Source organism: Cetorhinus maximus, chromosome 20 (genome assembly GCF_964194155.1).
Source record: "Cetorhinus maximus chromosome 20, sCetMax3.hap1.1, whole genome shotgun sequence".
Taxonomy (NCBI): domain Eukaryota; kingdom Metazoa; phylum Chordata; class Chondrichthyes; order Lamniformes; family Cetorhinidae; genus Cetorhinus; species Cetorhinus maximus.
This window is the reverse complement of record NC_135898.1, coordinates 44,930,963-45,075,141: the sequence shown is the minus strand read 5'-3', so window position 1 is coordinate 45,075,141 and position 144,179 is coordinate 44,930,963. Positions and strand designations below refer to the sequence as shown.

General features: G+C 42.4%; 1 protein-coding gene across 2 annotated transcripts; it reads left to right on the top strand.

Moving 5' to 3' along the window:
- Positions 1 to 44,583: 44,583 nt before the first annotated feature.
- Positions 44,584 to 121,901, top strand: LOC144695069 (pantothenate kinase 1). Of its 2 annotated transcripts, none has more exons than XM_078565981.1 (7): positions 44,584 to 44,900; positions 80,503 to 80,855; positions 82,132 to 82,385; positions 93,785 to 93,961; positions 107,896 to 108,019; positions 114,102 to 114,227; positions 119,015 to 121,901. In XM_078565981.1, the coding sequence occupies exons 1-7, from the start codon at positions 44,723 to 44,725 to the stop codon at positions 119,072 to 119,074; spliced, it is 1,272 nt and encodes a 423-aa protein (XP_078422107.1). In that variant the 5' UTR covers positions 44,584 to 44,722; the 3' UTR covers positions 119,075 to 121,901. The 2 variants fall into 2 exon arrangements, with proteins under 2 accessions (XP_078422107.1, XP_078422108.1); XM_078565982.1 differs by lacking the exon at positions 44,584 to 44,900 and adding an exon at positions 46,051 to 46,333.
- The last annotated feature ends 22,278 nt before the right edge of the window (positions 121,902 to 144,179 follow it).

Sequence of the window (144,179 nt, the reverse complement as noted above, 5' to 3'; positions counted from 1 at the left end):
GCTGGATTTGGGCCCCCAGCTTCAAGAGCTCACCCACCTCCCTTAGATGGACAGGGAGCCCGTCTCATCCCAGTTAAGGGGGCACCTCCATCAAAACCCCAAGGAGTGACGGTTCTCCTCCAGGGGCAGGTTCGGCACCCGGAAACCGCCCTGACTCCTGTTTCCCGCCCCCATAAGGAAAATCTCACCCTTTGTTTGGCTTAACGTTATCAATCATCGTCATATAATTTTGAAAAGCTAGGCCTCCCCAAAATGCCTTTCCCTCCAACAAAAACAAACGGAACTTTCTTAACCCGACCTCATAATTTGGGATCCTGATTCATGGAGTGGTAATTTTGCAAAGATCTGCTCCCAGCAAGGAACATTCATATTAGATAGTGCGAGTCTTACATTGAAATTATGGCTGCGTGCACTTGGCTGTATTCCCTTGAGTTTAGCTGATCTGATAAAAGTGTTTAACCTGACAAGAGGATTCAGTGGGTAGATACTCCACTAACCGGGGAATCAAGAACAAGGGGACATAATTTTAGAATTAGAGCCAGGCCTTTCAGGAGTGAATTCTGGAAGCATTTTTCCACACGGAAGGTGGTAGAAATCTGGAAGTTGGAGAAATTGGAGCTTTCAAGGCTGAGATAAACAGGTTTTGTTTGGGAAGGATATCAAGAGAAATGGAGCAAAGGCAGGAAAATGGAGTTGAGGTTCCAATCAGCTGCAATCTAACTGAATTGCAGAGCAGGCTCAAGGAGGTGAGTGGCCTACCACTTTTTCTTATGTTCCTATTAAATGCAACAAATTCCAAAGGCATTTCTGAACTGAATTCATCCACACTGGGTCCATTTTGATGTACAAACTGACTGCTTGCAGATTCCTTACAGGTGCCTAGGGCAGAATTCAAACCCAAGCCCCTGAGATGAAAGGGCATATATTAACTCCCTACACTTGTACACTAATCTTTAAATTCACCAAGGCTCCTTAGGCAGCACCTTCCAAACCCACGACCGCTATCACCTAGAAGGACAAGGGCAGCAGGCACATGGGAACACCACCACCTGGAGGTTCCCCTCCAAGCCACTCACCACCCTGACTTGGAAATATATCGCCGTTCCTTCACTGTCGCTGGGTCAAAATCCTGGAGCTCCCTCCCTAACAGCACTGGGGATATACCTGCACCACAGGGACTGCAGCGGTTCAAGAAGGCAGCTCACCACCACTTTCAAAGGGCAATTAAAGCATATGGGACCTTGGATTTCATAAATAGAGACATACAGTACAAAAGCAGGGACATTATACTGAACCTATATAAAGCTCTGGTTAAGCCCCAACTAGAGTATTGCATCCGGTTCTGGTCACCACACTTTAGGAAGGTCCTTGAGAAGGTGCAGAGGAGATATACCAGGGTGGTCCCAGACAAGGTTAAGTTGGAAAGGCTATTTGTTCTCCTTGGAGCAGAGGTAATTGAGGGGAGATTTCATAGAGGTGCACAGGATTAGGACAGGCTTAGATAAGGTAGCAAGGAAAAACTCTTCCCATTAGCTGATGATATAAGGACTAGGGGATACAGATCTAAGATTTTGGGCAAGAGATGTAGGGGGAATGTGAGGAAGAATTTTTTTACACAGTGAGTAGTAATGACCTGGAGCTTGCTGCCCATGAGGGTGATGGAAGTCGAAACAATCAATGATTTCAAAAGGAAATTGGATGGGCACTTGAAGGAAATAACCTTGCAGGGCAATGGGGACCAAACAGGGGAGTGGGACTGACTGGATTGCTCCGTGGGGAGCCGGCACAGACTTGATGGGATGAATGGCCTCCTTCTGTACAGTAAGTGACTCTATTATAATCTAATTACGGATGGGCAATAAATGCTGGCCTAGCCATCTGCCTACCTCACTGGAAAGCACAGGCAAGCTGTTAGTACAGAAAACCCAACATTTATTTGTATTCAGCCTAGAAAGATTGGTATCAAGTGACCCAGGAAACAATGATCTGCATTCAGTTTTAATGGTGGGCCCTGGCAGATCTTGATTTTGCTCACTGCATTGTGTAAGAGGAACTGTTTGTCCAGGCATGGTCATCAGATGGGCAGTATTGTATCTTCCTGTCACCTCTGCCCCAGCATCTCCTGGGCTTTTCCATTTGTGCATATGCAAGGGAGTAATGATTGGGAAATAACACATTTAGCATTCTTTGTTTTGTTAGTAAAATTCTTATGTTAAATTGTCACTGATTCTGCCACCAAAAATGTTAGTTAAAGAATGCTGCTTCAGTAAAGCAGATTTAGTAAAGCTTTATCTTAAATTGCCTCTTCATTTGGAAAAATGCAAGGTTTCACAAATGAATGTTCACTGTCAGGTTATTAACAGTTCACAGCGAACAGCTTGATCAAAGGAAACCTCAGGGCAAAAACCAAAGCAGTGCTGAAGGCACACAATAACATTGCTTTGGTTTTTGCCCTGAGGTTTTCTTTGATCAAATTGTTTGTTGTGCACTGTTAATAACCTGACAGTGAACATTCATTTGCATTGTATAGCACCACTAATGTAGAAAATGCACCCCAAGGCATTGTGCAGGAGTAAAATTGGGTAAATATAAATGCTTTGTCGAAGAGAGTATGAGGAACTGTGAACTAAAAGCTTGATTGAAGAGATAGATTTTAAGATATGAAACAAAATGCCAGTGTACAATCAGTTCTGTTATTTTTCAGGGTCATTCATGCACAGCTCTGAAATATAGACCAATCACATGCGCACCATCAATGGTGTAATAAGATTGTTCTATGGTAATGCACTATAGCTGAACGCTAGTAAAGTAGAAAAAAATGATCTAATAATTATTCAGATGTCAGTCCTAATGTATTTAAATGAAATACATTATATAGTTTTGGGAAGACTGAAGCTATCGCTTTTGGTTCTGCTCCAAACTCTGTTCCTAACTACTGACACCAGCCCTCTCCCTGGTAACAGTCTGAGATTAAGCCAGTCTATTCACAACTTCGGTTTGACCCTGGGGTGAGCTTCCTTTAACCTCTTATACACGCCATCACTAAGACCACCTATTTTCACCTCCATAGCATCACACAATGCCCCCAATCCCCCACCCTGATCTCACACATTCTACCCTCTGTAATCTTGAGGTCATCCAAACCTCTGTTGCTCATCTCTAAACTCACACTAAATCCTGTTCCCCTATCACCCCAGTTCTTGATGACCTACACTGGCTTCCGCCCAAGCAACATCTTGACTTTAAAATTCTCATCCTTGCTTCCAAATTCCTCCATGGCCTCTCCCCTCCCAATCTCTGTAATCTCCTCCAGCCCCACAAACCTCTGAGATATCTGTTTATCTAATTCTGGCCTCTTGAGCATCCCTGATTGAAATTACTCCACCAGTGGTGGCCACACCTTCAGCTGCCCAAGCCCTAAGCTCTATAGAACCCTCCCTACACCTCTTGGTCTCTCTACCTCATTTTCTTCCTTCAAGTTGCTCCTTAAACCTACCTCTTTGACCAAGCTGTTGATCATCTGCCCTAGTATTGCTTTATCTGGCTTGGAATCATACTTTGTCTTATATTGCTCCTGTGATGCACCTTAGGGTGTTTTATTATGTTAAAGGCACTATATAAATATAAGTAGTTGTTGTTTTTGACCTGGAAAAAATTCCTACTATCTTGATACTATAGCAGTATAGAGTTAATTCAGCACTCTGACGGGAGCCATTCTCAGAGGCTTTTTCTGCTAGACAATCTGAACTGCCATGTTGTCATCCTATTTCCAATCTGAACTCTTTTCAAATTAGGCTTTTCCACGAGGAGTGTAGAACTGCTGAATTTACATTTGTGCATTTTAAATTTCCCAGGAGAAATCTTTAGAAACTGTCCTGAAGAAATGGAATGGAAAAGGGGCGCCATCTACTGCTGTTTTATAGAAATGCAACTTGCCAGCTGACGGTGTCCCCATGTATTGAAAGCGTGCTCAATCCCACAACAACCCCCACCCCAGGCCCCCCGCCAAAAAAAGTTTCAGCAGCGAAACTGCAAAATAAAAATATTAGAAACGGTTTTGATAACTACAAACCGCATTGAATTTTGGAGTGTTAGCAAGAAGAAAGTCAAGATAACTTTTGAATAAGCTGCGTAGAATTTACACCTCCAAAACAGGCCATTTGCCTGAATTGGCCCATGCTGGTGTTTCAAATATCCTCCCACATTAATCATTTAACCCCATTAACAAATCCTTTATTCTTTTCATCCTTGTGTACATAGCTTTCTTCCCCTTAACTGTACCTACGTTATTTGCCTCAGCTACTCTGTGGTAAGGATTTCCAAATTCTCACCACTCTCTGGGCAAAGAATCTTCTCCTGAACTCCTTATTGGATTTATTAATGATTATTTTATAGTTAAGACTCTTGATTATGGACTTCCCCACAAAATATGTTGGTGCAATATTTCAGATTTAATGTTAAAGATGAAAATGCAAATTGGAGAAATCCTTATGGACACAAAATGCTTTCATGTAGCTACAAAGGCCTACCTGACTTCCCCCAGAGGTAGACTGCATTGCATACTACACCTGTATAAATGGACGGCTTTCTCCAATGATACGGGCGCACAAAGCTGCTTCTCCTGTGTTCACCTGAAGACACTGAATTGGCCTTTTGACCTTGCCCCTTGAAACCTTTTGTCATCTAAGCTCGACTGCCCCCCACCCTATCACAGAACTTCCCTTTGGTTTTTTTTTTATCCATTCACGGGATGTGGACTTCACTAGCTGGGCCAGCATTTATTGCCCATCCCTAGTTGCCCTTGAGAATCGCAGAATCATAGAATCACATAGTGCAGAAGAGGACCTTCGGCCCATCGAGTCTGCACCGACAAGTGAGAAACACCTGACCTACCTAACTAATCCCATTCATGAGCACTTGGCCCATAGCCTTGAATGTTATGACATGCCAAGTGCTCATCCAGGTACTTTTTAAAGGTGGTGGTGCACTGCCTTCTTGAACCACTGCAGTCCATGTGGTGTAGGTACACCCAACATGTCATTAGGAAAGGAGTTCCAGGATTTTAACCCAGCGACAGTGAAGGAACGGCGATATATTTCCAAGTCAGAATGGTGAGTGACATGGAGGGGAACTTCCAGGTGGTGATGTTCCCATCTATCTGCTGCCCTTGTCTTTCTAGATGGTAATGGTTGTGAGTTTGGAAGGTTCTGTCTAAGCTCCTGCGGGGCATCTTGTAGATGGTACACACTGCTGCTACTGTGCGTCGGTGGTAGAGGGAGTGAATGTTTGTGGATGTGGTGCCAGTCAAGTGGTGTCAAGCTTCTTGAGTGTTGTAGGAGCGGCACTCATCCAGGCAAGTGGGGAGTATTCTATCACACTCCTGACTTGTGCCTTGTAGATGGTGGACATGCTTTAGGGAGTCAGGAGGTGAGAGACTTGTCGCACTTTTTCCCCACCCTGCCCCCTTTCATTTGCTCCAAATCTATTACATTTCTAACTTTTCCCAGGTCACAGGCCTGAAACGTTTACTATGTTTTTCTCTCTCCACTGATGCTGCCAGAACTGCCGAGTATTTCTAGAATTTTCTGTTTTTATTTCAGATTGAGATGGCACTAACCTGTCATTACACAGCCTGAATGGCAGATGTGATGCCAAGAATCCAGATTTGGACAATAGAGTTCCTGGCAACATTAATGAGCAGAGGAGTTACATCAAGGGGGAGGGGTGGGATGGTGGGGGTTGTTGGGACAGTAGGAGGGGAGGGGGAGTACAGTGGAGGATCCCAAGCCTCAGTGTTGGGTCTACTAACCGCTTCTAGTTTACTCGAGTGAGTTGGGTTCAGAAAGTCAATGCAAAGTGATCAAATTTGCTGATGATACCAAACGGGGAGGGGCAATGGAATAAGGGAGACAGTTCCGAAAATACTGTATGAACTGAATAAAAAATGTAAGTGGGTGAAGCAATAACAGATGAAAATTAATGCAGAGAAGTGTAACAAGAAGTAAAAATAAAGAATAGTGTTGAAATAGCTGCAGCCGAAGCCAAGTGACCTGGGAGTCTTGGTAGACTCAACATACAATCTGTCCAATCAAAGTGGAACAAAAGTCAACAAGGCCAATGAAATGTTGAAGTATATAACCAAAACAGGAGAATACCAGGCAGAGCTGAACAAATTCAGGGCTATATATGGGATGTTGCTGATGTATTGTGGCTACCATGCTTTCCTGGATAACAAAAGTCATTGCACTTTGTGCCTGAAGTGTTTTGAAAAGTCTCGACATGACAAAATTCTATGAAAGTACTACTATTTCACCAGCTCTACAACTATAAGTGCCTTTAATTTGAACTTTTTACTTCTTTGTATTATTGTTGAGTACTAATACATTACCACATGGTATCACTAAAATCACAATGTTCTGGCGAGCAAAGGCATTACAGTAATTGAACTCGTGGACGATAGTGAACTGTGGGGTAGGGTCAGGGTATTAGAATAGGTGAACTAGTTTGCCAATGAATCTGGGGAGATTGGAGACATGAACTTGAGATTGGAAAGTGGCTTTCAATATACACGAGTGTGCAAATATAAACATAACTGCAGATAATTCAGATATAGAGGCCGGAATTTTCCAGCCCCTAATGCCAGTGGGATCTCCTAGTCCTGCCAATGCGAATGGAGATTTCAATGGCTCATCGGCCCCACTGTGGGAGATCTCACTGCCGGTGGGGGGGGTGCGTGCTGGAAAATTCCAGCCAGAGTATTGAATGAGACTATTCCAAACAAAACTAAGATCACATTAATAAGGTGATATAAATCTTTAGTGAGGCCTCATCCTGGAGTATTGTGTAAAATTCTGGTGTACCCATCCCAAGAGGGTCATCCTGGCTCTAGAGAAGACACAGAGCACAACAAGAATGGCTGTGGACATTGAGCTATAGAGTCGACTTCCTGCTTTGAATTTGAATCACTGAAAAGGGGATTTAATTCAGGTATTTGAAATTATTAAGTGATCAATAATATACAAGTGGATAGATTGTTCAAGATTGTGGGGCCTTGGAAGACTAAAGGCCACACATTTAAAGTGAGTTTAGAAAAACCGGAAGTGGTAGAATGGGTCCTTTTTAATGGTGAAAGATCAGGAGCTGTGGAGGAGCAGAGGTATTTGAGTGTCCTGTACACAAATTACTAAAAGCTAGTGAACAGGTACAAAAAAAAATCAAAAAGCCTAATGAAATATCGGCCTTTATTTCAAATGCTTGGAATTCAATAGTGAGAAAGCTGATGTTTCCTTTGCACAGATCCTTAGTTCTGTTCCATAGAGTCATAGAGTCATAGAGGTCTACAGCACAGAAAAAGGCCCTTCGGCCCATCGAGTCTGCACCGGTCAAACAAGTACCTAACTATTCTAATCCCATTTTCCGGCACTAGGCCCATAGCCTTGTATACCATGGCATCGCAAGTGCACATCCAAATACTTCTTAAATGTTATGAGGGTTTCTGTCTCTACCACCCTTTCAGGCAGTGAGTTCCAGGTTCCCACCACCCTCTGGGTGAAAAAATTCTTCCCCACATCCCGTCTGGGGTATTCTGCTCAGTGTGGACATTACACCTTAGGAAATTGACCTTAATTTGCAAAGATTCACCAGATTGGTACCAGAGCTGAAAGGGTTAAATTACAAGGACATGTTGCATAAACTTGATTGTATTCCCTTGAATTCAGAAGGTTAAGATGAGATCTAATTTCAGTCTCTATAATTATAAAGAGATTTGATAGGGGATGTGCAGAGGAACTCTTTCCCTAAGCGAAGGAATATAACAGGGCTATAGGGAGGCAGCATGGCGGTGAGGTTAGATATTGATTTCTCTTCCAAAGACCCTAGAACAGATACAACTTGTGGTCAAACACCCCTCACCCTTCTATGCCATAATCCTTGATTCTATACGATGGAGAATCCTCGGGATTGCTCTTCCTGTTCTTGCTCTATCTGTGTCACATCACTGAAAGTGCAGCAGAAACTTGTTTACGTGCATTAACGCCACACATCTGGTGCAGTAATATCAGTGGAGATGGAAGGAAACATCTAAAAATGCCATTGCTGTACTTGGTTTTCTACGCATGGAATATGCACAGAGAACCTCTGTATTTCTGATTACTATAATAGGTTGCATTGTGAAGCTGCAGCACAGAGATGATCCCCATCATACATATTTTCAGTGGTAGTACACCCTCAGATTAAAGCTAATGGTGGCATTTTACAAGAAAATCCATAGCAGAAATTCATCACTGTCAAAATATCACAAGGGAAGGGAAGAAGATCCTCAGGAAAACTTGAGTGGACCTGCAAAAGGTTAAACAATATCATTAACCTTTTGTACAGCTGCACAATTTGGATTTTGTGGTGGGAGGCACTTGATATGACTGCCAAATATGTAAACATGTTCCCCATGGAGAAGCAGCAAAATAATGGGGGAGGCAGTGGTATAATGGTAATGTCACTGGGCTAGCATGCCAGGGTATTGCACTGGGGACTGGGGTTCAAATCCTGCCACAGGAGATGGTGAAATTTGAATTTGATAAAAGGAATCTGGAATTATAAGTCAAATGATGACCATGAAACCATTGTTGATTGTCATAAAAACCCAACTGGTTCACTCATGTCCTTTCAGAGAGGAAATTAGCAGGTCTAGATGTATAGCTACAACCACAGTAATGTGGTTGACTCTTAAATGGCAATTAGGCATGGACAATAAATATTGGCCCAGCCACACCCACATCCCATGAACAAATAAAAATAAATGAGAGGCAGAATTTTTTCATCAGCGCACATCCCGACGTCACCGGATGCCATTGCGATATTTCGCTGGGCGGGCGCATGACGATGTCTGCAACGCGGCTGTCAGTCGTTACCAGGCTAATTAAAGTAGTTGAGGCTTCAATTGCCCTGGATTTTAAGGCGCCCATGCGATATTCAGCTCGTCGCACGGGCGGAATGGGCTTGTGGCTATCTGAAACTTCAATGATCCTCATCCACGAGTGGGAAAGAGGGATCATTGTTTTTGCGAATCCAGACATTTAACAGTTAGTGCTCAGAAGTTATTGAAAGTTGTGTATGTGAGGTGGCAAAATCTCAAAAGCATAGCAGCTGCTTGGACTGCACTCATTGCCTTCAGGTCAGCACATTTCAGTGAGGATTTGTTTTGGGGCCTGTAGGTTTCAGCAAGCTTCCCTGAGCCTGGGAATGGGCGGTGATCTCTCCACTGGAGGCACCTCATCTGAGGAGGATGGGAGGGCTAGAAGGGGGAGGAGTCCAGGAGTGCACATTCCCTCCAGGGGAGCCACCTTTGGGAGGACAGGCGCAGACACAAGGGGTGCAGGGCCAAGAGGTAGTCCAAGGCGCAAGGGGCCGCAGAAGATGCCACTATCCTGCTGCCAGGATATATAGGCGGCGAAGCAGCTACCTCAATATGTCTGAGATGCAGTGTGGAAGGAGGCTCCGTCTCTCAAGGGAGACAGTCAACACTATCTGTATCTGTCAGATGATTGGTCCAGAGATATCAGCTAACTGTGTGGGTGGACACCCCATGCCCGTCTCTCTAGAGGCAGCTCCCACGACGCCTACATCCTCAGACACTCCCAGGTGCCGGGGCTCTTCAGTGTTCCAGCCTGGCTGGATGGATGGCTGCTGGGTGACAAGGTCTATCCCCTCAAAAGGTGGCTCATGACACCTCTCCGCCATCCAAGAACAGAAGCTAATCAGCTGTACAATAGAAGTCACCCCTCCACAAGGTCTGTGATGGAGAGAGCCATCGGCCTTCTCAAAATGCGCTTCCAATACCTGTATCGTTCCGGGTGTGCACCCCAGCACCCCCCAAATCATGTGTCGCTGATAGTGGTTGCATGCTGTGCTCTCCACAATCCAGCCCTGCAAAGGGGGGACGCTGTGGATGAAGAAGATGCAGACGGAGTGGCTGTGGCTGAGCACGATGAGTCCAGCAGTGAGTCCGAGGATGAGCACGCACAGGGAAATGCTGAGGAGGTAGCAACTGACCTGGGCATGCTCCAGGGAGGCAGGGACACCTGGGACACACTAATCCAAGAAACCTTTAGCTAGCACAGCACATATGGATCTGCAACACAAGCCTGGCATGTATCCTCCGTCCTGGAGACCTCATCTGTCTGGATAGGAGGATTGGCGATGGGCGCAGTGAATAAATCATTCATCAAATCTCAGGAATCCATGTACCAAATAAAGAGGAACCCACAGCCATTTGAGATGCCATAAATTTAACATTGTAACCAAAGTCTCTTCACATAACAGAAATAAAAATGTGTTGGACTTCACACAAAGTTCTAAACAACTCTTGGGGGAGGAGGGTGGGGGGCAATAGAAAACCACCAGTGATGAACCCGGGGTGTGCCTAAGATGCCTTCATCTTTCGTTTGTGGGTGCTATGTCCTTGTGGAGCCTCGTCGTTGGCAGTGGCATCTGAGGCACCCTGGGGGCTGGATAGAAGACCACTGATAGGCGGGGGCAAAGGAGAGATTGACAAAGATATCATGAACAAAAGGACAAAGGGAGTGCTAATGGTAGTGGTGACGGCTAAAAAAGGTGCTGATAGAGGCATAAAGGTAAGAAAGCAGAATGTGATAACATCAGAAGAAGGTTAAGCACTCTATGAAAGAACACCATAGAACACCTTTGGGGGTGGGGTGAGAGGAGGGGGTGGTGGTGGGGAAAAAGGATAAAAAATGGGATAAAAGGGGGATAAAAAAGGGGATAAAATAATGAATATAAATAAAAATAAATATAAGTGGATAAAAAATAAAAATGAATTTTGAGAAAAGGGATTAAAAAGGGTTGAAGATAGAGGAGAGAGTAGATTTAGTAGACCATGAACTCTCTCCTCTATCTTCATCTCTTTTCTAATCCCTTTTATCAAAATTCATTTTTATTTTTTATCTGTTTATTTTTATTTTTATCCATTTTTTATTTCTATTCATTTATTTGTTGTTTTACCCCCTTTTTTACCCCCCTTTATCTTATTTTCTATCCTTCTCCTCTAATCAAATTGGATAATGAGGGTGTCTTGAAAATTTAAATGTAATATTGAGTTACTGGCCAGACAAGTGTCAAAGTGATTTGGAGAAGCTATTGCAGTCACGCAAAGCTATTTGTGGGAATAAGCTGGGAATAAGCAAATTTAGCTATACATGATGTGTGTGTGTAGAAGTTTTATCTTCGATAAGGCAACATCCTTATAGATTAAATCTGGTAACATTATCACAAGTACAGAAAGTAATTGAATTCATGCTTCAAAATGATATCATTGAGTCTCGTTGCAGTAATTGGAGTTTGCTTATTGTGATGGTACCAAAACCAGCTGGAACACAAAGACTGTGCGTAGACTATTGAAAGGTGAATGCAGTGACAAAAACAGATTCATATCCTATACCATGGTTGGAAGATTGCATGGAGGAAGTGCAACAATCAAAGTTTATCACAAAGATTGACTTGCTAAGAGGATATTGGCAAGTACTGTTATCGGAGAGAGCAAATAAGATATCAGCTTTTGTGATGCCAAATTGATTATATCAGTTTAAAGCCATGCCATTTGGCAAGAAAGATGCATCTACACCATTTCAAAGACTAAGAAATAAAGTAATTGCAGGACGGAACAATTGTGCTGTTTATATTGATGACTTGATAGTTTTCAGTCAAACATGGGAGGAGTATTTACAACATCAGGAAGAATTGTTTTGTTGATTACAAGAAGCTAATTTGGTAATGAACTTGGCTAAAAGTGAATTTGAAAAAGCTCAAGTTACACATTTAGGCCATACCATTGGACATGGTAAGGTGGCTCCCAGAGATGTGAAAGTCAAGGCTATCATGGATTTCCCCATGCCTACAACAAAATGAGAAGTTTTGAGATATCTGGGCATGAACTATTAAAAAAGAACATGAAGTTTCAATGGACGCAGGATTGCCCAAAGGCATTTGACAGTTTTAAAACTGTATTGACTATGACACCAGTTTTGGCAGTACCCAATTATGCCAAGCAATTTAAGTTGGCCATTGATGCAAGCGATATAGGCATTGGGGCTGTATTATTACAAGAAGATGGAGCTGGAATTGAAAAACCGATAGGGTATTTTTCACGGAAGTTGAATGTACAACAGAGAAGATATTCAATGATCGAAAAGGAGACTCTGGGTCTGATGTTAGCATTCCAGCATTTTGAGATTTACGTTGCAAACAATTCATCAGGAACAATTGTTTATATAAACCACAATCTTTTAAAGTTTCTGGACAAATTTTGAAACAGAAGTGCAAGGCTATTCAAATGGAGTTTATTACTGCAACCATTTAATCTACAGGCTATACATGTGGCTGGACGAGAAAATCTAATTGCAGATGTATTGTCAAGAGTTTGAAGCTGAAAGGGAAAATTGGAGATCCAAAAACCTGGACACTGGATTGGAATGATTTCTGTTTATACAAAGGATTTGTATATATATTGTTATGTTAATGCATGCATCTGGTAATGTAATAGTGTGAGTATAAGGGTAAGTATAGGAGGTAATGCAATATGGGTTGAGAAAATGAAGCTGTCTTTTTTTAAATTATGATGGTTCATTTTCCAGTAAGGGGGGAGGGTGTCATGAAATTATTATAATTTTCATAATATTATTGTGATTTATTGTAAAAGTGGAGTTTGGATAGTTTGTGTGTGTGTGTGTGTGTGTGTGTGTGTGTGTTTGATTTAATTGAATTGGAGACAGCTGGTCTGGAGCTTTTGAGTTATCGAAAGGGAAGCTAGGTTTGAAATGCTAAGTATGTAAACGTGGCTAAAGTTTTAGAATGTGGGATGTCAGGAACATTTTCATTTTTAGATAAATTAGGTTAGCTTGAATTTCAAAGAGATGGTAAGGTGTTACATAAGAACCCAAGCCAAACAGTGTGTTTATTTTCCCAAAGGTTACTGATAATATAAGAACTATAAAAGATTTATATTATGGGAAAAGTAAAGTTGCAAAGTCATATTGGAACAATGGGATTAGCATTAAAAAGGGGGAAACATTTCTAAAGGAGATGAGGTTATGTGTAAAGGGGAAGGAATTCTAAGATCTAACACAAGTGTGAAAATTCTCCCTGTATCAAGGAACTGGAGCTGAGAAAACTCACTTTGAATTCTCCTATCAGGGCATCATGTTGCTTTGCCTGTCTATTTAAATCTATTTTTTTTTTGCTGTTGCCTTAGCGGAGATGTAACTGGACCCAAATTAATCAGGGGAGTTAGCAGTTAGTACTGTAGTAATTTGTAGACCTATGTACGTACTTAAAATCTTTTCTTCTATTAATAAATGTTTAATTTAGTTTTGAAAAAAAAACCTCTACATCTCAGTGAACTTATTACGACTGAATTCAAGCCAGGCATCTTGAAATAAAATGCAGATTGCAAAACAGTTGTGGCAGTTGTTTCAAGTTTCCCTATGGGATTTGAGCAGCTCAGCATTTACCATCGGCTGTGCCATAACAAGACACTACATCTGCATTAGGTGTCAGAAAATTGAATCTTTGGAGCAACAATTGACTACATTCAATGCCATTAGATAGGATGTGCAATGTCTGGATTTTGCCCTCCAGAAGCTTGTTTACTCAAAAGCCTTGCTGTGATCATCACTTCTGAACATGGAAGTGAGATCTTAGAAAGGCATCAAATAATCTATTACCTAAAACAATCTAAATAGCAGCCTTAGTTATTTTGAAACTGTTTTGGTCCTTATCTTTGTTTTGTGTGTATTACATATTTTTAATTTATAAAAAAATTAAGTTTGAAATATTAATCATTTTTACCTTGAGCTGCCTTTTGATTAGATACAGTAAGCACAAAGCAGTGGTGGTTCGATACACTGTCACACAACAGACTTGTGAGGAAACTTAGGTCATGGAATAAAAGGGACAGTAGCAACGTGGATACAAAATTGGCTAAGGGATAGGAAACAGAGAGTAATGGTTAATGGGCATTTTTCGGGCTGGAAGAAAGTTTGTAGTGGAGTTCCCCAGGGGTCGGTATTGGGACCTTTGCTTTTCTTGATATATTTAAATGAGCTAGATCTTGGTGTGCAGGGGACAATTTCAACGTTTGTGGACAGCACAAAACTTGTGAGAATTGTAAACTGTGAGGATGACAGTGTAGAACTTCAAAAGGACATTGACACATTGGTGGAGTGGGCAGGTAGGTAGCAGATGAAGTTCAATGCGGAGAAGTGTGAGATGATACACTTTGGTACAAAGAACATGGAGAGACAATATAAAATAAAGTACACTATGCTAAAGGGTTTTCAGGAGCAGAGAGACCTGGATGTATGTGTAAAGGTGGTAGGACAGGTAGAGAGAGCTGTTTCTAAAGCATACGGTATTCTAGGCTTCAATAATAGGGCATAGAGTGGAGCAGGGAGATTATGATGAACTTATATAAGACGCTGGTTAGACGTCAGCTGGAGTATTGTGTACAGTTCTTGGTGCCACACTATAGGAATGTGAGCGCATTGGAGAGAATGCAGAAGAGGTTTACAAGAACGGTTCCAGGGATGAGACACTTGAGTTATGAGGAAAGATTGGAGGAATTGGGACTGTTTTCCTTGGAGAGGAGAAGGCTAAGAAAAGACTTGATAGAAGTTTTCAAAATCATGATTGAGGGGTCTGGACAGAATAGATAGGGAGAAACTGTTCCCGCTCGTAAACGGATCGAGAACCAGAGGGCACAGTTTTAAAGTGCTTTGCAAAAGAAGCAAATGCGGGGTGAGAAAAAACTTTTTCACACAGCGAGTAGTTAGGGTTTGGGATGCACTGCCTGGAATTGTGGTGGAGGCAGGTTCAATTGAGGCATTCAAGAGGGCATTGGATGATTATTTAAATAGAAACAATGTGCAGGGTTACGGGGAAAAGGCAGGAGATTGGCACTAAGTTAAAATGCTCAGAGAGCTGGTGCAGACATAATGGGCCAAATGGCCTCCTTCTACACTGTAATGATTCTGTGATTCTGTAAACCTTGTCCTCTGTCACCACAGAGGGAGCAGCTGGCCCATTGAGGACAGGGCCTCAGCATTCCAAAGAACGCATGCCAAAGTCATCAGAGGAAACAGGGCCAACCATTGCACAGGCTGTCTCCACCCCTGCTGCGGATGTCAGGGCAGCACGTAGAAATGTTAGGCCTAGAAAAGTTAAGAATTTCTGATCACAAATGGTTGCACAGGTGAACACATTTTGTCACGACATAATCTGAAAATATATTCACTTCCACTGAATAATGCGTAATGTTGTCTTTCAGTTTCGACAGGCTTTGCGAATCCACCCACTACAGCTGCCTGCCCCACGCCCCACTAGCAGTTCAGCTGTACGCGGCCAGGCCACGAGTGATTCTGGAGGGAGGAGTGTGTGTGGCAGGGCCTTTCGGAGCCTCGTACAAGCAGTCTCCCACGCATGCAAAGCCTTCATCCATCACACTCATTTTACAGTCCTAAACATTTTCAATGCTGCCTGCTGGGGTTCTTTTTCAGTTGTCCATCTGACCTGACCTGCATCTCCATCCACCCATTGATTGCACTCCCATGCAGCACCTGTCCCCGTCCAACATCAGTCTCCACTCACTTTCGATTTCAACAACCATAGTAGTAGTGAAGTATATTGTTAGCTCCCCCGTCCTTTCCCCTTCCCCAGTCTCCCATGCCCTTTCCCCCATCACTGTCGACCCCCCCCACCACCATCCCGGCATCACCTTCCACCTCCCCACCAGCCTCTATCAACCCAAACCCTTGTGTTTCCAGGATGTCCATGTGAACATTCACGTTCCCTACCTTGCTGAGAATCCCACTCTCATCCACATTGACCTCCCTGACCTTGTCCTTCCCACCTCAGGGTCCGTGTCTGCCTTCAAGTACCCACCAACCACCTTTGCGGTTCCTTCTACCACTACCAGCACACCCTCAACTTTCCATCCTACCGGCTCCCTCTGTCTCTTCTCATACTCACCATTCCCTCCTGCCATGCTGTCATGATAATGAAGGAAAAACATCGAATTGCATCCAGAAACATTGGACTTTAAAAATAAGACCTGAGTTTAAAAAAAATGGACACAAGCCATTGGCTGGAATGCTGCAGGGTGACTCCCTAAGAGGTAAGTGAACCCCACGCAGTTGCCAGACAAGGTGCTTCTAAAGGTATCCAGAAACTAATTGCTCCCTCCGGTAGAGACAATGGGACAGAATGAGAGATGAGTAACATCTCATCAAGAAATTCTGTGAGCAATGCCCAGACTGATTTGTAAATTTGCTTCCCATTTGGAATATACAAAGAAGATGTTAAAAATGAGCTGAAGAGCTGCTCCAGTGTCTGTCTGTTGGTGGGTGTTCTGAGAGAGAGCAAGTGCAGAAAGTTTGACTCAGAAGTAACAGCCACTTGCAGCACCTCTGCATATCACCATTTTGCAAGTATCCCAATCTCTTTCCCTCTGTACTGAATTCAACACTACTGGAACCCCAAAACCGACTATTTGTGTATTGGAGTCAACTCTACTGGAACCTTGAATCCGACTATTCATCAACTGGAGCCAACTTTACTGGGACCTCAAATCCAACTATTTGTCTGCCGGAGTCAATTCCACTGAAATCTCGAATCGCATTGGTCGCAATGCTCAATCACCTACTCCCCACGAGTCAAGGACTATTCCATATGCCTTTTATACACACACGTATATATATATATATATATATATATATTCATTTGCTTCAAGCTAAATTCTTACTTTTAATCTGCATATGTTTTGTCCATTCTTGCCTTTAGTAGTTAATAAACTTACTCTTACCTTTAACTCAAGAAAGTCTGATCAAATTGGCTCCTTCAAAACCAGAATGATTGGGTTTGGGGAAGAGGTATCCATGAAATGGATCCTTTTTAGATTAAATCTTGTTGCAACCAATAGGAGGGGTGCCTGAATAAAGACAGGGATCTGGTTCATCCCTCCTCACCTGGGGCATAACAATTTGGGGGGAGCCAGGCAGACGGTGACAAATTGAGGGATCTTGCCTGGATCAACAACTTGGGGGACCTCACCTGGGGGTGGGTCGTAACAACCCTCACCCTTAGTTTGCTCCCCAGGAGGCAGTCATTGACTCTACAGACACCTCCCTTGCATGTTCACCTGGACATCACCTCTCCTTACTCCCTCCTCCACCTTTACTCCCTCCTCCATCCTTACATCTTCCTCCACCCAGATAGCGTCCCCCCTCCAAACTCTGTCCCCTCTCCGAGCTCCCTCCTTCCCCTGGACAACATCCCTCATCCGAGCTGCCTCCTTCCCCTGGACAACATCGCCCCTCCAAAGTCCCTCCTTCCCCTCGACACCTTCCCCCTTCCAAAACCCCTCGCTTACACCTCCCCCCACCTTACACCTATCTCCCCACTTGCCACATTGCCTTCTGTTACACTCCTCCCCCCATACTCCCTCCTCCCCCCACCAACCTCACCCTGCCCCCAGTACACCATCCTCTCTCAGTCAAACCTAAACCTTGGTCTCCCTCCACGGGCCCCTGGTACACCTTCCTCTCCCACTACAGCTGGATCTTCCTCTCTCCCACCCCAATAATCATCCATAGCAGCCCATGGCCAAGACCATGATGTTCTGAAGCAGACCCCATACATCAACGGAGACCTCCCACCTTCCCAAAGATGTTTCTCGTTAGAGCCATATCCATGAGAATTGACCCAACATGCGATGCACATGTTCCTCCAGGGTCCAGTAGCTGTACGGCTCCAGCATCTTCTCTCCTTGGATGTTCTGGATCTGACCAAGGCCCTAACGGTAAGTCCTGAATTCTGCACATCACACATGCCCAGGTATGTTCTGGGCCAACATGTCTTCCCGCCGGCATAATGGTAAATCTGGCATAGGGGGATGATTCCGGTCGGGCCTTACTTTGCATCTCATTACCGGGATGCAAATCGGGTTCATGCCGGTCTCCAGTGGGATTCACATTCTGCCATGATGGATATGATCGGATGATCCCACTATGCTTTCACGTCAGTGTGAAATCGATTTCTGCCCCTCACGCAGAATTGTCGTGCCCCCTCCCCCTGCCCCCACCACCCACCATGACACCCAATCCCAACAGGACTAGAAAATTCCGGCCCATGAATTCCCAAAAAGGCCCAAGCTCCTGTTTGAAATCTTTGCTAGAAACATTTTAAACACACAAAATGCAGCTGTATAGGTATGGTTGATCATTTACATTATATTTTTTCAAATCTTTTATGTCTCTAAGCGTTTTCCAAATTTCTTACTGTAATGAGAATCCATGAGAGCAGCCAAAAAGACTAAGGGTTACCCATTTTTAAATCTGTCCATACTAATTTTGGAATCTTATTCCTAAGAGAGTGGTTCACTTACATTGCATATTCACTCCCTTGTTTTGATTATTCCTCAAAGCTTGTACTGAAGGATCTGATTTCAAATTGCATGAACAACCACGGGCTTGAAATAGGATAAGGCCTGTTTTTAGACACTGTTCACAATGTGAGGTTGTCCCACGCCTGATGGAACTGGTGTGAGCGTCATGTATCTCGGGATCAAATATGATACCAAGGTCTGGCTCAGCCTCAGACAGTTGTCAAGAAGAGGATGTAGTTAGTGGAAAGGTAATGCAGTTTATTACGGGGATTTGAAAATAATGGCTTCTGTCTTTCCAATGTTTATTTGGAGGAATTTTCCGCTCATCCAGTACTAAATATCGGACAAACAATCAGATAATTTAGAGGGGGAGGTGGGGTCAAGGGAGAGGTAGAGCTGGGTAACATCACATATAGAAAGTTGTGAGGGGAGGGGGGTAGTCAGGAATAGATCCTAGGGGAGCACCTGAGGTAATGGTGCAGGAGTGGGAAGAAAGGCCGTTGCAGGTGATTCTGTGACTATAATAGGAGAGATACAAATCAAAACCAGGCAAGTGGAGGCCCACACAGTCAGAGGTTTGGATTAGAATTTTGTGGTCAATTGTGTCGAAGATTGTAGATAGGCTGAGGAGGAGGAGGAAGGATGGTTTACCTTTGTCACAGTCACATAGGGTGTCATTCGCGACTTTGGTAAGAATAGCCTCGGTAATACGATGTGGGTGGAAACCTGTTGGGAGGAATTTGAACAAGGAGTTCTGAGAAAGATGGGCACAGATTTGGGAGGCGACATCATGTTCAAGGACTTTGGAGTGGAAAGCAAGGTTGGGGCAGTGGTTTGCAAGGATGGAGAGATAATGGTTTGTTTTAAAGGTTGAGGGGAGATTATAGCAGGTTTGATGAAGAAGAAGACAGTACCTGAGGAGAGGGAACTGCTAATAATGTCAGCTAACATAAGAGCCAGGAAGTGAAGTCGAATGGTAGTTTAATAGAAATAGGGCCCAGAGAGCAAGAGGTAGATCTCAGTGACAAGATGAACTTGGAAATTGCATGAGGGGAGATAGGAGAGCAAGTAGACAGAGATGTGATTTCAGGATTAGGGCAAGGGAGAACACTCGAGGAAGCTAGGCCTGGTGGGCAGCAGGAAGAGAGGGAAATAGCAGGGGCAGCTGATCAGATAGCCTTGATTTTCGTAGCAAAAAAGTCCATGAGCTCATCGCACTTACTGTTGGAGTTGAAGGTGGAAGAGGCAGGGGAGGGTAGTTAGTGGTGGAGAAGAGAAGCCAGATGTTATTTTTGCTTTCCTGGATGAACTTCATTACATCACCCTCATCCCACAATCTGGTTTGAAGTACAAGCTGCAAATGGTGTAACCATGCAACTGTTGCTTTCCATCCATCCTCCTTCTATCACCCCAACCCTCCCCTTGTACATTTTTGCCTGACCACAAAGGACACATCTGAGGAAGAACTGCTGCTTGATCTGACACTCACAGCCACCAGCTCAGAGAGTGACACTGCATGTACCTTAGAGTGCTGTATATAGAGGCAGAATCTGCACCTGGTGAGTCACTGGGCACAAGTGGCTGCAGCAAGGCTAGGGAAAGGATAGAGTGTGTGACAGCTCCCCGGAGGGTGAGATTGCAGATGCAGCAGAGGACGCAGATGATGGAGCAGCATATGTGAAAAGACTGATGAGCATGCACGCTGAAAAGCTTGATGCAGTGTCAGGCCTGCCAGAGAGGCTGTTATTGTCAAGAAACATGAAGGAGTCCGGCTCAAATTTGGGACAGAGTGTCACAGAGAGCTTGGAGCCCATACTTTCCACCCTGGAAGTGGTGGCAAACTCCATAGCAATAGTTGTGGACTGAGCCATGATGGAGAGTCTGGTGTCCAATGTTTCAGCTTCCATTGCAGCACAAGGCAGAAGCCATCCAACATCTGGTGGAAATTCAGACTGAAGTCAAGAGATACATGCTTGTTGCCATGCAGAGCTAGCTTGGTGCCATGCAAGCTCAGACTGCTGCCATCATATCTATGGACACCAGTGCTCAAAGGAGCTTGCAGGCTCTCACAGCAGTTCCGTGGTCAGTGTTCCGGCAGGTTCTTCGGATTGCTGAGGTCCAGCACTGAGGGAATGGCAGTGGCTCCATGGAGCACAAACCTGCTCTTCTCTCTTAGGATTACAGCATTCATACTCCCTTCCACTCTGCCAGTTCCATGTTGTTGCCTCTCAGCCAGCCCAGAATGTTGTCGCCCATCCTGATGCAGGTACAGTCCAAAGCCCAGAGATGCTTGAAGATATCATGCAAGGCTATCTGCAGTTTCCCTACTGAAGGTCAGCAGCCTTCCACCAGGCCTACTGCAGTCACTAAGGTAACACCATGTATAAGTGCTAGACTGAGCAGCAGAACCGTTGTTTGAGGGTGCTGATGGTCTGCTCCATGATGTTTCTAGTTGCAGCACTTACAAGTCTCATTGTAGAACTGTCCACACATGGTGAGATTGTGGAGGGGAGTCATTAGCCACATGAAGAGCTGTAGTCCTTGTTGTTGAGCAATCACTGAGATTCTCCTTCGTGGCTTCAGGATGGTAGGAATGGCTGACTGGTGCAGGATGAAGGCATTGTGACTGCTGCTGGGACAGTGGACATTCTGCCACATGATGGGCCAGAATTTTATGAGATGACATCGGACGAGTGTCACAACGTCATTGCGCACTCACGCGATCTCTCACTTGGCAGGCATGCGCAGCAGTCAGAAGCGTGCCCGCCGACATCTAACGGGCAATTAAGCCCATTAAGGGGCAATTGAAAGCAATTTTTCGTGGCCTGTCCACTTTTGCAGTTAGTGATGGGCCAATCAGCCAGGCTGCCTTTACATTTTTTGCTGAAACCTTGATCCAGGGTGGGATAAAATCTCCGTGGGGAAATAAAATAAAAAGAGATGTCTGGGGACTGGTTTTTCGTGAGGTAGGCTTTTAGGCATTGATTGTGCTGCATGGATATATTTTGCAGCATTTTTGTTGTTTCGTTTATCCTGTGGAGGTCTGCAGCTCCCTGGGACAGCTGTCTGGAGCTCACTGGAAGCGCTCACCAGCACCCGCGGTGAGATTGGTGCCCGCCCTCTTCCCGCCCCCACTGGCAGTGCTGAATCTTTCTCAGTGCGCGTTTTGATTGGCCAGTCAGCATGAAATCATGGTCAGGGGCTGATAGCGGTCAGGGGCTGATAGCGGTCAGGGGCCCGTTTCCCTTCCTGGGCCTGCCGATTGGGCGTGCCCAATGACGAAAAATTCAGGCCATGCTCTGTGCATAGTTGCACACCAACTGCGCATTCAGGGAATAGAAACTTCTGTGGCTTTGATTCATCTCCCTGTTAATATGCAGGGCCAACAGAGCCACATATGTGCAGTTAATGCCCCCCTGCACCATTGGGAATCCTGCTATCCTCACAAAGCCACACCTTCTGATTCTCTCTGCTTAGTGAGAAGATAATGAAGCTCGCTCTATATGTTAAAGAGCCTCAGGGATCTTCCTGATGCTTGGCTGTCTGTGAAAATTTAGCAATGTTGCTCGCTCCAGCCAGGAAGGGTTCGCTGGTGTAGACCTGCGGCTGCAGGTCAGGTTTGAGGAGGTGGCACAGTTCTGTGACCAACATCTTTGTGAAGCATAGCTGCCACAGGCACTGCTCCTGGCTCCTTGTTGAGTTAGAGGTGCCCTCTGAAGACTCTCGGTGGGTATGGCCTTTGTTAAGAGCCCTCCTCCTCTCCCCACTTTGTGCACAGAATTTCCCTGTCTGCTGCCTCTGCTTCATCTCCATGATGTGCTGCAGCCCAAGAGAAACTGCAACTTTCACCACCATGGCTGAGAGCAAGTTTTCTGCTCAGAGCCCTTTCAAATCCGCATCACTCCCTTCTAACTGAAAGCAATTCGGTCAATTCTTCCAGCAACACATACATAGTAATTCACCTAATTCTAAAAAGCAGTAACGCCTTTAAACTAATAATTATGTTTATTACAGATAAAATAATTCTGTGGAATCGAAAATGTAAGCTATTGGCTGTGAATCAGTTCAAAAGTGTGACAGTATCTTCTTTGTAATTTATTTCTTATGCAACCTAACACTCCACAAGACTTATGGAGGAAACTGCCTTTCATAGATTTACCCAATGCAAAATGCGCATGTGTGCAGATGCCATTCCTAAATCAGCCCGTGAAAGTCAAAGTATCAAGCCTAGCCCTGGACTAAATTATGAAAACATTATTGAGGAATGTTAACAATGTAAATTTCAGACAAAAAGCCTTCTCAATTAAAAAGCTGCTTGCTAATCAATCAAAATTCAAAGATATCATGGCATGGCATCTGCTTAGAATCCTTTGACGACTAACTGGTTATATCTCATTTAAGCTTCATATAGCTATTCATTCGTTGCTCGGGTATACTTAGATCAGCATCTTCAGACAAAAGTTTCCACATTTTGGCTCATCTACAAATAGCCGGGGTCTGATCTCCATATTGTAAGTTAGAATGGAAAGATAGCTTCCATCTTATCTTGAGCTACTTCCAAACAGTTTCCCTTTGTATCTAAAGTTATAAATAAATATATATACATAATAAAAGGGGAGGGGGGTGGGATTAGATCCGATACCATCAGTATTCCACCCCTATTGAAATTGAAAGTTACCCTCAGTAATTTTGCCACTTTGACATAGAACAAAACTCTGCTTTTGTCATAACTACGACTTCAGAGTATCCAGCAACTCTGTGTCAATTGGCATGAATGGTGGGACAGCAATTTGCCAGTATTTAGGTAAAACCTTATTAATTAATAGATCACATGGAAAAATCTTGCATCATAATTACACCCACATAAAACAATTATACTGTCACATACGGCAACAGGAATTACTTAATAAATAAAAGAAGCTTAGCTCAGGGTTATAATTAACTGGAATTTTCCTAGCTTTAGCCATTTACCTCACACTTACACATTGTACTTACATATCAATTTAGACAGCATTTTGCATTTTTTTAACAACATACCAGAATATTATACTGCTGACATAAGTAACTAAATGGCTCTTTACTAAAACAACTATAAATCCACCACTACATGAAACACATTACGATGCATAATTAATTTGTTTTCTAAGTGAGTCACAAAGCCAAGTTATTATAGGATGCATTGTTCTTCCATTGGCTTTAACCAACCCACACTGTTTCTAATAGAGATGCATCTTACCGCCATCGTGCGCAATATACTTTAATGAATTGTGTATCCATGCATGAAATAATGTAGAGTCTCAATGCAATAGTGTTGAACTTTGCTATTTTCTATTCATTTGTCGATCCAGTATTAGTGTGCACTATTATATATGTAGAGTAACTGAAAGAAAATATATTCACTATTATCCATATTATAGCATTGTCCATCTTTCTACATGCATAAGACACACGAGGGCAGTCTTTGACTTCAGCCTGAAATGACCATGTTGTTCACCTGTAATGGCATTGAGAGCTAATCTACTATGTCTACAAATATACAGACAATGATGGTCAGGTGAAGAACCTCTGGTTCATCCAGCCTGCCCCAGAGATCTGCAACACTGTTTAGCACAACATACATACTCTCCACCTCATCTGAAACCATGTGATCTCCAGGGAGAGGAGAAAAACCAGAAGAAAGTCCGTACCAATTTGGGGGAAACAAATTGGGAAATTCCTCTCAGATCTAGCCAGGTGATGGAAACTAATCCAGGAGATCACTCTAGCCATGTATTCCCTGATTCCCTTTTTAAATGAAGCCTGGCTATTTCCAATTCTTGCTCCAACGAGACTGATGAGAAGGTAGTGTAGCTCCCATCACCGAATCACACCATTGCATGAGACCCCTACTCCCTTGGTTTCTTCTCTTATTTTGAGCATCTCATCTTTTTCCATTCCTTTCACCTCTTATTCAAAATCCTAGTTCTCTACTACCCTCCCAAATAGAATGAAAATTTCCTCACTGACATATCTTCTACCATCAGCATCACTCTCAGTGATTTCAATATTCATCTCATCATGCTCTTTCTCTCTCTCCTCTAGTTCACTGCCCTCTTATCCTCCCTAAATTCTCCTGCAGCCAATGTTAATGGTCACCTCTTGACCTTGCCATCTCACACGGTCTTGCTATTCCCAGTGTGGTAAAACCATCTTTGATCAACTCCCTGCAACACTCTCCATCAACAACACCCTTCTGCACCCCAACCTTTTTACCTTCTGTATCCGACCCTGAAAATGTTTCCCCTCAGTTCACTTACAACTGCACTTTCAAAAACCCAACTATTGAGCATTTGGCACTTGGCTTGCCACAACATTTCTGCAGCTGCTGATTTGTTAAACTGCACCCTCACCTCCACCATTGATGCCCTGGACCCCAATAAAACTACAGGCCATTCCCCCTGCTATGGTGCTCATCTCCACTCCCTTAAGTACACAGGATGTAGATTAGAACGGGTACGCCAACTGGTCCAGCCACTACCGCATCTGGCTGGACCACATAAAGCTCTATGCTCCTGCTTTCAAGTGCTAAAACAGCCCACTGTTCCAGGATCAAACTGGAATGTAAAGATAACCTTTTATTTATTCTCTCTATTCCAAACCATCTTCTTAAACCCTTGTCCCCTGTCTCCTCTGCATTCAACTCCTACAATAAGTGAATAGAGTTTATGTCGCTAAGAAGGGGGCCATTTAATCAGCTGCCTCTGCCACTTCCGTCCTTTCTATGACCCAATCCTAACCCTAAAATTTTATTGTTCTCTAGTTTCCTATTTCCCCTCAATCTCTCTCGGAACTCATCTGGCCCCATGATCCTGTTCCCACTGTGTTGATCACGCAATTTCCCCCCCTGGCCCCCACATTAGCCGATATTGTTAACAGTTCTCTCTCTCCGGATGCTGTCTTTCTCTCCTTTAAATCTGCAATCATCATCCCTCTCCTCAAAATATCAACATCTGACACCTACATCCTTTCAATTTGCTGCACTATCTCCAATGCCCCTTTCCTCTTCAAAGCCCTTGAACCTCCTTGTTGTCACCTCCCAAACCCCTGTCCGTCTTTCCTGAAACTCTGGGTAGAATTCACTGAAGACTCTGAGAGTGGGAAACTTGTCGAGTGGGATGAGTTAATCAGTCAGGAGCCAAAATGTAGAAATCATGACAGTGGGTTCAGAATGAAAAGTTAAGTCAAGGTCGTGGCAGAGATGGGTCCAGCCTCACGCTGTCCTGTATTACATTTGCATGCCATGAATCCTCATTATATTAAAACCTCTTGAAACTAGGTCCTACATTCAAGATCAAGTCAACAGTGCACAGCAACCTCATGACGCCTGGTTCACATTCATTTAAGGGCAGGGTACACCAGTCAGCTTTATGCATTTGTGTCTGAAGTGAGCAATTGTCCTTGTTGAACTTTGCAGCATAAGAGAGGGGAGCAGAAGAATGGCAGTTTGTATGGATGGTCAGGTCAAGCAAGTTAAGAAGAAGTTGGGTGGGGGTGGGGTTCAGGTGGGACCATGGAAGGGTGGAAGAGGATTCCAAGAAAGGACAGAGGGCTAGGTTGAGGCCTGAAGTGGGCTTGGAGGGGAACAAAGGGTGGAGTTGGGGCGTGGAAGTGTGCTGTGGGAAGGGCCTGGTGCCTTGGGTGTTGAGGCGGTTGGTGAGTGGTGGGTGCAGTCACCGTATTTGAACAAAATGAGGGGCCTAAAGGGCCAGGTTGGTGTAGTCTACATGTGGGTCAAACCTAGTGTGCTGGCTGGCAGAGGAAACATTCACAATTATGGTGGGGGGAAGTTTATTTGGTAGGGCGGGGGGGCAGTTCCAGTCTGAGGTAGGGATATTCAGGAGTATCATAGAGTGGGTCAAGGGATCTAACAGTCCAAGACTTAGCCAGCTATCCTGTTGGCATGCCTATCCTACAAAATAAACAACTGAAGATTTCTTCCGTTTTTTTGACTGGTCTCCAGGTGTCACTTGAAAATTACAGTCGGGGTCCTATAATTGGTATAGGATCTTAATTTGCATATTTAAGCAGCCTCTTATCTATTTACATCAGGACTGGTACATAAATGAGATGCCTGTCCCTCTATGATTTTCAGCTGTCCTCCCTTCATTCTTCTATTTCCACAAATTACTTTATCTGTTTTATACACGCATTTCCTGGCTTACTAGCCAGGAGTAATTGTCCAATAAAGTCAATCTTCCATCCTCTGTTTAAGGTAGTGCTTCCCACTGGGGAATGGGGACAACCACTGGTGATGTAAGTGTGGAAAGTGCAACATGGTACGATGGCTTTGGATCAATCTGTAAACCATTCAGCAATAATCCTGGCCCTATATCCATTCCCTGGGATCAGGCTGAGGTAACAATTTGAATATTTCTACTGTACCTGAGTTTGTAGACTCTTTTTCATTTACTTGAAAAGGGTACTCCTCCATTTCTAAATGCATTTTTTTCCCCTTTTCATCACCTTTGATCATCTGGTGTGCGAAGAACCCCATCTTCTCCAGTCTGTCCTTGTAACCCTGGAACCATTATGGTAAATCTCTTCTGAACCATCTCCAATGCCTCTATGCCCTTCCGAAAGTGTGGTGCCCAGAATTGGACAAAATACTCCAAGTGAGGCCAAACTCATTTTTTATTTAGATTCAGCACGACTTCCTGGCTTTTTGTAAAACCCAGGATCCTCATATATTAAATACTTTATTAATCTGCCCTGCTATCTTCAAAGATTTGTGCATAAACAACCCAAGTCTCTCTTTTCTTGCACCTCCTGATTTGGAAATTATGCCCTGTATCCCCTCAAGTCCAAGTTATTAATGTATATCAAAAACAACAGGGTTCCTAATACTGAACCCTGGGGAACACCATTGCATACCTCTCTGCAGTCTGAAAAATCAGCCACTCAGCACAACTCTCTGTTTTCATCCCTTTGCCAATTTTGTATCCATGCAGCTACTGCCTCTTTTATTCCATGGGTTCAACTTTGCGAAGAAGCCTAATATGTGGTACGAGAAAAAAATGTTACAAATGCTGGAAATCTGAAAAAAAAACAAGAAAATGCTGGAAAGATGCCTTTTGGTGAAGGGTCAATGAACTAAAATGTTAACTCTGTTTCTCTCCTAATATGTGGTACTTTATCAAACACCCATTGAAAGTCTATGTGCACAACTTCATCCATCCTTACAGTTATTTCTTCAAAAAATTCAATCAACTTAGGGCGGAATCATCCCAGATTTGCACAAAGAGCTGTAGCGGGCAGGAAAAAGGATGTTTTACCCACCAACCACAATGGCGGGTTTTCGCGCTGTATTGTCCTGTTCCCAACGCGTCCTACCTCATTAATAATGCATTCCCGGGAAAGACACCGGATTGCTGGCGGGGCAGCCTCTGATTCACCTGTCCCGCCGTCAATTCAGGCCTTCAGTAATCCAGGTGCCATATTTAAAGGGTGCCCCAGCACAAAGCTAGATCTCTCTAAGGCATCAGGAGCTGCTACAGAGTCATGGCTGCCAAAGAAAGGAAACATGCTGCCGCCAAAATTAGCGATGCCTCCCTTGGGCACCTATAGAATGCAGTGGACGCCTTGAAGTCCTCTACCCCCGCTCTGGTGAAGACCAGCAAGCAAGGTCACCAATCCAGCATGGGAGGTGGTGGCAGCGGTGGTCAGCACCAATGCCCTGCAAAAGAGGACAGCCACCCAGTGCCAAAAGAGGACGAATGATTTCTTCCATTCCACCAGGATAATTCACTTTTCTCATCACTCTCAACTCACACACTTACAAACCTGTCACACATCCACAGGGATCTCAATCATTGCCAAATCAAGCGACATCATCATTCATTCTCTCACACACACCTTCATCTGTCCTGCGGATCATGTCCTCATCCCATCCATGGCACCACTCACTATCCACACATACCTGGCATCCTTATCATCTGGCCTGGCAGGTGTCCTGCTTACACTCTCTCCATCTGTAGTTATGCAGGACAGGCTGGCATACAAAAGGAAGAGGTCACAGACTGGTGGAGGAATGTCTGACATCAAAGTCCTCACAAACAATGAAAATAGAGTCATCCAGTTGGCCGATGACAATCTAGACCATTCCTTTGATGACAGTGAGGTCGGGGGTGCTCAACCAAGTGAGGACAAGCAGTGCAACATCCATCAGACAACCTTGCTGTGAGTGAGTTCCCCTGCCATGTACTAATTACCTCTCCTTGCTTTCGCAGGCACATCTGGGAAGTAGCTGAGGGGGTCCACGACCCAGGCCCTCAATTCAAGCCCCAAAGACACCTTAGAAGAAGAATCTGATGACACCCTAATTGAAGTCCCATCATGGCGCTCACCCACACCCTCCATCAACGCAGAGACACACACCTCAGTGGGACTTAGTGCTAGAGTAGCCTTGGGGTCACAATCTGGTGAGCACATCACACTGTCTGATCCACAGCAGGTGGTGACAGAGACTTCCCAGGTTTCTAGCACTTGGAGGATGACTGAAGGCCAGAAATTTACTGAGCCCGAGTCAGATGATGAGCCTCTGGACATTTGGCGGCAGCATGTTTCCTTTCTTTGGCAGCCATGACTTTGCAGCAGCTCCTGATGCCTTAGAGAGATCTAAGAGATGATGAGCCTCTGGACTCGGTCATACCTCAGTTGCTGGAGCTCTAAAGGCAAGCTCGGGAACATCAAAGGGATGTTCGCTGCACTCCTCAGATTGCAAGGTACAATGGAGGAGACTGTCCGCCTTCAGTCTGAGATGATAGCACCGAGGTCAACTGGTAGGATGGCGGCCGCCATGGAGATCTTGATCCAGGACATTGGTCCTGCAGGCTGAACACCATCGCTGATGCCATAGTTGGCCTCCAACAGTGTCAACACAAGAGGGGTGCGGGGCAGCTCAATCTCACTTCAGCTTCCCCTTCTCCTCAAGGAGTCCGCCAGGGACCCATAGGGAGGAGAATCAACAGGTGCACACCCTGGGGCCATCCACCCAGGTGACTCCAGGACTGTCCAGGACTATCCATCTGAATCCCCTCTTCCTGTGACTCCAGCAGCTCCAGCTCCACAGGCTGAGATTGGTGCCACTGCCACACAGCAGGAGCCCAAAAGCGGGCCATGGGTCTCCAGGTTTTGGCCGTCCAGAGGATACCCGTCAAGGTAATCACATACAGGATGTAGCAGCCAATAGGCTGCCTGCACCTCCACTGTGGGTGCCAGGGGAGCACCAAGACATAGGGACAGGGTTTGGAAGGTTAAGAAGATGGGCATGGGTGTTAATCACTTGTACATAATGTTCACTATTAGACCATAAGACTACAAGACACAAGAGCAAAAGTGGGCCATTCAGCCCATTGAGTCTGCTCCGCCATTAAATGAGATACTGGTTTATCTGATAATCCTCAACACCACTTCCCTGCCTTTTCCCCATAACCCTTGATTCCTTTACTGATTAAAAATCTGTCAGCCTTGAATACTTAATGAGCCAGCCTCTATGCTAAAGAATTCCACAGATCCACTGCCCTCTGAGAGAAGAAATTCCTCCTCATCTCTGTTTTAAGTGGGTGGCCCTTACTCTGAGATTATGCCCTCTGGTCCTAGACTCTCCCACAAGGGGAAACAACCTCTCAGCATCTACCCTGTCAAGCCCCCTAAGAATCTTATATGTTTCAATAAGGTTGCCTCTCATTCTTCTAAACTCCAATGAGTACAAGCCTAACTTACTCAACCTCTCCTCATAAGAAAATTCCTCCATACCCAGGATCAACCTAGTGAACCTTCTCTGGACTGCCTGCAATGCCAGTATATCTTTGCTCAGGTAAGGAGACCAAAATTGTTCACAGTATTCTAGGTGTGGTCTAACTAGTGTCTTGCATAGCTTTAGCAAGACTTCCCTATTTTTATACTCCATTGCCTTTGAAATAAAGGCCAACATTCCATTTGCCTTCCCTATTACATGTTGAACTTGTATGTTGGCTTTTTGGGATTCATGCACAAGGACTCCCAAATCCCTCCGTGCTGCAGCCTTCTGCAGTCTTTCTCCATTTAAATAATATTCAGCTCCTCTATTTTTCCTGTCAAAGTGCATAACCGCACATTTTCCCATATTATATTCCATCTGCCAAGTTTTTGCCCACTTACTTAATCTGTCTATATTCCTCTGTAGACTCCTTGTGTTATCCTCCACTTGCATTCCTACCTATTTTTGTGTTATCTGCAAAATTGACAATAGTACATTCACTTCCCTCATCTAAGTCATTAATATATATATTTTAAATAATTGAAGTCCCAGCACTGATCCCTGTGGAACTCCACTAGTTACAGGTTGCCATCCTGAAAATGCCCCCCTTATCCCAACTCTCTGTCTTCTATTAATAAGCCAATCCTTTATCCATGCTAATATACTACCCCCATGGGCTCTTATCTTATTAAGTATCCTTATGTACGGTACCTTATCGAACACCTTTTGGAAATCCAAATATATTACATCTACTATTTCCCCTTTATCTATCCAGCTTGCTACCTCCTCAAAGAATTCTAATGAATTTGTCAGGCATGATTTCCTCTTCATGAAGCCATGCTGACTCTGCTTGATTAAATTATGTATTTCTAAATGTTCTGCTGTTATATCCTTTATAATAGACTCCAACATTTTTCCAATGACAGATGTTAAGCTAACTGGCCTATAGTTACCTGTTTTTTGGCTCACTCCCTTTGTGAATAAGGGTGACATTGGCCGTTCTCTAATCGTCTGGGACTTTTCCAGAATCTAAGGATTTTTGGAAGATTACTACCTGTGCATCCATTATCTGTGTAGCTACTTCCTTTAATATCCTAGGATGCAATCCATCAGGTCCAGGGGACTTATTGGCTTTTAACCCCATTAGTTTCCCCAGTACTTTTTCTCTAGTGATAGTTATTGTATTTATTTCCTCCCCCACTTTTGCCCCTTGATTATTTAGTATTTTTGGAATGCTATTAGTGTCTTCTACCATGAAGACTGAAGCAAAGTATTTATTCAACTTCTCTGCCATTTCCTGGTTCCCCATTATTATTCCCCCAGCTTCATTCTCTGAGGGGTCTATGTTCACTTTGACCTCTCTCTTTCTTTTTATATAATTTAAAAACTCCTATTGTCCATTTTTATATTACTTGCTAGTTTACCCTCAAAGTTTATTTTCTCCCTCTTTTTTGTTTGCTAAACTTTTGTTGGTTTCTAAAACTTTCCCAAACCTCTGGCTCACCACTAATCTTTGCCATATTTTATATTTTTTCTTTCAATTTGATACTGTCCTTAACTTCCTTGGTTAATCATAGTTGGTTTATCCCCTTCCTACAATCCTTCTTCCTCACTGGGATTTTTCTTTGTTGTGAGTCATGAACTATTTTCTTAAACATCTGCCATTGTTCATCGACCATCTTATCTTCTAAACTCCTTTCCCAGTCCACTGCAGCCAACTCTGCCCTCATTCCTTTGTAATTACCCGTATTTATTTAAGTTTAGCACATTAGGGAGATGTGGTTCCAAGGAGATAAAGGCTGGGAACTAAATATTCAAGGGATGTGACTTTTCAAAAGGATAGGCAGGAAGGAAAGGGTGGTGGGGTAGCTTTGTTAGTACAAGATGGAATAAGTACAATACTTAGTTGCTTCCAACCCAAGTTTCTCATTCTCAAACTGAAAGCCAAATTCTACCATATTATGGTTACTGTTTCCAAGGGGATCCTTTACTCTGAGATCATTTATTAAACCTGCCTCATTATATATTACCAGATCCAAAATAGTCTGATCCTCAGTTGGATACACAACATATTGTTCTCGGAAACTGTCCTGAATACACACTATGAATTTTTGCTCATGTCTACCTCTGCCAATTCAATTTTCCCAATCTACATGAAGATTAAAGGCATCCATGATTAATCTACTGCCTTTTTTACATGCCCTCATTATCTCCTTATTTATTCTCTGTCTTATAGTATAGCTACTGTCGGGCTATTTCCACCAGTGTCTTCTTCCCCTTGTTATTTCTTACCTCCACCCATATGGATTCTGCATCTTCTGATTCAAGGTCCTTTCTTGCTATCGTACTTATTCCATCTTGTACTAACAAAGCTACCCCACCATCCTTTCCTTCCTGCCAGCCCTTTCGAAAAGTCACATACCCTTGAATATTTAGTTCCCAGCTTTGATCTCCTTGGAACCACATCTCCCTAATGGCTATAAGATCATACCCATTAACCTCTATTTATGCCGTTAATTAATTTATTTTGTTCCAAATACTAAGCACATTTAAGTAAAGAGCCATTAATTTTGCCTTTTTACCAATTTTTTCCCTTTGACCCTATTTGCTGCTTTTTTTTTACGTTTGTACACTTTGTTCCTACCTGTCACACTCTGGGTATCATTACCTAAGTAGCTGCCTACCATATTCTTTTGCTTTGTAAGCCTACATATCCCATTTCCAGAATCCTCCCCCCTCTATTTAGTTTAAAGCCCTCTCTACAGCCCTAGTAATTTGATTCACCAGGACACTGGTCCTAGCACGGTTCAAGTGAAGCCTGTCCCACCATAGCAGCTCCCTTCTGCCCCAGTACTGGTGCCAGTGCCCCACGAACTGAAACCCATTCCTCCCACACCAATCTCTGAGCCATGCATTTAACTTCTCGCCTTCATTTACCCTATGCCAGTTTGCCCATGGCTCAGGTAGCAATCCCGAGATTATGACCTTGGAGGTTCTGCTTTTTAATTTAGTTCCTAACTATTCAAATTCTTTCAGCAGAACCTCCTTTCTAGTCCTATCAATGTCATTGGTACCAACATGGTCGACAACAACTGGAATCCACCCCTCCCACTCCAAGTTTCTCTTCAGCTCTGAGGAGATGTTCTTAACTCTGGCAACACAGCCTTCGGGACTTATGCTCATGGCTGCAGAGAACAGTATCTATCCCCCTAATTATACTGCCCCCTACCACTACTACATACCCATTTCCTTCCCCCAGTTGAATGGCTCCCTGTACCACGGTGCCGTGGTCAGTTCGTTCATCCTCCCTGCAGTCCCTGCTCTCATCCACACAGCTTGCAAGAACCTCGTAACTGTTGGACAGTTGCAGGGGCCGAAGCTCCTCGAACGCTACCCCCGGCTCACCAAACTTGCTTCACCTGCAGTCACACCCTCCTGTCCCTGATCACAGACCAAATTTGAATCACCTAATCTGAGGGGTGTGATCACCTCCTGGAGCAAAGTGTCTAGGTAGCTTTCCCCCTCCCTGATGTGGCGCAATATCTGCAGCTCAGACTCCAGCTCCTTAACTCGGATCTGAAGCTCCTTGAGCTGCAAACAGTTGGTACAGATGTGTTCGCTCTGGGTCACCTTGGTGTCCAGCAGTTTCCACATGCTGCAGCAACAACACATCACCTGTCCTGCCATCACTATTGTATTTTATTCAATCAATTAATTAATTACCCTAGTATCCCCACTCTTTAGACTTTATTATAATTATTTTTATACACACCAGTATCAATCTTATACTTAGCAAGCTATCTTTTAAGAAAAAGAGAAAAAAAAGACTAGAAATCTAAACACAAATTAAAGACCTTACTTTACTTTAAAGGCTAGAAATACTCATCAATCCTCTCTGTCAATCAATTCTCGAATCATCTTTGTAAACCTCTTTTGTGCCTTATTCATTGTCTCTAAATCCTTTTTATAATAAATAAGCCAGAACTGTGCATCATACTCTAAGGTTCGAGACAAATTAACATAATTTCTCTCCTTTTCAATTCTATCCTTGATTTTTTTTCACATCCAGGGCTGTTTAATATCAAACCTTTGAGTCTGTTATAGTACAGAGAACCCTCAGGTTTACTGTTGACCATCCGTCCCATTATTTTATGCTGGGAGAATGTTTGTGCAGAGCATAAAAACCAGCATAGATCAGTTCTGCTGAACGACTTGTGAATAATCTGTGCTTGTAACCCTACATAAATGGAGGACCATTCCTTACTTACCTCATTGACTCCTTTGAGGCACTGGCATGCCAAAAGTTAAACCCTGTGATATTGTATTAGCCTTTTGGAAGGCATTTGCAAAGTTCCGCACAAAAGTTTATTATTTATATTGAATCAATCAATGCTCTCTGCATTCTTTTCTCTTTCGCGCTCTTTAATGGTCACACACTCTTCTCTCACTCCCTCACTGTTAAAGGCCCCACTCCTCTCACACTCTCTCGCTGTAAATGACCACGCTGTTTCTCTCACACTCTCTCGCTGTAAATGACCACGCTGTTTCTCTCACACTCTCTCGTTATAAATGGCCCCGCTCCTCTCACACTCTCTCACTGTGAATGACCACGCTGTTTCTCTCACACTCTCTCGCTGTGAATGACCACACTGTTTCTCTCACACTCTCTCACTGTAAATGACCACGCTGTTTCTCTTACACTCTCTATTGTAAATAAACTCTCAAGAAATTCTCCCTGCCTATGGTTCCTTTTTATGATGAGCAGTGTTGTGTCACTCAGAGGTGAAACCTTGGTTCCTGTACAAGATAAAGGCAGGTGTTTCAGTCCAGGGCCTCCTTCCTGTGCAGTCTGTAACCTTCAGACCAAAGTGATGGTCCGGCTTCAAACTCATGGGACACATCAGTGATGCCTGCACCTCGATTGTGCGTCATTGCTGACAGAATATTGTGGGCAGAAATCATAGAGTTTCATCATTCTCTCTGTGTGCTCTCAGCACCTTTAAGGTGGGGCTGCGCCCCCATCCCTTCAGCATCTGTGTCCGGTGACAGCGTGGTCCTGAAGGGGTCAGGTGTTGAAGGCTGACAAGGGATCAGGTGTATTTAAAGTTTCACGGTTGCATCTCCGTGATATGACCCTGATCACAGAGCGCAAGTGAGCTGCCCTCGGCCAGACAGGAGTCAGACATTCACAGAGATAATGTGAAGATCTATGGAGTGTCCTTGCTGCATGACAGTGGAGATCCTAATAGCCACTAGATTCCAGGAAAATGATGATGACTATGATGATGATCTAGTGGCTATTAGGATCTCCGCTGTGTCTCCATGACATGAACCTGAGCACTGAGCATGCTATCAGCCACATAGGAGTCAAATATTCACAGATGCAAAGTGAGGATGTCAGGACTGTCCTTGCTGCATCTCGTCATCATCCTCTATGAATCTTGCAGCTGTGAGGGCCTCCCAAGCGCACCTGCCTCATCTCGCCAGTATGATGGCCTCATCGCCAGCATCCTCGCCTTTGAGGACCTCATCATAATCATCCCCTTTGACGTCTTCCTCATCAGAGGATACGTGCAGTTCCTCCATCTCCTCCTCAGCCAGGTCCTCCCTCATTGCAGTGCCAGGTTGTGGAGCTCTGAACAAGCGAAGGTGATCCGCGACACCCTCTGGGGACTGTATTGCAGTGTTCCACTGGACCTGTCAAGGCACCAGAACCTCATTTTCAAGATGCCTATTGTTTGCTCCACCAAAGTCCAGGTCGCAGCATGGGTCTCATTGTACCATCATTCTGCTGCAGTCTGAGGCCACCGCATGGGTGTCATCAGCTACATCCTCTGTGGGTAGCTCTTGTCCCCGAGGAGCCAACCCTGCAGTCTCTGTGGACCCTGGAATATGTCAGGGATCTGAGACCTGCTAAGGATGTAGGAGTCATGGACGCTCCTTGGGAATCATGTGCAGACCTGCAGGATGTGTTTGTGGTGGTCGTACACCAGCTGAACATTCGCGAGTGGAAGCCCTTGTGGTTTACATAGTTGACTGCTTGTTGCGACTGAGATCTAAGCGCCATGTGAATGCAGTTGATGGCACCCTGCACCTGTGGAAAACCTGAGATCTGTGCAAAACCCAGCGCTCTTGCTTCCTGGCTTTCCTGACACTGGACAAAATGCATAAAGTTCTGTGCCTTCACAAAGATGGCGTCCATGACCTCCTGGATACACATGTGTTGAGGCTTGTGATATCCCACACAGGTCACCTGTGGAGCCCTGAAATGAGCCACTAGTGTAAAAATTGAGCACCACGGTTACTTTCATGGCCCCTAAAATACACATTAATTTGCAGTCTGCACCCGAGGGGTGAAAAGTTCTGGAGCATTTGGTGGCAGTTTGATGCTTTTGTGTTGCTTGAGTGGGCAGAAAGGCTTCAGAGGCCCGACTCCGGGCATTTCAGTAGAGCTGCTGAATGGTCTCAGCTGCAGAAGAATGCTTACTTTTGACAAGCTTTTCTAAGTGCGTGGCTGCTTCCCTCAACTCCCCCTCCCCCCGCCATCCGACATGTGCTTGAGCATTTCTTTCAGTCTGTCTGTGCTGCCTTGCCCCCCACCCCCACCCCGGTCTGACCCACACTGGAGCCCTTGCCTTGGCACTGCACTGAAAGCCAGCCAGGAAAAAGCGACTTGCCTGTGCAACATGCGAATGCACAGTGCCTCTTCCTTGATGTCCTACGGGCGATGCTCGCGAGGGCTGCGCAAGCTTGTGTGCGCTCACCTCCGAGTTCGGCTCAAAGTTCAGCTCGGCAGGCGCATGCTTTTTAAAGGCAGTCGTGAAGCACGCTGGTCTGAAGTCACACCAACGCGGGTGGTAAGTTTGATGTGGAGGGATGATTCCAGCGAGCAGGGCTTATAATTAGATGCAAATGTATTAAAATGACGTTCTCGGCATGTGGCAGCGCGAAATGCGGCCCACCATTGACGGGTGGTGCGGACGACTGCAAACTGGTTTCACAACGGTGTAAAACTGATTTTTGGCCTTCTCATCATATTGTTCCCACGCCCCCCACCCCCCGCCACCCTCCGTCTGCCATGACGCCTGATGCCAGTAGCGCCGGAAAATTCAGGCCTTAGTCAAACATGATTTGCCTTTAACAAATCCAGGCTGGCTCTCCTTTATTAGTCCATGCTTGTCCAAGTAGCTGTTAATTTTCTTTATTGTTTCCAAAAGCTTCCGCACCACTGACATTGAAATGCCTGGTTGTTAATTGCCAGATTTACCCTTCTGTTGATCAAGAGTGTAATATTTGCACTTCTCCAGTCCTCTGGTTGGGGCAGTGTGTTATAGTTCACTCAGGGAGTCTGAGTTGCTGTGGCAACATGCACTTTTCAACCTGCATGTTGCAGTCTGGATATGATGGTAGATATGGATAGTGATGGTAGAGGTGCCAACATTCTTTCCATCACATAGCTCACCACAAATCTTTCCTGATCTTGATCGGATTTGCAGGTTGAAACTCAACCTGTTTGGCTGTGTTATGGTGGGAGATGGTGGCGTGGAGGTAATATCATCCGCTGGGGGCATGGGTTCAAATCCCATCATGGCAGCTGGTGGAATTAATTAATAAATCTGAAATGAAAAGCTAGCATGAGTAATTTTGATTGTTGTACAAACTGGTTTGCTAATAATGTCCTCTAGAGATGGAAATCTGCTTGTCTAGCCCACATGTGATTTCAGACCCCACAGCAATGTGATTGTCTCTTAACTGCCCTTTAAAATGGCCCAGCAAGCCACTCAGTTCAAGGGTAATTAGGGATGGGCAACACATTCTGGTCCTTGTTAACAATGCCCACATCCCATGAAAGAATAAAGACACCTTTCTTGGCCATCAATTCCTGGGGTTGGACTCAAACCCAGAGTTTCTGACTCAGAGGCAGGGACGCTACCCACAGGACCTCCTAGCCCTCTGGTACCACTCCTATTTATTGGAAAATTGTGGACAACAGCTCCACAATTTCTACCCTTTTACCTTTAGCAATCTGGATGCATCCCATTAAGTAGTGCTAGCCTTTCCAGTACTTCCTCTTTGTCTATTTTTGCCTCATCCAGCATCCCAACAGCCTCCTAGCTCACAGTAGCTTTGGAAAAGTCCTCTTCCTTCACCGGTGGTAGATCTGGAGGCTAGTAAACAGCCTTCTCTGTGTTCATAGAGCTTTATCACTCCTAATTCACAGCATTTTGACCTCTATCATTTAAAATAAAAATGTCTGGTTTCCATTTTAGAAACTTCAAGCCAGGTTGTTCAAAACCAAAGTATTGGCTCCCTAAGTGGATAGTCTGTTAGTCAAGGCAGATCACTATTGGCATCGCTCCACTAATATTGTCAGTGTTACATTGACAACAACAACAATTTGCATTTATATAGCATCTTTAACACAGTAAAACACCTCAAGGTGCTTCACAGCAGCTTAATCAGACAAATCTGAAACCGTGCCCCATAGGAGATTTTAGGATAGATGACCAAAATCTTGGTCATGGAGGTAGATTTTAAGGACCTTAAAGGAGGAGAGAGAGAGAGGTAGATGGAGGAGTTTGGGGAAGGAATTTCAGAGTTTATGTCCTAGTCAGCTAAAAGCATGGTTGTTCTCAGTGGGATGAAAGAAATTGTGGATGCAAATGAGCCAGAATTGGAGGAAAGCAGAGGTCTTTAGGGGTTGTCGGGCTGAGGAGATTACTGAGATTGGGAAGGATGAGAATATGGATGGATGCAAACACAAGGATGAGAATATTAACTTTGAAATTAACTTTGAAATGTTGTAGGAGGGAGACCCAATGTAGCACCTCAGTGAGCAAAGGGTGATGACAGAATGGGAGCTAATGTGTTAAGATAATGCGCAGCAGGGCTTTGGAGGAGTTAATGTTTATGGAGCGTTTGATAGAGGTATTTAAAATGGTGAGGGGTCTGGACAAAGTAGATAGAGAGAAACTGTTCCTATTGGTGGAAGTTTCGAGAACCAGAGGGCACTGATTGAAGGTGATATGAAGAAAATCTATTTTAGGCAGTGAATAGTTAGAATCTGGAATGAACTGCCTGAAAGTGTGGGAGGCAGATTCAATTGATGGTTTGAAAGAGGATTGGACAATTAGCTGAGGCGAAAATATTTACCAGGCTATAGAGAAAAAGTGCGGGAATGGGACAAGGTGAGCTCCTCTTGTAGAGAGCCTGCAATTGGGCCAAATGACCTCCTTCGGTGCTGTTCTGATTCTATGATTCTATGTATAAGATGGGAGGCTGGTCAGGAAAGTATTGGACAAGCTGGGTTTCAGCTGCAAATGGGCTGATGTAGGGGGTCAAGGCCAAGAGGGAATATCCAAGTAACAAGAGAGGAGCCAGGGTGGATGAGGGAGCAGCTGAGAGAGGTGGGGAAGGGAGACAGAGAGGTGACTATCATGGTGCATAGTGTGAGCAGGAGTATTGGGGAAGGCAGAGGGGTGATTATCAATGGGGTTGGGTGAACAGGGGCATTAGGGGGTATTAAGAGGTAACTATCAAAGGAGTTATGTGAACAGGGGTATAAAGGGGGGTGAAAATCAGTGGGGTTGGTGTACAGGGGTATTGGGGGGAACATAGGGGGGTGTAATTATCAGTGAGGGTTGGGTGAACCAGGGTGTGAGGGCTTATTTTTTATTCATTTAAGGAATATGAGAGTCACTGGCTAATTGCCCATTTGTGGGTTTGGGTGACCAGGTGTATTTTAGGGGGTGTTATGACCGATGTAGTTGGTAAAGCTGAGTTATTTAAAAATCCCAGAGGGAAACTTTAAAAAACTGTCATAACCTAGAATTTTAAGTGTTATTTTTGAGAAGTGACTCTAAATTCAGGAATCAGACGACCAATTCTTGAGGTTTTACATTAAACTAAGTGAAACATTTTATTAATTTACATAGGTTAAAACACATGGTTACAAATTACTATTGTCATAACTTTTAACAAATTCCCAAACTAATTTCCATTAAGGCAACAGCAACCCATAGTTTTAACCAAACACCAGGCAAAGCATTTCACCTTACGAATTCAAAAATGAGGTTCTTGTCACTTTGATTCTATGGAGTTGGTTGGAGGCTTGCAGCTGCCTTTTGATCTCACACTACCTCTGCTCTGCACACCAGAAAACTGCTGAAGTTATACCTACCACTCCCATTGAATGCTAATTCTCAGTGTAATAACAACCTATGAATTAAACCTCTCTTTCAATAAAACCCCTTTCATAGTACCAATTTTATTAGTAATATAAACATATTGCTTGGTAGCTGCTAGATAGGTGTCAATTTTCACCCCACTTCTTGAATGCTCTATTCAAAAAATGCAAATGCACGCTATCTCTCTTACATATCAAAACTAGTACCCATCAAAGCACCCAGAACAAAAACAAAAATACCTGGAAAAACTCAGCAGATCCGACAGCATCTGTGGAGAGGAACACAGTTAATGTTTCGAGTCCGGATGACTCTTCATCAGAACTAAGGAAAAATAGAAAAGAGGTGAAATATAAGCTGGTTTAGGTGGGGGGGAGGGGGGGGGGGGGCGGGGTGGTGGGACAGGTAGAGCTGGATAGAGGGCCAGTGATAGGTGGAGATTGCCAAAAGATGTCAAAGACAAAAGGACAAAGAGGTGTTGATGGTGGTGATATTATCTAAGGAATGTGCTAATGGGGACATTAAGGGTAGAAGGCAGGATGAGCAAGGGACAGATAGCCCTAGTGGGGGTGCGGTGGGGTGGGGGGAATTGAAATACGCTAAAAGGTAGAGCTAAAACAATGGATGGAAATACATTTAAAAATAATGGAAATAGGTGGGAAAAGAAAAATCTATATAAATTATTGGGAAAAGGGGGATCAGAAAGGGGGTGGGGATGGAGGAGAGAGTTCATGATCTAAAATTGTTGAACTCAATATTCAGTCCGGAAGGCTGTAAAGTGCCTAGTCGGAAGATGAGGTGCTGTTCCTCCAGTTCACTGGAATGTTGCAGCAGGCCAAGGACGGACATGTGGGCATGAGAGCAGGGTGGAGTGTTGAAATGGCAAGCGACAGGGAGTCTGGGTTGTGCTTGCAGACAGACCAAAGGTGTTCTGCAAAGCGGTCACCCAGTCTGCGTTTTGTCTCTCCAATGTAGAGGAAACTGCATTGGGAGCAGCAAATGCAGTAGACTAATTTGAGGAAAGTGCAAGTGAAATGCTGCTTCACTTGAAAGGAGTGTTTGGGCCCTTGGACGTTGAGGAGGGGAGAAGTAAAGGGGCAGGTGTTGCACCTTCTGCGGTTGCATGGGAAGGTGCCGTGGAAGGGGGCTGAGATGTAGGGGGTGATGGAGGAGTGGACCAGGATGTCCCGGAGGGAACGATCCATGTGAAATGCCGCCGGGGGGGTGAAGGGAAGATGTGTTTGGTGGTGGCATCATGCTGGAGTTGGCGGAAATGGCAGAGGATGATCCTTTGAATGCGGAGGCTGGTGGGGTGATAAGTGAGAACAAGGGGGACCCTATCATGGTTCTAGGAGTGAGAGGAAGGTGTGAGGGCGGATGCGCGGGAGATGGGCCGGAGACACGGTTGAGGGCCCTGTCAACCACCGTGGGTGGCAAACCTCGGTTAAGGAAGATGGAAGACATGTCAGAGGAACTGTTTCTGAAAGTGGCATCATCAGAACAGATGCGATGGAGGTGAAGGAACTGAGAGAATGTGATGGAGTCCTTACAGGAAGCAGGGTGTGAGGAGCTGTAGTCAAGGTAGCTGTGGGAGTCGGTAGGCTTGTAATGAATATTGGTGGACAGTCTATCACCAGAAATTGAGACTGAGAGGTCAAGGAAGGGAAGGGAAGTGTCAGAGATGGACCACGTGAAAATGATGGAGGGGTGGAAATTGGAAGCAAAAGTAATAAATTTTTCCAGATCCAGACGAGAGCATGAAGCGGCACCAAAGCAGTCATCGATGTACCGGAGAAAGAGTTGTGGGAGGGGGCCTGAGTAGGACTGGAACAAGAATGTTCCACATACCCCATAAAGAGACAGGCATAACTGGGGCCCATGCGGGTACCCATGGCCACACCTTTTATTTGGAGGAAGTGAGACGAGTTTAAGGAGAAATTGTTCAGTGAGAGAATAAGTTCATCCAGACGGAGGAGAGTAGTGGTGGGCCTCTGTTTGAGGAAGAAGCGGAGAGCCCTCAGACCATCCCGGTGGGGGATGGAGGAGTAGAGGGATTGGATGTCCATGGTGAAGAGGAGGCAGTTGGGGCCAGGGAACTGGAAATTGTTGATATGATGTAGGCATGAGAGGAATCGCGGATGTAGGTGGGAAGAGACTGGACAAGGGGAGAGAGAATGGAGTCAAGATAGCAAGAAATGAGTTCCGTGGGGCAGGAACAGGCTGACACAATCGGTCTGCCGGGACAGTCGTGTTTGTGGATTTTGGGTAGGAGGTAGATGTGGGCCGTCCGAGGTTGGGAGACTATGAGGTTGGAAGCTGTGGAGGGAAGATCTCCAGATGAAATGAGGTCAGTGATAGTCCTGGAAACAATGGCTTGATGTTCAGTAGTGGGGTCATGGTCCAGGGGGAGGTGGAAAGAAGTGTCTGCGAGTTGACGCTCAGCCTCTTCGGACTTGCTGGCTTTAATCCAATTAAGACACACGCACGGACTAAACCTCTATTTTGAAAGTAAAATATTTTCCAAAATATTATATACATTAATAGCTTCATGACAGGGGGTAATTATTATGGGGATAGGTGAACATGGGTATTTTAGCGAGTAATTATTTGGGAGGGTTGGTGAACAGGGGTATTTTAGGGGGTAATTATTGCAGGGTTGAGTGAAACAGGGTAATTTAGGGGGTAATTATTAGGGAGGGTTGGTAAACTGGGGTATTTTAGGGATAATTATTGGGGGGTTGAGTGAACAGGGGTGTTTAAGACAGTAATTATTAAGGGGTTGGGTGAACAGGGGTATCTTAGGGGGTAACTATGAGTGAGATTGGGTAAACTGGAGTATTTTAGGGATAATTATTGGTGGTTGGGTGAACAGCGGTATTTAAAGCAGTAATTATTAGGGGGTTGGGTGAACAGGGGTTTTTAAGGCCATAATTTTTAGAGGGATTGGGTGAACGGGGTATTTTAGGGGGTAACTATGAGTGAGATTGGGTAAACTGGGTTATTTTAGGGATAATTATTGGTGGCTGGGTGAACAGCGGTATTTAAGGCAGTAATTATTAGGGAGTTGGGTGAACAGGGGTATTTAAGGCAGTAATTATCAGTGAGGTTGGGTGAACATGGGCACTTTAGGCATGATTATTAGGTAGGTTGGGTGAAGAAGGGTTTTAGGGGTAAGTATTGGGGGTTGGATGATCAGGGGATATTAGGGGGTAATTATTAAGGGCAGGTTGGATGAACAGGGGTATTTTACGGACTAACTATCAGTGAGATTGGGTAAACGGGGGTATTTTAGCAATAATTATTAGGGGTTGGATGAACAGGGGTATTTAATTCACTAATTATTAGGTGGTTGGGTGAACAGGGGTATTTTAGTGGGTAATTATCAGTGAGGTTGAGTGAACATGGGTACTTTAGGCATGATTATTAGGTAGGTTGGGTGAACATGGGCATTTAGGGGCAATTATTAAGGGTGGGTAGGTGGGAAGGGGTATTTTAGGGAGTAATTATTAGGGTTGGGTTGGGTGAACAAGGAGTATTTTAGGGGTAATTATTAGGGCTGGGTTGGGTGAACAAAGGGTATTTTTGGGGTAATTATTAGGGCTGGGTTGGGTGAACAAGGGGTATTTTAGGGGTAATTATTAGGGGTGGGGTGGGTGAACAAGGGGTATTTTAGGGGTAATTATTAGGGGTGGGTTGGGTGAACAAGGGATATTTTGGGGTAATTATTAGGGGTGGGTTGGGTGAACAAGGGGTATTTTAGGGGTAATTATTAGGGGTGGGTTGGGTGAACAAGGGATATTTTGGGGTAATTATTAGGGGTGGGTTGGGTGAACAAGGGATATTTTGGGGTAATTATTAGGGGTGGGTTGGGTGAACAAGGGGTATTTTGGGGTAATTATTAGGGGTGGGTTGGGTGAACAAGGGATATTTTGGGGTAATTATTAGGGGTGGGTTGGGTGAACAAGGGGTATTTTAGGGGTAATTATTAGGGGTGGGTTGGGTGAACAAGGGATATTTTGGGGTAATTATTAGGGGTGGGTTGGGTGAACAAGGGGTATTTTAGGGGTAATTATTAGGGGTGGGTTGGGTGAACAAGGGATATTTTGGGGTAATTATTAGGGGTGTGTTGAGTGAATAGTTCTGAAGCTGGGGATGGGGAAGCGCAGTGCGCAGGCGCGGCTGGCTGGCTGGCCGATGACGTCAGGCGGAGCCGGGATGACCGCTTGTGACCCCGGGAGCGCGAGCGGCCGCCAGCAGCCGGAGCTGAGTCCGGAGTCCGGACACTGACCACACATACCGGACACAGGCCGGAGCATGGACACGGAATCTCGGAACCCGCCCCACGGGGCTCCGGCCCAGCCCTGCGCCAATGGTCTGCAGAACGGCTTCCACCCGGGGCCCAGCAGCCGCAGCCCGGAGCAGGAGCACGGATCCCCCGCTAAGAAATGTCGCATCCGCAGGAGGATGGATTCGGGCAGGAAAAACAGACCCCGTAAGTAGCAGGAGTGGGGCAGCGGTGTAAAGCTGCTGAATGAGCTGGGGGCTGGCCTGCAACTGTAGAGGTCTGTACATTGTCTGGGCGCAGGGTTTAGGGGGTGACAGTGAGGGTGAAGGGGCAAAGGGGGTGAAGGGGCAAAGGGGGTGAAGGGGCAAAGGGGGTTGAGGGTGAAGGCACATGATGAAAGGATGAGGGCAAAGAGGGTGAGGGTGCAAAGGTCAAAGAGGTGAGGGTGAGGGCGAAAGTGGGTGCAGGGTGGAGGGAGTAAAAGTGCAGGGCAAAGGGAGTGAAGGGCGCAGGTAGTCGAGGGCTTTGAGTGAGGGTGTGGTGCGGGTGAAGGGAGTGAGGGTGTAGGAATTGAGGGTGGGTTTGAAGGGGTGCAGGGCGCAGGGGGTGAGGGTGCAGGGCGCAGAGGGTGAGGGTGCAGGGCGCAGAGGGTGAGGGTGCAGGGCACAGGGGGTGAGGGTGCAGGGCACTGAGGGTGCAGGGTGCAGGGGGTGAAGGCACAGGGGGTGAGGGCGCAGGGGGTGAGGGCGCAAGGCGCAGGGGGTGAGGGTGCAGGGTGCAGGGGGTGAGGGTGCAGGGGTGAAGGCGAAGGGAGTGAGGATGCAGAGAGAAGGTGCATGGTGGAGTGAGGAAGGGCTCGGGGTGAGGGTACAGGGCAAAGGGGGTGAGGGTGGAGGGAGGTGGGGCGGCGCAGGTTAAGATGATGGTGCGCAGTGAGAGTCTGTAATGTAAGATGATGGTGTAGATGTGTAACTACAGATTTGTCATGTGTGAACTGAGAGCTTGGGTTATTCACTTTACGATCACAAAGATCACAGCATCAGCTACATCGCTGTGTGGCACAAAAGAGTGGGAAATATCCTGCGGGTATTTACTGATGGATAACTATAGTTGCTCTTCACCTCTAGTTTGTGTGTGTTGTCAGTTGTTTTATTTGGTGCTATAGTCCAATCCCCGTGAATGAGATCGCTATGTTATTGCTGCGATCCTTGAACGTAGTGTCTTCCTGCAGCGCTGATTTGTCTGATTGGATAGTGTCTCCTCAGGAGCTTCTGGTTCGTTGTGAGTAAGCACTGGTGACTTCGTAAGCCGACCGTCATGGCCAATAAAACCACTGCATGTAAAGTACACCCACTTGACACTCAGGGAAAAGGTAACATGATTCCTGCTGAAGTGCAAGAACCAGTTTCCTGGTCCACTTTATATTTACGCATAGAATATTTGTAAATGTGGAATATAATTATATTACTCATTCATTTGCCACATTTGAGCTGAATTCACCTTGCAGCCCATTTGCTGTTTTGAGACTTTTAAAAAAAGACTTGCTGGAGTGACAGCTTACTGTGTCCTGGGCCTGCTAACAATTCTAATTGTAATGAAGCTGAAAGAAGATATGAAGTGGAAAGAAGCTAGAAAGCCATGTAAGTAACTTGCTTTAACACTACACATTAACTTTCAAAAGGGAATTGGATAAATACCTTAAGGGGCTATGGGGAAAGGGCATGGGAATGGTACGGATTGGATAATTCTTCCAAAGAGTCGGCACAAACATGAAGGGCCAAGCGTCATCTTCCTGTGCTGTATCATTGTATGAGTTTACTAGTCTAACCTTGACAGTTAAATTATAGCAGGCGATTTATTATTGCACAGAACCAGCATTTTTGCTGCACCCAGGAAACAATTGGGATACTCGGGTAGGAAATCAGGCAGTAAATGTCAACGCTAACAGGATTTGCCATGAAAATTGCTTTGTGACTTGCCCCAAATGTGACAATATAAAATAATGGGACGGATGGTCAACAGTAAACCTGAGGGTTCTCTGTACTATAACAGACTCAAAGGTTTGATATTAAACAGCCCTGGATGTGAAAAAAAATCAAGGATAGAATTGAAAAGGAGAGAAATTATGTTAATTTGTCTCGAACCTTAGAGTATGATGCACAGTTCTGGCTTATTTATTATAAAAAGGATTTAGAGACAATGAATAAGGCACAAAAGAGGTTTACAAAGATGATTCGAGAATTGAGAGATTTTAAGTATCAGGACAGACTCTGTTACTTTTCTGTAGAAAAAGGAAGGATAAGGGATGTCCTGGTAGATGTCTTTAAAATTATGAAAAGGCTTGATAGGGTAGACGAAGTGAAGACCTTCTCACTTGTGTGGAGACCAACACTGTGCAACCTGTTGTCACAAGTAATAGTTGAAGTGAATAGCATAGATGCATTTAAGGGAAAGCTAGGTAAACCCATAAAGAATAAAAGGTTATGCTGGGAGAATGTTTGTGCAGAGCATAAAAACCAGCATAGATCAGTTCTGCTGAACGACTTGTGAATAATCTGTGCTTGTAACCCTACATAAATGGAGGACCATTCCTTACTTACCTCATTGACTCCTTTGAGGCACTGGCATGCCAAAAGTTAAACCCTGTGATATTGTATTAGCCTTTTGGAAGGCATTTGCAAAGTTCCGCACAAAAGTTTATTATTTATATTGAAAGCTGTAATTCAGGACATATCTTATGTACAGATAATTTGGCTGAAGAGTAGAAAGCAATTAGATATTTAAGGAATTATGCTGTTTTGGGGGCAGTCGAGGGTGGGGGTAAAGTACAACGTGCGGTGTCCCAGGGATTGGTGCTGAGGGCCCACTTACTCTTTCTAATTTACTGTAAAATGGTCACATTTGTAGATGATGCTAGACAGGCAATGGAATTGGAGGAGACAGCTCACAAATTACAATAGGACTTAGTGGGTATGAATGATGGCAGATCAGACAATGCAGAAAAGTTTAAAGTGCTGCCTATAGGAAAGAATAATTGGTGACACATATTCTATAAATCATGTTGAAATAACTAAAGATGAAGTTGAAAGTGACCTCTGAGGCTTAGTAAATTTGCTGCTCAACATATCCAACCAACACGGACCTCTCTCACTGGAATCAGTCTAGTGGTTTTTCCCAGCACCACCCCTGGTGCCTGACCATCTTCCTTCTATCTTACAGAGTCGCAATTAACAAAGCTAATAGAATATTGAAGTGATTTACTTTCTCATGAGAACTTCACAAAATGCCATTCAGATATATACTTTTTTTTAGGTGCTAATCCTGGGCGTGTTGTACTTTCTGTTAAAACACTTCTGAATTGAGGGCTTTCTAATGCTTTATCTTTTTTGCACCAATTTTTGCCACCTTTCTAAATGTCTGCTATCAGCAATTAATAGGTGGGTAAAAACAAATGCCCATTGCAAAATCTAATTTGTGTAAATAGAAACAAATTAATGACAAATGGCTTATGAAAATAACAAAAATAAAAACTTGGATTTATGTAGTGCCTGTCACAACTCGAAGACGTTCCAAAACAATTCTCAGCCAGTGAAGTACTTTTGAAGTCTAGTCACTATTGTAATTTAAGAAATGTGGCAGTAATTTTGTGCTCAGCAAAGCCCCACAAATGGCAATGTAATAATGACCAGATAATTTGTTTAGTGAAATTGCTTGAGGGATAACTAGCCAGGACACCAAAGAGAACTTACCTGTCCTTCTTTGAAATCATGCCATTGAACCTTTTATGTTTATCTGGAATTAGCACTAAACTTGAGAGGATTCTCACCACCACTGCACAGGTCAGATCAAAACTGTGCAGTCCTTCCACATCCAGTGATAAATGGTGGTGGATACTAAACAACTAACCAGAGGAGGAGGCTCTTCAAATATCTCTAGCTTCAATGATGGGGGAGCCTTGCATGAGTGCAAAAGACGAGGCTGAAGCTTATGCAGCCATCTTCAGAGGTGCAAAGTGGATGATGCATCTCCTGAAGTCCCCAGCGTCACAGGTTCCAGTCTTCCGCCAATTTGATTCACTCCACGTGATATCAAGAAAGGTAAAAGCACTGGACACAGCAAAGGCTATGAGCCCTGATGACATCCTGGCTGCAGAATTGTGCTCCAGAATGAGCCATGTGCATAGCTGTTCCAGCTACTCCTTAATTCTAATCATTGTGTTCACAATGTCTCATCACCCACACTGAAGTCCTTTCTTCCTTCTGCTTTAAAAGTCTTTTATCAATATTTCTCCTCCTGTGCCAGTTTACCTGTCCTTTCTAAAGGCCTTATTGCCTAGAACATTTAGCTTGGAGTCATCAGCTTATTGCTATTTTCTGTAATGGGGCTACTACGCCAGATTCTTAATTTAAATTTCTGCTACTCGCTCCCTCTTATTTCTTAAGCTGTGTGCATTTGTACAGAACTCTTATTTGGTTAACTGGCCCAACCCTGCCCATATAACCTATGAGCATACTTTTCACACTTAGACTTATCATAATTTTTGATGCTGATACTCTATACACTGCCATATAGATAATTTAGGATATGCTTTTTTATCACTGCTACTTTCTTTTTAACAGCTATATTGTTATAACCTCTTCTGTTCCTGGATTATTTGTTATTTATCACCCTTTGCACTTTGATCTTTGCTCTCTTCAATTCTTACTCTTATCTTTAGGTTGCTATTATTCCTGCCTGAACATTCCCCCTGCTCTTTAACCCAGTAAAAGTCCTTTCCACAGCTCAATTTCTTTCCTCTAGGATTGTGCCTCAGCCTAGATGACATCCTTTCCATCCCAGCAGTACAGTTTCTTGTCTGTGTTGATGTCAGCATCCTACGAAATAGGATTCCTTTGTCCTACACCAGTCTTTCAGCCATGCATTCACTTTCCTGATTTGTTTATCCTTAGGTCAAGTAGCACTTGGGGATAGAAATTTGGAAATTTTCACCCTTGACGGTCTGCTCTTTAATTTAGCTCTTAGCTACTGATGGCTGGGATATCAGGAGAAACAACCCTGTTTATCTGATTATGTAAGAACAGAAGAAATGGGAGTAGCCCATTTGGCCCCCTCAAGCCTGCTCTGCCAGTCAATTGAATCATGGCTGATTTGATGTGGCCTTAACTCCACTTTCCTGCCTGTCTCCCATAACCCTTGACTCCCTTGTCAATCAAAAACCTGTCTAACAGAATTACAAATTACAAACACTAGTGACCCTCTTAGAAAAGAAATTCCTCCCCATCTCCATTTTAAATGGAAGACCCTTTATTTTTGAAACTGCGTCTCCTAGTTCTAGATTCCCTGACAAAGAGAAACATCCCCTCAGCACCACCCTGTCAAGCCCCACACGTTGACACATTGGTGGAGTGACCCCTTGTTAAATGTAGCAGGAAGACAAGGGGGGAAATTAGTATTTCATGCCTGAGCAGAGCATTCTGTATTGTAGCTGCATGATGTGGGAGCTGGTGGACCCCATTGTAGTTCCTAGTGACCACATCTGTAGCAAATGTTGGTTGCTCGAGGAACTCTGGCTCAGATTTGATGAGCTGGAGTCTGAGCTTCGGACTCTGCGACATATCAGGGAGGGGGAGAGTTACCTGGACGCTGTATTTCAGGAGACAGCCACACCCCTTAGATTAACGACCTTAAATTCAGCCAGTGGTCAGGGACAGGAGGGTGTGACTATGAGTGAGACAGGTAGAAGGATCTAGGAAGTATCACTGCAAGAGCCTCAGCCCTTGCCCTTATCCAATAGGTTTGAGATTCTCGCTACCTGCGTGGACGAGAGCAGGGACTGTAGGGAGGATGAGCAAACTGACCATAGCACCGTGGTATAGGGTGCCATTCAACTGGGGGGAGAAAAGAGAAATGTTGTAATCGGGGATAGTATAGTTAGGGGAATAGATACTGTTCTCTGTAGCCGAGAGTATGATCTCATGTGGGATCGAGAGTCCCAAAGGCTGTGTTGCCTATCTGGTGCCAGGGTTAAGGATATCTCACCTGGGCTACAGAGGAACTTGGAGTGGGAGGGGAAAGATCCAGTTGTCGTGGTCCACGTAGGTGCCAACAATATAGATAGAACGAGGAAAGAGGTTCTGCTGAGGGAATACGAGCAACTAGGGGCTAAATTAAAAAGCAGAACCAAAAAGGTAATAATCTCCGGATTACTGCCTGAACCATGAGCTAATTGGCACAGGGTCAATAAGATTAAAGAGGTAAATGCGTGGCTCAAAGATTGGTGTGGGAGAAATGGGTTCGAATTCATGGGACATTGGCACCAGTACTGGGGAAAGAGGGAGCTATTACATTCGGACGGGCTCCATTTGAATCATGCTAGGACCAGTGTCCTGGCGAATTGCATAACTAGGGTTGTAGATAGGGCTTTAAACTAAATAGTGGGGGGGAAGGTTCAGTTGCATGGAAATATAAAAAATCAAAGTTTAAGGAGAGGGTAAGAGTGCAGGTTAGTGATGAGGCTGATTGTTACCAAAAAGTGAAAGGAAGGGACAGAGTATGTGAATGCCATATTGCACCAAAGAATCATATAAGAATAGGGAAAATTGACAATGAAGCAAACTTAAAGGCTTTGTATCTGAATGCGTGTAGCATTCAGAATAAAACCAATGAGTTACCAGTGCAAATAGAGATAAATAGGTATGAGTTGGTGGCGATTACTGAGATGTGGTTATAGGGAGAACAGTTTTGGGAGTTGAATATCCAAGACTACTCAGTGTTTTGGAAGGACAGGCAGGAAAAGGAGGTGGTGTAGCTTTGTTAGTAAAGGAAGAGATCAGTGCTATTGTGAAGAATTATATAGGCACTAGAGAACAAGACGTAGAGTCAGTCTGGGTAGAAATAAGAAATAGCAAGGCAAAGAAGTCCCTGGTGGGAGTAATCTATAAGTCCTCAAACAATAGTTCAGCAGTAGGGCACAGTATAAACCAGGAAATACTGGGAGCATGTAAGAAAGGCACGGCGATAATCATGGGTGATTTTAATATGCATATAGACTGGACTAATCAAATTGGCAAGGGTGGCCTTGAGGGAGAGTTCATAGAGTCTATTAGAGATTGTTTCTTGGAGCAATATGTTGTGGAACCAACCAGGGAGCGGGCTATTCTAGATTTGGTTTTGTGTAATGAGATGGGATGAATTAATCTCATAGTAAAGGATCCTCTAGGGAAGAGTGATCATAGCATGCTAGCATTTCAAGTTCAGTTTGAGAGTGAGAAACTTGAGTCCCACACTAGTGTTCTGGAGTTAAACAAAGGTAACTACTTAAGCATGAGGGCAGATTTGGCCCTAGTGGGCTGGGCAGGAAGACTACAAGGTAGGACAATTGATGAACAGTAGCAGCTATTTAAGGAGATATTCAATTCCTCCCAAGTAAAATATATTCCAAAGAGGAAGAAAGATGGTAAGAGGAGGAAAAAGCACCCATGGCTAAGCAAGGAAATTGAAGATTACATAAAGGCAAAAAACTAATGCATGCCAAATTGCAAAGGTCAGTGACAGGCTGGAAGATTGGGAAACTTTTAAAGATCAACAAAGGGTTACTAAAAAAATAATAAAAAGAGCAAAGGTAAATTATGAAAGAAAACTAGCACAAAATGTAAAAACTGATAGTAAAAGCTTCTACAAGTATGTAGAGGAAAGAGAGTGGCTTAAAGTGAATGTTGGTCCCTTGGAGAATGAGACTGGGGAGTTAATAGTGGGAAACACAGAAATGGCAGAGACGCTTAATCAATATTTTGCCTCAGTTTTCACGATGGAGGACACTAGTACCACCCCAATAGTAACAGGTAGTGCAGAGGGTATAGAGAAGGAGGAACTTAGAACAATCACCATCACTTGAGAAATAGTACTGAGCAAACTATTGGGATTAAAGGGTGACAAGTCCCCAGGACCTGATGGCCTACATTCCAGGGTTTTAAAGGAAGTGGCAGTGGAGATAGTGGATGCATTGGCTATAATATTCCAAAATTCCCTGGAATCTGGAAAGGCTCCAGTGGATTGGAATAACGCCCTTATTCAAAAGGGGTGGGGGGGGAGGCAGAACGTAGGAAACCATAGACCAGTTAGTTTAACGTCAATCATTGGGAAATTGTTGGAATCCTTTATTAAGGAAGTAGTAATGGGGCATTTGGAAAGTCAAAATGCAATCCATCAGAATCAGCATGGTTTTATGAAGAGTAAATCGTATTTGACTAATTTGCTAGAGTTCTTTGAAGATGTGACAAGCAAAGTGGATAATGGGGTTCCTGTAGATGTCGTATATCTGGACTTCCAGAAGGCCTTTGATAAGGTGCTGCACAAAAGATTAATACACAAGATAAGATGACACTGAGTTAGGGGTAATATATTAGCTTGGATAGAGGATTGGCTAACCAACAGAAAGCAGAGATTCGGGATAAATGGTCTTTTTCTGGATGGCAAGCTGTAACTAGTGGGGTGCCACAGGGTTCGGTCCTTGGACCCCAACTATTTACAATCTATATTAATGACTTGGATTCAGGGATAGATGGTACTATAGCTAAATTTGCAGATGACACCAAAATAGGTGGGAAAGTAAGTTGTAATGAAGAAATAAATTTACAAATGGATGTGGACAGGTTAGGTGAATGGGCCAAAATTTGGCAGATGGAGTTTAATGTGGATAAGTGTGAGGTTATCCATCTTGATCGGAAGAATAAAAAGGCGACTTATTATTTAAATGGAGAGAAACTTCAGAATGCTTCAGTGCAGAGGGATCTGGATGTCCTCGTGCATGAATCGCTGAAAGCTAGTATGCAGGTACAGCAGGTAATAAGCAAGGCAAATGGAATTTTGGCATTTATTGCTAAAGGAAAAGATTATCAAAATAGGGAAGTTTTGTTGCAACTGTACAAGGCATTGGTGAGACCGCACCTGGAGTACTGTGCACAGCTTTGGTCCCCTTACTTGAGGAAGGATGTAGTTGCATTGGAGAAGGTTCAGAGGAGATTCACTAGATTGATTCCAGAGATGTGGGGCTTGTCTTATGAGGGGAGATTGAGCAGTTTAGGCCTATACTCGCCAGAGTTTAGAAGGATGAGAGGAGATCTAACATCTTATAAGATGTTAAAGAGGATAGACAAAGTAGACGTGGAGCGGATGTTTCCCCTTGTGGGGCATTCTAGAACGAGAGGCCATAGTTTTAGGCTAAGGGATGGCAGATTTAAATCAGAGATGAGGAGGAATTACTTTTCTCAGAGGGTCGTGAATCTGTGGAATTCATTACCTCAGAGTGCAGTAAATGCCGGGACACTGAATAAATTTAAGGAGGAGATAGACAGATTTTTAATTAGCAACGGGTTGAAAGGTTATGGGGAGAGGATGGGAAATTAGAGTTGAGGCCGAAATGAGATCAGCCATGATATTGAATGGTGGGTAGGCTCGGGGGGCTGAATTGCCTACTCCTGCTCCTAGTCCTTATGTTCTTATGGACGTTGAATTGAAGGAATCCAAATAGGGAATGTTGTGAGAGGTGGGCATGTAGCTATTTGGCAGTGAAATAATTGATCATTTAGAGACAAAGATTGAGAATTAGAAATAGGTAATAAGCAAAGATAGAGGGATGTAATGGGATTTTTGAGGGAGGGAATTATGGTGGCAGGTTCTGATGTGAGTGTTCCTTTAACTATCTGTGAGAATTGAGGCGAGGCATAGTTGTGTGATAAATTGGACCAGGTGGGGTTTGATGGGACTGGGGTGTGTGTCAGTGAGAAGATGACATTGGTCCATTCCTAGAAGGGAGTTGTTGGCTAGGCTAGCATTTATTGACCATCCCTAACTACCCTTGAGAAGGCCATCTTTTTGAGCTGCAGTCCATGTGGTGTAGGTACACCCACAGTGCTGTTAGGAAGAAAGTTCATGGGATTTTGACCCAGTGACAGTGAAGGAACAATGAAGGCGATATAGTTCTAAGTCAGGATGGTGTATGGCTTGGAGGGGATCTTGCGGGTGGTGGTGTTCCCATGCACCTGCTGCCCTTGTCCTTCTTGGTGATAGAGGTTGCAGGTTTGGAAGGTACTGTTACCAGTGAAGATAAAACCCTCTGAGATGGCACAATTTCCCAAGTTGATGAGTTGAGTTGGTGCATGGGGCAGATTATCGAGAGAGTTGGGTTCAGAGAGAAAGGAGTGCAAATCAATCATTAAAGGAGGGAATTTAGTTGAAGGTTGAAATTTTTGAGATTGAAGATTAACTTAATTATATTTACAAGGAAGGCGGTGGCACAATGGTAATTTCACCAGGTGAGTAATGCTGAAGCCCAGGCTAATGCTGTGGGGACACAGGTTCGAATTCCACCACAGCAGCTGGTGGAATTTAAATTCAGTTAATAAATCTGGAATTAAAAAACTAGTCTCGGTAATAGTAACCATGAAATCATTGTCGTAAAAACCTATCTGGTTCACTAATGTCCTTTAGGGAAGAAAATCTGCCATCCTTACCTTGTCTGGCTACATGTGACTCCAGACCCACAGCAATGTGGTTGACTCTTAAAGGCCCACTGAAATGGCCTAGCAAGCCGCTCAGTTGTAACTGCTACAAAGCCTACAAAAAGGAATGAAACCGGATGGATCATCCTGGGCACCAGAAATGACAATTGCAACTCCAGTTCAGTTGACCTTTCAAAGCCCTACTTACTAACATCCGGGCGCTTGTGCCAAAATTGGGAGAGCTGTCCCACAGACTAGTCAAGCACCAGCTTGACATAGTCGTGCTTACAGAATCATGCCTTACAGACAATGTCCCAGACACCATCATTACTATCCCTGCATATGCCCTAACCCACTGGCAGTCAGACACCAGAGGTCAAGGCACAATGGTATACAGTTGGGGGGGAGTTACCCTGGGAGCTCGCAACATTGACTCTGGACTCCATGAAGTCTCATGGCATCAGGTCAGACATGTGCAAGGCAACCTCCTGCTGATTACCACCTACCAACCTTGCCCCCACCCTGCTGCTCAGCTAATGAATCCATGCTCCTCCATGTTGAACAGCACTTGGAGGAAGCACTGAGGGTGGAAAGGGTTCAAAATGTACTCTGGGTGAGGGACTTCAATGTCCATCACCAGGAGTGGCTCAGTAGCACCACTACTGGCCTGAGCTGACCAGGTCTAAAGGAGGTAGTTGCTAGACTAGGTGTGCAGCAGGTGGTGACGGAGGGAAAAGAGGAGGGAAAAGCCGACTCTACCTCGTTCTTACCGATCTACCTGTCGCGGGTTAATCTGTCCATGACAGTATTGGTAGGAGTGGAGAGGAAGTCCTGTCTTCACATTGAGAATACCCTCCATCGTGTTGTGTAGCACTACCATCGTGCTAATCGGAGTGGATTTTGAACGGATCTAGCAACTCAAGACTGGGCATCCATGAGGCACTGTGGGCCATCAGCAGCAGAATTGTATACAGCCATATTCTGTGGCCCAGCGAATTCCCCACTCTACCATTGCCACCATGCCAGGAAATAAACCCTGGTTCAATGAAGAGTGCAGGAGGGCATGGCAAGAGCAGCACCAGGCATACCTAAAAATGAGGTGTCAATCTAGTGAAGCTACAACACAGGACTGATTGCATGTCAGACAGTGAAAGCAGCATGCGATAAACAGAGCTAAGCGATTCCACAACTAATGCATCAGATCTAAGCTCTGCAGTCCTGCCACATTCAGTTGTGAATGCTGGTGGACAGTTAAACACCTAACTAGAGGAGGATGCTCCTCAAATAGCCCCATCCTCAATGAGGGGGGAGCCAAGCACATCAGTGCAAAAGACAAGGCTGAAGCATTTGCAATAATCTTCAGCCTGAACTACCGAATGGATGATCCATCATGGCCTCCTCCAGAGGTCCCCAGCAACACAGATGCCGGTCTTCAGCCAATTTAATTCACTCTGCAATATCAAGAAATGCCTGGATACTGTAAAGGCTAGGGGTCCTTACAATATTCCGGCAATAGCACTGAAGACTTGTGCTCCAGAACTAGCTGTGCCCTTAGCCAAGCTGTTCCAGTACAGCGACAACACTGGCATCTACCCAGCAATGTGGAAAATTGACCGGGTATGTCCTGTCCAGAAAAAGCAGCACAAATCCAACCAGTTACCACCCCATCTGTCTACTATTCTTGATCATCAGCAAAGTGATGGAAGGGGTCGTCAACAGTGCTATCGAGTGACATTTATTCAGCAATAACTTGCTCACTGGTGCTTAGTTTGGGCTCCGCCATGGTCACCCAGTTCCTGACCTCATTACAGCCTTAGTCTTGGAGAGAAGAGCTGAGCTCAAGAGGTGTGGTGAGAGTGACTGATCTCAGCACCGATGCAGCACTTGACCGTGTGTGGCATCAAGGAGCTCTAGTAAAACTGGAGTCAATGGGAATTAGTGGGAAAGCTCTCCTCTGATTGGAGTCATACCTGGCACAAAGGAAGATGGTTGTGGTTGTTGGAGGTCAATCATCTCAGTTCCAGGACATCATTGCAGGAGTTCCTCAGGGTAGTGTCCTAGGCCCAACCATCTTCAGCTGCTTCATCAATGACCTCTCCATTACAAGGTCAGAAGTGGGGATGTTCACTGATGATAGCACAATGTTCAGCATCATTCACGACTCCTCAGACACTGAAGCAGTCCTTGTCCCTACGCAGCAAAACCTGGGCAACATTTAGGTTGGGCTGATAAGTGGAAAGTAACATTCATGCTATACAACTGCCTGGAAATCACCATCTTCAACAAAAGAGAATCCCCTTGACATGCAATGGCAATACCATCACTGAATCCCCCACTATCAACATCCTGGGGGGTTACCATTGACCAAAAACTGAACTCGACCAGCCATATAAACACTGTGGCTACAAGAGCAAGTCAGAGGCTGGGGATTCTGTGGCGAGTAACTCACCTCCTGACTCCCCAAAGCCTGTCCATCATTTACAAGGTACAAGTCAGGAGTGTGATGGAATACTCTCCACTTGCCTGGAGGGGTGCAGCTCCAACAACATTCAAGAAGCTTGACACTATTAGGAAATAGAGATAGTTTAAGTTATATTAATATTTGCAAGTGTTAGGAATGAGTTTTAGCTTTAAAGTGTAAACTTGATTTGAATTTCTGTGTGTGTTAAGAAAGTGCAAATGGAGTTTTAGTTTCACCTAAAAAGGGTGCTTGCATTTCTAATGAGGTTTTTTACAACTGTTGCAGCTAAGTCAAACAAACAAGGGTAGAAGAATTGGACTGTTGCCTAGCAACAGGGGGCCAGCGAGTTAGGTCCCTCCCACAGACACACAAGAGAAACAGTTTTGATTTGGAAGCCGTGGAGTTTAGCTGGTTTTGAAGTTGCTGCCAGGAGAGACTGGAGTAAAGAGGACAGATAGCCAGTCTCAAGCTAAGGAAAAAAAACTCAAAATCCAGGGGAGTGGAAGAGGGGAAAGTCGAAAGGAAACCTAGTCAAAGGAAGGTTAGGAACTTGGAAAAAGTCCTGTTAATGAAGTTAAGAGTGAGGGGCAGAGAGAGAAGAGCTCCAAGCTTCAGAGTTAAAGAGACAAAAGCTGCAGAAAGCAGATTTAAAGTGAGAACAGCTTGCAAGAGGCAAGAAGGCGCAAAGAGACAACTGAAGGTCTGCAACTTTTTGCTATGGGCATGTGAAGCAGTGGTACTGTTTTTGGCTGAGTCAATGAGAGAGAGTGCATGGAAGACGGCGTGAATGCATGTGGTGACCACTGCAGCAACTCGCCTTCAACAGCATCCTCCAAACCCGCGACCTAGAAGGACAAGGGCAGCTGATGCACGGGAATGCCAACAGCTGCAAGTTTCCCTCCAAGCCACACACCATCCTTGCTTGGAACTATATTAGCATTCCTTCACTGTTTCTGGGGCGAAATCCTGTAATTCCCTCCCCTACGGCACTGTGGGTGTACCTACACTACATAGACTGGAGCGGTTCAAGGCGGCGGCTCACCACCACCGCCTCGAGGGCAATTAAGGATGGGCAATAAAAGTGCTGGCCTAGCCATAGGTGCTCACATTCCCTGAAAATAATTTTTAAAAAAACAACTTGAGTGTAGAGGGTGTGTGAAGAGAGAGAAACTTTCAGTTGGGATGTTGCAAGGACTAGGGAGGGTGATGGATTGAAGGTTAGGAGGAATGGGTGGGACAAGCTGAGAAGAGGAGTAAGAGGACAGGTCAAGCTGGGCTGGATGATTAGTGCCACATTATTGCTATGGAGGGTAGGACAGAACATGATGGAATATGTACCTGCCTGGGGCAGTTTCCATCAAGGTAGAGGTATCACTATCTGTTCTCCAAATTGCAGTAAGTTTCAGAATGGCAATGATTAAAAGACAAGATTGAAAGCCAGCTGATCATTTTTAAAACATTTTAGCTGTGGTCAGTCTGCATTCCTGAAGGAAACCAGGTTTATTTGCTTCCTCCTCTAAAGATATAAAGTAGATGAAGGCAGGGTTTATGTGAAGATTCCTTTGCTGTTGACAAATTCTGAAGCAACTTCAGGAAAAAGATTTATGTGAGCATATTTTATCTGAAACTCTGTACCTGAAAGATATGATTTTAGACACATTAATGAGTTAACATTCTCACTTTGTTCGTTCTTAGGACTTTGTAAGAGACCAGATTGAAATCAAATTACAGAAGGAGGGGTGTTGAAAGCTCTCATGAAGGAAGAAAAAAGGACTTGTATTTATGTAGTGCCTTTCACAACATCCGTGGTCTAAATCACTTTACAACCAGTGAAGCAGTTTGGAAGTTTAGTCCCTCTTGTAATGTAGGAAATGCAGCAGCCAATTTGTTCACAGCAAAGTCCAAGTAACAGCAATATGATCTATGACCAGATAATCTGTTTTAGTGATGGTTGAGGGATAAATGTTGACCAGGATACAAGGGACAACTTCCTAGCTGTCATTCAAAATAGTACTTTTTTGAACTGAAATTGACAGGCAGACAGGGCCTTGATTTAGTATCGCATCCGAAAGATATCTTCTTCAATAGTGTAGCATTACCTCAGTACCGCCCTGGAGTGTTTTTTCTTTGTGCTCAAGTCTTTCGAGTGGGACTTGAACTCACAAGTATCTGACTCAGAGGTGAGAGTGTTCCCCCTGAGCCACAACTGGGGCTTTAGGAATATGGGCACTGCTGGCAAGGTCAGAATTTATCACTGCCAAGGTTGAAAGTTTTGCCCAATTCAATGAGGTAAAACACGTAATACTGGATCGGCCACCTTAGTGCCCTAGTTAAAAATTTAATTGCATTGTTTTGTGTTGAGATCTCAGTCTGTATGCTTAATCCAACTACATGGGAGAAATCAACACTGGATTCAAATGGAGATGTCTGTCATGAAGCAATCTCAGCATTTGAGAACGGAGTCAGGCCCCTACAGGGCAAGTGAGCAAGCCGCAAAGCCGGTGCCTTCATCAACCCCTCTAATCATGATTTCAAATGTAATATTTGCAATCGGAGTTGCAAATCAAGATTTGGTTTAACTTCATACATGAAACACCACCAACCTAGATGGTGAACAACTGGTCTCCTTTTTGAACACCCATCCATTGAAGCTACGGGAGAACCCATCAATGTTTTGTGCTGTATAATTAACCTAATTTGTTGTATAACAATGTAATGTTGTAACTTAATTTTAATCATCTGTACTGTTGAAATTGTAATTTGTGTACAGTCTCTAATATATTTCCACTTTAAAGACTGAAGCAACTCGAGAAGGTTCAACATCACCTTCTCTGGGCAACTGTGGATGGGCAATAAATCCGGCCAAGCCAATAACCTGTATATTCTGACAAATTATAATAAGGACAGTGTGAGAATTCTATGCAAAATATGGTAAACAATTCACGTCACTTGGAGCAATTATTAATCCCATAAATATCATGGAGATCCAAGTGAAACTTCCAGATTTCCGATTGTATGAGGTTGTCTGTTTTTGAAATGCTATTGCCTAGCTACATAGGTGTGGACGTTCGGAGTATTGATTGATCTCCATCTACATATTTAATCAGCTATCAAGCCTCTCTCTAGCTCCATAACCACCTCTAACACACACACAAGAATTTGGAACAAGGGTAGGCCATTCAGCCCCTTGAGCCTTCTCTGCCATTCGACAAGATCATGGAAGATCTGATTGTGGCCTCAACACCAGTTTCCTGCCTATCCCCCATATCCTTTGATTTCCTTGTTAGTCAAGAATCTTTCTACCTCTGCCTTAAAAATATTGAAGGACCGTGTGTCTACCGTGCACTGGGGAAGAGTGTTCCACAGACTCTCAACTCTGAGAAAGCATTTCCCCTCATCTCCATCTTAAATGGGAAACCCTTATTTTTAAACTGTGTCCCCTAGTTCTAGTCTCTCCCATAAGGGAAACATCCTCTCAGCATCCGCGTTGTCAAGTTCCCGCAGGATCTTGTATGATTCAATAAGATCACCTCTCATTCTTCTAACCTCCAATGGATACAGGCCCAGTCTGTCCAACATTTCCTCATACCAGCCCCTCCCTCCCCATCCCAGGTATCGGTCAAGTGGACCTTTTATAACTGTTTCTAACACATTTATATCCTTTCTTAAATAAGGAGACCAAAACTGCACACAGGACATGGTCTCATCAATGCCGTGTACAACTGTATGAAAACATCACTACTTTTATGTTCAATTCCCCTTGCCATAAACAGCAACTTACCATTTGCCTTCCTAATAACTTGCTGTACCTGCATGCTAACTTTTTGTGATTCATGTACCAGGGCACCCAGATCCCTCTATACCTTGGAACTCTATAATCTCGCTCCACTTTGATAGTTTTCTGCTTTTTTATTCTTCCTGCCAAAGTGGACAAGTTCACATTTTCCCACATTATACTACATCTGCCAAAATTTTGTCTTCTTGCCTAACTTACCTATATCCATTTGCAGATTCCTTATGTCCTCTTCACAGCTTACTCCCTTATCTATCTTTGTGTCATCAGCAAATTTAGCAACTATGCATTCGGTCTCTTCATCCAAATTATTGATATAGATTGTAAATAGTTGAGGCCCCAGTGCTGATTCCTGTGCCACACCACTCGTTACATCTTGCCAACCCAAAAATGACCCATTTATGTCTACTCCCTGTTTCATTAGCTAACCAGCCCTCTATCCATGCTAATACCTTACCCCCTACACCACGAGCTCTTATTTTGTGTAGTAATCTTTGATATGGCACCTTGTCAAATGCTTTCTGGAAATCTAGTACGCCACATCCACAGGTTCCCCATTATCCATGTTACTTGTTACTTCCTCAAAAATCTCCAATAAATTAGCCAAACATGATTTCCCTTTCACAAAACCATGTTGACTCTGCCTGATTGTGTTATCATTTTCTAAAGTCTTGCTATTATCCCCTTAACAGTAGATTCCAGTATTTTCCCTATGACAGGCATTAAGCTAACTGACTGGTAGTTCTTTGCTTTCTGCCTCCCTCCTTAAATAGAGGAGTTGCATTCGCTGTTTTTAAGTCTGATGGGAATTTTTGAAAATCAAAACCAATGCATCTACTATCTCAGAAGCCACTTCTTTTAAGACCCTTGGATGAAGTCCATCAGGACCTGGGGACTTTTCAGCTTTTATTTCTAATAGTTTTTTTAGTGATTATCTGCACCTTAAAAAAAATCAGATTGTACTACAAGTTCAAGTGCACAGTTGTCACTCTCCTGGTCAATGTACATTACTTATGATCATATGTGGCCATCTGCAAATATTTTTTGCAGACTTTAAGACATCATTTTAAAAGCTTCATTCCCAGTGTTTACAGATTCTCAGTTGCCATTTCAGATATATCAAAGTCCGGCATCTTTTGAAATAATGACCTGCATACTTTGCATCATCTCAAACATTTACCTTTTTAAGTGACCTAGTCCAAACTGCTGTTTGTACAAGATCATTCGTTTAAGCATCACTTATGCACTGTGCAGCAGCCAACACAAAAGGCATACTGCTTTGTTTGGTTTAAATGTGTTGCAAAATAAATTGACCTCTTTCTAAATTATCGGCTGTTTACCTGCTCACAATGTTTCAGTCAGGTCACCTTTTGTCAACTCCATTTTCAAATCACAAGATGTAGACCAAAATCAACAAATGTTAACGGCAGTGCCAAGGAGTGGCAGAAATTATTTTGTAGAATCTCTTCAGACACAGTCTTGCTACCTTTGTGATAAATAATTAATGGAACTTTGTTCCTCTTGAGTATTTTAGCTGTCCTGAAGAGTATATTGTTTCAGATTTCTGTAAAGGACTAATTTACAGCATATAACAAACTCACTGAGTTAACAAATGTGGCCTATCCTGATTCAGCATTATTGAATAAATGAGTGTGGAAGTATTGCAGTAGCTAATGGAACTAGTGTACATTTAGACTGCATTATATAAATCTGTAGCTAATAATAGGCTACCTTTGGTGTGACTAAAACGGACCCAATGACTTGTTTGTATGTGGTTCACTCAATATAACATAACGCTTGGGTTGTTGTAAATTGTTCATGTGGAACGTAAGTGGGATAAAGTCACAAGATTTGACATGGTTTCGTTTGTAGTGCAGCTCTTTTGTTATTTCAGTGCCCTTAAAGTAATATGAATCGTGTTATTCCTGTGGTCAACTCGCACCTAACTGGAATTATTCAGAGCAGACCCAAGGCCCAATTTGAGATGGGCCTTGGGTTTCTGGTGCATGTTGTGCACCCTCTGAATATTGTGGGCCTATTAACAAGCCTAAAGGAATTCCTCCCTCAACTTTCAACAATGCCCTACATTGTACGCACAGTGATAAAGAATTATTTTGATAGGTTTTAGCTTAGAATCGATCGTGATTTGAACTCAATTTCAAATACATTCACCTGCACTGTTATTTTTCACTCTAGTGCAATGATGAAACTAGCTTATATCCAGATACATTCGCAGGGGAGGGTGGGGAAGTGAAAGGAGGGGAGGGGGCTGATGAGGTGGCGATGGTGCAGAGTTACGATCAACTTTTCAAAGAGTGGCACAAACTCCCAGGAAATGTGAAGTGAATAATGGTGCACCTCACTTAAGTTATAATTTTGTGAGAACTTTTATACTGGAAAATGAATCCAGTTTTGCTAATGCAGAATTATAATGGCGCAAGCCTCCAGGAAATTCTAGGCCATTATCTTTAAGGAAAATTGTAAGTCCTGTTCTTCTGTGATTACAATTTCCTTGGAATTTCCAGGGAACTGGGATTTTGGTAACATTCTTTCACAGGTGGTGTGATAATTTAATCACTTAACTTCCTCTGAGTACCTCGAGTTTGATGTAGCCAATTTGAAGTTCACATTTCAGCTGAGGAGTTGTTTGTTTTCAATTCAATAACGATACATACCAATGGCGGAAACACTCTAAGCCATCATGTTTGTCACTTATGTGGCTAACTACCAGTTAATTATGCAAGTCTCAGTGCATTAGCAATGATAAATGCAGCACAGAAAACAGTACGAGGAACAGAAATGTGTTCATAAAATTTAGGATTTGCAGATCTGATTCATTTCTTCTGAATAATGTGGCCAGTTGAATTATTTCGAACTGAAGTGGAATCGAGCATGACCACAATGGAGCACTGCAAGTGACTGCTTTAGTGCAACATATTCAATGCACTCTTCCAGCTATTAAAGTGCTGGTGAGTGCAGGGGCCTGAGAGCTGGTTTTGGGTTCAAAATGAATGGGTGGAAGAAATAAAAATGCTAACAGTTTCTAGCAGTGCAACGGTGAGCAGAGTCTGAACAACAGATGAACCGCTTACTGTGCATAACTTCACTTGAAATGCTGCCCCTTTATTTCAATAATTTTTTAGATTCAACGTAATGTAGCTTTCGTCCCCAGTGTGGTCAGCTGGGCAGCACTGCTCAACAGTATAGTCATTGAGTCATCCTCGGGGTAACTTGTTACCCATTCATATGCTAACAGTGTAGTCATTGAGTCTCTCAGGATTTATCCGTATGTTAACTCCTGCAAATTCACAGTGATACAAATCAGGCATTTGTCCTTTAGAAATGGGAAACTGGCACCAAAATAATCTCTCTAAATTATACAATGGCATAGTTTCAGCTGGGTTGTAGTTTTGTTATTTTGAATACTTGCAAAACTGGCTACAGCAGCCTGTAATTAGTGCATCCGATTTCCATTGTATATAATATTGAGACGCTATCGACACTATCCCGTACTTGAATTGTGCTTTCTAACACAACAAACTGACCTACAGCCTTTCAAAGCAGGAGGTGGCAGAGTGGAAATGAATACTGGGCAGATGCTAGGCGAAGAGTTAATGGGCTGTATATGTGAATGCATTTTGGAACAGGTTTTGAGAAGGCTTTTGAAGTTGTGGAAGGATTTAGCAAGTGGGAGAAGTTTTGAGAAGTATAACCTCAGTGCCAGGCCTTAATAGTTGAGAACTCTGTCGCTGATGGTGGTACGGGATGGAGAGGGTATTATATACTACAGTTTGAATCGTATTTGGAGCCCACTATCCTACTATTACACTTTTGTGAAACATTTCAGATGTTTCACTACAGTTGGCTTCATTGTCATCATTAATTCCAGTTATGTACAGATGCTTGCCTTCATAGCATCAACCAATTTTGTTGTTCTTCACACTGGCCTGTTGAGTTTGTTTCAATTGAAACTGCCCTGCCTTTGATTGTCGAACAGAACAACTTCTCTGGTAATGATCGGCTGCCACTTTTTCATGACAACCGTATGAGATCCAGTTGATCCCGAGGATCAATATTCTGGAGGAGTATTCTTTTCCAGAAAGCTCGTGAGGAAGGATAGAAGTGGAACCAGTCTTTACATGCTCTTATTTTCAGAGATACACATTACAAAATATGCACCTCCTAACCCAACCTCAGTTTCATTCTGTTCTATTTATACCACTTTTGAAGACCCCTTAAACTATTTGACAAAGGTACTATTAACTCACTAACGAAACAAACCAAAACTTTAAAGGAAACTTAATAACTCAAACTGTTCCTATTTATAAGAGCACAAATGAATTCCCATTAATAGCCACCACCTGCATACAATTAAACATAATGAATATACAATTAATGGGGATGTCCAAGTCTTTTGATGCTTTGGGCTTCGGGCTGCTAAGGCGTGTACCCTGGAACCTCAAGCCAAGTATGAAATCTAATTTCATGGTCCTAGTAATTATTACCATTCCAAGCTACTGATACTAATATTTTAATGTTTTGATTTAGGATCTTTCAGCCAATGCAAACCCCTAAGTTTACAAATTCAAACAGACATTAGCACAATTAACCGAGAGCATTGTGAACCACACTCCCATGTGGCCCATAGGTTGTAGTTTGAGCATTCATGCTCTCATCAGTTGATGATAACTGATGCATCTCTACTAGAATGTAGTGTACACCTGCAGGGAGTGTTGACACAGGGCAGGTAGATAATTGCATGTTCCAATTTGTCAGGAATGGAATGCAGTAAAGTAACTTTGAAGTAATTTTGGTTCCAATGGCCCTTGGTTCCTGAATCACGAAGCACTACTTTGTTGGAGTATAGTTACATAGCTGCTGACCTTCTGTCATCTTTGGAATTTTACATTATGAATAGAAGATCCATCCAGAGATGGTTCAGGAAGTACGAATGATCTTGGGAGTGCCTGGAAGTGCCCCTACTGCACTTGCTGACAGCCACTGTATTCAAGCTTGAGGCTGACACACCTTGGCATTTGCCACACCAATCCCATATGAATCATCATTTCCTCCCTGTAGTTGCTTGTAGTCCCCCAAGTTCCTATGATCATGAAATTACATGGGAATGCTAGTCTGCAGTCAATTAACATGTTTACCTGAATATTACATTTCTGCCATTTAGTGGAGATGTTACTCCATTCAATAAAATCCCAAATATTAATGTTTGTGCACTCACCCTGTATCAGAAGAGAGGAAGGAGGCTTGTGTGGAGCATAAACAACAGGGGCTTGTTGAGTAGAATGGCTTGTTTTGGTGCGGTAAATATTTTATACTTTATGTTGTTAAGCTGCTAAGCAGGCATACCATTCTGAAAGTAAAATTGCATGCTGTGATGTGTTCTTCCACCAAAAAAAGTTTCCAAAACAAAAACAGAATTACCTGGAAAAACTCAGCATGTCTGGCAGCATCGGCGGAGAAGAAAAGAGTTGACGTTTCGAGTCCTCATGACCCTTCAGCAGAACTGAGTAAAGTTAGGAGAGGGGTGAAATATAAGCTGGTTTAAGGTGGGGGCGGGGGGAAGAGAAGTTGGGGGTGGGGGGGGGGTGGTTGTAGGGACAAGCAAGCAGTGATAGGAGCAGATAATCAAAAGATGTCACAGACAAAAGGAACAAAGAGGTGTTGAAGGTGGTGATATTATCTAAGAAAATGTGCTAATTAAGAATGGATGGCAGGACACTCAAGGTACAGCTCTAGTGGGGGTGGTAGAGCTGTACCTTGAGTGTCCTGCCATCCATTCTTAATTAGCACATTTTCTTAGATAATATCACCACCTTCAAAACATCTCTTTGTTCCTTTTGTCTGTGACATCTTTTGATTATCTGCTCCTATCACTGCTTGCTTGTCCCTACAACCACCCCCCCAACTTCTCTCTTCCCCTCCCCCCCCCCACCTTAAACCAGTTTATATTTCACCCCTCTCCTAACTTTACTCAGTTCTGCTGAAGGGTCATGAGGATTCGAAACATCAACTCTTTTCTTCGCCGATGCTGCCAGACCTGCTGAGTTTTTCCAGGTAATTCTGTTTTTGTTTTGGATTTCCAGCATCTGCAGTAGTTTTTTGTTTTTAAAAAAAGTTTCCATATGTGACCGGAGTTAAACCCAGGATGTCATTTGGAGAAATTAAAGTTGATATCCTTTTTATGGTCCTTCTGATGTTAACAATGTCTGCATTACAGTCATATAACTCACACAGTCATAAAGCTCTCTCCGCCACCTCCCTGCCTGTACCTCCCCCCATCCTTTTACATTTTTGAGTTATCAGGCCATTCAAATGAAGGAAATAGGTTATAAAAATAAAATATTAGCTAGATATAGTTCAAAGGAAGGGAACATGACTTAGATGTATTGAAGCTGTTTTCATTCCAAGGAGGAGAAAAACTCTAGAATGTAAGCAATCTTACTTCGTTGACCTGTCTTGAACAACATGGAGAGTAAACATTTCATGCAGTTGGCTATAAAAATCATTGAACAAGTACTGCCTTCAGGAATTTTATGTGGCACACTTCCTTAACCCCATGCTGCCTAAAACATTCTCAGCAACAGTCTTTCTTGGTGCTTCAGCACTTTCTCTTCCAATTAGAAAAATACTTCAGAATTAACTGATGTTAATCTTTGTGTTCAGTGTATTTTCAGTCACCAGGGGCCATTTTCCAAAGTGAAATCTGCAGTTCTAATCTGAAAAGAAAGACAAATATTGGTAGTCAGTGAGTTTCACCCAATGAGGACTTCATAGTTTGGTACTTTTGAAATAGATCTTTCTGATAACCTATTGACAAAAGAAAGGATTAAACTTTACCAAACTCAGCAGACTGTTTTTCTACCTAGTACTCTAAAGTTCATGGTCAGCTCACACTGAGGAGGCTCTCCTATTTTATGCGATCTGATTGGCCACTGGAATGCAGCTGATGTCCTGAATATCTTCTACTGTGTTGGGATGTGTTTTTAATAACTGCTTAGTAAAATTAGAGAGAAAAGTATGTCTGGAAATTATTATTTCAATTTATATTTATTATTTCAAAATATTCATCTTAATACTACTTACAGAGTACTACTCACACAGCCCTACACCCAGAAACTTGGATGCAAAAATCTCAGGAATTGTGAACAATGCCTGTCCAAAGCCATTCACGTTACCTTGCTTTGAAGTAGACCAATGTTCCTAACTGAAGCGAAGTTTTGTATCCCGCTTTATCCCTCTCTCCATGCAGTGTCCTTGGTTATCCGAAGGTGGCTAATCATGGCTTTCCACACATCTCTATCAGTTTTTTGTGATACCGTGATATTACAATAGGGCAATGAGAAGAGACAGGACCCAGCTACCTCATCTGGTGCAGGGACTGAATCTGTGCTGTCGACGCTATTAGCACCACATTCTAACCACCTGAGTTTACTGGCCCTATCGCTGTTTGTTCCATTTTTTTTTGAAAAAAAATTATTGTACTATTCTTGTTGAGTTTGACTTTGGGTATTTTATGACCTTTGTCAATCAAACAGATTGTTGGACTTACACCATCTTGGTGAGTACCCTGTTTCGTTGTCAACTCAGCTGCCTTTGTTTCTTACCTTTGCCCTTTCTGAACTGTGGCTTTTGTCCTTGGGTGTCATTGTGATCAAAAGAAAAATTACACCAATTTTGGATTACTTGTTTCATCATAATTGTGTCAGCTGTAGCTGTGGCTCACTTGATAGCACTCTGAGTCGAGAATGCTACCAATGTCACTGGACCAGTAATCCAGAGTAATCTGCAGTAATGTCACTGGACTAGTAATCCAGAGGCCCAGGCTGGCGCTCTGGGGACATGGGCCCAAATCTCCCCATGGCAACTGGTGGTATTTGAATTCAATTAATAAACCTGGAGCTGAAAACTAGTCTCTGTAATGGTGACCATGAAACTACCATTGATTGTTATAAAAATCCATCTGGCTCACTAATGGGCCATCCTGGCCTACATGTAACTCCAGATCCAGAGCAGCGTGATTGACTCTTAACTGCCCTCTGAAATGGCCTAGCAAGCCACTCAGCTCAAGGGCAATTAGAATTGGGCAACAAATGCTGGCTTTGCCAGTGATGTCCACATTCCATGAAGGAATGAAAATAAAGCATTGTCGGTCCAAACTTCTCCAGCAAATATACATGGGGATTGTAAGTAATTGCCAACTTATCTTGAATCTTCTATTTCTGTGGGGTGTTTAAATTGAAGCAGTGATTTGGACCAAAACTCTCAAAAGGTACACACAACTATCTCTGGAACTCCCTCAGATGATAAACCTGTACTCTCCCAATAAATAATTCTTCATAGTAGGATTGATCTTGAGGTTAGCAGTTAGTAATTTTTGGCACGCCACCGTGTTGCTTCAGTGCAATCTTTGTAAATCATGACCTGAATCTTAATTTCAGAAAAGCAATTTTACTAGCTTGGTGTTTTGGTACTTTGTAGCAACCTGGCCACCTTCATTGCAAATTGAGTGTTTTATTTGCTGAAATTAAATATTTGGTGTTTTCCATGATAATTGAGTTAAATCAGCACTTGGGGTAGATCTTCTGATTCCAAGAGAGAGATGATATTGTGAGCTCAAAACTTCCCAGCCAGGCTTTTCGATAAACCTGACACTTCCCAAACTGTCAGAAACAGTGCATGGGGTTGGGAGAAATAAAATCACTTAAATCTCTCACCCCTCTCGTAATGCCCTGGAAGTAACCAATCTCATGATGACCTTCCAGTGTTGGACACTTCAGCCGTGGCGGCGCTGCTCAGGCGATGTAAATCTGTGACGTAAATATGTATCTACGTAAAAATGTCGGACGTTCTCTGGAGGGCTGCAATGGAGGTGGACACTGATTTAGCAATGGACAGCAGCCCCGTCACAGAGGGCCCAGGATTTTTGTATTATATGCTGATCTATAACACACAGACTTTAATAATTATACTCTGAATGCTACTGTGCTGCTTTATTGTTGTTTTGTTTCTGTTGATGTTTGGTGTTATGGACAGGAGGGAGTTTAATTTAAAACAGCCCTGATTTCTCCTCTCACCATCCGTCCCAAAACAGAAAGGTGTTTTTGATTTTTTATTTCCCCCTTTAAAAGTGGTGGCATATTTTCTCCTCCCATTCAGTTTTGGCATGATCCAATCCATTATTAGTAACACCACACAAAATTGAGATCTGGTAAAATCACAGGGGTTTCACATGTAGCCGCCGGTACATTTGCACAATAAAAGAGGGGTAAGGGAAATAAAGAGGTACAGGGCAAAAATCACAGACAAAATAAGAATTATTGTTTCATGAGTGTCCAGAGTCCAGAATTTAAAAAAAAAAGCAATTCCTTCAGAGAGATAAGCAGGCTGAAACTGATGCGGGATGATCCACTTTTCCACCAGCGCTGACTTCCACAATGGGAGAAACATGTTTTGCAGTAGGCACTGGTACAGAAGTTTAGACGCTCCAGTAGAAAACGGTGTAGATGAGGGCCAGGCACTGGGACAGAGCTCTGTTTCTGCTGCTGCTTTGTTCATGGAAGATGGAAGACTGCCTGGATTCAGCTCCACAAGGCAATATTACAGGTTCTAGTAGCTTGGGGGCAGGAGGGGGGTGGGCGAAGGTGGGGTCATGTGACATAACTCCGACTTCCCCTCCCTTTGTTTGGAAAAAGGATGTATATTTGTGGTCTGGTTTCTTCAGATGATTAATGTTGCGTCCATTAATATGTTTCAGCGGTTTCAGGCCGCTTTGTCCTTGCAGATATATTGCCTCTGTTGTCCAGAACTCTGCCTTGGAAATGTAAAGGGTCTTTGTGCATTTCCTTGGAACTTGATTTCTGCAGTCACAGGGACATTAACGCCTCTTTAGAGATAATGAGATCCTTACTGTATTCTGAAGGCTAGAAATTCCTTTTGTGTGAGCTGTAGCTAGTCAGGCTTCAGTCAGTGTAAAACCTTTGTCAATTAAAAAAAAAAAGAATTATGAAGTAGCCAGGATATATATATCCATCATGTCTTCTGGGCATAACAATGGGGTTGTCTTAATTTTCAAGTGTTAAAATGGGTCATCTTGGGAACTAGCTTGGAAAGCACTGGTGTAACATCTAAATAGGATTAGTTATGGATGCAGCCTTGGTATCTTGTTAGTTCAGCTCAAACCACAAACCTGTTGGACTGACTTGTTCTCATAATTGTTTTATTGGTTTTCCCCTTCCGCTTCCACTGTATGTAGAGCTTTTTGAGTCAACCTTCCAAAGACAGTACATTTTATTTTCCCCCTTGAAAATTGTTGAACAATATTCCGGTTGTGGGAAGAACCCCCTATGTCCTTGAGAAAGAACCCAAATGATCAGATTCTTGTGGCAGGCCACACTACTGGAAAAACTCTATAATGGTTGCACTGGGAAAACATTAAACATTAAGTGGTTCAGATTCATTCTTCGTCACAACAGCTAAGCTATGATAATAGTATATTCATTAGTGCATCTTTGTTGCTTTTGTTGTTGAACTGTGTCACACTCTGCTGTCATTGATGGCTTCTTCCTTGAGCAGGGAATGTCTTCTTTAGATAACAATTTTTTTAAAAAAAATCTTTAAAGACAGTTAACCTAAAAGCTATCCTTCAAAGGTAAAATATGTTTTCCCCAATGGGTCAGAAATGCTCTATATTTCTGGATCTAAAGGGCGCAGAGGGCAATTAGGAAGACTGTTGGGGAGCAATCTAACTCTGCTGACATGGTGTCCAGGAGAGACTACCCTCGTTTGTAGCCTGGCTAGGGGCAGAGTCACATCACATTGTCAGATTTAGAACAAGAAAGGTTTTCCAAAAGGAAAGATCCCATTGCCTTCAAATCTGTCACTTGGAGGGTGGCCAGAGCCTCCTTTCATTCAGTTCCGAATGTACATAAAATGATGACACAGCTGAAAAAAGCAAAAAATAGTTTATTATGAAATGAAACCTATACAGAAGGCCATCTAATGATGGTTATGCTTAAAAAAACACAATGCCTTAGCAGATTCTTCCCTATATATTAAAAATTTCAGTTAAGTTAATCAAAATCAAACAGTTTTTCAGTGCACAGGAATCCCTTCGGTTCATGATGGGCAAGCAATTTGTTGTGGAGTTACATATCAAAACATCTGAGAACAGTGCACAAACTTTTATTACTAGAGTGAGAGTGCTCTCAGATTAGAAGTTAAAGAGAAACTGATAGAGATTGCATGACAATCTAATAAATAGATCTGTTTAGGGGCTGGGGAATGCTGGAAGGAGCGTGTAGCCATGGTACAACAAAAACTGAACATTTGGGAGCAACACTCCCTCTCCATTGTAAGAACCCATCATCAGGCACAAGGTGCTCTGTATGTTGTTCTATGTAACGCAGGTTTGGCCCATATACTGCTCCTGCGCCATGGCAGTCACCAAAGCCACCTTCTGCTTTATCTGAATTTTGAAAATGGACCTTGTCCACAGGGCCGTTATGTACAAACCTCTAGATAAGATGGGGGAGGGAAGGTACCCAATGTTGCTCTGATGGCTACCTTTGTGTGTGGTAGCATCAAGCTGCGTGTAGACACTAGGTACGCAAACGCCTAGTGTCACCACATGCTGAGGTCCCACGTGTTCCCAAGTGTTGTGAAGGATGGGTACAGCCAAGCTGCTGTGGACAACTATTCAGCTGTCCATGTCATACCACCTGACGCTCATGGAAAAGTTTGTGCAGAGAAACTTGTTTCACCACAAGTGCATCAGACAGTGGTTTGCACATAAAGTCCTCAAGGCCTTGCCGGAAAAGGAAGTGGAGGACCCTGTCAGATGGTTCCCTGAGAAAACTGCCAGTCATTTGGCAGAATGCCTCATCACCAGAACTTTCCAACAAGCACCAAGTCATGGTTTGGCTAGTGGTGAGAAGGGCCCTCTGTATCAGATCCTTTCTGCACTCTCTCCACATGTGTCCTCGGGGTGGCTGTGGTGGAGAAGAGACCATCATCCGCCTCCTTCTGAAATGTGCCTTTGCAAGGCAGATCTGGAAAAAGATTTTGTTGAGGTTTATCCCAAGCAACTCTGTAGTGCAGGACGTCGTACTCAACAGGCTGTTCCCAAGGACAGATACCAGCATAAACACCAACTGCTGCTGGAGACCATCAATTTGGTAAAAGATGCTATTTGGTCTGCCGAAAACATGTTGGCCTTCCAGTGCAAAGAACTGACAACCTCCGAGTGTTGCAGACTGGCACTAAAGCTTGGGACATCTGCTGCAAAGGTATATTGAGGAAAGTCTACTGTCTGAGGCCCTCCTGCCATAAACACTGAGAAGCTGGAAACCGTGTAAAAATCCTCGGATTATACGTTTGATATGTAACGAGTATTGCAAATATTAACTCTATAATTGTAAATGAAGTGAGTAACATATAGTACTGAAAGAAACTGATTTGGTGTGCACTTTATATAATGTAATGTACTTGAACAAATTTTATGAATAAAGTATATTTTTGGAAAAAAATCCTGCATTTATGGAGCAATATCCCATGGTTCATTGTTAAATTGTGTTAAATTTAATCCCCTTTTTTGCTTTTAGCGAGGTTGAATCATTTTCAGTTGGACTCTGAATATGGAATGGATGAGTAATGAAATCATCTTGAGTAAGATGATTGCAGAGCTATTTTATAACCAAAGTAACCCAAGTGCTTACTGTAAATTTTGTGGTTGGTGATAGTCTCACCTCTGAATTTGCAAATGATAGGGTCAAGCCTCACTGCAGGACTTGAGCACATAATATGCTGAGTCTTCGGTACATTATCAAAAGATGCTGCAGTTTTGAAGGTGCTTTTCTTCAGAAAAGGTATGAAACCAAAACCCTGGTTGCCTGCTGAGGTGGAAGTATAAGATTAGTGATACTATTTAAAGAAGAACAGGGACTTCTCCCACCAATATTTTCCCCGGAACCAATGCCATCAAAAGTAGATTAATCAGTTGTTCGTCACGTTGTTGTTTGTGGGGTCTTCTCTGTGAAATGGAGGCCATATTTGCCTCCATGAAAGTTGCTGCTCTGCAGAGTAATTCATTGTAGGGAAGCACTTTGGTAGTTCTCTGAGAGATGTGATACAGCAAGATGCAATCTTTTCTTATAAACTTCAGGATGCCATAATTAAGGTAGCTTCACAATGAAATGTAGATTGGAAAATACCAAATGACATTATCAATGATAAGAGATTAGAGAATAGAGGAATAAATGGCAGGATGTATTGACTATAAATCAGGAAAAAATATATAATTTTTAAAAAATCACTGCTTGTAGAGTACAGAAAATATACAAGACTAATGAAATAATGTTTTATTTGGTACTTTAAAATATAGTCATTGCATGATAATGAAGTAGTTTGAACGTCCTGCTCAGAACCTCAGAGTGTATTCCATTATAATAGGGATTTGATTTTGTTCAGTGTTGACATCTCTCAATATTTCCCCGCCTAGAATTTGACTTACAGTCCAGTGCAACTTTTGCCTGTTGTTATTGACTTGCTTAAAAATGCTTGTTTTATAATTGGTTAGGTATTAGAGAGAGTGGTTCTGCTTGCTTAGAGTATTTTCTCAGCATTCCCTTGCCCTTTGCTGTGCTATACCATACTACCAGCTGTAGGTTCTGTGCAATATTGGAGCAGTAGTTCTACATTCTGTATATCCTGCTATATTAGACTGGTAGTTGTATTGTTATATTGGATCTATAATGCAGGAAGGTAACAACTTACTTCCATGAAGCTATTCATGTATATAATGTTGGAAATTATTATTTTTTTAAATGGAGGTTTAGTCTGTCGGTGTGTCTTAATTGGATAAAAGTCAGCAGTCTGGGTGCTTTGATGTGTACTAGTTTTGAGATGTAAGAGAGGTAGAGTGCATTTGCATTTTGTTGAATAGAGCATTCAAAAGGGGGAGTGAAATGTGGCACCTAGCTAGCAGAGACCAAGCAATGTTTATATTACTAATAAAATTGGTACTATGAAAGGGGTTTTATTGTTAGAAGAGGTGGAGTTCAAAGGGGCTGGTGATACAATGAGAATTTACATTCAAAGAGATGTGTTGGGTATAACAGATAGCAGTTTTGTGTGTGTGCAAAGCAGAGACATGTAACATTAAAGCAGATGTAAGCCTACAACTGTCTGCACAGGAACCAAAGTGAAAGGAACCTAATTTTGAATTTGTAAGGTGAAAATGCTTTGCCTGGTGTCTGCTTAAAGTCTATGGGTTGCTGTTGCCTTAGTGGAGATTATTTTGGGAATTTATTAAAAGTTATGATGGTAGTAATTTATAGCCACGAGTATATGTTTAACTTGTGTAAATTAATAAATGTCTCATGTAATTTGATATAAAACCTCTCAAGAACTGGTGGTTTTATGCCTGAATTCAGAGTTGCATCTCAAATATACCAAATTAAAATATAGGTTATGACAGTTGTTTAAAGTTTCCCTCTGGGATTTTTAAATAAGTCAGCTTTACCAACTGCTGTGTCATAACACCTACAAGGGTGACTTTGCGCTCACACTGTTTGAAGGGATATAGGATCGAGATGGAGTTATGACAGACCCCATGTTCCTGTCCAGCATCGCTCTCCTCAGGGCGTGTGGGTTGTAGAGCCTTCTTGAAATGCTTTCTGATGTTTCCTTAAATTAACTTTCTGTTGCATATAATCAGTAACTTTGCCCTTCAATTGAGCATTTTCTCTGGCTGTTGCTGTTCAGACTCCCAAGTGTCTTGTTACTGTTCTTAGCACTGGAGTTATTATGAATAATTACTGGGGCAAATGATTTGCCTTGACAGAAATGATGTTTTAAGGAAAATCTGGAAATTCACTCAACTACCGGAATACTGTATCCATGGAAACAACTGTAAAGTGTTGGAGCACAGTGTACTGTTAATTAGAAACACTTTCATTTTGAATTAAAACAATTTTAGGAAATAGCGCAGGAGATGTTCTTCCATTGAAGATTTTGGTTAAGCAACTTTGAATTAAAAGGAAAGCAAAATACTCCAAATGCTGGAAATCTGGAATAAAAACAGAAAGTGCTGGAAATGCTCAGCACGTCTGGCAGCATCTGTGGAGAGAAACAGAGTTCAAGTTTCAAGTCGCATAGGACTTGTCTAGAGCCAAGCCGGCATTTTCTGTTCATCCATAGTTGTCCTGAGAAGGTAATTCTGTACTGCATTCTTGAACCGCTGGGGTCTGTGTATGATGGTATTCCTATAAAGCTGTTAGGAAATAACAGGATTTCGACCCACATATGATGAAGGAACAATAATACATGTGCCAGTCAGGATGTTTTGAGACTTGGAAGGTAACATGATGTTCTCAAGGAAGGAAAGACTCCACAAGGGGCGCACTATCCATGGCTAACTAAGGAGGTTAATGATGGTGTCAAATTGGAAAAAAAAGATATACAATGCTGTGAAGTAGTGGTAGACCAGAAGATTGGGAAAATTTTAGAACCAGTAAAGAATGACTAAAAGAACAGTACAAGAGGGAGAAATCAGAGTATGAGAGAAAGCTAACAAGAAATATAAAAACAGACATTAAAAGCTTCTACAGGTTTATAAAAAGGAAAAGAGTAGTTTATATGAGTGCTGGCCCCATGGAGGGTGAGATTGGGGAATTAATAATGGGAAATGAGAATTGACAGAGATTTTGATCAAGTATTTTCTACCTTTTTCCACACAGAAGACATAAGAAGCATCCCAAGAATAGTAGAAAATCAAGAGGCAAAAAGGAGGGAGGAACTTAAATGCCTAGAAGTATCCTGGACCTGATGGCTTGTATCCTAGGGTCTTAAAGGAAGCGGCTGCAGAGGCGGTGTTTGCATTGGTTATAATCTCCCAAAATTTCCTTGATTCTGGAAAGGCCCCAGCTGATTGGAAAACCGCAAATGTGAACCACTATTCAAGAAAGGAGGGAGATGGAAAACAGGAAACTATAGGCTGGTTAGTCCAACATCTGCCATTGGGAAAATGCTAGAATCCATTATCAAGGAAGTTGTAGTAAGACATTTAGAAAACCATTATACAATCAGGCAGAGTCAACATGGTTTTGTGAAAGGACATGTTTGACAAAATTATTAGAGTTCTTTGAAGATGTAACAAGCATGGTGGACAAAGGGGTAGCAGTAGCCAAAGGGCATTTGATAAGGCACCATATAAAAGGTTACTGCGCAAAATAAGAGCTCATGGTTTTGGGAGTGATATATTAGCATGGAGAGAGGACTGGATAACTCTGTCATGGTAAATGGGCCATTTTCAGGTTGGCAACCTGTAACGAGCGAAGTGCCAGAGGGACGTCAACTGTTTGTGGTCTATATTGATGATTTGGCTGAAGGGATTGACTGTATTGTAGCCATATTTGCTAATGGTACAAAGATAGGTAGGAAAGCAAGTTGCGAGGAGGATACAAAGAGACTGCAAAAAGGTATAGATAGGTTAAGTCAGTGGGCAAAAGTTTGACAGAGTATAATGTGAGAAAATGTGAGGTCCACTTTAGCAGGAAGAATGGAAGAACAGAATATTATTTAAATGGAGAGAGATTGCAGAATACTGCAGTACAGAGGGATCTGGGTGTCCTTTTACATTAATCACAAAAGATTAGCATGCAGGTACAGCACATAATTAAGATGGCAAATGGAATATTGGCCTTTATTGCATGGGGGATGGAGCATAAAAGTAGGGAAGTCTTTCTATAACTGTATAGGGCATTGGTGAGATAGCACCTGGAGCCCTGTGTACAGTTTTGGCCTCCTTCCTTTGGAGGATATACTTGCATTTGGGGCAGTTCAGAGAAGATTCACTAGGCTGATTCCTGGGATAATGGTGTTGTCTTATGAGTACAGGTTGAGCAGGTTGACCCTATACTCATCACAGTTTAGAAGAATGAGAGGTGATCTTGCCAAAATATAAAATTCTGGGGGGGCTTAACAGGGTAGATGCTGAGAGGATATGTCTTCTTGGGAGTGGGACAGGGGGCGGAAGCGGTGGTAAAATCTAGAACTGAGGGCATGGTTTAACGCTAAGGGATCTCCTGTTAAAGATGGAGATGAAAGGGAATCTCTTCTCTCAGGGTTGTTAATGTTTGGAATCTATACCCAGGAGAGCAGTAGAGGTTGGACCTCTGAATATGTTCAAGGCTGAGTTAAGACAGAATTTTGATCTACAAGAGAGTTGTGGGTTCGGAAAGTGGAATTGAGGCCACAATCAGATTAATCATGATGTTATCAAATGGTGAAGCAGACTCGATGGGCCGAATGACCCACTACCCCAATTTCTTAAGATTCCTTTGCCCTTGGGTTGTGGAGGTCGCGGGAGATATTACTGAAAAAGACTTAACATTGTGGCAGTGGATATTGGAAATGGTACTGCAGCCACTGAGCACCGATGGTGGAGGAGATGGATACTTAATCTAGTGAATTAAGCGCTGATCAAGCAAGATTGCTTTGTCCTGGATGGTGGTGTGCTACAATTAGTCTTTGGGCTTCTCAGTTTAAAAGGAGATAAATAAACAAAATAGAAAATCTATGGCACAGAAATCCACTCAAGGATCTTGCTTTTAACAACTACACAACAGTTTCTGCTGGAAGTTTGAGTATTACCAGGGGCATTCACATTGTGTGGCCTCTCTTTAATAATTAATATGGTTACGTGTATCTTCAAATGTAACAATTTGAATTTTGATGCCTTGGCAGTAAAGTTGTCCAACAAAGCCTTGTTCTTGATCCTCCAGATAAGAGCATATTGACCCTAGATGAAAGGGAGTTCATGGGCTTTATGTCACTAACCAACTTTGTTGTGGTTCATAATAAAAACAAAAACAATCACTGTTGGAAAGTGGTATTATGGTGCAAATAAAAGCTATTGACAAAATAACTTATCACCCAAGCAAAGCTCAAATAAATATGATCTTTATAGGCTGACACTAAAATTGTTACATTGGTGTAAAGCAGTTTTATTTTACTAATGTTAAGAAGTTGCCCTTTAAGGTTGTCTCATTTGTTTTTGCTCCAAAGCTAACCAAGACCCTGGATTTAGATTACAGCTTCCTAGCAGTGCTGCAAACAAAAACTACATTGTATTAACATGAGTTGTTATGTTCCATTTGGTAAACCCATGCTTCTCATGTCCTGGACAACTATGTGCACACGAAGTGCCATCAGTTGGAGAAGCTTGAGCTCCGATTTTCGGAGCTTGAGCGGGAGCTGCCGTCACTGCAGTGCACCTGTGAGACTGAGTGCTACATGAATAGCACATTTCTAGAGGTGGCCACTCTGCAGCTTAACGGTATGCAGGCAGAGAGGGAATGAACGACCATTAGACAGCTAAGGAGGACCAAGCGGAGTGTAGGCATCCCCTGAGTGCAACTAGCCCTCCAGCCAGTATTCAGTTCTGAATACTGGAGAGAGCGATGGCTCCTCTGGGTCAAGTCCACGGCACTCTGGGTGGCTCAGCTCCACTGGAGGGTGGGGGGGGGGGGGTGGGATTGGCCGCTGCAGGATGATTGGGGAAGCAGTAGTGATAAGGGATTCCATAGTTAGGGATACATGCAGACGTTTCTGCAGGTGCAAATGTGATTCAAGGATGGTACATTTCCTCCCTGGTGCCAAAGTCAAGGTTACCACTGAATGTCTGCAGATCACTGAGAAGGAGAGGGCGAAGAACCAGAGGCCATGGTCCAATCAGTACCAATGACATGGTAGAAAGAGGGTTGAGTTCCTGCAGGCAGATTTTAGGTGGCTGGGAAGGAGATGAGCAAGAAGGATTGATCACAACAACAATTATCTTCATGCTTTTAAGCACTTCTGTTTTATCAAAAACACTGCATTTGCTCCCACTGATCAGTTGAAATGTAATATTTATTGATACTGCTTCTGATTTCAGTCTGAAAATTCAAATTCTGAATGTCTTATGCTGGTCACCCCATAATTTAATCTGTGTACAATTGGCATAGCTGTACATAATACTGACTTATTTTGTTTTCCTCCCAGCATTCCCATGGTTTGGAATGGATATTGGTGGAACTCTCGTCAAACTTGTGTATTTTGAGCCAAAAGACATCACAGCTGAAGAAGAGCAGGAGGAAGTGGAGAACCTGAAGAGCATTAGGAAATACCTGACCTCTAACATAGCTTATGGAAAAACAGGGATCCGGGATGTGCACCTGGAGCTGAAGAACTTGATCATGTGTGGACGAAAAGGGAACTTACATTTTATCCGCTTTCCGACGCATTCCATGCCTAAATTCATCCAAATGGGTAGAGATAAAAATTTCTCTAGTTTACACACCACTATGTGTGCCACAGGAGGTGGTGCCTACAAATTTGAGGATGATTTCAGAATGGTACGTCATAATTGTGCAACCTAATTCCTGTGAGAACATGACTTGCTTGGCAGACAATTAGAGACACTCTACCCTGTGTAACCTGAGCTCATCCAAAACCCTGCTGCCTGTATCTTAATTCGAAGCAAGTACCATTCCCTATCACCCCTGTGTTCGCTGACCTACATTGGATCCCGCTCAAGCAACATCTTGATTTTAAAACACTTCTCCTTGTTTTCAAATCCTCCCATGGCCACACCTTTCCCTATCCCTGTAATCTCCTCTAGCCTCAAAAGTCTCCGAGATATCTGTACTCTTCTAATTCTGACATCATGTGTATCCCAGATTTTAATCACTCCACTATTGGGTGGCTGTGCCTTCAGTTGCCTAGGCCCCAAGCTCTGGCATGTCCTCCCTATACATCTCCGTCTCTCTACCTCACTTTCCGTATGTGGCTTTGCATCATATTTTGTTTTATAATGCTCCTTTGAAGTGCCTTGGGACGTTTATTATATTGAAAGCGCCAAATAAATATAACTTGTAATGTAAGACGTATTTCCCTTCATTGTTCTTCATCTGAATTCACATTTCTCTGCGCTGAATTGCATCTGCCATTAATGTGCCCACTGATAATTATCACCTCTTACTATGTGTTGCATTTTTCCTCAAAATTTGCCATGCCTTCTAATTTGGTACCATCAACAAACTTCATTATTGCTCCTGTCAAGATTAGGTCTAAATCATTTATATCAATGAAGGGCAAAAGAAGACCCAATACAGATCCTGAGCCGCATTATTAACTATATCTACCAATCAAAATCCATCATTGTATGGTACCAACACAGCTGCAGGGATCCCAATTCCCACTGTCAAAGATACCATGTATATGGTACAAAATCATGTGGATTATTGAGCAGTTTTTTTCTAGTTGCCCCCAGAAGTTATATTTATATTCTGGCCTTAACTGTATGGAAGTGGTTTTAACAGATAAACACACATTTGGATTGGCACATCTGTTTTCTTTTTGATTGTATTGCTAAAGAAAGACCTGGAAATGTTTTGTGAATTAATTTTCAAATCAACAGGGATAAAGGTACATTTACTACTTTTGGTATATCATATATGCTTTTTATAGAATAGTTGCTTTTGCAAAATGAAAAAAAATGTTTAACTGGCTTAGTTGGAAAAGCTTAGACTATAGATGACAGTATTAAGCTTTCTACTGTTCCTTGGGACAAATGTTACTCTCACAGATGTTTTTTAATTCGCTGTTTGTTTGGCTACGGCTATTTTCCAGATGGCTGATTTACAGCTCCACAAACTGGATGAATTGGACTGTTTAATCCAAGGCCTTCTTTATATTGATTCTGTTGGGTACAATGGTCAGTCTGAATGCTACTATTTTGAAAATCCCACTGACCCCGAACAGTGCCAGAAAAAACCGTATTGCTTAGATAACCCCTACCCAATGTTGCTGGTCAACATAGGTTCAGGGGTCAGCATCTTGGCTGTTAAATCCAAAGATAGTTTCAAAAGGGTGACTGGAACCAGGTAAGCACATTGACATTCACAACATTGTCAAATTGCTGTTTGCTTATGTCAATTGGTAGACTGGTAGATTTACAATTCTATGCATGACAGTGTATTTTGCATGCCATTTTAAGCCCTAAAATGGTTTCTGTTCGACTTGTACTATTGTACTAGTTATATATTGACTTTCTGAATTGGAAACAAGGTGGTGGTGGAAAGATGAAAAGATCATATCTCAGCAGAAAGACACATGATACACAATGACAGGGCTAACTCTGCCTGTGGGCTCAAGCATTTTAATCTGGCTGCTTTTTACCCCTCAGTTTTCTGAATGCAAGCAGTGGGCATTGAAAGACTAACGAAGTTGGGAAGGGAAAGAGGGAAAGGCATCACAGCTAAACCTCCCCTCCCAATGTCTGCAAGGATCATTATGTAGCAACCTTGCTCATTAACTGACTCTAGACCAATGTACTAAAGCCAGTTATAGTACGCTACTGTTAACAGGAAAATCACTGTTGACCAAAACTGAACACTGAGGCAATTTGTTCTGTCTTACATTTTCTACAGAACTATCAGGGAGCTTAGTTTCAGCTTTTTTTAAGTGATTGAACTCTGCTTAATGTTGTCAATCGGTATAATGAGGCTTTGGCAATTTAACAAGAGTGCGCTTGCATTAAGTCCCCAAACAAGGCCAGCGTTAGGAATGTATGGTCAATTTCTTTTAATTTGAATTTGTTAACTTCTTATCTGTCAATTCAATTTGAAGTCATATGTCACCTTACTGTTTTATTTAAATTACTTAATTCAGGCTACTAGATATTTTTTTTCAAGTAACTTTGAATTTTAAAAATAGATTTTTAATATGAAACAATTTAAAGAAGGGGGTAGAAGCGTCATGTATTTTGCATGAATGTTTTCACACATTGAAATCTGTGTGCAGTACAATATATCTAACAGAAAAAAAATCAATCATCCTCTCTCGGCAAATAATTTAAAATTATTGATCCAACATTCCGTAATACTTAAAAATCCTATGAAAAAGCAAGTAACACTTGAAATGCTGTTATTTCAATAATAATGACACTGCACTTATTTTTTCCAGTGCTTCCAGATGATGGGTTTGTTTGTAACACTGGAATATATAACCACATATATAAAGTTTAAAAAATGATAAACTTATAATTATGTAATTTTGAAGAAAACCTTTAGCTTAGCCATAAAAATCAACCATTGAGTGTTAAAGATGCCTCCAAGACGTTCCTGACCAGACAGACCTGCCCTTGTGCCCCCTCAAGCTTGAAGCTTGAACTTTGATGTGTTCTCCAGGTCTTGAGTGAAGAGAGTCCACCAAATAACAGGCATCCAGGTGGCAACAGTGTTGCTCTGTTCATAACATGCTGGCGCACTACAACCCACATCAATGTGTGCAGCTCTGAAGGACTCCTGGAAAGGAATGAATGCTTCCTCTTTTTCTTCTGTCTAATATCGTAATAACTTAGCAGAAGGCATATTTCCTCAAGGCCATTCTGTGTTCGATAAGGGAAGTAAAGGCTTCTTTACATTTCAGGTTTATCGATCATTTTCTTCTACACAGGATTTCAGAGTGCCTTGCGTAGACTTAAAACAATGTGATTTCCCACAATCGAACATAAGCTGCAGGCATTGATTTTGTGTATTGAAGCTAGATGAATTAGTTTGTGGCTCTCCATCTGCTTCAAACACTGTTGTCTTGTCCAAAGCCCATTAAGTCAGGGTGCACCCTATCCGTAATGTGAAAAGCAAGAGATGTTCCTTTAAATCTGCATCCATAAACTGACACACCTTCTTTCCCCACTCACACCCCTTTCATGAACGACTGGCCTCTGATTCTTTATTTTGGTGGTTCTCAAACCTTTTTGGTTGAAGGATCTCGTTTTCAAATAGATTAATAATCATAACCCCCTTCTCACATCTAAATTATAAAACTACACAAAACTCATAATATGAAAGTACTACATCTAAAGAGTGCTTTAATGATGCTTTTAAGAAAACAGGTATTTACCTAAAGATACCTGCTTCTGACTGCACAGTCTGTCTATCTTTGGTAGGAGCCTGGAGAGGGAAGAAGCTCAGTGAGAGTAAAGCATGGAAAAAGCACCAAGGGAGCAGGGGGAGAGCAGGAGCACTGGGGAAGCACAGCCCAGAGAGAGCAGGAACCTCGAGAGACAAGAGCATGGAGAAAGCACTCCGAGCACATGGAGAGAAGGAGCACTATGGGAGCAAAGCACAGAGAGCAGGAGCATGGGGAGAGTAGAATGCGAAGAAAGCAAGAGCACGGGGCTGTACAGAGGAGGGCATGTTACACCTCCAGCCACTGCTTACTCTTGACCACAACACTCTGGGGAGGTCACCCATCCATAAGGCCAGCCCTATGTTGCAGACCTCAGTTTGACTACCACTGCTCTATTACCACCCCCTGGTCAGCTTGACCCAATCTCTTGTGCTGTGCCCTAAATTGCAACAAAAATGTCCTCCATCCTTCCACTGTGGCCGTATAGACAACCCATCTGGTTGAAGATTCATCTATCAGAAAGATCTGCAGGGCTTTTGATGCAGTGCTTTGACTCCAACGTAAACAGAGCCACTGAGAGACTTCATCCTGTTGCTGTCTCTTTCCCTGAACTTGATTCTGCAGATTTGTGAGAGAACTGGATGGGACAGAAAACTGGAAATGCGAGGTGAAGAAAAGTTGGGGAAGGGGGAAAAGAAAAGGAGAAAGACAGCCTGAAAAACAGCAAGCAAATCAATCCCAGTTTGTGTCGTATGCATGCACAAGAATTCCAGGTTTTTCTAGCCAAATGATAGACTCAGGTTTTTATACTTAGAAAGTTTGAAAACTACACAATAGATTTTTATGTAGATTAATAATCAGGGTTTCTGTCCTACAGCTTTGCAGTTAGCTAATTGGAATAGTTATCTCAGAATTGATTATAAATTATGAAGTAGTTGAGTATTTAACTCTGAATATGGAATAATTAATTTTCTGAAATGTGTAACCTGGAATAGTTCACTATTAGTACACCATTTGTCATGTTTGGCAGTCCACATTGTCACCAGGCTTTGCACTGGGCAGGGGCAGTGAAATTTGGTGTCCCAGTTTTGCCCACAAGAAAGTGAGTATAGTTGCGTCTAAACGATTAACACTCTTGTTATCAGACCCAGTGGGCAGAATTTTCAGCCCTTGCCAGGGCCAGAACTGAGCTAGGCATTCACTAAAAATAGCACAGTTGGCCAGCATTGCCGGTTGCCTGGCTCCATCCCACTGCCGGGGCATTTTCTCAGAGGCAGGATGGTGCAGCAAGACTACCCACCTGTATGCGGCATGCAGCCAGTTTATTGAGGGCCACTTAAGACCAATTGATGGAGGCTGACTGAGATTTTCCAGATTCCCAGAGGAAGCAGGGACAGTTTAGCTGCTTGAAATCAGCCTCCCGATGGCAGGAGAGTGAGGCCCCTCCCTGCTTGTGTGCGTGAAGCAGCAGTTGCAGGCCACCTTGCTGAGGAGATCCTTCTCTCACTCAGTGGTGGCCTGGTTGCAAAGGCAATTTTAAAAAATTTATACTTTATTTTGAAGCGCCCTCTCCCTCACTTACCTGGCATTGCATCCTGCTGCTGCTTTCAAGCTGAAAGGCCTCTGGCCCGCTAGCTTCGAGCATTCGCCTGCCATCTGTAATTGGACAGTGAATTCCCCTTTGGCCATTGATTAGCAGCTTTGGGGACAATCACATGAACTGTTGTTTCCCACACAGTGTGGCCTTCTGATCCCCATTTGAACCTGATGGTGGGACTCAGAAGCTGGCAGGTAAATTCCTGTCCAGCACCTTTGCATAAGGCAAAGCAGGAGCTCTGAAAGAAATAGGTGAGCAGAAAGAGGGCACTAGCTGAAACAATGATAACATTGAAAAGGTGATCCTTTATCGCATCTTAAATGTCACAAATGATTTGTATATAGTTATGTAGGCCAGCACAGCAGCAATCTTCTGCATAATATCTGACATACAGTTAGTTGAAATACGAGTTAATTTTTGGTGGTTATATGAGGGAGGAAAAGAAATCAGGGTACTGGGTGAACTCCCAGCTGCTCTTCAAAATAGTACCACAGGATGGGAGTCATACGGACAGAGAGCTAAACACAGAGAAAGGTGAACAGAGTAACAGAAGGAAACAGACAGAAATTTGAGTGAAAGATAGTTACAGAAAATGAGACTACCTTTTTCCTCTACTCCAGGTGATGGAAAGCTTCAAGGAGCAATTTGAATTTCATTACATTGAGGCTCTCTTACTGTGTGATAGTACATTAGGTTGAGTACAGGACCAGACATTACACAAATTGAGTGGGAATCTGGCACAGTGGAACCCCAGGTGACTTCACAATTCTCATAATTCCCTGTGCTTGTGGGACAGCTCCCATCAATTGGAAAAATCAAACCTTTTCTCAGCTGTGAACCTCAGTAAGAATAGACTTGACCATATTTCTCCCCTATCCTCAATGCCCCAGGGTTACCCCATCTCACTGTTAACTAGAAGAGCCCTTCCACCAGCGTGCTTTGGTAGCCCTGAAGTTGAAATTTCTCTCTTCGCCTGTACTGCTGGGTCCATTATTGAGCTGCACGCTTGATCAGTGCCTGAAGTTCCGTGGTGCTCCACCATTTCCACCTCTTGATCTCTCAATGCGCTGTAAGATGCTGGCCTCATTCAGCCACAGTTGTTCTTAGTCCTGCTGAGTTGCCTCCTCCCCCAACACTGTAGTTGTCAGTGGAGCAGGTAGTGAAGTCTCGCACAATAGCAAGTGCTTCAATCTTGGTTACTGGACAATTTCCTCATTGGCGTGGCCACGTCATACTGCACTACAGTAACTGCCATAACATCACTGGATGATATTACTTCATGTTAACAAAACATACATTGATTTAATCCAACATATATAATCACAGAAATGAAATGATTCACTTTAATGCAGTTTGGTTTTGTTTCAGAAAATAACATTTTGGAACCTGAATACTTTGAGACCTGACATAAGTGTAGCGTGCTTGGGTGGAATAGATGATTTTGGGCTTTGGTGGGGGAGGAATTTTAACCCAATAAGGGTGGGTTTTGTTTCGATGGAGAGGGTTTAAAGATTTTAAAGATCAGAATTCTGACCCAAACTCGCTTCCAATCCACCCACCTCCTGCTTTAACAAAGACGGGAATGTGGGCCTCTTGGGAAACCTTGGGAGACCCGGCAGCTACATCCAGGCAAGATCGAGGAGGTGAGTGGTTTTACACCTACCCCCATGATCCAGCATGGCTGCCTGGGCAGCCGAGACATTTGGGCAACCCCACCCCCACTTGGGACATTCCTCCACCAAGGCCTCCCAATCCTATCCCCACCCAAGGTTTCTGATCTGTTCACATTGCACTTAGGGATCCTGAGGTTTCCTCATGCTAAAGAAATGTTTTAATTAAAATTTCAAAAATAGAAAACTTTGGACTTATCAGGCCTCAATAATCAATGAACTATAGTTTTCTACATCATATTCACCTGCGACTATCAACCCAATATCTAAACAAAGGGAGTTCACTGCAAGAGTGATTAAATAATTAATTATCAGTGTGGTTGACAGTGAGGAAAGTAGCCCTTTGCCAGTTTGTCCTTTGGGAAGTTAGGTCAGGTAAAGACACCCAATAGCTTATACAGCCCTGAAAAAGGATAACTTTTAACCAAACACGCTGCGGCAATTACATGTCAAGTAGTGCATTTCAGATAAGTGAGGTTGGTGTGTAACTTGATCGTTAAGTTTTGTAACCATTACAAAACTTCCAGTTACTGATTCTCAACTCGCATAAACTCTCTGACCACCTCCCACCCAGTCTGCCAATAAATGTTCCCAATTACATTGACCTTTCCTACTCCCGTATCTGTTCATCACCATTTTTTTCATCCACCTATCCAGTCTAATCTTGAATCTTGCTGTCATTTCTGTCTCAACCACAAACCCTGGAAAATGGTTTTTCACAGCCGCATAACCCTTTGTTAAGAAGTTGTTACTTCTCTCTGATCTAACTTACATTTAATTTGAGCCTGTGGCTCTTCATTCCAGGCTGCTTAACTATTGGACACAGTGCTTTTTCAAAACTTCCTATGAAAGTGTCCCTTAATTTAACAAAAAAAACCAGTTTTTCTGTTTTTTTGTATTTCCTCATACTAGGCTGCATCCTGGTGAATCTGTCTTATACCCTCTTAAAAGCCTCTATCTATCCCAACATCTGGAAGTCAACTCTGCACATAGGACTCTGAAAGCCTTATTAATGTTTCATATAAGTTTATCACTACCTCTTGACTTTTACATTCTATACCATCTGAAAGCAAGAACTCCTTTTATTTTCCAGCCTTATCAACCTGAGGTGTATTGCCTTTGATGTTCTGTGAACTTCTTCACCAAATCCCAATGCTTTACAAAAGCATCTAGCCTTCAGTACATAATTACTGTCATTTTTTTGCTAAAATGTATCACCTCAAATAGCTGAGATTAGTTAACAAAGACAGTGATCAAAGTGGTGATCTTTTACATCCATATGGATCAGTGGCACATGGGTTTATATGGGTCAGTAGTATACCTGCCAGTTCATTTACCATCTGAGCCACAGAGGACAGGGAACTATGACCTGCGACTTCTTGTGTTCAACTTGAGTTTTAACTTGAACCGTTGACCTCAGTCACGGTGCAAATACTTATTTTGCTGAGTTGTGAATACACATTTCTCCTTTTGGATGTTGTTACTTGTTAATTACCTAGGACTGTCCGGTGACATTAATGGTAAGGACCGTCTCCTGAAGCTTGATTAGTCGCTTTATGAATTCATGGAAGAATTTCTTTGAGCCTTTCCTGAAATTTGCCACAGCTTTCCCAGTCCGAGGAGTTAGCGTTACTAGTGAGAGCATAGTTGTGCCATCTAGTGGGTAGGGTAGACATTGCCAGAGCTGCTGGCCTTTTCAAACCCTCCTCAAACTGCCAAGTACATGCTGCAATGAGAACCCTCTTTCAGAATTGGGCCCTTATTTTTCAGAACACAAATTGACTTGTTGTTTAGTTAATTAGGTGCAAGATTCATTCCTTTTTACATCTCATAGTTTTCAAGTTGCAATTTGAAACCATTTCTTCCTCATGTTCCAGAAAATCCACTGTGACAAAACAACACAGAAATCAGAATCTACATTCCCATTGTGCAACAAGTGCAAAGCTTCAGTTAGAGAATACTGACATGTCTGTTTTAGACATGAATAATCAAATGTTTAGTCAGAATCAGCCAAAATACACGAGGAAAGGGCGTCTCATTGGCATTATCCAGTGTGTTGCCAAACCGATTTGAACATTGGTTTCTGAGTACAGCTGGCCAGCTATATCATGATAGGAAAAAGCCAAACCCTTGGTCTCAAAGTACAAGCAACAGTTTCACTAGAAACCAACTCCACTCAAGGAACGCAACTAATCGTATTAAAGCATCTCACTCTATTTGCAGCAGGCACAGTTGACCATACCATCCTTGTCTAGCATCTCTCCATTGACTTCTGGCTGGCTGGGACTGCTCTTTCCTGGTTCCACTCTTATCTATAATCGTAGCCAGAGTGTCACATGCAATGACTTCTCTTCTTGCTCCACACCTTTACTGTTGGTGTTCCCCAAGAATCTATCCTTGGTCCCATCCTATTTCTCATCTACATGCTGCCCTTTGGCGACATCATCCAAAAAGACAGCAGTAGTTTTCACATGTACACTGATGACATGCAGCTGTACCTCACCACTACCTCTCTCGATTTCTCTACTGTAGCTAAATTAACAGTCTGCTTATTTGAAATCCAGTCCTGAATGTGCAGAAATTGCCTCCAATTAAATATTGGGAAGACAGAAGCAATTGTTTTCGGTTCCCACACCAAACTCCATTCCCTGGCTACCGATGCTATCTCTCTCCTTGGCATTAGTCAGATTAAACCAGTTTGTTTGCAAGCTTACTGTCATTCATGACCCCGAGATGAGCTTCCAATCTCATTTGCTTCAGCACTAAGACTGCCTATTTCCACCTCTGTAACTTTGCCCCTGTCTTAGTTCACCTGCTGCTGAAACCCCTATTCATGCCTTTGTTACCTCCAGACTTGACTCTTCCAACAATCTCCTGGGTGGTCTCTCACATTCTACCCTATGTAAACTTGAGGTCATCCAAAACACTCTGCCCGTGTTTTAACTCCAAGTCTCATTCACCTATCATCCCTGTTACTTACAGTCAAGCAATATCATGATTTTAAAACTCTCATTCTCGTTTTTGAATCCTTCTGTAGCCTCGCCCCTCCCTGCCTCTATAATTTCCTCCAGCTCCACAAGCCTCCGATGTATCTTTTTTTTTCATTCATTCATGGGATGTGAGTGTCGCTGGCTAAGTCAGCATTTATTGCCCATTCCTAATTGCCTTGAGTATGTGGTGGTGAGCTGCCTTCTTGAACCGCTGCAGTCTATGTGGTGTAGGTACACCCAGAGTGCTGTTAGGGAAAGAGTTCCAAGATTTTGACCCAGCGACACTGAAGGAACAGTGATATATTTCCAAGTCAGGATGGTGAGTGGCTTGGGGGGGCACTTCCAGGTGGTGGTGTTCTCATGTATCTGCTACCCTTGCCCTTCTGGATAGTAGTGATCGTGGGTTTAGAAGGTGCTGTTTGAGGAACCTTGGTGAGTTCCTGCAGTGCATCTTGTAGATGTTGGAGTACAATTCTGCTGCTGCTGATGACCCACAGCACCTCATTGGATGCCCAGTCTTGAGTTGCTAGATCTGTTCGAAATCTATCCCATTTAGCACGGTGGTAGTGTTAGACTACAAAACGGAGGGTTTCCTCAACGTGAAGGCAGGACTTCATCTCCACAAGGACTGTGCGGTGGTCACTCCTACCGATACTGTCATGGACAGATGCATCTGTGGCAGGCTGGCGAGGATGAGGTCATGTATGTTTCTCCCTCTTGTTGGTTCCCTCACCACCTGCCATAGACCCAGACTAGCAGCTGTGTCCTTTAGGGCTCAGCCTGTAGTGGTGCTATCAAGCTACTCTTGGTGATGGGCGTTGAAGTCCCCCACCCAGAGTACATTCTGCACCCTTGCCACTCTCAGTGCTCCCTCCAAGTAATGTTCAACATGGAGGAGCACTGATTCATCAGCTGAGGGGGGACAGTACATGGTAATCGGCAGGAGGTTTCCTTGCCCATGTTTGATTTCATAGGATCTGGAGTTAATGTTCAGGGCTACTCCCTCCCGACTGTTTACCACTGCTGTCAGCTCTGCTGGGTCTGTCCTGCCGATGGGACAGGACATACCCAGGGATGGCGAGGGTGGTGTCTGGGACATTATGGGCTGTAACTTCCGACTAGTGTCAGAAAGTGCTGGCCTGCAGATATTAGAAGAAATAAATGCACATTTACCTGGTCTTGAAAATTGTATTGCCACCTCCGTTCGCCAAAGCTGCTAGGGGCCTACAGCGAAAGAATCCTCCCATTGAAGTGTAGCTCGAGTATTCAAGGAGGCCATGTGTGGGATGGGGGGGGGTGGCAATGGGGTGATCAGTGGGGGGGCGGTGTTCGGGGATGGGTAAGAATGGGGGGTTATTCGGGGGTGGGTGAGAAAGGGGGGGTATTCGGGGGTGGGTGAGAATGGGAGGCTGTTCGGGGGGTGGTGGGAATTGGGGGGGGTGCTGTTCGGGGGGTGGTGGAAATGGGGGGGGTGTTCGGGGGGTGGTGGGAAAGGGGGGTGTTTGGGGGGTGGTGGGAAAGGGGGGTGTTCGGGGGAGGGTGGGAAAGGGGGGTGTTCGGGGGAGGGTGGGAAAGGAGGTGTTCGGAGAAGGGTGGGAATGGGGGGGTGTTCGGGGGAGGGTGGGAATGGGGGGGTGTTCGGGGGAGGGTGGGAATGTGGGGGTGTTCGGGGGAGGGTGGGAATGTGGGGGTGTTCGGGGGAGGGTGGGAATGGGGGGGTGTTCGGGGGAGGGTGGGAATGGAGGGGGCGGCGTTCGGGGGAGGGTGGGAATGGGGGGGGTCCAGGGGAGGTTGGGTCCAGAGGTCTTGTTGGTGGGGGGGCGGGGTGGGGAGAGAATCCGGAGGGTCCGGGGGAGTGGTGAGGTCCGGAGGTTGGGGGCTGGTGAGGTAGATATGGGGTGTGGTGGGATTGTTGGGGGATTGGGGTAACGGTCTGGGTCTTTACAATAGTTACCCAGAAGTAATAATAGGTTTTCATTCTTCTAACTTTTTCTGGGTAATGATTGGTATAACCCTGGCGGAACATTCCCAAGTTTGTGATTTAAATTGTGTTTTCAGATGGTTCCCGGCGCAGGGCAATTGTCCAGAGGAAGTGTGCGCTTCTGGGCAATTGTCATGCAAACCCTTACCTGGGAACTTGCCAGAGGGGTTCCCCAGTGCATCCTAGGGGTACCCCCCAAATCTAATGCTGGGGAACGCAGAAGTTACAGGCCTATCTGTAAGATATGATTTTGTGAGGATGACTATGTCAGGCTGTTGCTTGACTAGTCTGTGAGACAGCTCTCCCAACTTTGGCACTGGCCCCCAGATGTTAGTAAGGAAGACTTTGTAGGATCAACAAGGCTGAGTTTGCTGCTGTCGTTTCTGGTGCCTAGGTCGATGCCAGGTGGCTCGTCATTCCTTATTGACTTATTTTTAGTGGTCTGATACAACTGAGTGGCTTGCTAGGCCATTTCAGAGGGCACTTAAGAATCAACCACATTGCTGTGGGTCTGGAATCACATGAAGGCCAGAGCAGGCAAGGACAGCAGATTTCCTTCTCTAAAGGACATTACTGAACCAGATAGATTTTATATGACAATCAACAAATTCCAGATTTTTATTGAATTCAAATTCCACTATCTGCCGTGGTGGGATTTAAACCCAGGTCTCCAAAGCATTACCCTGGGTCTCTGGATTAGTAGTCCGATGACAATGCCATTATGTCACCACCTGCCCAAGGTACTCAAGAGGCCAGAATTAGGGGAACATAGATACTTTGGAGGCTTGTGGAGATTTTAGTTGCTTCACCATTGATGGACAGGACTTAAGTTTTCTAGGCACTAAGCTCTATAATTCCCCTCCATACACCTCTCCGTCTTTCTAACTCGTTTTCTCCTTTAGGATGCTCCTTAACACTTAACCTTTTTAACCAACCTTTTGATTTGCTGACTAACGCCTCCTTAAATGGCTTGGTGCCATATTTTGTTTTATAATACTCCTGTAAAGTGCCTTGGCATGTTTTATTGTGTTTAAGGAGCTATATAATTAAAAGCTTTTGTGAATAAAGACAGTCATACTGAGTGCTTTTTATCTGCATTTGCTTCACAATTACCATTTTTCCCCTTCCTCAGTCTTGGTGGAGGAACTTTCCTCGGCCTGTGTTGCCTGCTTACTGGGTGCGAAACCTTTGAAGAAGCTTTGGAGATGGCAGCGAAAGGAGACAGCACTAATGTAGATAAACTAGTTAAGGATATCTATGGAGGAGACTATGAGCGGTTTAGCCTACTAGGATGTGCGGTAGCTTCCAGGTAAGTCCCAGCTGGAGCAACCTGTTGTCATTCATGAGATTGGGCAGGAATTTGAATCTCATTTAAACTGCGTAAGGTTGGGATAATGTGCAGCCTTAAATTCCCATGGAGGATGAGTGTTACTTTACTGAGAATGTGTGAGTAGTTTTTAATAAGTTCATAAGGAACATTTTTGAGATCCACTGATGCCAACAATTGGAGATCTTCCTCCGCCTGTTCAGAACCTGCAGGGTGGTCTCACCACAAGAAGGAAACGTTTCGGTGGGTAGACCCTGCCTGACTACCTTTCTGCCTCTGTGAAGACAATAATTTGTTTAAGTTTGGGGCTTTGGGCCTTGACTGACACACTGGATGCTGGCGGATTTAGTGGCTCAAAATATACTGGAATGGGCATCTCACAGTATGCCCAGTTAGTCTTTTTCCTTTGCCATTTAGCTGAAAGATTTTGCTCTGTAAATTACTGGAAGTGCATGCTGATGAGCAGCAGAGGAACAACTGAGAAATAGGATGAATTCAAAGCAACTAAGTTACAGAAAAAGAAATGGAATGTTTGAATTGAGAGGGAGAAAGAGGAAGAAACTATCTTAAAAATTTGCAATTTCTAACAATTTGCTGCCTACAGGAATGCAACTCCACAGTTCAGTTTCATTTGTTCCATTCCGGCCTGCGGGAACATAAGTCTGGTCATTGAAAAGGTACCAATAGTGTTAAATACTAGCCCTATGGAATGTTGAATTGGCAGTTAATGTGCAAATGCACAATAATGGCAAGCCCTCTTGCTTTTTTTTTGCTTTTTGAGCACATAGAAACAGAACCTGTTGCAAGTGACAGGGAAGCAGGTGAATACATGTTTCACTGGATTATAGTTAGTGAGAGGGAGGCAGGTGACTGCATGTTTCACTAGATTATAATTAGAGAGCGAGGCAGGTTACTGCATGTTTCACTGGATTATTGTTAGGGAGGTAGGTTACTGCATGTTTCACTGGATTATAGCTAGTGCGAGGGAGGCAGGTTACTGCATGTTTCATTGGATTATAGTTAGTGAGAGGGAGGCAGGTTACTGCATGTTTCATTGGATTATAGTTAGTGAGAGGGAGGCAGGTGACTGCATGTTTCACTAGATTATAATTAGAGAGCGAGGCAGGTTACTGCATGTTTCACTGGATTATTGTTAGGGAGGTAGGTTACTGCATGTTTCACTGGATTATAGTTAGTGTGAGGGAGGCAGGTTACTGCATGTTTCATTGGATTATAGTTAGTGAGAGGGAGGCAGGTTACTGCATGTTTCACTGGATTATAGTTAGTGTGAGGGAGGCAGAATACTGCATGTTTCACTGGATTATAGTTAGTGTGAGGGAGGCAGAATACTGCATGTTTCACTGGATTATAGTTAGTGAGAGGGAGGCAGGTTACTTCATGTTTCATTGGATTATAGTTAGTGAGAGGGAGGCAGGTTACTGCATGTTTCACTGGATTATAGCTAGTGAGGGAGGCAGGTTACTGCATGTTTCACTGGATTATAGCTAGTGAGAGGGAGGCAGGTTACTGCATGTTTCACTGGATTATAGCTAGTGAGAGGGAGGCAGGTTACTGCATGTTTCATTGGATTATAGTTAGTGTGAGGGAGGCAGGTTACTGCATGTTTCATTGGATTATAGTTAGTGTGAGGGAGGCAGAATACTGCATGTTTCACTGGATTATAGTTAGTGAGAGGGAGGCAGAATACTGCATGTTTCACTGGATTATAGCTAGTGAGAGGGAGGCAGGTTACTGCATGTTTCACTGGATTATAGCTAGTGAGAGGGAGGCAGGTTACTGCATGTTTCACTGGATTATAGTTTGTGAGAGGGAGGCAGGTTTTTTTATTCCTTCACGGGATGTGGGCATCGCTGGCTGAGCCAGCATTTATTGCCCATTCCTAGTTGCCCTTAAGAAGGTTGTGGTGAGCTGCCTTCTTGAACTGCTGCAGCCCATGTGGTGTAAGTACACCCACAGAGCTGTTAGGGAGGGAGTTCCAGGATTTTGGCCCAGTGACAGTGAAGGAATGGCGATATATTTCCAAGTCAGGACGGTGAGTGACTTGGAGGGGAACTTGCAGGTGGTGGTGTTCCCATGTATCTGCTGCCCCTGTCCTTCTAGACAGTAGTGGTCGTGGGTTTGGAAGGTGCTGTCTAAGGAGGCTTGGTGAGTCCCTGCAATGCATTTTGTCAATGGTACACACTGCTGCCACTGTGCGTCAGTAGTGGAGGGAGTGAATGTTTGTTCAAGGGATGCCAATCAAGCGGGCTGCTTTGTCCTGGATGGTGTCAAGCTTCTTTAGTGTTGTTGGAGCTGCACTCATCCAGGCAACTGGATTATGGTTAGTGAGAGGGAGGCAGGTTACTACAAATTTAACTTGTCTGCTTCAGTACCTAAACCATACCTACAAAATTGAAATAAACAAAAATCAGATTTAAGAAGTGTATTTGCTTGATTAGCAGCACACTCAACAGCTCAGACACTGCTGTTTTCCTTGGTTTCATTCAAGTGTTTAAAATGGGAAGACAAGACAACTGCCGCTATATTCAGTGATTCATCTGCCATCCTGATGCCGAATTGTATTGTTGGGCAGCTGAAGTGGTACAGATTAGAAAAAGAAGAGAGTGAGAAGTGGTAATATTTTAAACAGCAGCAATAGGGTTTAAAAAACAAGGTTCATCATGTTATTGGAAGCATATTGCAGACTGCTGAACAGTGGAAAGGAAATTGAGGATGACATTTGTAGACCCATTAGAGAGGCATGTATGAGCAACAGAGTTACAACATTTTAATTTTAATTAGCTAGTAAATTAGAATATGGAAAATTATTGATTGCAGAGAAGAGGTTTTCTTTTTGCAGTGTTTTCAATGTTTTTCTCGGTGAATACTCTAACAAGGAAGGAAGCAACACTTCACCTGGTTTTATGCAATGAAGTAGAGCAAGCAGACAACCTGAAAGTAGGGCTGCATTTGGGGAAAAAATGACCATAATACAACTGCTAGGAGTAGAGAAGGAAAATGAAAAGTTAAGGACGTGGATACTTGACTCTGAAAGAACAAATTACTGAGGTAAGCACAGAAGCTTGGGAAGATTTACAGCATAAAAGGAGGCTATTTAGCGGGTGCAGTTCCGGCTGAAAAAGAGATATCCAGCCTAATCACACCTTCTGACTCCTTGTCTGAAGCCCTGTCGTTTTGAGCACTTCAAGCGCATATTCAAGTGTTTTCTTAAAAGTCGTTAGGATTTCTATCTCTCCCTTTCAGGCAGAGTCCCAGACTTGCACCACCCTCTGGGTGAATAAGTTTCTCCTCAAATCCCCCCTGATCTTTCTGCCAATTACTTCAAATTGATGCCCCCTGGTTATTGAATTCTCTGTGAATGGAAATAGGTCCTACCTATCCACTCTATCTAAGCCTCTTAATTTTATATACCTCAATTAAATCTCTCTTCAACCACCTGTGTTCCAAGGAAAACAAGCTCCACCTATCCGATCTTTCCTAATAGTTGGAATTCTCAATTCCTGACAATATCCTCGTAATCTCCTCTGTACTCTCTCTAGTGTGATCAGAACCTTACTGTAATGTGGTGACTGGAACTGTGTACAGCACTCTAGCTGTGGCCTAACCTTTTAGCATAAGCTTCCTGCTCCTGTACTCTAAGCCTTGGCTAATGAAGGAAAGTATCCTGTATGCCTGTTAACCACCTTATCACCTGCCCTGCTACTGTAGCTTGGAATATTAGTCTAGTGACATAAACATTACACTATTTTACCTGGATTACTAGGCCATTAATATAACCACTACACCACTGTACCCCGGATTATTAATCCAGTAACAAACTACTATACTACCACACCTGGGAATATTAGTCCAGCAGCATGACCCTTACACTAGTGTGCTGGACTATTAGTCCTGAAATGCAACATGACACTACTGTACCCTGAAGCAGTGAGATGGAAAGTTGGTTTAAAAAAAAGAACCAAGGGGATTGAAATACTTTCTACAGGAACAATAATACTAAGAGCGAAGGCTAGGGTAGTGCCACTAAGAAATGGTAGCAAGTTTGTAGTGGAGGATGGGGGAATGGCAAAGATACTAAATAAGGACTTAGCTTTCATAAAGAAAATGGATATTATGAACATACTAATTAGGAGCAGGAGTAGGCCACTTGGCCCCTCGAGCCTGCTCCATCATTTAATAAGATCATGATTGATTTGATTGTAACTTCAACTCCACTTTTCCAATCTCAACTCCACATTCCCACCTACCTCCTATAACCTTTCAACTCCTTGCTTATCAAGAATCTATCTGCCTCTGCCTTAAAAATATTCAAAGACTCTGCTTCCACTGTCTTTTGAGGAAGAGTGTTCCAAAGACTGATGACCTCCTGAGAAAAAAATTCTCCTCATCTCTGTCTTAAATGGGTGGTTATTTTTATTTTTGAACAGTGACCCTTTGTTCTAGATTCTCCCACAAGCGGAAACATCCTCTTCACATCCACCTTGCCTAGACCCCTCAGGATCTTATTTGTGTCAATCAAGTTGTCTCTTACTCTTCTAAACTCCAGCTGATATAAGCCTAGTCTGTCTAACCTTTCCTCATAAGACAACCTGCCCATTCCAGCTATTAGTCTAGTAAACCTTCTTGGAACTGCTTCTAACGCATTTAGACCCTTCCTTAAATAAGGAGACCAATACTGTACACAGTACTCCAGATGTGGTCTCGCCAATGCCTTATATAACTGAAGCATAACCTCCCTACTTTTGTATTCAATTTCCCTTACAATAAACGCTAACATTTTGTTAGCTTTCCTAATTACTTGCTGTACCTGGATACTAACCTTTTGTGATGCATGCAGCAGGACACCTAGATCCCTCTGCATCTCAGCTCTGCAATCTTTCGCCATTTAGATAATATGCTGCTTTTTTATTTTTCCTGCCAAAATGGATAATTTCACATTTTCCCACATTATACTCCATTTGCCAGATCTTTGCCTACTCACTTAATCTATCTTTATCCCTTTGTAGCCTCCTTATGTCCTCTTCACATCTCACTTTCCTACCTATCTTTGTGTCATCAGCAAATTTTGCAACCATACCTTCTGTCCCTTCAGCCAAGTCATTTATATAAATTGTAAAAAGTTGAGGCCCCAGCACTGATCCCTGTGGCACACCACTCGTTACATCTTGCCAACCAGAAAAAGATCCATTTATGCCCACCCCCTCTTTCCTGTTAGTTAGCCAATCTTCTATTCATGCCAATATGTTGCCCCTGCACCAGAGCTTTTATTTTTCGCAATAATCTTAGAGGTGGCATCTTATCAAATGCCTTCTGGAAATCTAAGTACAGTACATTCACCAGTTCCCCTTTATCCACAACATATGTTACTTCTTCAAAGAACACCAATAAATTGGTTAAACATGATTTCCCTTTCACAAAACCATGTTGACTCTGCCTGGTTACTTTGAATTTTTCCAAGTGCCCTGCTATGATGTCTTTAATAATAGCTTCTAATACTTTCCCTGTGACAGATGTTAAGTTAACTTGCCTATAGTTTCCTACCTTATGTCTCCCTCCCTTTTTGAATAAAGGAGTTACATTTACTATTTTCCAATCTAATGGAACCTTCCTTGAATCTAGGGAATTTTGGAAATTGAAACCAACGCAGCAACTATCTTCCTAGCCACTTCTTTTTAAGACCCTAGAATGAAGTCCATTAGGACCTAGGGACTCATCAGACTGTAGCTCCAACAATTTTCTCAGTACCACTTCCCTGGTGACTAATTTTCCTGAGTTCCTCCCTCCCTTCTATTTCCTGATTTACAACTATTTCTGGGATGTTACTTGTATAGTGAAAACTAATGGAAAATATCTGTTCAATTCATCTGCCATCTCCTTATTTTCCATTATTAATTTCCCAGACTTGTTTTCTATAGGATCAACGCTTTTCCTTTTTTTAAGTATCTATAGGAATTCTTACTATCTGTCTTCATATTTCTAGCCAGCTTTCTCTCGTACTCTTAATTTTTCCTTACTTATCAATCTTGTTGTCATTTCTTTATATTCTGTCCTATCTTCTGACCTGCCACCCATCTTTGCCCAATTATATGCTTTTTCTTTAAGTTTGGTACTATCTTTAACTTTTTTAGTTAACCACAGATGGTAGGTCCTCCCCTTGGAATTTTTCTTTCTCGCTGGAATGTATCTATTCTGTGTCTTCTGAAATATCCCCTTATATATCTGCCACTGCATCTCTATGGACCTATCTCTTAACCTAATTTGCCAGTTCACTTTAGCTAGCCCTGCTTTCATGCCCTCGTAATTGCTTTTATTTAAATTTAAAATACTAGAGTCATAGAGGTCTTCAGCACAGAAAAAGGCCCTTCAGCCCATCAAGTCTGCACTGGTCAAACAAGTACCTAACTATTCCAATCCCATTTTCCAGCACTAGGCCCATAGCCTTGCATGCCATGGCATCGCAAGTGCACATCCAAATACTTCTTAAATGTTATGAGGGTATCTGCCTCTACCACCCTTTCAGGCAGTGAGTTCCAGATTCCCAACACCCCCTGGGTGAAAAAATTCTTCCTCACATCCCTTCTAAACCTCCTTCCCTTACGTTAACTCTATGCCCCCTGGTTATTGATCTCTCCACCATGGGGAAAAGTTCCTTGCTGTCTATCCTACCTATGCCCCTCATAATTTTATATACCTCAATCATGTCCCCCCATCAATTCCCTCTGCTCCAGGGAAAATAACCCCAGCCTATCCAATCTCTCCTCATAACTAAAACTCTCCAGCCCAGGCAACATCCTGGTAAATCTCCTCTGCACTCTCTCTAGTGCAATCACATCCTTCCTATAATGTGATTCCAGAACTGCACACAATACTTTAGCTGTGGCCTAACCAGCATTTTATACAGTTCCAGCATAACCTCCCTGCTCTTATATTCTATGCCTCGGCTAATAAAGGCACGTATCCCATATGCCTTCTCAACCGTCTTATCTACCTGCCCCGCTATCTTAAGGGACCGGTGGACACGCACACTAAGGTCCCTCTGATCCTCAGTACTTCCCAGGGTCCTACCATTCATCGTGTATTCCCGTGCCTTGTTTGTCCTGCCCAGGTGCATCACCTCACGCCTATCCGGATTAAGTTCCATTTGCCACTGATCAGCCCATCTGGCCAGGCCGTCTATATCCTCCTGTAATCTAAAGTTATCCTCCTCACTATTTACCAGCCCACCAATTTTCGTGTCATCCGCGAACTTACTGATCAACCTTCCTATATTCAAATCTAAATTGTTTATATATACCACAAACAGCAAGGGACCCAACACCCATCCCCGTGGAACCCCACTGGACACAGGCATTCAGTCACAAAAACACCCCTCGACCATCACCCTTTGCTCCCTGCCACTCAGCCAATTCTGGATCCAATTTGCCAAATTGCCTTGGATCCCATGGGCTCTTACCTTCGTTATCAGTCTCCCATGCGGGACCTTTTCAAAAGCCTTGCTGAAGTCCAAGTAGACTGTCAAATGCATTGCCCTCATCTACATACCTGGTCACCTCTTCGAAAAATTCAATCAAATTGGTCAGACATGACCTCCCCTTAACAAAACCATGCTGCCTGTCCTTGATTAATCCCTGCCTCTCCAAGCATAGATTAATTATGTCCCTCGGAATTGCTTCCAATAGTTTCCCCACCACTGAGGTTAGACTGACTGGCCTTCTTGTCTTAGACCCACTCTTCTCCCCCTCAAACTGAATGTAAAACTCAATCATATTACGATTGCTGTTACCTAGGGGCATCATCACTGAGGTCATTAATTAATCCTATCTGGTTGCACAATACCAGGTCTAGTATAGCCTGCTCTCTAGTTGGCACCAGAACGTGCTGTCCTAAGAAACTATCCAGAAAATATTCTATGAATTCCTCATTTAGGCTAACTTTGCCCATCTGATTTTTCCTGTCTATATGTAATTAAAATCCCCCATAATTATCGATGTACCTTTCTGACAAGCTCCCATTATTTTCTCTTTTATACCTTGTTCTACTGTGTGGTCACTGTTAGGGGGCCTGTACACCACTCCCACAAGTAACTTCTTGCGTTTATCATTATTCATCTCCACCCAATCCGCTTCTACATCCTGGATTCCTAAACTTAGGTCATCCCTCTCTAATGTGCTAATACCATCTTTAATTAAGAGAGCCACCCCTCCACCTTTTCCTAGCTTCCTGTCCTTTCTAAATGTCATGCACCCTTCAATATTCAGGTCCCAATCTATGTCATCCTACGACTATGTCTCTGTAATGGCTATCAAATCATACTTATTTATTTCTATTAATACTATCAGTTCACCTTTTTTGTTTCAAATGCTATGTGCATTCAGATACAGAGCCTTTAGTTTTCTCCTTGTGTTATTTTTGTAACCTCTAGCTTTATCTGCTGATTTACTCTTAGATTTGTACTCTCTGTCCCTTCCTGTCATGGTCTGTTTATCATTTCCCATATTAGTACCTTTCTCTCTTGCCTTGTCTCTACTCTTTGATTTATCGCATCTTCCCAAATTTGATCCCTTTCCCCCACTATTTAGTTTAATGCCCTCTCTATTTCCCTTGTTTTGCAGCTCACTAGAACACTGGTCCCAGCACAGTTCAGGTGTAGACCATCCCAATGGTAGAGCCCCCACTTTCCCCAGTACTAGTGCCAGTGCCCCATAAACCAGAACGCACTTCTCCCATACCAGCCTTTCAGCCATGCACTCATCTCTAATTTTATGTACCTTATGCCAATTTGCACGTGGGATTATTACCTTTGAGGTGTAGAACCATGAAAATTGAGTGTTGAAGCTTTGTGGAAGTTATTCAAAGACAGATGATACTAAAAGAGTTACTGTAGATTAAGGTGGACAAATCAGTGGACCTTGTTATCTGAGGATCTTGAGAGAAGCTAGTAAAGTTATATCAGAGAATTTGACTGCAATTTTCAGAAGTCCTGTAGAAAAGACATCTGTGCCAAAGCATATGTAATGACACTTTCCAGAAAACAAGACACTATAAGCTATTAGAGTCTATAAATGCATGATTAAGTTACTAAACTGTTGGAGGACCATGAGTTAATTGGAGCTCGTTAATGCTTGACTAACCTGATGGAATTCTTTGAAGAAATAATACTGCAGATAGATAAAGGAAATGCAATGGACATGGTTCTGATGGAATTTCAAGAAGCATTTGACAAGGTAGCACATGTAAGACTTAATTCCATTATCTTTGCTCTGAGGGGAATGTGGCTGCATGGATAGAGAGATAGTTGGCATGCAGAAAGCAAAGGGTATGGGTAAAAGGAAGTTAGATTGGAAAGATGTGGTGAGTTGTGTCCCACAGAATTGTGTCAAAGCTGCTCCTATTTCCCAAAAATATGAATTATCTAGACTCTAGAATTTGTGGAACTATATCGAGATCTGTTGATATTAAATTTGGGGTAAAGGGGAGTGAAAAATTGTTGTAAGGGTTATGAAATACTCCAGGAGGATATTCAGTAGATTAGGGGGGGTGGCCAAATAAGTAGTAGATGCAAGTCATTATAGAAAATGGGAAGTAAAACTTTTTTTTAAGCAAGAACAAGGCAAGGACATACACCTTAAGTAGTAAGAGGTTGAATAGAGTGAAGGAACAGAGAGTCTTTGGTGTGGAGTTACACAGGTCATTCAAGACAACAGCACAAGTTTATAGACCCATCTAGTGTCACGCCCAGTAAATGCATGTCATATTCATAATTTCTAAATCATGAACTTTACTCAGTGTGGAATCTTTTAGAACTGCCTTTTCTTTCAAAACGGACAGCATGTGCTGCAAAAGATGGCTGCCAAAGGTCATCTGACACTGTCTTGAAAGGACAAAAGCATACATTCCAGACTAAGGGGTGTCAGCTAACCTTTTCCGAGGCCATCCAAATGACATTGTTGAGTTGAAATGGGCCCTTCTGAAACAAAGACGATGATTGTCTCAACTTTCCTCAGGATGAAGGTCTTCAAATAATAAATCAGGCGGTGGCTAATCAACCTAAGACCAAATCATATTTGGTAAAGGGAATTGTGAGAAGCCACATGGTAGGGTAGCCACGTTTATCTCCCTTTTAATGTTAAAGTGCTGTTTACAGAAAGACACAGCACAGCTGAAAGGACAGTAACACCTGTGCCTTAAGAACCGAAGTAACACCTTAAGGTCTCCAAGCCTGCTCCTTTTTGGGACCAACTATACTGTCAACTGACCTTCTGGTAATGAGACTACAAGCAACTAACCTTGCCAACTGCAGAAAGCCTGTCTGTTTGAGAGATTCCTGAAAACCACTTCAGCACATGACTCTGGCTGTTGAACTTAACTAAACTACACTTCAGGAGTGAAGACGTCCTTTCCATCAAGCCTGCAACGCATGTTTTCCAGAACAGGGCAATCGCATGAATTATGAACTATTCCTTTTGTTTATAACTTGTAAAAGTGCATCATTCCCTTCACTCTGCACTTTCTTGAGTGTTTGACTGTGTGTGAGTGCCATGGCATTAGATTTTAAGGGTAGTGCATGAATAAACAATCTTCTTAATTTAAATCTACAAAAAAGCTTGCTGCTGATTATTCAAATTGTCCACACACTCAGGACTTAAGAAACACACACGGCTTCCTCTCGTAAGCTAACTGATCTATGGACAGTGGGGAAGGGAACAGGGATCAGTAGTGTTCTAATGGAATTGGGGACCGTATCCGGGTTCAGGACCAATTGGAGTAAATGAGTTGAATTTTACATTAAAAGAATAAATTGGAACCAAAAGGGAAAAGTTCAATACCTGAAATTGTTTCCTTTAAAAAAAGGACTACAGTAGCAGGCTTCACTTATATTAGCATTAGAAAGTAGAATGTGCAACTTTAACGTGAAATCGCTCATAGAACAGGGGGACTTAACTTGGCATAAGCCAATAACCTTGACAATTGAACAGCTGAGAGCAGTAGCTAAACAGGTAGAAGTTAATGAAAAGCCTGAGGTACTGAAAATGCTAGTTGAGCATTTTTCCCCCACCCCAGCACTGGAACAGGTTACCTTGGCTTGAGCGAAGATTGGAATTAGAGTTCCAAGAGCAAAAAAAGAATACCAGGAGAGAGAGAGAGAGAGAGAAAGAGCCTTTCAGATGTAAAAGTATGAGAAAGCGTTGTAAACATAAAAAGACAGAGAAATGAGAGAATTTGCTATGGAGAAATTGTCTTTACTTAGAGGAGAAGTCACTTGTAATTTAAGTGACCCTAGTTCAGAACCAAACTTTGATTTCTTGATGTTTTCCCAGTTAGTACCGAAATTTGACCAAAATGCCGTTGAAGCTTTCTTGAAAACCTTTGAGAAACTTGCAAACAGGTTAAAATGGCCTGAATAAATTTGTACTCTCCTGATGCAGGGCCAGTTAACAAGAAAAGCCTGTGAGGATTATTCCCTGTTGTCTGAAGAGAGCTTTTCAAATTATGAGCAAACAAAAACTGCTATGCTGAGTGTTTATCGGTTTGTACTGGAAGCATACCACTAGAGACATAGGAACGTTCACCTAAAGCTAACTCAAACCTTCCTCAAGTTTGAAAGAATGAAACAACTCGCATTTGACTGGTTGATGCGAATACTCAAAATTGACCCCACTTACGAAAGATTGAGTGGTAACCCTGTTGGAGGAGTTCAAAAATTGTCCCCTGTCTAGCCTTAAAGCTCATGTAGAGAAACAAAGAGTTTCAAAGGCCAGAGAAGCAGCCATCATAGCTGGTGACTGTCAAGTTAACACACGAACCTCTAAACACAAAATAAACTGGTAACTCTTACAGGCCAGGGAGAGAAAGGATGTAGATGAAGCAGAAATGGGCTTGAGAGTAGGGGAGAAAAAATAGGTCAGTCTCCAACTTTTAAAAGAAAGAACCTGGATGGTGAGCCAGCAATGGCACACCCAGTCTTCTTTCAGTGTGGAAAGCCTGGGCACATTCCAAAGAGAGATCATCAAGGGACACTGCAGTCAAGACAATGCCTGTAGCCATGAAGGTGGTGAACCTGTGCTCCAATGTACTAGAGGGGCTGATACCTACCAGAGCCTTTTGTACAAAGGAAAAATTACTCCTTTTGTATCCCAAGCACCGAGAAAAGAGATAACCATCCTCAGGGATATCAGTTGCCTTCAAACACCGCTTGTAGCAAAGGCTGTCACAATACCACCCGAAAATAGGGCAAGTGCCATGGTATTGGTAAAAGGACTTACTGAATAAATGCTTGAAGGTTCCCTCAGTTAAAGTTCATCTACATAGTACGTCGGTCACCGTGTAGTGATGGTCGGGATTATTCCAAGCTTACCAATGTGGGAGGTCGACCTGTTGCTGAGAAATGACTTGGCGGGCTGTCAGGTACTATGTCCAGGGGCTCTAGAGCAGTCCACGGACCTGGGGAAATTGAGGAGAATAAGTGAAATTCTAGATAGCTGCAGAGGGCTGAGGAAGTCTCAAAAATTCCACAGGGATGACAGGGCCAGTAAGGAGCCTAAAGGAAAACCAGTAGAGTTTAAAGAGGCCAAATAGAGCCAGTAAAATTTAAAGAGGCTAAGACAGAGCAGGGGAAAGTAAAAGTGCTGGGATAAAGCACCCTGGAGATATGGCTGGCAGAAACCTTCCTTGGATTTAAATAGTGACCAGGAAAGTTCCCAAACAGGTAAGCAAAAAGTGAGGGAGACACCTCACCTAGTTAAAGTGCCACAAGGGAATGTAGTAGAAGTTAGATAGTCACCTGTGAGCAGTAGTGTCCCAGAGGACATGGGTCCCGAAGGCTAGCTGATTATGGGCAGTAGAGAAGGGAAGAGGGATCAGTAGTATTTTCTCACCCTGTCCATAACACTAGAGGTATAGAATGCAAAAAGAGATAACCATCCTCAGGGATGCCAGTTGTCTTCAAACACCACTTGTAGCAAAGGTTGTCACAATACCACCCGAAAATAGGGCAAGTGCCACGGTATTGGTAAAAAGACTTACTGAATAAATACTTGAAGGTTCCCTCAGTTAAAGTTCATCTATGTAGTAAGTTGGTCCATAGTAATGGAGGTCCAGGAATTTGTCCAAAACTGTAGTTAGTTGCAATCTGGGTGCTATATGCAGTTTTAAGCATTTTCCTCATTATGAGAAGAATATAGAAGCAATGGAAAAGGGGTGAAGAGAGACTTGAGAGGTTGAGCCTTTTTTCCAATAGAACTGAAGTTAAAGCCCAACTTGAGAAAGGCCTTCAAGATTGCAAAGATTAGAATGAAGTAAAAGTGACCTTTTCCCACTGGTTAATGAAATGAAGTGCACAAGTTGAAGATAATCATAAAAAGAATGAAAGGAGGAATTAGAAAAACACCTAATCACATTGGGGCTCGAAGGGCTGATTGACCAACCCTTGTTCCTAATATAATCTATGTGTTACTCTGGAGAAAAGTACCAGTACAGACTTGGCACACTCTAACATTCTATTATGATTTTGAAAGTTTATGGTAAATGAATTGCGAAGCTAGTTTTATTTTAGGGCATATCAAATCTCATATATACCGTGGTATTGATTTTGACTGGATGCAAATATTTGAAAATTGGCTGTATAACAGTCTAAATTGGACTTGTCCGAAGCATTTGAATTTGCATGTTCCATCAGCTATAGTTTAGTTATATTGTCAAGCTACTGGGAGTGGTTTGCTTTAGCTGTGGATAACCTCACTCTGATTCAAAGACTTGAAACAAAGGTTGGCATATAGATTTTTAAAACATAAAAATAAGCTTTGCAAGCATATTACTAAATCAAAGTTTATGCAATCAGAAATAATTTGAAGATTTCTTCTAATGTCTTCAGTCATGGTTTTTTAAAATTCATGCAGCTTTGGTCACATGATGAGTAAGGAGAAGCGTGATTCCATCAGTAAGGAAGATTTGGCCAGAGCGACACTGGTCACTATTACGAACAACATTGGATCCATAGCTCGCATGTGTGCACTGAATGAGGTAAGCACTTGTTTATAGAGATTGCCTTATTGTTTGGTTACATTATTTGTGTCAATTGCAGTAAACTGAGTCACAGTTATGGGTGCATCAGAGGGCACTGACTATAAGAATGAAGTCTCAATGATGCCTAATTAAAATACATTCTATTTGTAATTCAGAGTTGTTTTCAAATTGTCTAGTTCAATTTTTTCATGGCAATTAAATTCACACTTTCCTGTGTTATTGACATTGTTAAATTCTAATTGTTGCATATTTCAAATGGATTAGTGCAATAAAAATGGAATGATTAAAAATAGACTGCACTGTTACTTTTTGCACACTGTTGATGTTCAGAAACATAACTGGAATGTTCACTTTTTGCTACATGACACTAGTGTTTGTTTAAATGAAACCATTTCAATTTACAGTGAAGAAACACATGCTAGATCATTTCTCCAAATTATGGTGATTCAGATGCCAGAGAGAAATCAACTTGTTACTACTTTTGTTGTTAATAAAACTAAGAGCAAGTCGTATAGATCTGTACACTTACTAGAGTGGATATTTATTTATTGGCTTCTGGGAGCTACCAGATAATCCAGGAGTGTTCTCAAGTTGGAAGGGAGCCTATTTATACACCCATAGGGCGATATCAGATAACTTGTTTTAAAGCCATCATTTCTGAAATTGTTGTCATATGATCTTTGTGTCATATGCTACTACACCAGTAGATGACAATGTCACACCACATAACGCTTGTACTCCAGTGAAAATTAAGCGTAATTTATGAAAAGGATGTGACGATATTGCACAACTATAAACATCACACCTTTGTAGAATGATGACAACCAGAGTGTAGACATGTTGGCTCCTAACTAGCTATAATTCTTACATGAACTCTTTGCTTCTTAAATTGCAGTAACTGGACACCTCTTGCTTACTTAGCATTCTTCTGTGGAATCCTAATGACTTAATCTAAACCATGTGTCAGCCTCTGTCACACAGAATACATTCTCATAATACTAAGGTATTAATACAGACTTCTGTATTAAGCTAAGCTAATTTTCTTAGTATATTATGTGTTGCCTCTGTAGTTCTGCTGCGGTGAGGAAAGAACCAACCACAGTAAGTCTTAGCTGGAAGGGAAGAATGGGAGGTGGGCCATATCTTGTTTCTCACCAGCTAGGTTATAATCATCATTGCACACTGATCCACGAATACTAAATGATAAACACCAATAAAGGTTTAACTTTGACAGGGGAGCAGAGACTTGTTGCAAGTGGTATTTCTGCAGAACCTAAGAAGCACCTTCTGGTGAGTTTTAAAGTATTTGCAATTTTTCTCTTCCTGACCCAGCCAAAGTAAATCCAGTTTTACATCAAGTATCCATCTGGGATCTCTAGGTGTATAAGACATCCTCAGACTTGTGCCCTGCTTTCCCCCCACCAGGGATAGGCAATTTAACCCCTCTAGTCTGTTCAACTATTCAGTTAAATCTTGGCACCATTTACAGCTTTTGCTCCGTATCCCCTACTCCCTTTACGTGACAAACATCTATCCATCTCCATATTAAAAATCACAGTTGTTTCAGAATCCGCAATGTTTCTGGGGAGAGAACGTTAGATTTCTAGTGCTTTCTGACCTCGCTCCTGTATGGCCTAACTGTCTAATTTTAAGATTATATCAGTAATGTCTAACTCCCAAGAGCAAATATAAAGGAAAAAGAAAAGCCCTTTGTTCATCCACAGCTCCTAATCTCTCACAGTAGAAAAATATTCTGATTTATCTTTCTTGGATCTAGGGTGGATGACCTCACGCTTCTCCACATTGAACTCCATCTGCCACAGTTTGGCCCACTCACTTAATCTGCCTATGTCCCTCTGTAACTTCCTGCTCCCATCTACACAATTTATTGTGCCTCCCAACTTAATGTCATCTGCAAACTTGGACATGCAATGCTCTCTTTCTTCTTACAATTAGTTTTTATATTTGGTGAAAAGTTGAGGCCCAGAGACAAATCCCTGGGCAGCATCACTTTCTTCATGCAACCAATCATAATAAATTCATTTATCTCTACTTTTTTATGTTTCCTTTCTCCCAATCAATTAAAAATTCATGACATAAGGTTACCCCCAATTTTTTGTGCTTTCATTTTTGCTAAGTCTTTTGTCCGGAACCTGATCATATGCCTTCCTGAAGCCTATCCAGCCAACATCCATTGACGTTCCCCTGTTCACCATGCATAGAGACTAGGAGCAGGAGTAGGCCATTCGGCCCTTCGAGCCTGCTCCGCCATCCAATATGATCATGGCTGATCCTCTATCTCAATGCCATTTTCTTGCTTTTTCTCCATTCCCCTTGATGTCCCTAATATCCAAAAATTTATCAGTTTTTTTCTTGAATACACTCAGTGACCTGGCCCCCACAGCCTTCTGTGGTAGAGAATTCCACAGGTTGAACACCCTCTGAGTAAAGAAATTTTTCCTCATCTCAGTCCTAAATGGCCTGCCCTGTATTTTGAACTGTTGCCCCTAGTTCTAGACTCCTCAGCCAGGGGAAACATCCTCCCTGCATCCAGTCTGTCTAGCCCTGTTAGAATTTTATACGTTTCAATCAGATCTCCTCTCATTCTTCTAAACTCTAGTGAATACAAGCCCAGTCGAACCAATCTCTCCTCATCCCCTCAATCTGCCATCCCCGTTATCAGCCTAATGAACCTTTGATGCACTCCCTCTGTGGTAAGTATATCCTTTCTTAGGTAGGGAGATCAAAACTGCACGCAACACTCCAGGCGTGGTGTCACCAAGGCTCTATAACTGCAGTAAGACATCCCTACTTCTGAACTCAAATCCTCTTGCAATGAAGGCCAACATACCATTTACCTTCCTAATTGCTTGCTGCAGCTGCCTATTTACTTTCAATGACTGTGTACAAGGACACCCAGATCCCTTTGTATATCCATGTTTCCCAATATATTACCATTTAAGTAATACTCTGCCTTTCTGTTTTTCACACCGAAGTGTATAATTTCACATTTAACCATGTTATACTGCATCTGTCATGTGTTTGTCCACACACACAACTTGTCTAAATCACCCTGAAGCCTCTTTGCATCCCCCTCACAACCCCGCCCAGTCAGCAAACTTGGAAATATTGCATTTGGTCCCGTCATCCAAGTCATTTATATATATCGTGAATAGCTGGGGCCCAAGCATTGATCCCTGCGGTACACCACTAATCACGGCTTGCCACCCAGAAAAAGACCCATTTATTCCCACTCTCCGTTTCCAGTTTGTCATCCAATTCTCAATCAATGCCAATATATTACCCCCGATCCCATGTGCTTTAACTTTGCCCACTAGCCTCTTATGTGGGACCGTATCAAAAGCTATCTTGAAATCCAAATACACCACATCCACTGGTCCTCCCTTATCTATTCTACTAGTTACATCCTCAAAAAACTCAAGTAGATTAGTTAAGCATGATTTCTCTTTTATAAACCCATGCTGACTTTGTCTAATCCTGTTAATGCTTTCCAAGTGTTCTGTTACCATGTATTTTATAATAGACTCTAGCATTTTCTCCACACTGATGTTAGGCTAACTGGCCTGTAATTCACTTTTTTCTCTCCCTCATTTTTTGAAGGGAGAGAAAAGTGCAAGTGACCTCCTCAAATATTTCAACTAAATTAGCCAGATGTGATCCATCTCTTACAGATCTATCTTGGCTCTCTTTCAACAGTTCTTTCTCATCCAAGTGCTCTGGGACTCTCTTCCAGAACAGTTCATTTCACTACCACTTATCAGCGGTTGTGCAGTGGACCAGTGCATTACACTGAGCAAAGCGAATGCATCCTCCCACTGACTGACATAGCATGAAGGAGTGTCTCAGGAATTCTACATTCTAAATCATTTCCATTACTTGTTGACTTTCAAGTTATTTTTTAGCAGCTGCTATAAGGCTTTCCACAGTGATCACATTGTTTTCCTCTAGGTAGCTGACACTGTGTCCCAATTTTAACTAAACTCAACAATCCTCACCTGGCAAAAACTGGATGGAAAGAGACAACTAAATTAAGGGCACTGACTTACCTGGTGATTCTGCTGTCTTCCTTTACTGTCCAAATATTGACCACCTGTTTTGAACAAGCAACCAGGGCACCCGCAGGAAGGAAGCGGGCCCTTCTTTAAATATGTAGCCTGTATCCTAATGACATGCAATTTAACTTAGAGGCCTGCTTGTGAGAACAGCAACAGCCTCTCCGTCATGCCACATCTGTCAGGAGGCAGATCATGGACCAGAGAGGCCCAGATACACAACTTCTTTTTAAGGTCTTCAGTAGGCCTGGATGAGTGAGAATGCCTCAAGATTTGCCCCCACTCCCGATCTCACTCCACTTGGCTGACTGTCAGGGACCGATCCCACAGGTCCTTAGCTGCAGCCTCAAGCCATCCAAGTTCCCACCATTTCCTGCCTACCAAGCAGTAGATCTGTCCAAACTCAGGTGGGAGTCTGACGAGATTTATTGAACTGAAGCCTGGCCACCTGCTTTGTGCACACCATTCCTGACCTCCCCTCCTCTTTTCAAACAAAACTCCAAGTTGAAGATCCTGTGAAACGAGAACAGATCAGTCTTGACTTTTCTCTGTGCTTTGAGCTTCTTTACAGTGTTGCCTTGTAGCATGGAGATCAAGCAGCATTGTACAGGGCTATCAAAGTGCAGGGATAGCCATCTTGGACTCAGTGCTGCAAGTTTTCTATCTGTGCATATACTATTTGTGAGGAAACATTAGATGTGGAGTTTCATATGATAACTTGTGATTCATCATTTTAATTAAATGCCTGTATACATCTAAATGAATTAAACATGTATTTATAACACAATGACTTGCTTCTATTGTACGATAAGATACTAATAATCCTGTTGAGCCTATTGAAAATCTATGTTGTAGGAAATAGTCTTTAGAATGTGAAAGATGAAAGTTTGTTCTTTCTCCAGCTTCTGGGATTTGGTCTTGTTTGTGCTTACATTGTGGTTAGTATGATTCCAATTCAAAACATTGGCCTCAACATTATGCTCTGAAGCTACTTTGCAAATGTTTAACATGCTTGTATTAAATTCCTTAGCCCAATATTTTAATGGACGTGTGGAATCATTTAAAAACGAGCTGTTTTACACCAATAGTAAAGTAACAAACCAAGAAACTTTACACAAATGCATCAAGTGCTTATGTATCAGTCTTTGCATAGTCTGTATTCTAGTGGGGATAATGGAAGTGTTTGAGGAATGCTCTGTATTCCAAGTAGTTCAGTGAAATATTAGGTTAACCAGAACATCACATCATTTTTTAGGGATGGGTGGGAGGAGATGATGTGAGAGAGATAAGGAGGTAAGCACCTCCATTCACTTAAATTTCCCTAAAAGACCTGAAAAGTAATTCAACGAGCTTTTTTTTCTACAACTTTATGCATCTGGTTCACTAATGTCCTTTAGGGAAAGAAATCTGCTGTCCTTACCTGGTCTTGCCTACATGTGACTCTGGACCCACAGCAATGTGGTTGACTCTCAAGTGTCCTCTGAACAAGGGCATCTAGGGATAGGCACGACGCCCACATCCTATGAATGAATAAAAAAAACTTTTGAAATCTGAAGAAAGAAACTGGAGATTAGGACTTCTCTTTTGCCTTCTCCGAAGGATAGGGGACTCATCCTTAAGTTACAGTTCCGTGGACTGGAGACGCGGCTGGGAGGGGTGGTCTTCCTAATTACATGACCCTGAACATAAGTACCAGTCAGCTATTAGACTGAGCTGTACCCTTCCAACATTTAGCTTCAATTTTCTAGCAGGGGTTAGGAACAGAACCCCTGGCTAATTTTTCTTCCACCCCAACTGCATGTGGTGGCACTGAGGCCAGTTGTTGGTAAGCGTACAATCTCTCGGTTGAAAGCTAACTTGGTACCAATCAGAGATGAAGTAAAGGATCTTTCTTGTTTGATTAGCTCAATACCTCACAACATGATTATCCAGCTGAGGTTTCTTAAAATTAATAACGTTAATTTTTTTCTTAAATCCTGATTTTCTCTATCATGGCCTTATTGCAGAACATCAACAGGGTGGTGTTTGTTGGAAACTTCCTGAGAATCAATATGGTCTCCATGAAGTTACTAGCTTATGCTATGGATTATTGGTCCAATGGGCAATTGAAAGCCTTATTCTTGGAACATGAGGTGAGTATCATCAACACTGTATTACAGCATTAGTTGGGTTATGTTTATCTGAATTAATTGAAACTGGAGCAAGCTCTAAATGTACTAATTTTACCACCCAATTTAATTCATTGAGCCAAGTGGAGTCACTTAACATAGAGTGTGGAAACTTATGCCAAGGAGGACACCTGGTGTAAATCTATAAGGCTGGGATAGGATTACCCAATTAGGTAGACTGGAGTTTCATTTACCAAATTCATGAATGAACTGGGAATCTTAAATCCAGGTATTATCGTTGTATAAGGATGGGTGCAACAAGATAATCATTCTCACTGTCATTCTATCTGGTCCTAAGGTAGCTGGCAAGCTCTCTAGGTTTCAGTGATATCAAGGTGCCAAAAGTAAAACACCAGTAGATGGAGCTGTTAGCATAATGTTATGTGACAGATTGAGACCTGTGGGAAGCCACATCAAATTACGAGGCTGCCTCTAGCTGGCCCTACACAACAAACCAGTCCACTTCTCTCAGAAGATAAGTAACTGTTTGCCACCCCTGGAAAACCAGCAAACAGACAGCCATGAGGCCTAAACGCAGTGTTGTCTGAACAAAAACAAATGCACAAAAGCAAAGGCCCAGCAATTAAAGTAACTCGGTTAATCTTGCGACAGTGGTGCCTCACAAGATAAAAAACATTGTTGAAAACTCTTGAGAAAGTGTAAGTGAGAAAGCTAACAGTAGGTGTCTGAATATGAGAAGGGGGGAAACAAAAAGATGCATTTAAAAACTGAAGATTGAATTGTCTAAAGTAGGAGTTGATATTGCAGAGTGTCTCGTGGTTGAACCATTGTAAAAATTCCATAACAGGAATTGAAACAAATATTCAAGACAATAGGACTAAATTATTTAGATAACCTCTTACCCACTGCCATGTTACAAACCACTAGCTAGAAGAAACCTACCATGTATTGGGCCCCTGCCAGAAAAAAGAGTTGCAAGAACAGAAAGCATATTTTTGTGCAAAATACAAATTACTAGGCCTATACTCAAAGATATCATTACAACCCATGTCACCTCAACCCGCCCAATGAAAAAATGTCCAACTTAAAAACGCGAACACATTTGTAACCCCTAACTCCTCCATCTTTTTTCTGCTTTCTCACCCCCAGCTCTTCTTCCAATTCCGCCTCCATCTCTCCCTCGCCCTCCCTCTCTCACCCTCCCTTGCATGCTCGCCGCCCCCTCCACCCCCACACTCTGCGCTCGGCCTCCCCCTTCTTTCTTTCTCGCCCGCTCTCTCTCTTTCTCTCTCTCTCTCTTTCTCTTCACCCACACCCACCAAACAGATTCCTTCTTTCCCCACACCTCTTCCCTCCCATTTCTTATAAGTAAAACTTAGGATGAACCGACTAACCATGAACATATAAGTCTGGGCTGAAAATTAATAAAGGTTTCTGTTGGGTATTGAGGATACCCCCTATGGTAGATTAGGTATGTGAATCTCAGATCAAGCTGGGTGTCTACCTGAGGACATAGGTGGGAGGTCCAATCAATTTTAGCATTGAGTACTTATTTAATAAGTGAGCTGCTAGAGCTAATTGCACTCACTATAGCCAGTTCGCCATTTGGGAGGGCAGGAATCCTAGGGGCTGCCATTATTTAAATGCTGCTGCAGCTATTAAAGGTGATAGATGAGGCAGCAGACACCATGGCATTAGCCAGAGCACCCTGATTCTCCAGTGCTTTCATGGAGGTCCTTATAGAGAAAAAGAATAGGAAGGTTATTCCCCTTCTTTCAGATAAATGAGTGTCCCTGGAAAATTAGCCAGCAAAAGTGCAGAGAGAGAGATGGCTGGGTGAGCCAATAATATTACTATTGTGCTGGCTGCTGTGCAGGAAAACGTGTACTGGCCATACCTGAATTTCCAAGGTAAGATTTCTCCTCTTATCTAACTTACTGTTGACAGTGCAAGGCCAAAGTATAGCCCCAGCCCCAGCAATCCTTCCCTCACTCACTTCACATTGGCATAGGAAGGACACACAGTATTGGAAATGGTCAGAGTCCACACACACTGAGGTTGTTGGGGAACTTCTCTTACTTTTCTCTTCCTACTCAACAGCTTTTGTCCCAGTGCCCTTTAATGGAACAAAAAGACAGCTCCAGTAGATTACTATATTTTATCTGTGGTTGCACCATAGATTTCACAGAATTGTGAGCACAGAAGAAGACCATTCGTCCTGCCATGTCTGCACCAGCTCTCCAAATGTGTAATTCCCTTGGTGCCATTCTTCCACCTTCTCCCCATAACCCTGCACATTCTTCCTTTTCAGATAACAGTCTGATTCCCTCTTGAATGCCTCAATTGAACCTGCTCCCACCACACTCTTAGGCAGTGCATTCCTGACCTTAACTTCTTCAAGCAGCGAGTGGTTATTTCTCGTATCACTTTTGCTTCTTTTGCCAATTAGTTTAAATATGTGCCCCCTCATTCTACACCCTTTGATGAGTAGAAACAGTTTCCCCCTATCTACCTTGTCCAGACCCCTCATGATTTTGAATACTTCTATAAAATCTCCTCTTAGCCTTCCCTTCTCCAAGGAGAACTGTCCTAACTTCTCCAATCTATTTTCATAACCTAAGTTCCTCATCCCTGGAACTATTCTCCTGAATCTTCTCTGCACTCTCTCCAGTGCCTTCACATCTTTCCTGAAGTGTAGCGCCCAGAACTGAACACAATACCATAGCTGAGATAAACTAGTGTCTTATACAAGTTCAACATAACCTCCTTGCTCTTGTACTCTCTGCCCCTTTTAATAACACATTGGATACTGTATGCTTTATTAACCACGCTTTCAACCTGTCCTGTCACCTCCAATGACTTAAGCACACAGGCACCCAGGTCTCTCTGCTCCTGCACCCACTTCAGAGTTGTATCCTTTATTTTATATTGTGTCTCCATGTTCTTGTTGCCAAAATAAATCACTTCACATTTCTCCACATTGAACTTCATCTGCTACTTGTCTGCCCATCCTATCAACATCTAGAACTACTTCTGAATTTCTACACTATCCTCAGTTCACAATCCTTCAAAGTTTCATATCATCTGCACGCTTTGAAATTGTACCTTGTACACCAAGGTCTAGGCCGTTAATATATATCAGAGAGAGCAAGTGTCCCAATATTAACCCCGGGGGAGCTCCGTTACAAACCTTCCTCCAGTTCGAGAAACATCCATTAGCCATCACACTCTGTTTCCTGTCACTTAGCCAATTTTGTATCCATGTTACTACTTTCCCTTTTATTCTATAAGCTCTAACTTTTCTCACAAGCCTGATGTGTGGCTCTGTATCAAATGCCTTTTGGATGTCCATGTACATCTCATCAACAGCTTTGCCCTTATCAACCCTTTCCGTTACATCTTCACATCCAGTTTTATCAACTGTAAGCATAGACAGCCTGTCTAATGCCCCCTTATCAATTTTAAATCCTCCCCTTTCACCATGGCCTGGATAGCATCATATTTGGTAAAGACAGATGAAAAGTATTAATTTAGTACCTCAGTTATTCCCACTGCCTCCGTGCGTAAATCCCCTTTTTGTTCCCTAATTGGCCCTACTCTTTTTACCACCCTTTTACTATTTATATGCCTATAGAAGGTTTTGGGATTCCCTCTTATGTTAGCTGCCACACTCTTTTCATGCTCCCTCCTAGCTTCCCTAATTTGCATTTTCACTTCCCCTCTGAACTTTCTATATTCAGCCTAGTTATCCATTGTGTTATCTGCCTGACATCTGTCATAAACACACTTATTCTTCTTCATCTTAATCTCTGTTGCTTTTGTCATCCAGGGAGCTCTGGATTTGTTTACCCTACCTTTCCCTTTCACGAGAATATACCTTGACTGTGCCTGAACTATTTCTTCTTTGAAGGTGGCCCATTGTTCAGCTACCGTTTTTCCTGCCAACCTTTGATTCTAATATTTTTGGCCCAGATCCATTCATATCCCATTGGAGTTGGCTTTCCGCTGTTAATTATTCTTACTCTGGATTGTTCTTTTGACCTTTTCCATAGCCAACCTAAACCTTATGACACAATGATCACTGTTCCTGAAAGGTTCTGCTGATATTTGATCCACTTGGGCCACTTCATTCCCAAGAACCCGGTCCAGTAGTGCCTCCGTTCTTGTTGGATTAGAAACATACTGCTGTAGGAAATTGTTGTGAACACACTCTAGGCACTCCTGCCCTTCTCTGCCATTTTATCATTCCAGTCTATATTTGGATAAATAAAGATTTCTTTAATATGCATGCAGATCTATTTACGTAGTTGCTAAATATGAATGTCATGCTGCAGAAATTGTTTGCTACTTAGTCTAAATAAGCCCTTTTTGAAGTATAACTCGCACCATCATGTGGCAAAATGTGGGATTGTTAGCATTCTTCTCGCTCAACAGATGTGATCGTGAGGATGTGCCTGTCTCTGCTATCTTTTACATAACTGAAATTGGCAGAAGCTTGCTAAGGGATTCCCTGTGTGTTTGCTGGTTGAATGGTGTTTCTGATATGAGGATCAAAATCATTTTCAAGTAAGAGCGGGGAATGAGGAAAGCAAGATAAATAAATCAAGGAAAAGATGACTTCAAACATCTGGCTTTTGATTTTGCTGGCACAGCTGTGGCTCAGATACTTTGTTATTTCTCTGGTGTTGGGGATTACTGTAGTTTGCTGTATTATTGAATAATTGTAAAATATCATCCTTAGGAAAAGCCACCAACAATACCATCATATCTGTTCCCTCTTCATTTTGTAGGGTTATTTTGGAGCAGTTGGGGCATTGCTGGAATTACTGAAGATGACAGAAACGCACTGAGGTGCAGAAAAGGCCACAAGAATCAACAGAGATCATTTGTATTTTTAAAAGCTGCTGCCCAGAAATTAGTGCCAGAAAGCAGCCCATCTAACTAAACGGTTAACTATTTAGTTTTCACATCAGGTTAAGAATAAATTACTTACTCTGCAGCAGTTACTGTTGTGCTGTGCTGAGACTCATTTCTAAGGGAAGTTAAATAACCGCCTGCTGTATGTAGTGTATATATTTTAAACAATGTGCAAGGTGGCCAAATCCCACTGGTTTTATGTATTAATATTTGGAAATAATTTCTGTATAAATGTGGACTGTTCTGGATTTTCTCTCTTCTGGGATGTACTGCTTTGTGAACGATCAAACTGTAATGATTTAGGTATTATTTATAAACAGCCTGGAAGATTTGAATTTTTATGTCATTTCAAGACCTGCCCTTAGTTTCATTTGAAACTACAAAGCTGGAAATGAACCTGTTAATAAGTGTACTCATTGATTTTGTTGCCTTTGTAAAGCTGTCCTGTGTAAGTATTTGTAAAGGATGACCTTTCTTTGAACACGCACAAGTAGTGACCGTGGCTGATCTAATGTCGAGCTTAAAAGCCTATGCTTTCTTGATATGCTGATTTTTCAGATTGAAAGTGCTTGTCTGGTCACAAGAAGAAGCTTCTTTGTGTAAACACTGTCTTGATGACATAAGTGAAAGGTATCGTTCCACAAATGTAGAAATTTTGGGTAATACTTGTTCTCTTATTTTTAAGAAAAGCCACTTCATAAAACTACTGTATGATGGAAAGCCATCAAACTGCAAAACATTGTACTGTGACAGCTCATTGTTTGATATCTCAAAATTGTATTTAAAAAAACAATTCCCTTCATGGTACTATGCATTTTGAGTCAGGTACCTTTAGTCGTTACTACTAACTATCTGAAGTGTGCAGTATATCTGATCATTGAACTTGACCACGAAAATAGAAAAATCTATTGGTGATGTAGGTACGTGTGGGTTAAGAATTGGCTTTTTTGTGGAAGATATTTCACATTCCATTGAAATCACAATGTTTTTGACACATTGACTTCAGTTTTTTTGAGGACCTTTTAAAAATGAAATGCCCTTCTTTCTGGTTTCCATGATGGCAGAAGCTGCTTGGCTTTGGCTGTGTAACATTGTACTGGATTTTGGTTGGAATGGTCTACCCATTCTGGTGCAAAACGGATTTTAACAAAACCCTTCATTTCCCAACTTGTACATGTTGGTCTATTTAGTTTAATTTCAATCTTGAGCTTCAAATGCTATTGCAACTAGTCATTCTATATATTTTTAACCTGTTTTACATGTATTTGTGTTTTTTTTTAAAAAGAAATGATTATTGTCTATCAGCATCTTCAAATATCTTTTAATTTGTGAACAGTGTGATATCTATCTATAGCTTGGAGCCAAGATTGTGTGCAGCTTCTTCTCTGAGACAGTTCCATCTACTTTTGCCTCTCAAAATAAATTATTGGTCCATTCTTCAAATTTAGCTTAGCTGACACTTTTAGCAATCAATTTAATCTAATTCTGGTGCACACCCCCAGCTCTGGTGCACAGGAAGCACATGCCTCAGTTCTAATTTCACCATTTATGGAAACTGATTTCATATATGTTCAGTGAACGAGCTATGTACACCACCAGCATAATGTTAATCTCGTTGCGTTCAAATGAGTAAGCACCTTGAGAAGAACTGGAATATGTAAGGATAATTGCTGATTTGTATTTTTTTCTTTCATTCATGAAATGCTATAGAGTCATAATGGCACTGAAGGAGGCCATTCAGTCTGTTGGATCCATGCCGGCATATATTGTCCATCCCTAGTTGTCCTTATGAAAGTGGTGACAAACCATCTTCTTGAACCGCTGCAGACTGAGTGGCATAAGTACAACGGCACTGCTGTTAGGTAGGAATTTTGATGCAGTGATTAGGAAAGAACTGCAATATATTTCCGGGTCAGGGTGCAGGTGTAAGATTTAGAGTGGAACTTGGAGGTGGTGGTGTTCCCACTTGTCATTCTAGGTAGTAGAGGTCACAGATTTAGAAGGTACTGTTGAAGCCTTGCCAAGTTGCTACAGTGCAGCTTGTAGGTGATACACACTGCTGCCACTGTGCAGTGGTGGAGGGAGTGAATGTTTAATGTGGTCGGTGGGGTGCCAGTCAGTGGGCTGTTTTGTTTTGGGTAGTGTTGAGCTTATTCAGTATTGTTGGAACTGCATTTATCCAGACAAGCGGAGAGTATTCCATCACACTCTTGACTTGTGCCTTATAGATGGTGGAAAAGCTTTGGGGAGTCAGGAGGTGAACTATTTGCTGTAGAATTCACAGCCTTTGACCTAGCTACAGAGGCTGATCCAGTTTGGCTTCTGGTCAATGATAACCCTTCCGGGATGTTGACAGTGGAACATTCAGCAGTGGTAATTGCCAAATTGACATTGCATGTAAAGGATGATGGAGAGGGTTATATGTTGCAGATGGTCATTGCCTGGCACTTGTGATGTTGTTATTACTTGCCACTTATAAGCCCAAACCTGAATTCACGCTGCATGCAAGCACAGATTGCTTCATTGTCTTTGAAGTTGCGAATGGAACTGAATACTGCAATCATCAGTGAACATTAGCTGAAATTATAACACTAATTTAAATGTGTTTAACAGTGTGTGTTAGTGGTTTTTAGTCTGTTTTATGTTGTTCCTAGAAGTCCATTTTGTGTATAAAAATGAACTGTACAGTGTATGTTCTAATCCAATTGGGAAAGCCGATAAAATTTACATTTTGAAATAAAGACTCAAGTTTTGTCTGATTTCAAATGGTGGTATTTTTATTTTACTTGAGAAATACAAGCTTTATTGCAGGCCCCCACATAATTCAGGCATTGTGGAATGGATTTTAGCAATTCCAGATTCACTGTAGATGTGGGGTCTGCAGGCTTATAACAGTCCAACCATGTTGAAATACACCAACAAATAAAGGGTGATTGAAAGGAATGACCAGTGTGTAGGATATCACAGCATGTTGCAGGAAACTGATTTACTGCAGGAAATATCGCAAGCATTAATGAAGCAGACTCCACAGCTAACTGCTTCCTCAGGAAGTGACATAGCTGAACTGTCTCAGATCGGCCAAAAAGCCTCAGATCTTTACAGAAACAGAGGGCATTAATCCCTCAAACCTGTTCTGCCATTTAGTCAGGTTATGAATGTCTGTGACCAAACTTTACATACCCAACTTTGCTCCATATCCCTTGGATTTTTGTTAACCAAAGGTATAATGAATCTCAGATTTAAAACTTAACAATTGATTAAGCAAATTGTCAATTGTGGCAGAGTGTTCCAAATTTCTACCACCCTTTGTGTATAGAATGCTTCTTAACTTCCCTCCTGAAAGGCCTGACTAATATTTAGGCTATGTTCCTTAGTCCAATACTCCCCAATCAGTGGAAATAGTTTCTCACTATACACCCTATCAGTTTCTTTTAGTATCTCGAATGTTGAATTGATCACCCCTAATGTCCTGAATTACAGGGAATACAACACTCGTTGTGTAATCTCCTTATATTTTAACCCTTGAATTCCAGGTATCTGGTAAATCTATGCTGTGCTTCCTCCAAAGCCAAAGAGACTTTTGTGATACCCAGAACAGCTGTCAGCACTCCAGGCATGGTCTAACCAGGGGCCTTGCATAGCTGTAGCATGACTCCTAACGCCTAGTATTATAGTCCTATGAATATAAAGGCCAACATTCCATTTGTATTTTTGATTAGTTTTTTTTTTGTCTATGACATTTTAATTGTCTAAGTACATGGATCCCAAGTCTCTTTGGACCTCCACTGCTTCTAGCTTTTCACCATTTAAAAAGGACTCTGATCCATCCTTTATAGAAACTTATGTTTAAAATGACTGTAGGTTGTGCAGATACAGGACAATAGTATACTATGGATGTGAAAATGGGAATTTTTAAATTTGAATGCATCAGGGTACATGGGAGCCAAATAGGTAAGTGAAGAAGAAACTTTGTTCTGATTAAACACCAATTTTGATACAAGTAGAAAAGTAACAATTTATTATGGTTATAAGCAATTAGCAATACTCCCAAAGCTAATTGCTGCATCTCATCTGTCACCTTTACTTCACCTGACAGGATATGGGCAGGTGAGCTTTGAACAAATTGGACTTTATGGAGGGCGCAGGACAGAAATCAGGATATTGGAAACACTTGAGTCTAGAGTGGCAGAAGCATGAATAGTGGTTTCAGTGATATTGAGGTGGGTAGAGGCTGGCAACATGGAACTGGATTTAAGGGGCCCTGGTGATGGATGGGATGTGGGATTTGAAATTAGCTCTAGGTCAAACAAGAAGCCAAGGTTTCACATTTGTTCAGCTACAATAAAAGGGAAGCAGAGAAGTTTGGAGTTTAGAATATAATTTTGAAGGGGGAATCAAGACGCCACTGTTGCCTGCAAGTTGGACTAAAGTTACTGTGGAGAGAGATTTCTTTGTGTGTTTAAGGTTTCAATAAGAACTTGGTTGGAGCAGAGCATTGATTATTGTAGATATAAGATTGATTAAGATAAAAATTGATAGACACACGAGCTAACTTTGATAGCGGTTTGGAGAGCTGAGCAAGAAAGGAAACAGAAAACTCGTTTCCTTACTGGATAGATTGAGATTTAGTTAAGTAAACAAAAAAACCTACATTTATATAGTACCTTTCACAGAGTCAGTAATTCTCACAATGCTTTGGAAGCAAGTAAACTTTTGAAGTGTAGTCATCGTTGTAGAAAAGGCAGCAGCCAGTTTGCATATAGGAAGGTCCCAGCAACAGCAACTTGATCAAATAATGTCTTTTTGGGGGGAGTTGGCCAAGAGGTGAGTGTTGGACAGGACACCATCCAAGGGAAAGCTCTCTTGCCATGAGATCTCACATCTATCCACGAGGGCAGGTAGGCCCTCAGTTTAACCTTGTTCAGAAGATAGCAGATTTGATAATACAGTACAGCCTTCAGTATTGGACTGAAACGTCAACCTATACCTTGTGCTGAATACATAATGGATGTTGAAATTACAACTCTCTGACTTGGAGATGAAAATGCTACCAGAGCAAGTCTCTCTCATAATCAAAACACAGACTCACTTATTATAAATCATCTAAAATTGTGACTATGAAATTGGAACAATGGAGGCATTTTAAACATATTCTTTGCATGCTTTTTATTCTCATGTACTCAAAAGTACACCTTGACATCAATACTTTGCTACCTCTTGAGATAAGTGTACAGTGCAAGGGGCCTTGAACTGTACTGTATTGTGCAGTTTACTGACTTGTAGATATGAAAGGAGGAATTATTACAAAAGCATTCATAGCATAAAACTCAAGTACTTTTGGTAAAATATCCAACATTGTGATATTTCCAGGAGAGTAGACAACTAAGGTTTGTAATTAAGATAGCTCATATAACAACATATATAGATAGTGTCTTTAATGTAATCAAATGTCTCCAAATTCTTCACAGGAACATCATAAAACAAAATTTGACACATAGCACATAGAGATATAATGGCAGTTGACCAGAATCTGATCAAAGCGATAGCTTTTAAGGAGCATCTTAAAGGAGGAAAGAGAGGCGGAGAGGTTTAGGGAAGGAGTTCCAGAGCTTAGGGCCCTGGCAGCTGGAAGCACGGCCACCAGCGGTGGAGCAATTAATATTGGGGATGCTCAAGTGGCCAGAATTAGAGGAATGCAGACATTTGGAAGGTTGGAGAAGATTACGGAGGTAGGGAGGGGCGAGGCCATGGAGTAATTTGAAAGCAAGGTTAAGAATTTTAAAATTGGAGTATTGCTTAACCAGGAGCCAATATAGGTCAGCAAACACAGGAGTGATGTGTGAATGGAACTTAGTCCGAGTTAGGAAATGGGCAGCAGAGTTTTGGATGACTTTGAGTTTACAAGTAGAACATGTGAAGCTGCCAGGAATGTGTTGGAATAATCAAATCTAGAGGTAATAAAGGTATGGATGAGAGTTTCAGCAGCCAATGAGCAGCTTTGAATATTGGTAACATCACGAGCTACAACAGCAACATTTGAGAAGTTCATAAACATTAACGTACCTCAGATTAAATGACTGCCTTCACATTAATTATTTAGTCTTTATCACACTGGAGGTAGATTATTGGAAATTTAAGGACCAGTGATGCTAAGGTAAACAACATCAAGTAACTGGCATTATAATACAGGTTTTCTATCATACTAATTGCAGTGAGTATTGTTACCAAATAATTAAGCATATTGCTAACATTATTTACAACTCTAAATACACATAAAATGATTGCCTGTTTACCAGACAGTTCTACCAATATCTCTGCCCAATGTTTTCTTCCCTGGTGTGTCTTCTTGAGTGACCTGCCACTGACTGTGACAAGTTGCCCATGATCTGACTGATTTTGAATATTTTTTCGCTGGGTCCTAATATATTGCTGCCTCAGACGCTCACCACTGGGGTAGGCCTACATTCCCAGATGTTGATGTAAAACTGATCCAATCTTCTTCAAATTCCTGCAGAATTTGCATCTCTGTCAAACGACTCTGTTGTTGTGGTGATTTCTGTTTACCACTGCATTTTGTGGTTTCCTTGGTTTCTTTGGTATCCTGTTGTTAATTATGCCAAACATTATTCGGGCATTAATGGCAGGAAGCATAACCCATGCAGTTTACCATCCTTGCTGCCACTTTATAGTATGATCGCCTGTATTTACATGAGTACTACTCTTGGATGTAATTGTAGAAAATGCATCAGCTGAAAAAGTGCCAGAAATCCAGCCAATTCTGGACTTGTACAGCTATAGGAACTCATACTCCCTTCTTGAAACCTTTCACTCCTTTCCTAAACTGTTAAAGCTGCCCTGGACTGCTTTCTACAGTCTACACACAGCTAGATGCTTTGTGTATCAGATGATAGACACACAGGCACTAGAGTTGGGCCTTAGGATCTTGAAGATGCAATTTGCACCATGCCAACATAGATCTTGGAGAAAGCTTACTCCTTGGGTTCCATTAATTTGGCCCATGGATCAGGCACACCTGGATAGCTCCTACATATGCACTCAAACTGTACATCGTGGAGCCTCGTGACCTTTCAGTGTCTACATTTTATTCAAATATCCTCCATTACAAGCAACCTACACAGCAGTCTATGTTGCTAGGCAACAGAACAGGGTTAGCGCAAATAAAATGGGTTACCTGTAAGAGACAGGATGTAACTGTGACCTTGTTCTCTAACTGACTGCTTGTGCTTCTAAGACTGTGGGGTTGATTGTTGCTGTGGGAAAGATTTCTTCCCTTGCCTCCTGCCTTCCTGTGCAAACCATGCACTACCAGCAACTTCTGAGAGTAAATGAGAAACAAGTAAATGGAAGTTAATAACCAAAGTTGAGGGGAGAAATGTCTACACGTGAAGGCTGAGTGGGCCAGCAGTTTTAGGTGCTTTTGTAACACGTACATATGCTTGACTGTCGTCGCTCTCTCAATCGTCACTTTTAGGGGGCCAAGACTAGTAACTCTGTATTTGCCAATATGTTTTGTGACCTGTTGTTCCTACAGGAAGCATTCTTTCTGATGAAATGTAACCACACATTCCCATCCTGGGCTTGACATTATAGGTCACCCCAAGTGTGTTATAAAGAGCACGATAAGACATGCTATTGGCACACCGATCACACTTTGCATGCTTTTAGCAACACACGAGTGATGCAAAGAATCTTGCAAGTTCTCGGTGAAATTTTACTTATCAGTCAGGTGCAGTTCACTGGGTAGCACTTACCTCTGAGGAAAAATCAAGGCTGAAACTCCAGTGCTGCACTGTCAGAGGTGCCATCTTTCTAATGAGACATTAAACTGAGGCTTGATTTGCCCTCTCATAGATGTAAAAGATCCCTCAGTACTCTTTTGAAGATGAGCAGAGGAATTATCCTCCATGTCCTGGCCAATATTTATTTATCCCTCAATCAGCATCACTAAAAGAGATTATCTAGTCATTATCACATTGCTGTTTGCTGGACTGCGCCATCTGCAAATCAACTGTCACACTTCTGACATTATGACAGTGATTATACTTCAAAAATACTTAATTGGCTGTACACTTTGGGACATCCTGAGGATGTGGAAGGTGTTGTATAACTGCAAGTCTTTCTTTTACTATTTATATTGTTCTCATTAAACCATTCATCAGTGTAAGCAATAATTGTCATCCCACATTATACTCTGCTCCCCTGTATGCAAATTATCTTCAACTCATTCCTGCAGCAAATTTTCACAGATTCTGCTTTCATTCATTCACGATTGAATAACTCTTCTCTTGATCTAGGTTGCCTTTGTAATGACAGCTTTGCTTACATGATTTTTCCCCCTTTTTAAGGCAAGTTATATTTGATAGCTCTGGTCATAGCAACAGGCCACTTCTGATTCTATGGAGTGACCAAAGATAGAGTCCCTCTTTATATTTAGGTATGTTTCATTCATTGTTTGCTGACATTCTGAACACCAATGGATTTAATCTGGATTTCTTTCACTAATTTTAGAAGGAGCACCACAATATTTCACTGGGTTACCTCCTGTCAGAAATGGGGTCAAAGATTCTCGGTGGTTAGCAGGCAACTGAGAAGATGATTTCTTGCTCAGCTTCTTGCCCGCAGCACAGTCAAAACTTGCACTTGTTTATTAAATTTTCCTTCAGTTTGCACCTCCACTCTCCACTGCTACTTCAGCAGCCGCTTTTATCTCATTATTTGGAGCTGCAAAGCTACTGAAGAGGTGTCAAATAGGTGCCTATTTGTCAGAATCGGTAGCAGCAAGAGGAGCAGTTTCAGTTGCCAGTGAAAGGCATAGGCCACACTGAATCTTGCTTGATTACTTGCTATAATTAATTAATTAGATAGCCATCCAACCTCCAGTGGAGAGATAAACCCATGATTTGCTAATTGTTTATGCCCCAGGAAAGGTTAAATACAACATCTCTACTTATTTTCATCTCTTCGCCCTTTGAAGCAAAGATTTAGGGCGTTTAGTAGTATTCTGGTCAGTGCTTTGTGATTGACTCAATTTTGTTTTCTTCATTCATTCTTGGGACATGTGCATCACTACCAAGTCCAGCATTTGTTCCCCATCCCTATTTGCCATTGTACTGAGTGGCTTTTTAGGCCATTTCAGGGCGCAGACTAGACAAGGACAGCAGATTTCCTTCCATAAAGGATGTTAGTGAACCAGATGGGGTTTTTATGACAATCGATGATAGTTTTATGGTCACCATTACTGAGAGTAGCTTTATATTCCAGATTCATTAATTGAACGTAAATTCGACCAGTTGCCAAAGTGGGATTTGACCCCGTTTCCCCTGTGCATAGCTTGGGCCTCTGGATTACTAGAGGATTGACATTATCACTATGCCACCATCTCCCCCAATATGGTGTAGATGCTTGGCATGCAAGCTCAGGTGAGCACCTCAGTGTCTGGTATTTTGTCCTGCTATCTGATCTTCAGAAGCTTCTGAAGGCAGCTCAAGTGAAAGCGGTTGAGCTTCTTGGCATGACGCTGATACACAGTCCAAGTCTCACATGTGTAGAGCAGAGCGGGCAGGACTATCGCTCTACAGCCTTTCAGTTTGGTGGGCAGACTTCTCTTCATTCCCAGATTGATGTTCGAACATCAAACTTATTTTCACAATTGAATATTCAATGACATAAATCAATAATTAATGGAATATTCAAATATGCCTAATTGTCCTTAAAATATTGCAAACAGTTAGTTAAAAGTGCAGTCATTGTCTGGCGTAATATCACATGTAATGAGATCCAGGGTGCTAGATTACATTTTCAGGCAATACAGTTTAATTGGCCGCCTAATGAATTAGAAATCTGTGTGCGTGTTAGTGCCTCCTTAGTTATGCAACAATGTCCTTGACCATCTGTGGAGCAGTGTTTGGACAACCAGATGAAATTTGTACACATGGAAACACTTATATTTTCTGGTTCAATGGGAGTTGGATTATTCACCGCAGCCAGTTAAGACGTACCATTGATTAATTCGTTTTAACCAATTAATTGCCAAAACCTGAATGTTAATTCACCCAATGACCAGTTTATACTGTTGCAGTGGGTGTCTGAGAAACATAACTGAATATTCATTGCTATCCAAGCTTTGTACCACATTTAGCAGCTTAGCGCATTGATTCTTTCAAAGTAATATTAGAGATTAGCAGCGCTTGCTGAGATCAGAAACTAAATGAAATACCTCTGAAGTTAAACATCAAAATGGCTAAATTAAGGGTCTCTGAATAATATCTCCAGCAATCAGCTTCCAGCTTTTGCAAACTTTTCCTAACCCAGAGAATTGTTTGCAGAACAAAGCAAGATGGCACAGACACTAAAGGGCACGTTTGCAGGCCCTGACTTCCATGTGTAAATGACTTCCATTATTTGTGCTATAGAATGATCTCTTAACTGTGGCAGCTTGTAAACATTAGCAATAATTAGAGCTTTCCTGCTGCCAAACCTTGAAAGGAAGTTGTGCAAAGATATCATCTCCAGAGTAAAAATGATTTGAAATGAAGATTCAGCCAACATCCTTGCCATTGCACTGAAGTCAAGTTGTTTTCCTGAGTTAATTGATATAGCAGAGGATGACTTTTTTAATGAAGCTCGATTAGACTAGAAAAAACTGAGCCTCAAGCTGATGGAATTAAGTCCATCTTGGTGTTAACATAATGCAACAATCAAGACTGTGATATGATGTCTATACGTGGCACCCCATCTAGAGAACTGTATGTGGTTCAGATCACCAGGGAAATTGTGATATTGAAGCAAAGGTGACCTATTGTGTTTTATGTCTCGGAGAAATGCAGAGATGACATAGCAGTTTCTATGTCTGAACGGAAGTTTTATTTACAATGTTTTTAATACAGCTGCACTCATACAGCTTCTTGTTTCAGTTTAGTTTCTATTTCTCTCTGTAACCACATCCAGGCTTGACTAACAGAACAGAGAACGGTTGACTACACACATAGTTAAACACCAATCAATTGAATACTACAATACCCAACTAAAGCCAGGCAATGATCCTCTAAAAGAAAAAATCTAACCATCTCCCCTGAATCCCCCACTGTCAACATCCTGGGGGTTACCATTGACCATAAACTGAACTGGACCAGCCATATGAATACTGTGGCTACAAGAGCAGGTCAGACACTGCAAATCCTGCAGCAAGTAGCTCACCTCCTGACTTCTCAAAGCTTGTCCACCATCCATAGACACAAGTCAGGAGTGTGATGGAATACTTTCCACTTGCCTGGATGAGTGCAACTCCAACAACACTCAAAAAGCTTGACACCATCCAGGACAAGACAGCCCACTTGATGGGTGTCCCATCCATAAACATTCACTCCCTCTACCACTGTCGCACAGTGACAGCAGTGTGTACCATCTACAAGATGGACTGCAGCAACTCACCAAAGCTCCTTCAACAGCACCTTCCAAACCTGTGACCCTTACCACCTAGAAGGACAAGGACAGCAGATGCATGTCACCAACAGCTGCAAGTTCCCCACCAAGCCACACACCATCCTGACTTGGAAATATATCACCGTTCCTTTACAGTTGCTGGGTCAAAATTCTAGAACTCCTTTCCTAACAGGACTGTGGCTGTACCTACACCACATGGACTGCAGTGGTTTAAGAAGGTGGCTCACCACCACCTTCTCAAGGGATGGACAATAAATGCCTAGCCAGTGATATCCACACCCAATGAAAAAATCTTTAAAAAGACAAGGCGGAGGTGAGATCTGATTCTAGCATTCAGGATTTTAATAAATTTAACTCTGAAAAACTGTGCATAACTTCAGGGGTTTGTTTAAGGGAGAGGGGGATGGTGACATGAAATGAAGCTTAGAAAGGGAAGCACAGTGTACAGATCAGATATAATTATTTCATGTAGCGACTGGTGAATTCTTGGAATGGACTGGCCTGGGAGGTAATCGAGGCTGATTAAGATCAATAGCTTTAGGAAGAAGTTAGACAAGTATTTAGTGAAGAACATCAGTTGAGGGGTGTTTTGGATTTGGACTCTAGTTCAACTGAAATGTTCTTTTCCATGTTTCTATGACTGGCTGTTTTGAACATTCATCCCCATTTTCTTATCAGTTCTTATGCTTACAAAAGCTAAAACTTGATTGCTGAAGATTATCCAGAGACCCTTAATTCAGTCTTTAATGTTTAACCTCTGAGGTATTTCATTTGTTTTTGGATCTCAGCAAGCCTCTGCTCAGTTAATCTCCAATATTACTTATAAAAAATCAGCATGCTAATCTCTTAAACATTAAAGATTGTGAGCATGAATATTCATACACTGCAGCTGTGCTCCTCAGAGACCCCCATGGTAACAGCACTCTATTAATGTGTATTTTAAATTGGAAAGACTGGTGTTGAAAACTGAGAAGTAACTTAGTACATGCCAAGTACTGGGTACTTACATATCAGACAGATATTTCTTGATGCTGTAACCAAGATATCCATAATTAGAATCAATGCATTCTGCAATGTTGCTTAAGTTCAGAACATAATTGATTAGCTGACTCTCAACTTCTTAAATGGAAAAGAAACTATACCTGACTGAAAAAGATAGAGATATGTCGGATTGATACAGGTCAGTTCAGTTGTTCAACTGAGTGCCATGTGTTTTTGTTGCTAGCAGATTTATTTTAACGCAATCATTGATCTGATTCATGTTTAAAACAGCGAAATGCCTTATTTTGACATGAATCATTAATCTAGCAATTCTTTGACCATCAATCTGCCAAATAAACAGAAAATAAATAAAGATACATAAAGTTAATTAAAAGACGAGCAGAACTCTGGCTGCCAGTTGGGGCTTGCCATTTCTCAGGCAGATTTTTTTTCCCCAAAAAATACACTCTTATTCAGAAGATTTTACATAAATATATTACATAACAGTTCAAATTTGACTTTACGTAAAATGCAATACAGTTCAGTTTCTTTTAATGCAACACATGGCACTCATGTCACTACACTTTCAAATTACAGGTTATATTTATGAAATGCATTTCATGTCAAACATTCTATGTATACTCAGCAGGTCTGACAGTATCTGCGGAGAGGGATACAGTTGACATTTCGAGTCCATATGACTGGACTCGAAACGTCAGCTGTATCCCTCTCCGCAGATGCTGTCAGACCTGCTGAGTTTTTCCAGGTATTTTTGTTTTTGTTCTAGATTTCCAGCATCCGAAGTATTTTGCTTTTATTCTATGTATACTGCCCAGTGGGTTTTCCACTGGTTTCAGCCCCTTGGTGAAGGGCCAGAGCACTGATCTTTCTATCTGGCTGGTCTCATTTTCCAAGCATCACATAATATAGTGGCAGACTCATTAAAATGGTGTATCAGTTGTTCAGTTGTACTATTATAATTTTTCTAACTGTGCCTTTTAGTTAAATGTCCTTTTTTAGTTAAAAGTTGCATTAGCGAAATGTTTAATATTGATTGAAGGATATTTGTTGTATTTGAGAACTGATATTTGTAGTCCAGGAATTAGAAAGGCCGGTGAAAGACAGGAATCGGTAACTTGCTGACCATTTGCATTTTAGCATTGCATCCTGTGCTGTGACCTTTGAACGAGCACTAAGGTACTGTTTAAACAACACAAGGGTGTTAAGTGTCACCTCATAAGTGGGACCTTCGTGTTGAACTAGGTTAATAGGTTTCAAAATGATGAATAGTTGTGCCTATTCTCACAAAATACATTAACACCTTTTTACTGTTCTATAACTTTAATGAGTTTCAGACCTTAGTTACTGAGGCATGAACATGTAGCTTTCCTCTGGAATCTTTCTGCTGGCTCCTGTTGCAGCTAGGAACAGTTGCTGACTTTGCTATTTTCATCACTGTGGGTTTACACACTGTGGCACATTGGCCCCACAGCAATGTAACCATGCCGAGTTGAGAAATGTGAAAGATTTGCATGAAGGCATTGATTCTAATTGAGGAATGTTTCCTTGGGATGTGTAATCCTCCAGAACTTAATCTAAGTGATGGCCACATGGATCTCTACATGGGTCTGTCATGAACATGTCATTATGACATTATAAATTTTTAAGGACAACTGTTTAGAAAGCACGTGTTTGCCTAAAAAGATTCTAAAAAACCTTTTTTATCAAACTTCATAGCAAACCCGACTGATACTTGATAATGGGGTGTTTAGCCAGACAACCTGGCACCATTCTGTGTTGGTACCAAAACCTTATTAAACTGCTTATCTCAAGAAAGATCACAAAAGATATTGTTCAGTGAGTGTTCCACAAATGTAAATGAGATCGTTCCACTTGCCATACAAAGACAATTAACTGATAAAGGACCTTAATGAAAAATATTGAATGGGTATTACCAAATATGGAAGCATCATTCATCAGTTTGGGAGCATCCATCTTTGGGTTTCATACTATTGGAGAAGGCTAGATGCTGCCTAAAGAGAAAACCACCTTGAACATCATCAGAGCGACATCTTGAAACAGAAACATTGTTTTCCAAAAATATACTTTATTCATAAAATTTGTAAAAGCACATTATAAAACATTTCAACTTGAATTTTGCAGAAAGTGCAATAAAACTTTTCTTGTCTCGTACAGTATGTTCCATTCTTAGGTGCTTTTATACCATTATAATACTCTTGATATTTACAATATACATTCCATGTCAGGTTTACAGCCTGAGGGAAAAACATTTGAAATTTAAAAATTACAGAAAGTGCAATAGACTTCAACTTTTCTTCATACAGCATGTTCCTCTTTGAGGTGCCTCAATACAATTTCAATACTCTTGATATTCACAATATACATTCCTTGTCAGGCATACAGCCTGAGGGGTTCTACAAATTTTTCAGCACCTCGGTGTACTATGGTTGAAAGGTCTAAGGTGCTACTCAATAAGGATAGACCAAGGAAGATTTCCAGAAACAGCTATCAGACAGCTGTACTAAATCAGGTAACCAAGGGCCACCACCGTAAAAGTATCATAAAAGCAAAACACTCACTCTCAGGACCTTTTCTGCTTGTTGAGTCCACCTGCAAAGGCAAACACCAACTCCTTGACGACAGAGGCCATCGCAGCTGCTAAACCAACCCTCAAGTTTCAACCCTTTCACTTTGAAAGAAGGAATTCAAGTATCAAGCCTTCAGATATCTCACAAAGACTGATTTGAAATCTCATTTTTAAATATCCTTTTATCTTTATCTGCTTTTAATTTTTCTTTTTGCATTTTAGTTAATAACTTTATCACTTTTACTTAAGTAACTTTCAGCAGTAGTTTTTATAATAAATTAACCTTTATCTTGTTTAAGACAAGCCTTGTCTGCTGGGTTATTTTTAAATTGAACCACTCATAAATTAAAAGGGCTACATATACAAATTCTTAGCTCACAGACCACTTTAAGAAAATGCCTTTTATGTGGCTGTGACAAATCACAATACTTGGCATTTGATCTTGGAGACCCTAAACCTCATAATTCTAGGATGACATAGAATTTTACAGCACAGAAACAGACCATTTGGCCCAATGGGTCTTTAATTGTGTTTATGCATTATTATTCATGCTGCAAGTATGACTCCCCACTCAGTGAGCAGGATAGCCAAGTTGGACTTTATATCTCTCCATGTTAGTTGCAAAGAGATATTAAATTGAATTGAGCTGCTGTTTAGTTATTTACAAGTTTACAAGTTCCTCCTCTTGTAATAATTTATCATCAGTGATAAGAAAGATAGTGAACCTTGTAATTTATTTAATCTTGCTTTAAAGCATTAACAGCAAATTAATTTAAACTACAAAAGACGTAACGAGGAGTTTAATCCACTATTTAGCATTAATGTAATATAAAATTAAAGGCCTCCCTCTATTTATGATTACTCATCTATCCAGACATCTCTTGCCTCTAGTCATGTGTACACCCTGCCTGATTTTCCTCTTTATTGGCATTGTAAATTTTTGAGATTTTTCGTAGGTAATGTGTACAGCACATCTGCAGCCAAATCAACAGAAGCACCCTTGTGTAATCTTGTATTTAGAGTCCATTTCTGAGTGTGTTGGCCATGTGAAATTAGTTGATTGTTTGATTGCAAGTGGCAAGGCTGCCCTTAAGATTTAGGGGGCCACCAAGTTAGTGGAAGGTCTTGTGATGCAGTAGGTAGCATCCCTACCTCTGAACCAGAAGCCCTGAGTTTGAGCCCCACCACAGGACTTGATGGCCATGGAAGGCAAATTCACATTGTGGCCACACAAGCTGATTATGATCCTGTAAAAACCCTTCCGATATGCCAATGGTAGGCGGTAAGAGTGGGAGAGTTTCCTGGTCAGCCAGAAACATGTGATAGCTGTGGTGCAACAGTCTCGCCACGTTTGAAGACTCTACATGCAAGCTCTTGCCATGGGCTCCGTGACAAGCGCACTCCTCGCTTTGAAGGACTGCTTGAGAGAGTAGATTTAGTCATGAGGCCCTCCTACCTAATCTGAGATGATTGCTAACTTCAAAAGCGAGATGGTCTGTTTCTTAGCTGGGGCAAAGATCACATCACAGAAGGTAAGTGATTGAATAGTTATTGTTGAAATTGGAAAGCTCAGTGGGCCCAGAGAAAACAGAGGCCAGTGAGTTGTGCACCTTCTCAGCCCGCTGCCTTCCTCTGCAGCAAATATGGCAGAGTCTGCCATGCCAGGGTGGGGGCTCCTGAACTATATCAGGCGATGCTTAACACAGAGCTGGCCACAAAAGCGCAAACCACCATCTTACAAGACTATGAGTTAAAGTCAGTCTAAGTCTCCTGGACTTGTTTTGATGGCCATAAAGCTCATAAAAGAATTTTCCAAATGTTTTTCTTCCCCTTATCTGCCCTGTGTTTTTTTTTCTGCCTCTCCCAGGCAATTATATAGTTGTTGTTGTCTGAGGTTGGGGCAAGAGGAAGAAGTAGGAATCTAGGCTAGTAGGAATGCACCTATGATCCAGGCATCATGAATATGGTGCAAGTTTGAAACCTGGTCTTTCCCTGCTCATCATGTTTCATACATGTTTCATCATGTTTCATACATAATCTTTCATACATGTTTCATATATCATACATGTTTCATACATCATGTTTCATACATGCATATAACTGGCAGGCACACCTGCTTTTGGCTCCTTCAACTCAAATGTTTCTACTTCCTTCTTTGAAGTGACTTCATATCTGTGATGCTACTAAAACAATCATTTACCTGCTCTGTCCCAGGTTCACCTTGGTTTATTAAAAGCTGCATTATGGCAACCCAACTGTAGCCAGTATAAAGCCAAATTTTGAAACTTTAAAATTAAAGTTTAAAAGCTTTTATTGTTTTCATTTTAGAAAATAGCCTTGAGATCATTCTGCTGTTCACTAATGTCAGAAATAGTAACCTATTAGCAGTGTATGTGTTTTAAGTAAGTTTAAAGTCTTAAGGAAGAAGGACAATCAGACCAAAATTGACATTGAGCCAAAGGAAATATCGGGGGTGTGAGTAAAGCTCGGCAGATCACTGGATAAGCACAAGAGCAGAATGCCGGCTGAATCTTTTCCTGCGCTATTTATCTTGCTCTTCCAGCTGAGGTCAGCTAATCCACATGGACCAATAAGTGAACCTGGGTCTTCTCTCTTGTTTGGCTCAGTACCACACCATTTAGAGTGCAACTCAACCATTAATCTGATGAAAGTATAATAATTTTCATAATATTTTCTGGTTTATTATGAAGTAGGTTTGTGGGGATAATTATAGTTAGGTCTGTCTGTATGATTTAATTACATTTGGAGTCAAGTAGACTGCAAGTTTGACATCATCAAAAGAAGCTAGGTGCTTGACATGCTAATGAGTAAACATCGATGCTGGCTTAGCATGTAAGGTGTGAAGAGAATTTTCATTTTTAGATAAATGAAGGGATTTGGATTTCAAAGGGATCTTAGTCTGTTTACAACTTGCCAGATAAGCAACGATAAGGAGTGTGTTTATTTTTCCCAAAGGTTACTGGCAATATTGGCAACATGAAAGTTCTTACATTATGAGGAAGATACAGTTTCAAAGACATGTGGAGCAATAGAATTTACATATTAAAAAGAGAGAAACATATATAAAGGACAATGAAAGGCTATGTAGAAGAAGGCCATGTAAGACCTAACAGCAGTGTGTGAAATAGCCTTAATGAAGCCTCCAGCCATTTATGCATAAGTCTGCTATGTAACAAAACTGAAGTTGGGGAAAAGCCATTTGGAATTCCACTGTCAAGTGGGTATTCTGTTAACTTGCTGGTTCTGTTTTAAATCTAAAATCTATTTTGGACTGTTGCCTTAAAGGAGGTGTAACTGGCAGTCAGATTAAATTGGCATTTTAGGAGTTATTATAGTAGTAAATAATTATAGTCTTATGTATGTGTTTGAAATCTTTTATTTTGTTAATAAACATTTTAATTTAATTTTTAAAATTTCTGAAGGTCTTGGTGGACTTATTACTTCTGAATTCAGTGCACGCATCTTCTCATAATAAATACAAATTGCAAAACGCGAACAAGTGAAGCGCGAACAAGTTTCCCTTGTGGGTTTGGTCTGCCTGGCACACATCACCTGCCACGTCATAACATTAAGTATGTGCATATTTTTCAAAAGAAAAATATATACAGCAAAGAGAAGCTTTCCAATATGCAGCCAGCCTATCACATAAAACTGTAGATTATAAAAAATGGCAACTATTTTGAATACAGTTCTCTCATTGGAGTTGCTGTCTCAGGGTCCACTGTGCAGCATCCAAGCAATAACAATGTGTATTTACATAGTGCCTTTAAAGTAATATAACATTCAAAAGGTGCTTCACAGGAGCATTAGAAAGCAAAATATAACACTGAACCACAAAAGGAGGCTTAAGGTTTGTCTTAAAGGAGGAAAATGATACAGAGAGGCAGAAAAGTGTAAGGAGGGAATTCCAGAACTGAGGGTCTGGGTGGCTTAAAGCATAAAGCCATCAATCGTGGAGTGATTAAAATTCAGGATGCTCATGAGACCAAAATTAGAGCACTTGCAGGGTTAAGAGTCTGGAGGAAATTACTGAGATAGGGACTCAATCACCACTGGTAGGAATTTCTAACATTTCTAAAATTCAGAAATCTAGGTGCGGATTTATTGTAGAAATCCATCAAGGTTGAAAAGAATAAGAGAGGAGATAAAACAATTAGGAAGATAGGGATTGCTAGGTGATAAAAGAGCAAGGCCCATCTAATTCACCTTTTACTACTCTGGTAGTTATATGATACAACAATGACTAATCATGGCAATCAATTTCTATCAATTAGTCTGCAACAGATTGACACGTAAGGTGAGGAAGCACAATGGTGGAGATTTTTGGGAACCATAGATCCTCCCAAACATGCTACACTCACCACATGTCATGTCTCCAGAATCTCCATAGGGAGCCTTTTCCATAGATTTACCAATTGCTCAATAATGTTTGCATGGATTTGTTTTGAATTTACCCATCTTCAAGAGCAGATTGTGACCCCTGGTTCTATTGTTCTGGACAAGGTGAAATAGCCAGTCATGGTATACTTTTATGTCGTCCTTTTAGAATCTTCAGTAATCCTTTCAGCTCTCAATCTTTGCTTTTCTAGTGAGAACATGCCCAGGTTTACACAATTGCTTCCCTTCAGTGCCTCAATCATTCTGGTTGTTCTCTTCTGTATCCCTTCAATAGCTGCAATATCCTTTTCATACTAAGAACTCTAAGTGCAGTCACATGTATGATTTATAAAGTGGGAGGATTATCACTCTTACTTCATCAGAACATAGATTTTTTAATTGATCCCAACATCTGATTTGGTTTAACTGTTGTCACGAAGAATCAGTGCCACAGCTCCATGTTTCTTTCAGTTTTCATACATGTTATTTCCTTTCCATTAAGCCATAGTCCCTTTCTGGATTATTTATCCCCATTTCTCTACATTGAATTTCATCTGTCACCTATCTGCCCAATTCCCAAAAATATTCAAATCCTTCTATAGCTGATCCAATTCATTGATCCATTCCAGAGTCTACCACATCCATTAGCTTTGTATCATCTGAAAAATTAAACACAATGTCCCTAGTTCCAGATCATTTATGAAGATATTCAACAAAACAGGTCTCAAAACCCACCCCTGTGGGACCTATTGATAACATTCTCCCAGGTTGATGGCAATCCCTGCAAAATATGTCTACTGGTTTCTGCTTTCTTTATTTCCAGTATCAGTCTTTCCAGAGGAATTGCAACAAATACCCATACTGAAATTCAAGTACACCACATTCACTGTCTTACTCTGTCAGGCTCTTTTGACACACCATCAAAGACAACAAGTGAGTTCAATCATCAAACCCTCATATGTACTAGATTTTTTAATGAAATCTTCCAATGTGAAGTTTATTCATTTTCCATTGGGAGAGGAAAATCAGCCGGGGCGTATAACAGAAGGACGATCCATAATAACCGTCTGTTCTTGCAATCCTGTGAAGGTGAATTATTCCCCTATGTAACCCAGTGTAAAAGTGGCTGCTATTCCTTGCCTAACCTATCGCAAAATTGCAGACAATAGATGGACTGTCTGTGGTGTTCCCGACAGGACTTGTGTGGCCGCTTCCAGTCCATAGGCATGACAGTGGGAAATGATAATGTTCCATTGATGAAGAATTAGATAAAACAAGGCTTTTCTTTGTTCCAGTATGAGGGTGTGTCTAAAACGTCAATGTATAGTGTCAGGATATATAATCTAATCCATCACCAGCAGCTTTCCCAGGCAGAAATGTTTAAAACTGGCGACAGTAGCTTCCCAAAATGCAAAGGTAGAGATTTGTCTGCACCACTCGGTTGGCGTGCACAGGTTGCCAGGGACAGTCCCTGCGCCTGATCAGATAGGCCCAAGGTCTTTTGGAAATTGGGCCTTGGACCCCGTCTGAATGATTGCAGTGAGCAGTAAGATGATCAGAGTTGGTAAATAATGTCAACTGTCACAAACATTGCTTTTACACCAATGAATTGAAATATATAAAACACACAAAGCTTTCAGTATTCAGCAGAGATACATTCAGGTGCATAAAATGGTTCAAATGTGCTCTCTCATGCACTAGCTGATGGAGCCACCATAAGATTGTATAACCTTACAGGCCAAGAGAAAACACAACGGTTTTGACCTGAGCAATAGAACACAGACTCATTGCTCAGGTACCACATGTGCATCGGCGAAATATCCATGCTTGAGTTTTGACCGTGAGCTATTCAACTACAGCATGCCCATGGCAGACACTGATCCAATCCTCACCAATAATGAACAGCAGATTAAGATTGGCTACCAGGGCAGTGGCCAGCTTTCTTTTCCCTACTGACACCAACAATTTTTAAAAAATTTATTCATTCACAGGATGCGGATGTTGCTGGCTAGGCCAGCATTTATTGCCCTTTCCTAGTTGCTCTTGAGAAGGTGATGGTGAGCTGCCTCCTTGAACCGCTGCGGTCCATGTGGTGTCAGAACACACACAGTGCTGTTAGGGAAGAAGTTCCAGGATTTTGACCCAGCAACAGCGAAGGAACAGCAATATATTTCCAAGCCAGGATGGTGTGTGACTTGGAGGGGAACTTGCAGCTGGGGGTGTTCTCATGCATCTGCTGCCTGTATCCCTCTAGGTGACAGAGATCCCAGGGTTGGAAGATGCTGTCGAAGGAGCCTTGGTGAGCAGCTGCAGTGCATCTTGTAGTTGGCACACACTGCTGCTACTGTGCATTAGTAGTAGAGGGAGTGAATATTTAAGGTGGTGGATTGCGTGCCAGTCAAGCGGGCTGCTTTGTCAAGCTTCTTGAGTGTTGTTGGAGCTGCACTCATCCAGGCAAGTGGAGAGTATTCCATCACACTCCTGACTTGTGTCCTGTAGATGGTTAACAGGCTTTGCAGAGTCAGGAGGTGAGTTACTCACTGCAGAATTCCTAGCCTCTGTCCTGCTCTTGAAGTCACAATATTTATATGGCTGGTCCAGCTCAGTTTCTGTTTAATAGCAACCTCAGGATGTTGATGGTGGGGCATTCAGTGATGGTAAAGCCATTGAATGTTAAGGGGAGATGGTTAGATTTTCTCTTGTTGGAGATGGTAATTGCCTGGCATGTGTATTGTGCACTTGGCACATATCAGCCCAAGCCTCAATGTTGTCCAGGTCTTGCTGCATTTGGACATGGACTGCTTCAGTACCTGAGAAGTCACGAATGGTGCTGAACATTGTGCAATCATCATCAAACAACCCCGCATCTGACCTTATGATGGAAGGAAGGTCATTGATGAAGCAGCTGAAGGTGATTGGGCCTAGGACACTACTCTGAGGAACTCCTGCAGTAATATCTGGGACTGAGATGAAAGACCTCCAACAACTGCAATCATCTTCCTTTGTGCTAGTATGACTCAATGGAGAGTTTCCCCGCAATTCCCATTGACTCCAGTTTTGCTAGGGCTCCTTGATGCTACATTCTGTCAAATTTTGCCTCGATGTCAAGGGCAGTCACTCTCTCCTCACCTCCTGAGTTCAGCTCATTTATCCATGTTTGTTACAAGGCTGTAATGAGGTCAGGGGCTGAGTTACCCTGGCAGAACCTAAACTGAGCATCAGTGAACAGGTTATTACTGTGCAAGTGCCACTTGATAGGACTGTCGACAACACCTTCCATCACTTTACTGATGATCCAGAGTAAACTGATGGGGTGGTGATTGGATTTATCTTGATTTTTGCGGACAGGACACACCTTGGCAATTCTCCACATTGCTGGGCAGATATCAGTGTTGTAGCTGTGTTGAACAGCTTGGCTAGGGGCAAGGCTAGTTCTGGAGTACAAATAATATCAACCCTACTTGTAATGCAATGCAGATTATCCAATGCTCAGGGCAACTTGGGAGCTTGTAACTCTGATTAGCGTCCAACTGGGCGATGAAGTAAACTCTCTGATTGTTGGAGAAAGTTGAGTGAGCTACAGTTTATGACAATCAATATGGAAAGCTGGAATTCTCCAGTTCCAATTAGGGGGTTGCTGCACGCTCAGGTGCAACTTTTAAACCGAGGCCCTGACTTAGTGTAGAATAGTCCATGGTACTATTTTGAAGAAAAGAACCAGAATTCTCTCCTGACCAAGATTTATCCCTCAACCAACATCACTCATAATGACCAATGATTTGGTCATTATCACATTGCTGTTTATGGGAGCTTATTGGGGTCAAATTGGTTGCTGTTTCCAACATCGCAACAATGACCCTACTTTAAAAGTACTTTGTTGGACTAAGCGTTCGGGGACGTCTGGAGGACGTGAAAGGTGCCATTTAAATGCAAGTTATTTCTTTCTGGGTCTGACTCAGAACACAGCCTAATGAGACCAACAGTTTCACTCTATTGGGAAAAGTAATAAATAAAGCTAGAGTCTGGTGTTGGTTTTAGAATTGTTCTTTTCACCCTCCCAGACTCCGCAAGAGCCACGGTCCAAGAGGGTAGCGAAGAGCCAGATGGACGGAGAACTACCACATGTAAAATGAAGAGTCCTATAACCAAGCAAGCTATTATTAAGGAATTAATTATTTATCAAGATTACACAAGCTTTGATCAGTCTGTTGTTGGAGAGAAGGTCAGAAGTGCTTTGCAGATGAATGCTGACAGTTAGCAAACTTCCCAGATGTTTTAAACTGGGCGTTCTGAGATTTATATTAAAAAAAACATACAAAGCGCTGGAAAAGGTCAGCAGGTTTGGCAGCATTTGTGAAGAGAGAAAAACGGAGTTAATATTTCAAGTCCAACATGACTTTTCTTCGGATGCCTGTTTATCTGAGATAAGCTGAGGGAGCTGGGGTTTGATACAGCCAGGGACAGGGTGGATAGTCAGCTGCAGGCTCTCTCCGGGCTAAGTGGATTTGTGCAGCATGTGCTCCAGATCGCAGTTGTTAAGAACTTTTCTTAATGCCAGCTTTTCATGTTAAAGCGAATGTTTCACTGCACGGTACATCCGAGCGAGCGGACTCCCTGGCTGCAGAGATCCTTTAACGAAATGAACAAGCGATAGTGTCCTTTCTAGCAAAACTGCCGGCGGGGTGGGTAGTTCACTGCGTTTTTCCTGCGGTGTTTGAACTGCAACACGTTGCCATGACTTTTTGCAGGTAAGGGTGCTTTTAACTTTTCATTTCCGGTGGTGACCTCTATTTCCCTGGTTAAGTTTGGGCGCAAGAAATATCCCGCGAAGAGCGTGTTCCATTTGAGGCATAAGATAGAATCGAACCCGCGGGTTTGCTCGATCGGATCGAATTGAGTCTTGAGATGGAAATAGCTCAGTGTTGCCATCCAGCCTGTAAATGCTGATAAACAACGCAAGTACTGCAGCTTGAGAGAGGAGCTGGGGGGGGGGGGTTGCGGGGGGAGAGAGAGAGGAGCTGGGGGTGGCGGGGGGAGAGAGAGAGACCTTTTTAAAACGGGCATGCGTTTCGGGAGATGAGTGGATTGGATCTATGTGATGTATCAGCTGTTTGAAGTTGTCTGGATGAGGTGTGTAAATATGGGTTCGCGTGTAAGTATTCGATATTGCATTTGTTTCAATTATAGTGGAGATTGACTTGAATGTCTCAACGGGCGATGATCTTGTTTATATTAGATTGTCAAGGGTTCAGGAGAAGTGAATCAGTATATGGTCGCCACCAATTAAAACCAATAGGGAAATCAGAAGAAACTTCTTCACCTAAAGTGTGTAAAAAAAAAAATGTGAACTTGCTGCCACAGGGAGTAGTTGAAACGAATAGTATAGATTTCTTTAAGGGACTTGATGGTTATGAGGATAGATTTAGATGAGAAAGGATGGGAGGAGGCTCGAGTGGAACATAAACACCGGCATGAACTACTTGGGCCGAATGGCCGATTCTGTGAGTTTTTCCAGGTAATTTTGTTTTTGTTGTGGCCGATTCTGTGCCATTTATCCTGTGTAATTACTTTAAACAGTGGAAGCACAA

Excerpts from the sequence above, each read along its gene's own strand:
- LOC144695069 (XM_078565981.1), top strand. The coding sequence starts at position 44,723 with ATGGACACGGAATCTCGGAACCCGCCCCACGGGGCTCCGGCCCAGCCC. Across the intron at positions 82,386-93,784 it reads AAAAGGGTGACTGGAACCAG|TCTTGGTGGAGGAACTTTCC; the intron begins GTAAGCACATTG and ends CCCCTTCCTCAG. Across the intron at positions 108,020-114,101 it reads GCATGTGTGCACTGAATGAG|AACATCAACAGGGTGGTGTT; the intron begins GTAAGCACTTGT and ends GCCTTATTGCAG.